Genomic DNA, 144,179 nt, shown 5'->3' with positions numbered 1-144,179 from the left:
TTATTTTGTACATAACTGATAGACAAGTCAATTCTGCTATGTCTGACAGTGAGTGATGGAACTGACTTCCTCTCCTCTGTGGAAAACTAGCTTTGTTTCCAGTTGCAGTTGAGGTTTATCTCAACATTCCTTTATTCCATGAAAATCTGTGCTGTTTTGACTCTTTGAACCAGTTATGACATCAGTTGGGTACCTTCATATCATATACGGAAAATAAATTTTTGTAATATGTGTTTGTTTTTACATCTGCATGAGTCATAATTTTAACTTTTCCTGAAGATTGTCTTTTAACAAATATAATAATGCTGAGCAAAGTGTATGACACATATTTGAAACTCTGGAATATAAATTCTACTCCTGGTTTTATCTACTATTAGATTTTCAGTTTCTATGTCTATATTCATTCTTCATAAAACTAATTTGCATTTTTAAAATAGCACCAAGATATATAATGTACATCAGTGGGTCACGGCAATGTTCTCCCCATCTCTTGGGCCTTCACTCCACAACCCATGAACCATAACATTTATATTTTTCTCTGGTATTAATCTCTGTATATAACTAACAAATTTACACAACTATTGCATAACTTATCAGTTAAAAGCAATTCCATAGTGGTTTCATACCATGGCAAATTAGAATTTAGCACTCTCCTACATGAAACTTCATTTCTCCCACCCCTACAATCAATACAGAAATGGAAATATTAGTTAAATCTAGTGTCAGTGTTTACATACATTATATTCTACATGAAAGGTGCCCCTATGGTTTGGCAAAGTAGGAATAGAAAATAAATAATTATGTTCATATAAATATTCTTTGCTTTCCAAAGAGTGCACTCTATTTTCTTTCTGATGCTATCATATTGATAATGTATTGCTGCTTAACAGATGACTCCAAAACTTAACTAGTTAAAACAACAATAAACATTTCTTATCTTAAACAATTTCTGTGGGTCAGGAATTCAGAAGCAGCTTAACAAGGTGATTCTGGTTAGGAACCACTTGGGAAGTGCTAACCAAGATGTTGGCCAGGGCTGCAGTTGCCTGAGGGCTGACAGGGGTGAGAATGTATTCCCAAATTGCTTCACTCACATGGGGTTGGCTGCCAGCCGGAGGCCTTGACTCCTGCCACCAGGGCCTTTCCATGAGCATCTTCGTATGATGGCTGGCTGCCCTCAAAGTAAGAAAGTGAGCATGCCAAGAAAGAGTGTGTATTACTCTATCATCCCAGATCCAGGTTCAGAGGTCACATACCATCATTTCTTTAGAGGGGGAAAAAAGGAAAAACTTTGGAGAGATAGTTCTTAAACAATTTCTCATTTTAAAATGTGCAATTTCAGGGGGTTTTAGTGTATACAAAGATAAGTGTAACTATCTCCAGAGTCAGTTTTTAATACGATAAATTAGCTATTCATATTAGATGTCATTTTTATTAAGAATTGTGAAGGCATTGCTCCAGGTCTTCAATAATTCATTATTACTTTTGAGAAGGCTAACACAACTCTAGTTTTCTATCTCTTATAGATAGCCTTTATTATTTTCTCAGGTGCTTTATGTTTATTCTTTTGTATCTGGTTTTGAAATTTCACATTTCATGTGGTTTTTCAGGTCTTCTTCAAGTTTTCTATGAGTCATACTATAGTTTGGAATCTTAAATGTCACCTAAAGCCTCATGTTATAAATACTTGGTGGCCAGCTTGGTACAACTGGAAAGTCCTGATTTTCCAGTTGGTGCTTGAAAATCCTGAATTTCCAGTTGGTGGAAGCTTTAAGAGGCTGGGTCTAGTGAGAGGTTTTAGGTCATTAGAGGCATGCCCTCCAAAGGGATTATGGGACCCCAGTCTCTTCTTTTTCTCTTTCATGTTTTGGCCATGAGGCTAGTTTTTGCAATGTGCTCCTGGCCATGTTCTGTCTCACTGAAGTTCTAAAAATAATGTATCCAGGCTGGGGATATAATTCACTTGGTAGACTGCTTGTCTCTCATGCACAGGCCCTGGGTTCAAGCCCCAGCACCACACACACACACACACACACACACACACACACACACACACACAATAATAATAATGTATCCACCCAATTCTGAAATAAAACTTCCAATATTGTGAGCCAAAACAGCCTTTTCTCTTTATAAGTTTATTGTCTCATGTATTTGTTACAGTACTGGAAAGCTGATTAACATAGACCACATATGCTAGATATCTTCAATTTGGAAATTCATGTCCTTTAAGTTAAAAAAATACTTTATATTTCTTCATTTTCTTTTTCCTATTTCATATTAAATGGACACTGCATGAATTTATCCACCATTTTTTTTCTGTATTTCCTATTTTCCCTTTTTATGTAAGTGTGTGTGCATATGTGTGTGTGTGTGTTAACTTTTGGTCCTTGATTTTATCTTTAAATCATTTTATACTGTTTTATATTTCCATTATATTTTTGACCTCTGATGTTTTTCTTTGATAGCATCCTCCTTTTGTTTTATCTATTTGAGTATATTAGAGTTTTTCACGTTAAAAATTGTTTGTTGTTTGTTTCCAGTGTTGGTTTGCTTGTATGTTTTATATTTGTTAAAATATCTTTCTTATCATTTTATTATTTTGCTAACATTTTAGTGAGATTCACAGAAGAAAAACAAATAATATATAAACAGACACATACATTTTGAAAAAGAAATTCATTTTACCTTTTTATTCTCCAAAATGATCATTTTGGGATTATCTGTTTGCACTGGGTTGAACAATGTCCCCCTAGAAAATGTATCTTCTCAGAACCTATGAAAGAGGTTTTATTTGAAAATAGGATCTTTGCAGATGTAATCAATTTAAGACATGGTTATCCTGGGACCTAAATTTAATATGACTGTTTTCTAAATATGCAAAGAGAAATTTGAATACGCACAGAGGAGGGTAGGGATGTAAAGACAGATTAGAGTGGTTCATCTATAAACCAAGGTATACCAAGATTGCTGGCCACCAACAAGCTTTAAGGGACAAGGAAGGATTCTTCTCTGGAAGCCTCAGAGGGAGGGGACCATGGGCCTGCTGACACATTTAGTTCAAACTTTATCCTTCAGAACTGTGAGAGAATAAATTTCTCTGATAAGTCAGCCAGTATTTGATACTTTGTTAAGACAGCCCTGGGAAACTATTACACCCCTTCTTCATTAATAGGCTTGTAGAATGTAGTACAAATAGAAAGTTTAACTTTATGTTTAAAGCATGCCTCAAATTAATACCTTTTCTACCTTCTTTTTTTTTTTTTTCATACAGGATTTTTTTGTTATTGTTGTTAATGGACCTTTATTTTATTTACTTACACATGGTGCTGAGACTCGAACTCAATGCCTCAGACATGCCAGGCAAGTGCTCTACCACTGAGCCACAACCCCAGCAGCTACACTTTTCTCTCTCTCTCTTTTTTTTTTTTTTTTTTTTTTTTTTTTTTTTTTTTTTTTTTTTTTTGCAGTGCTGGGAATTGAACCCAGGGCCCTGTTCTTGTGAGGCAAGCACTCTACCAACCAAGCTATATCCCCAGCCTCTACACCTTTCTTTTTGAGAAACAGAAAACGTGGACAACTCAGAGTCAGGCAGCAATTCCCTGTGATCGCACTAAGGTTAAAGATGTTTATGCCCCCACCTCCCTGCCCCCGTGTAGTGGCCTCTCCTAGCCAGGTCAGTTTGGGCAACACTAGCAATATTTTCCACCCGATGATATGTGGGTAGAACCAAACTGTTCTTTCCTGTGGTGATAGCTAAAGATAAAATTATAGTTTTGTATATTTAGTTAATTAGAAGTGTAGATAATGACTGCTTTTCATATATAATTTTGGGGCCTGGGCAGTTTGATGCCTCTTTCTCTACAATTAGATTGACATTCATTTTTCTTTTGTGACTAAGAATTTGCTTTGCTGTGCTCATAATTGTACTTCATTATTTTTGCTTCAAGACTAGTAAGAAGAGAGTAGAGAAAACAAAAAGACAAGCCCAGGAAGTGATGGGTTTAAGAAGGAAATAGTCAATTTTATCAAATGCCACAGACTCCAGGTAAAATACTGTCTGAGAATGGATTTAGGTGGAGGAATTACTGTCATTGGTGTCTTGGGGAGGGTTGGGAAAGAGCAAATTGCTGCAGGCTTCTGACTAAATAGAGGTGAAGAAATGGGTAGGTGTGCAGAGCTCTACTCTCAAGCAGTTTGGTTCTGAAAGGAAGGAAGGAGAAGCAGTTATAGTGCAGTATTTTTAGAAGTCACTAGGAGTGTTTACATTCAGAAGGGAAAGAAAAGATTCTGAAAGGAAAAGGCCTGTGGAGCTGGCCTTGAAAACAGGCGAAAGGAAAAAATAAAGATGAGATGGAGAGACAGAGAGGCAGAAGAAAAAGAGAGACAGAGCAAGAGAGAGAACTGGTAAAGATGTTTGCTTGAGCCAGAAGATACTAATATCCAGGCAACAATATCAATGATGTTTATCCCCCGAAATCAGCCCACTCCTCAGACTAGAAAGGAAAATAACTGAGGTCCCTGCAGCTTTGTTTTCAGGGAGTTAAGTGGGAAAGGAGAGGAAATGAAGAACCCGTGACTTTGGTATTTAGAAGGCAAATTCATGAGCTGAGTACCTTTAAAGAAAGAAACTAAATTTAATAATCTGAAATTATTATTTTACCTCCAAGTCAAAATGGGGGTAGGGAGAATGACAAAATAAGCAAGTGCTCTAAGAACTCTAATACAACATGGGGAGACTATCATTGAGTAACATCCAGCATTCTAAGCACATGGCTTCTTAGCAGGCCATTAACAGAAATTATGGATTTCACATGGCCCATCAATCTTTTATTTTTAGTTCATTTACAAAACAATACATGACAGGTACAGGCTGTGGTTTCAGACACTAAGAGGCCTGTAAGTTCTGCTATTTTATCTCTGAAAGCTCTAAGTATCCTGTTTCGATTGAAAAATACATATGTCTGCTTCCTCTAAAAGACATCCATTGAGGATGTGGCTTTATGAAGCAGGGTTTTACTTTATTTGCCTAAGTGCTTGCTCCTCGGGGTGTAAGAAAAAGGCGTACGGAAGTTATAGTTGACTTTATCTAGTAGCTCTGTCTTATTTCAGAAAAAAAAATGATAAAAGACATAAGTATGTAACTCCTGTAGATAAAATGAAAGGTTCTGACATAAATTTCAAACATCAGTGAAATATAGACAAAGTTACTTACTGAAGTATTGCATATCAAACTGCTTTTCTGGAAAAGAAAGTGCTTTCATCAGTTAATTTATTCAGTCATCTCAATTAAATGAGCACATTCATAATTGAGCATGGCACAAATGTGTGCTAGGATGCCAAGACACACACAGAATAAGACTTTTGTTTACAAAAAAAAAATTGTGTAGAGATATTTGTGAAGCACAAAATTCAAGGAAGCATTGTTAAGAGTATTTCAGCATTGCTATTTATATTTACAAATTTTCTATTTGCTTTTCGTCATGCTTATGTGTATTCCAGACCAAAAAGGAGAGTAATGACACAGGGACAACTTTTGTATTTGGCACAGACACAACTACCTGTAGCTAGCTCTATTTCCAAGTGACTCACTCGTAGTTGGTAGAAACAATAGACAGTCTTAGATGAAAACTATGAGGATGTCTAGCAAATTAAATGTCTACCCCAATGGCTTACCACTTTGTGATGCTTTTCTTCCTGCCCATTGGGTTAATGACGAAAGAGCAAAGTTGTATTAAATGTGGTGGCTGTCTTCTTAGTTTTTACTTTTTCTACCAATGATTATTTCTGAATGGATTTTAGTTTTGCAAATTATAGCACAATGTCAGATTCAAGAATTCTAAGGAAAGTCTGAAAATATAGAATTATGGAAATGATCCTAGCCACACTTAAAAACCCTTATTGTACTCATGTAAATGAGACTGCTTTAACTCAAAAATTAGATAGAAATTGAGGGTTCTGATTACCATTGGAATAGAAGATTTGAGTTTTTAAAATGCTGTTAGCAGCATAATATTTCAAAATTTATTGAGAAGTAGAAGAAGCAGTATGTGGGTGGAAAGATATTGTATACTCATTCAATGTGTAATTAATTGATACTAAAGCATTACATTAATGAAATTTAGTTTTATACTTTTATACCGGATTTATTATATTTTCTTTAAAAAAAGAAATATGTTATTTTAAGAAAAATGTTTATATTACACATGGAGGTCTTCTTTTAAATATATAAAATCAAACCAAAAGGAACGTAACAAATATTTATAGGAACATGTTAAATAGTTTGCAACAGAACAGGAGCACATACACATAGGAAGTTAATAACATTAGTATTCTTGAATTTTTATCTACATTCCATGTTTAAAAATTTCCACAAACTTGGCATGCAAACTAAATTTTGTGTTTGCAGCAAAGAAATTGAGATTAGTTCCAAATGTATTGCTTATCTTCACTCATTGAGACAGATGCACATATGTAAATATCTGATGATACAAAGAATAATTAACTTACTGGTTGGTGATAATTTCAATAAACTCTAATTTTTGAAACAGAAAGCTCATTTCTATGACTGTGCATCTCTGAGCAATGCAGGGTTCACTTCTTAGCCCCTAAGGACACAGCAGTATGCATTACCAAGATTATCGTAATTTATATGTTTTTGTCAGAATTCTCTTAATAAAGTTAACTGCTCATATCTTGGTTTGTCTTCTAAGTCCTTATTATTCAAATGTGGTTCCTGGATCATCAGTATCCCCATCTCCTGGCTGCTTGTCAAAAATGCAGACTTCAGGCCCTAACCCAGACCTTCCTAATTGTAATTTACATTTTAACAACATCCTCAGGTTATCTGTATGCACATTGGAGTGTGAGCAGAGATGCTCAAGGGATTAAAAACCTAATAAGTCTCAGGTGGTGTGGAAAGAAAACAAATCCCAAGAAATGTAGCCCAAATTGTATTTAATTTTACCATTTCCTACCTTAGTTTCTGTTTAGAATCTTTATATTGTAATTACACCATTGAGTGAATCCCTTAAGCAAATTGGCATAGTTCAGAATCTGGTAGAAACCAAAAATTTTAATTAGGGTTATGTGGGTTAGAAAATTGTTTCTAAAGTAGAAAAATATAACAAATAGTTATTACTGATATGTTTTTCTGGTGGATTTCTTCATTTTAAATCACAAATTCAATAACATTTAATGTGTCACTAGATCAAATGCAAAAATCTTTAAATTCAAGTGATTAAAAACTCCATTCACTTTCTTTGAATGATTTGAGAAGACTTCCAAATCTAAAGTTGCTGTAATAAAGTGGAAAATACACAGCATTGGTCTCATGACAATTCACTTGATTTATGTGCTGGAAGTTTTTCCACCTTCACATATTGAATCCTTTATGAACACTTGCTAAATGAATAAACTAGTCAGGAATCAAAGCGAAGACTATTCTTTCTGGAATAGACTATAATAGAAAAAGATATAGAGTAATATGCAAAAGGAAGATATGTTCAAAATGATTTTATTTAACTGCTTATAAAACCAAAAAGCCAATTGTTTTGTTGTTTTAAAATGAGAACTGTATTATCAAGAAAAAGGATACCTGTGTTTACTGATTGGGACATTCTCTTCCTGGAGAAAATATGTTTCCGAAACAGTGTTTAATCAGAAAGTTATTGTGAACCAGAGATGTTAGATGAATGATTATAATGGCTAGTGCCATCAAGCCTTAAAAACAAATACATTGCTTTTTGCCATAAAAATGTGTTAAGCTCACAGAATATTTGATTTTGGGTGTTCAGGGCACCTCATCTACCGATCAGTAGAGACATTTTATGACTATTAGTTTCCTTAATTCTTCTCTCTTCCTCTCTCTCTCTTTCTCTCCCCCCCCCCCCTTCTTCCCTCCTTCTCCATCCCTCCTGCCTTCTTTAAGAGAAATAGATTGAGGGGTAGATTGAGAATGGATTGAGGGAGAGCACTCAGGAGCTCTCGCTCTAGTAAGTTTGTGTATGTGTTTGTGCTGATACATACATATGACCACAGTTACTAGTTTGGTGAGGAAGGCCTTGTTTATATCTATTAAGCATTTGCTTTAGATTTTCTGTTTTTATCAAAATATTGGCATTAATATTTGCATTAAATAATCAGGGGTTAGTTCATTAGATATAATTTTTGTATTTCTAGCTTCTATCAGCCTGTCTGGCAAATGGTTACATCTTAAAATCAATTTTCCGTGAGGCTGGGGAGATAGCTCAGTCAGTAGAATGCTTGCCTTGCAAGCACAAGGACCTGGGTTTGATCCCCAGCACTGCAAAAAAAAAAAAATTTTTTTTTAATTAATTTTCCATAACCATCTGCCTTTTCCAGAGCCTCTCCAGATTTAGTCTAACATCTCCTTTTCAAAGATGGCATACTGTACAATCACTGTTAAAACCAAATACTGTTGGATATCAAGGGCTAAGGACAGTCAACTCTTTGCAGTTTCAGGTAGTGTTCAAAAATGTTTTTGAGGCTGCAACTCCTGCGAGACCCTTGGTAAAACAGCCACTCTTTTGTGACACATGCCACAGACTGGAAGATGCTTGAGGCCACCAGTCAATAGTCAGCAGGGTCAACAGGAAATACAGTTTATTGAAAGATTAGATAGAGAAGATATTTCTGCCATATAGGTAGAAAATATTCTAAAATATCTTGCTGCCATAGTATTATCATATATTGAATACTGTGAATACTATGAATATTTATTCTGTTATTTGGTAAACATTAATTTTGCTTTAGATGCTATTGGCAGCAATGTACTCAAAAATTGAAAAGCATGTTTGATTAAAAATCTAACACTGAATATCCACTTTTCAAACAAATAGAAAATTAATGTAAATTGCACAAAAAAATGCTTATCAATGCTATTATCATTCACCATAGATACCACAGTAAAGTTAATAGTCACTAGAAGACCAGGAAACACAAATCTCTAAGCAACATCAACAACTACTACAAAAGTTATTTTTAAGAGAATATTCCCAAATACAACAATTTAACACATGCAACTCCTACATTCCAGTCTCAAAAGCATGAGTTTTCATTTAGGTCAAATCAGTTTTCTTCTAAATAATTAGTTTTTTTCCAATTCCAATTTTTCATAGGCACATGTGATGAGGGAAGGAAGTAGTTTTGATGTTAGTTTTATGTAAATACCATTAGAAACTTCAAGTAAGACATGACAGAAGATAATTCCAAAATGCATGAGATATTTTTCCACTCAATTTTTGGAATCAAAGTGATAGTAAAGTAAACATTTTGGGGAAGGTGAAACAAATTGTCTTTCAGCTTGAAAGCTGAACATTTAAAATGCACTTGTTTCCTTTTACAGTGGTAATAACACTGTAAGAGGCAAGCATTGTGGTAAAAAATAACATTGTATAAAATTTAAGAAACCATTGTCACATTCATATTCCATAATAAATCAATCCCAAATCCAGTGGTTTAAAACAGCATTTATTCTTATGGATACACAATTTGCTATCTGCAGTAATACCAACTGATAAGGTAATGCAATAATCAAGAGTGAGATGACCGTGACTCAGAGAAGGGTAGAAGTGAGGACTTGAGCAGTGGTGAGAAGTGAATGAATTTAACTGTGTGGTTTGGTTTGGTTTCAGGCTATGGTAACTCAGGGCCAACTGATCTGAGCTCCATTCAGCTGATACCCTATTTCTTATTTCCTGCCCTCTCATGGGAGCAGTTGTCTAGACCAGATCTTGCTCTTTACCTGGTGATGGAAAAAAGGCTCAGGAGGGCCAGCAGAATTACTGGAGTCCTCTTAGAGCCCAGACTCAGAACCAGCACATTTTCAAACCTTATCTACTGGCCAAAATAAGCCAAGGGATGGGGAAAGAGACTCTTCTCAGAATAAAGGCATGGATATTCAAGAAGGATGCAAAGATTTGGGTCAGTCTTTCAGTCTACACAGTCTTTTGGAATTGGCTAGGAGGCCCACATAATTTTTGCATTCCCCAAAGTGTGGTGATTTCTAATCAAACTAGAGAATGTAGATGTCAAAATTTTATTTATTATTTATTTATTTATTTATTTAGTAGTGGAGATCCAATCCAGAGGTACTTTACCACTGAATGACATCCAAAATGGCCATTCTACCAAAGGTGTATACAGATTTGATGCAATTTCAATTAAAATCCCAATGACTTTACTCATAGAAATAGAGAAAGCAATCAAAAATAAGAGACCTCAAATAGCCAAAACAATCCTGAGCAGGAAAAGTGAAGCAGGAGTTATCACAATACCAGGCCTTAAACTACATTACAAAGCAATAGTAACAAAAATGGCATGGTATTGGCACCAAAATAGACAAACAGACCAATGATACAGAATAAAAGACACAGAGACGAACCCACATAAATATAGTCACCTCATACTAGACAAAGGAGCCAAAAACATACAATGGAGAAAAGATAGCCTGTTCAACAAACGGTGCTGGCAAAACTGAAAAGCCATATGCAGTAAAACGAAATTGAACCTCTACCTCTCACTCTGCACAAAACTCAACTCAAAAAGGATCAAGGATTTAGGAATTAGATCAGAGACTCTGCACCAAATAGAAGACAAAGTAGTGCAAATCTTCATCATGTTGGTTTAGGATCAGACTTCCTTAACAAGACTCCCAAAGCACAAGAAATCAAAGCAAGAATTAATGAATGGGGTGAACTCAAACTAAAAAGCTTTTTCTCAGCAAAGGAGACAATCAATAATGTGAAAAGAGAGTCTACAGAATGGGAGAAAATCTTTTCCACATGCACTTCAGATAGAGCAATTATTTCCAAAATTTATGAAGAACTAACAAAACTTCATGCCAAAAATACAAAGAACCCAATCAATAAATGGGTCAAGGAATTAGACAGACACTTTACAGAAGACATACAAGTGATTAATAAATACATGAAAAAGTGTTCAACATCCCCAGACCTTCTTATGTTTTATTTTGACACAGGATCTTGCTAAGTTTCTGAGGTTCTGGCTAAATTGTTGAGGTTGGTTTCAAACTTGTGATCTCCATGTCTCTATCTCCTGAGTCGAGAGGATTACAGGTATATGCACCATCATTTCTGTCAAATTTACACATTTTATATGTTGAACTAAAAATTTTTTTGATAAAAGTGATTTTAGATTGCCTCTGGGGCCTTCACATCGACTAACTGCTCCCTGCCGCCAGAACCCCAGACCAACTGACTGCACCCTATCACCGGGACCCCAGACCAACTGATTGCACCCAATCTCCAGGATCCCACAACCACACCAAAAACACCGGACCTCCAGGGCCCCTGCCTGACCAACTGCATCCTGCCTCCAGGACCTCCAGCTGATCACATCCACAACCTGAGCTGCAGCTCCCCATTTGCCAACACATTTCAAAGCCAGAGCAGCCATCTTGGATAATCCTGGAAGTCATAGTTCCAATCTTTAGGTGGGGCAAATCCCATCCTGAGACGCCTGCTGGAGACTTGAAGCTCATTGTCAGGTACCTCTCATGCATCAGGCTACTGAACACTGGGAGATTTCATTACTATATGAATGTTATACTGTAGATTTTCTTTTTTCTCCTTATTGAAAAAATTTAAGTGTTTATTTCTTTACTTTTCTTGCTCTCTTTTCCTTTTGTTTACCTGTTCCCTCAGAGTCTCTTTCTCCCTTTTTTGCATGTGAACATACAATTTCTTTTGATTACACTCTTGCCCTTTCTATTATTTAGAACTTCTGTATATTCTTTTCTTGTCCCATTAACAACTACATTCTATATCCCTCTGCATCCTCTTTGTTCTCCTTTAGAAACTGCAGACCTTTATTGCAAATCTGTTTGTTTTATTGAAGATAATATTTCAACTCATTCTGTTTACTATGACAATTTTGTTATTGTCCTCATAGGGGCTATTTGGTCTAGGATTGCATAGTGTATGAATTGGGCACTGCTAATATTGATCTCCCCTTAAAGAAAGGGTTTTGGAAACCTAGGGCCACTATAAGCCTATAGGGGGAAATCTGCAATACCCCAGATCTGCACTGCTAGAGGGGAAGATACATGAACAACATGAAAAAATAATGGAAGAAAATGATCCAAACAAATCTAGATTCTATATTAACAGAATCCAATGACAGTATGTTAGAAGAAATGTCAGAAAAGGACTTCAGATTATACATAATTAAGATGATTCATGAAGCAAAGGATGAGATAAGAGAGCAAATGCAGGCAATGAATGATCACTCCAATAAGCTGAAAGAGCAAGTGCAGGAAGCAAAAGATCATTTCAACAAAGAGATAGAGATTCTCAAACAAAAACAAACGGAAATCTATGAAATGAAGGAAACAATAAACCAAATAAAAAACTCAATGGAGAGCATCACCAAAAGACTAGATCACTTGGAAGACTGACCCTCAGACAAAGAAGACAAAATATTTAATTTTGAAAATAAAGATGCCCAAACAGAGAAGATGGTAAGAAATCATGAAGAGAAACTCCAAGAACTATGGGACATCATGAAAAGACCAAATTTAAGAATTATTGGGATTGAGGAAGGCACAGAGATACAAACAAAGGAATGAACAACCTATTCAATGAAATAATATCAGAAAATTTCCCAAACCTGAAGAATGAAATGGAAAATCAAATACAAGAGGTTTACAGAACACCAAATGCACAAAATCACAACAGATCCACACCAAGGCACATTATAATGAAGATGCCTAACATTCAAAAAACAGATAGGATCTTGAAGGCCTCCAGAGAAAAGCATCAGATTACATATAGGGGGAGACCAATACAAATAGCAGCGGACTTCTCAACCCAGACTCTAAAAGCTAGAAAGGCCTGGACCAACATGTTTCAAGCTCTGAAAGAACATGGCTGCCAACCAAGGATCCTATACCCAGCAAAACTAACCTTCAGATTTGAAGATGAAATAAAATCCTTCCATGATAAACAAAAGTTAAAAGAATTTACATTCTGCACTACAGAATGTTCTCAACAAAATATTCTATGAGGAGGAAATGAGAAACAACAATGGAGGTCAGCAAAGGGAGGAACTACCTTAGAGAAAAACCACTCAAAGGAGAAACCAAGCCAACTTAAAAACCAAAAGTAAGTCCAAATGACTGGGAATACAAATCATATCTCAATAATAACCATGAACATTAATGTCCTAAACTCATCAATCAAAAGACATAGACTGGCAGAATGGATTAAAAAGAAAGACCCAACAATATGCTGCCTGCAAGAGACTCATCTCATAGAAAAAGATATCCATAGACTAAAGGTGAAAGGATGGGAAAAAACCTACCACGCACATGGACTCAGTAAAAAAGTGGGGGTTTCCATCCTTATATCAGATAAAGTGGACTTCAAGACAAAGTTAGTCAGAAGGGATAAAGAAGGACATTTCATACTGCTTAAGGGAACCATAAATCAAGAAGACATAACAATAGTAAATATTTATGCCCCAAACAATGGTCATCCCTGTACATCAAACAAATCCTTCTCAATTACAGGAATCACATAGACCACAACACAATAATTCTGGGTGACTTTAACACACCGCTGTGACCACTGGATAGATCTTCCAAACAAAAACCGAACACAGAAACCATAGAACTCAACAACACAATCAATAACCTAGACTTAATAGACATATATAGAATATTCCATCCATCAACAAGCGGATTCACTTTCTTCTCAGCAGCACATGGAACCTTCTCAAAAATAGACCATATGTTATGCCACAAAGTAGCCCTTAGGAAATGCAGAAAAATAGAGATACTGTCTTGTGTTCTATCAGATCATAATGGACTGAGAGTAGAAATCAATGACAAAAAAAAAGGGAAATTACTCCAACACCTGGAGACTAAATAATATGCTATTGAATGAAACTTGGATAACATAAAACATCAGGGAGGAGATAAAAAAATTCTTAGAGGTCAATGAGAACGATGATACAACATATCAAAATCTCTGGGACACTATGAAAGCAGTACTAAGAGGAAAATTCATTGCATGGAGCGCATTCCAGAAAAGAATGAAAAGTCAACAACTAAATGACCTAACATTACAGCTCAAAGTCCTACAAAAAGAAGAACAGAATAACAGCAAAAGTAGTAGAAGACAGGAAATAATTAAAATCAGAGCTGAAATCAATGAAAAACAAACAATTCAAAAAATTAACAAAACAAAAAGTTGGTTCTTTGAGAAAGTAAACAAAATAGACAAACCCTTAGCCACACTAACAAAGAGAAGGAGAGAGAAAACTCAAATTACTAAAATTCATGATGAAAAAGGAAATATCACGACAGACACCACTGAGATACATGACATAATTAGAAACTACTTTGAAAATCTGTATTCCAACAAAATAGAAACTACTGAAGACACTGACAAATTTCTAGGGACATATGATCCTCCCAAACTGAACCACAAGGACATATGCAATTTAAACAGATCAGTATAAAGCAATGAAATAGAAGAAGCCATTAAAAATATACCATCCAAGAAAAGCCCAGGACCAGACGGATTCTCAGCCAAGTTCTACAAGACCTTCAAAGAAGATCTCATTCCAATACTTCTCAAAGTATTCCAGGAAATAGAAAAGAAGGGTACCCTACCAAAGTCATTCTATGAAGCTAATATCACCCTCATACCCAAACCAGGCAAAGACACATCAAAGAAAGAAAATTTTAGTCCAATATCCTTGATGAATATAGATGCAAAGATCATTAACAAAATATTGGCAAACTGTATCCAAGAGCATTTAAGAAAATTGAGCACCACGATCAAGTGGGGTTCATCCCTGGAATGTAAGGATGGTTTAACATCCGTAAATCAATAAACGTAATCCATCATGTCAATAGACTTAAGGATAAGAATCATATGGTTATTTCAATTGACATAGAATAAGCATTTGACAAAATACAACACCCCTTCATACTCTAAACACTAGAAAAAATAGGGATAGTAGGAATATACCTGAACATTGTAAAGGCTATTTATGCTAAGCCCATGGCCAACATCATTCTTAATGGAGAAAAACTGAAACCATTCCCTTTAAAAACGGGAACAAGACAGGGATGTCCTCTTTCACCACTTCTATTCAACATTGTCCTGGAAACTCTAGCCAGAGCAATTAGGCAGACTAAAGAAATTAAAGGGATACGAATAGGAAAAGTGGAACTTAAGCTGTCACTATTTGCTGATGACATGATTCTATATTTAGAGGATCCAAAAACTCCTCCAGAAAACTTCTAGACCTCATCAATGAATTCAGCAAAATAGCAGGCTATAAAATCAACACGCATAAATTTAAAGCATTTTTATACACAAGCGACAAAACAGCTGAAAGGGAAATGAGGAAAACAACTCCATTTGCAATAGTCTCAAAAAAAAATAAAATACTTGGGCATCAATCTAACCAAAGAGGTAAAAAAATCTCTACAATGAAAACTACAAAACATAGAAGAAAGAAATTGAGGAAGACCTTAGAAGATGGAAAGATCTCCCATGTTCTTGGATAGGCAGACTTAATATTGTCAAAATGACCATACTACCAAAAGTGGTATACAGATTCAATGCAATTCCAATTAAAATTCCAATGATGTACCTTACAGAAATAGAGCAAGCAATCATGAAATTCATCTGGAAGAATAAGAAACCTAGAATAACTAAAACAATCCTTAGCAGGAAGAATGAAGCAGGGGGTGTCACAATACCAGGACTTCAACTATACTACAAAGCAATAGTAACAAAAATGGCATGGTATTGGTACCAAAATAGACAGGTAGGTCAATGGTACAGAATAAAGGACATGGACACAAAGCCAAATAAATACAATTTTCTCATACTAGACAAAGGTGCCAAAAATATGCAATGGAGAAAAGATAGCCTCTTCAACAAATGGTGCTGGGAAAACTGGAAATCCATATGCAAAGAATGAAACTAAACCCCTATCACTCACCCTGCACAAAAATCAACTCACAATGGATCAAGGACCTCAAAATCAGACCAGAGACCTTGCATCTTATAGAAGAAAAAGTAGGTCCAAATCTTCACCTTGTTGGCTTAGGATCAGACTTCTTTAACAGGACTCCCATAGCACAAGAAATAAAAGCAAGAATCAACAACTGGGATAGATTCAAACTCAATAGCTTTCTCTCAGCAAGGGAAACTATCAGCAATGTGAAGAGATTGCCTACAGAGTTGGAGAATATCTTTGCCACTCATACTTCAGATAGAGCACTAATTTCCAGAATATATAAAGAACTCAAATACTCTACACAAAGAATACAAATAATCCAATCAACAAATGGGCTAAGGATATGAACAGACGCTTCACAGAAGAAGATCTACAAGCAATCAACAAACATATGAATAAATGCTCACCGTCTTTAGTAATAAGAAAAATGCAAATCAAAAGTACACTAAAATTCCATCTCACCCCAATTAGAATGGCGATTATCAAGAATACAAGCAACAATAGGTGTTGGAGAGGATGTGGGGGAAAAGGTATACTCATACATTGCTGGTGGGGCTGCAAATTAGTGCAGCCACTCTGGAAAGCAGTGTGGAGATTCCTTAGAAAACTTGGAATGGACCCACCATTTGACCCAGTTATCCCACTCCTCGGCCTATACCCAAAGGACTTAAAATCAGCATACTACAGAGATACAGCCACATCAATGTTCATAGCTGCTCAATTCACAATAGCCAGACTGTGGACCAACCTAGATGTCCTTCAATTGATGAATGGATAAAGAAACTGTGGTATATATATAAATGGAATATTACTCAGCTATAAAGAATAATAAAATTATGGCATTTGCAGGCAAATGAATGAAATTGGAGAATATCATGCTAAGGGAGTAAGCCAATCTCAAAAATCCAAAGGTCGAATGATGTCACTGATAAGCGGATGATGATACATAATGTGGGTGAAAGGGGGTCAAGAATGGAGGAAGGGGGACTCTATAGAGGGAAAAGAGGGGTGGGAGGGGTGGGGGAAAGGAAAAAATAACAGAATGATTCAAACATCATTACCCTATGTAAATGTATGTTTATGCAAATGGTATGCTGTTACTCCATGTACAAATAGAAAAAAACATGTATCCCATTTGTTTACAATAAAAATAAATTTTAAAAAAAGTGATTTTAAATAAAACCCATTTCAGTTTGGCAGTACATGTTTTCTCTCTTCACTGTTCAATAAGATTTTAAGAAATAATTGAAATTTAGATGAATTAGTTTATAAAATAACCTAAAAGACTGCACTGGAATTGAACTAAAAAAAAAAAAAAAAAAAACTCTCTAAATTAAATTAAAAAAATTAATCACAATATTCTGCAAATTAAACCATAAAGACTATAGATTTTCAAGCTTTTAGAAAAGTAAAATTATTGAAAACAATGCTTATAAAAAGAAGGCATTAAAATATATCTCTTTAGCAGCAAAGGAGAGACTGAATAAATTCAGGGATGGGAACTCAAACAATGTACATGTTTTAATATTATAACCCTATAATTGCATCTAGAATGTTTAAATTTGTGGGATGAACCCTTTGATACTTTTTTGTGATAAATTTATAATTTCTACTAAAATTGAATAAAATGCCTACAATATGGAAATTGGTAAAATATTCAAAAATTTTAAAAGACATTATATTTGTTTTCTTATAATGTGATCATCAAAGAAAATTTTTCTGAATGTAGATAAAAAGGTAAAGTGTGCCAAAATAAATAAGCTGAAATACTTGCAAATAAATAAAAGGTAAAATTATAAAAATTGATAGTGTCCCCCTCTTAGCAGAGTTTGGTCAGATCTTAACCAAACATCTTAGTGCCTATAAAAGAGAATATTTAATTAAAAATATGATGTTCTACAAACAATAGTCAGTCTAAATAATCAGCAACTTCAAACTTATTAGGTATAGGATGCAAATTGGATGAGCATAGGTAATAGAAAATAGTATAATATTGAAAAAAAGTCATGAGAAAAATAGTAATAGTATTATACGTTGAAACATCTTTCATAAACTGATTACAGAGTATTTTCCAAGAATAATAAGTCTGCTTATATTTTTAAATGTTTACATAATCAATATAAATCAAAGTTAAAATTTTCTTTATTGAACATTACTACATTTTACTTTGTTTTTATAAATTATTTTGTAGTTTGAACATTATACTAAAATTATTCTTTATTTTATTTATTTGGTAAAAAGAAACATTAAAAAATATGTAACTTATTTTGGCATCTTCTTTCATCCCCTAGAGTATGGCAGATCAAAGGCTTAAAACAAGTTGTCAAACCTACCTATATTTCAGAGGTTGATGAATGACAAAATGGTAGGCTAAACTGAGAAAATGGTATTTGTGAGAGAGAAATGAAGATAGAGTTTAATTTTATTTAAGAAGTAAAATCAATGGGATGTGACCTAGACATTCCTAGGTTTATTGTAGTGAGTAAAACTCAGTGGTTAGTGGGTTAGTAGATGTTGGCCTTTGTGGGATTTAAAAAAAAAAAAAAGGTAGAAAAAGATAGGGTTTGTCAGGCAACCAGTTTTCAAGTGAGATTTTCAAGAAACATGACTCATTGGTGTGAAGGCCAGAGAAGTGTTGACTGTTGATGTAAACTGAAGGGACAACTTCTTCCTCAAGTGACTGTATCAAAGACATTTCTCTTATCAAATATACTGAGCTCAATTCATTTGAAATCTCTGAATATAGTCATGTTAGGTATTTGGAAAGATGTTACAAAAAGGAAAACATTTTCTGCATTTATCTTGGCAGGACAGAATGATAAGATAATAAAAAGAAAAAAATACTTGTGTGTTAATTTTTTTACACTAGGTAAAACAATGAAGAGCTCAGCAAGATAATATTAGAGAGACAATTCCATTTATCCCAAAAACACAGTGTATAATTGAACTAAACAATAAATCCATTGGAATTTAGTATGAAGTAATTTAAAATTAATATATTTTTATTCTATATTGATTTATTACTCATAAAATATACTGTTTTGGGTATAAACATGTAAGTGCTACATACATTGACTCACGGCCCATACAATACAATAGTTAAAAATGTTGATATGCAATATATAAAACTGGGACAATTAGGCATTTTAAAGTTTTAAAAACAATAGACTATTTTAAATTTTAACTTAAGTTTTTTAGTTGTCTGATATATTTAGGACACTTGATTTTGCTTTAGTATTAAATTAGGTTATTTACATAATCATATTTTTATTAAAATTCATGCTTTTGTGTTTCCTATCATTAAGCTCTTAAATTATTTTATGTTAGTTTAATCTTATTTGTTTGAATATCTTGAAAGGAAATTTTTGCATATGTGCATATGTGTACATTTTGAAAAGTCTTTGTGGAAAATTTGATGTAGATTCCTGCAGTAATACAACATTTTAATTTATAGGGCAGAAACTGGTAGTTCCAGGGCTTCTCATTGCTTCAGAGGTATTCTCAAAAAATACCTGACTCTCTTTTTTCTTTTTTTGCTCTACTGGGGATTGATCACTGGGCACTATATTTCTTTTTTTGTTGTTTGTTTATTTTGGGGGGGGCAGGGGGCACTATATTTCTGAGCAACATTCCCAATCATTTATTTCTTATTTTGACAAAGGATCTTGCTATGTTGTCCAGGCCAGTTTCAAACTTATGATCCGCCTGCTTCACCTCCCAAGTCTGAGATTATAGACATTTGACGAAATACCTCTCTTTATTGAAGACAGCTTGAGATTTAGTCAGGCTAGGTGTCAGTGTAGCTAATCAAGTGCTTCCCAGATAACTAAAAGCAGAACAGAAAATAAATGAGCTAAATGGAAACACTATCAATTAGATTATAACAATTATTAGAAAGCTGAATCTCAACATGAGGCCTTAATTTCTGAACCAGTGAAAATATGTCAGTCAGATAACTGATGCACTCATCCCTAATGTCAGGTCTCACTCACTGTGATGTTAGAATACAACACAAACATCCCCCCATTGCTTCTAGTGAGAACATCCTCTTCATCATTCCATTCCCAGTTAACTGATGCCCAGGTCTTCCTCTTGTTCCACACCTGCCTCCCCTCAGTCCACTCTTTTACTCTTAGCTGATATGCACACCCAACCTCCTTGTTCACCAAAAAAGTTACTGCAGGGGAACTCCTTCACATTCCCAAAAGCAGATTTACTCATTTATTTTGTAACACTCCTACAGGTTCAAAAGAACTCACTGTCCTATAAACTCTATTATCAGAATATAGATATTCTCTATTTCCATTTTTAAAATCCCTTCCATAAACCTTATTTCCACCAGTTGCTGCCCTATTTTTTTTTAACTCCTCTTCCCAGCAAAATTATCAGTTTAGTTGCCTTGTTTACTTTTTCTAATGCTATTTCTCTAATTCATCCATTAAATTACAAATATTTGACATGATTCTCCTTTTCACTAACTCTCTGCTTTCCAGGGTCACCAAGGTCAGAGTTGCCAAATTCAGTAGGAATTTCTCTATGTTTAGCCTACTTGGCCTGTCGACTGCATTCCACCCACTGGCTGGAGTTTGAGCTCAAACTTCTGTTTGGATAGTCCTTCCCTCCTCCATACCATTTAAAATAGACTTTGCCTTATATTCTTTATCCTCTAATTCTGTTTATTTGTCCCTGAATCACCCAAAAATTTCCTATTTGTCTTATTGTTGAGCATTCGAATATCCACTGGAGCAGAACAGGGACATTGTATTTTGTATTCTTTTGGATCTAGACAAGTACCTGTACTACATAGCAGTTGATAGCTAATTATTTAATAAGTATATGTTCAAATGAATAGATTAAAGAAAAGATCAAAGACTGATGTTGGATGACCTCACAGTGTAATCCAAACTAAGTGATCTGACAATCTCAATTGTCTAGAAAATTCAGAAAATATTTTGAAATCCTAGAAGACATGGAACAACAGCAGAGCTGAAGAGAACAAAAATAAATTTATTTTTCAGAGAGACAATTTTTCTTTTCTGAGAAATTATTCAATTATTATAATTATATAAATAACTATAGAAAACTTAGAAAATTATGTGAGGTACCTGAACTTCCTTTATTTGGTTAGAACCAAAATTAGTATTTTATATTTAATTCCCGGATTTTCCTATGGTTATCTGGGTATGTTTATTGAACACTTGAAATTTTAGTTAGTGCAACTGAGGCACTGAATTTTTAATTTTATTTTAATTTATTTTTAATAAAACTAAAAACTGAAGGAATACTTTTCAGCAAGCACCACTCTATTATTTGATACAGTTACATCTCACTTTATTAAAAATGTAATATTGAAATTGGGATGTCCTATAAATGTAAAATATATGCTGAATTTTTTAAGATAATGTACAAAAGAACAGAAAAGATATTAATAGTGTTTTTGTGGATTACAGGTCCTATATTGGTTTCTAATGGATTAAATTAAACATACCTCAAAAATAAATTTAACTTATTATTTTTATTTTTTTTAATGTGATCACCAGAAAATTTAGATCACATATGTGGTTTATTATATTTCTGTTGAATTATAATAGACATACATACACACATATAGGTTTTAATGAAACATTTTAATAAATTACTTCTTAGCAATATCATAAAATCATTCTTTGAAGTCAATAAATACAGATTTATATTTGGTCTTTTTGAATGATTCTTTAGTATTTCACTGAGTTGAATATTACAATATTCTTTATTAGTGAACATTTAGGTGGCTTCTAAATTTTCACTTTTATATACAACACCAGGATAAACACATTATGGGGCACTTTTTTTGAGAAGCAGATGATTATGAAGACCAAGTATCTCCTAGACTAACTTTTAAAAACACTGGAGAAGGCCATGGGAAAATTTTGGAAAATCATTTTTATGACAGATAAGTTTACATTACTTTGTAAAAGTATAGAGCATATAACTTTGTGTATTTTAGGAAGTGCATTAATCATTATATAAAATGCATAATGTATATTAGAAAGATTTCTATCAATGACAAATTTTTTAATGCTGACATTTCTAATTTTCTGAAAAAAATGATGATGATGATTTCACCTAAGAATGCTTTTTATAATTTTGAATAAGTGAAATGTTGCTATTTAATAAAACATATATAAACCCTTAGATATAAGTCACTGGCTTATTTCTGTCATTTTTACCTGTCTCTGAGCAGATGCCCTGAGTACAACCTCTTGTAAACAGCCTGCCTGAACAGGTACCTGGAGCAGCCCTCCTGAGAATATGCTTGTCATCTCTATGCTGAAGTCACCCATCCAGGTTCTAGTCAGGGGTTGCAGAGATGTGGAATTGAATACTTCTCAGGCCAGGTTAGAGAGGCCTTTTACCCTTCACACCCAACCTGTTATACCTACTCCAGTTGACCAGAATCTGTAACAACATCCCTAGAGTATCATAATATACTCTATAATAGAGGAAATAAATGGAGTAGGACTCTTTGTCTCAATTGTCCAAGGGTTTTGAGTATATCATATAATTAATCTTTCAGTATTATATATTCAACATATATTTCAGCATCTTAAGGCCACAATTAGGTTCCTACACAGCAAAGGATTCAGGCTTAATCTAGAGAAAATTACAGATACAGAAAAGAAAATACTTCATGGTATTATATCAAAGTAAAAATAAACAGTGTATTTAGTAATGCTAGAAAAAGAATTTTATAATTTGAATCAGTAGTTTTTCTGAAAGCAACCGAGTTACAGTGTATGAGAACTGATCATCAAAGGCTGAAGGAGCAATTAAGACTCATGAAACAGGCAGACACATCCAGGATTGCACAAAATGCAATTTATTGGGAACTTATGGGCAGAAATTTGTCTTGGGCAGCAAGACAGAAGGATCTCCCACACCTCAAAGCAGGAGGAGGGATTCGTATGCTCAACTAGACAAGGTTATGGCTAACCAGAATGTATCTGACTTTTCTCAAAAACTGTCAGCATCTGTAAGGTCAGTTAAGGAACAGTCCAGGCAGCAGTGGCCAGCACACCACACTCTACTGACTTTGTTTTAAAGGTTATAAAGGTATTATGTGACAGGGTCACATGGTGGGGAAAATGGCAGTTATGACCAAGATGGCTTTAGTCATATCAAGCTAGATCCCTGTAATTATGCTACTTGCTTCTGAATCAAATGTCTTTCTTGATTAAGAGAAGTAAAATTCCTTCACTTTCCATTATTAACAAAGGAAATGGTCACTCTTTTGTCACCTACGTCTTACATCAGAATTTTACTATAATGTCACTCAATTTAAATGGATAGTGAGATCTAATCAATGCTCAACTTCTAAATCTTACCGCTTTTGTGTAAGTAAGTCAGAAATTCAGTTAGCAGGCACTTCTCTTGGCATTATCTCTGTAGTGTCCCAGAAGCACCCACAAGCTCTGTCCTCTTTTACTGGTTCTGCCAGTACTGGTTATATAACCAAGAACATGCCAATTAATTCCTCTGCAAATCAAATTCCTCATCTATAATACAGGGACAATTAATTCTATGCTATCATCTACTTCACAGGATTGTCATGAGAATCGAAGGAGGCAAAACATTTCCAAACACTTGGAAAAGAAAGACCGACCATTACAGGAAGCCTAGAACAATTTTACTACTAATAACAATAACAAGTCCTCATTTTGTAACTGTTCTTTATATTGGGTCTCTTGTGATTACAAGCAACAGAAATCAACTAAAGCTAGTTTGAGCGGGACAAAAGGTAGAGAGAGGGTAGTATTATAAGAACACGAAAGTGTTTCCTGCCATCTGAATCCAGAAGCACATCAAGGTCACAGGGAAAAAAAAAATTGGAACCAATTACTTTTGCTCTCTCCTCTCTTTTATTTGTTCTCTGTTTGTTTGAAGCATTTTTTAAAAAATCTAAAGATAGATTTCTTCTGCTTATTCTTGAATGAAAATGTGATTGCCTGCAGATTCATAGCACACATTTTACAGATCCAGTCAATTACAGACACTGATCTGTTTTATTTCCAACTACAGATTCACAGGGCATCCGACTTTGCCAGATTTTGAATGATCAAGGAGAAAATAAATCAAATGGCTGTTGAATGAATACTGCTATTTTCCAATATATTGGAAAGAGAGTTTATCTCCGCAATCTACTCCTGAAAAAGGGTCATTGAATATAGAATCCCTTAGGTATTCACTAGTCTCTTTAACTTTCCAAAGCACTTTCACATGTGAATGAAATGGGAAAAAATGTATTATATTAACAGAGAGAAACAGAATTTTTCTAAGGGATGGAACTATTTTTGTTTAGAGGGAAAAAGGATACTTTGGCAAACCATTCGAAAGAGAAATGATATCTTGAGGGCATGGTACCAGCTGAGTTCCAAGAACAAAAGCAAGCTTAGGGTCCTTTGCTACAGAAAATTAAAGGCATTGGCTTCTGCTCCTAAGAAGACTGAGGAGTGAAAAGGCAGGAAAGAGGAATCTGGAAGGCAAAGAGTCTAAGAAGTGCTATGCATCAAAGTTGATGGAGTAAAGAATTTGTAAAAATCTCCTTGGTGATACAGTATCATCCCCAGTACCCCAGCCCACCCCTACAAAAACAAAAACAAAAACAGAAAACCACCTTTAAGTTGAAAAATGCCCAATATGTGAATTTCAGTTGCTTCTATATAATTTTGGTTGTTTTCTCTGTGCACATTATATGAACAAAAAAGCTGTGTGTGTGTGTGTGTAAAATACACACTGCTGGACCAGATCCACATAGAAAAGAGGGGATATATTTTAAAGCAAAGGCAGAGGCAGAGTCTACACCACTCAACCACTCAGGATGCCAAAGGCAGGGAGGCAGAAGCTGACTCTGAGTTATAAATGCATCATTTCCTATAATCTGCCCAACAACTTGTGAAGTAACTACAACAGATGTCATTATCATTTGACAGATGAGGAAACTGAAGACAATCCTTTACCTAATGTCTTAATAGTAAATTAGTCTCAGAACTGAAAAAAGCCTATATGTGTCTTCCCTCCCAGGATCGTGTTATTGCACTGAACTTCCTTCCTTCAAATATTATGACAGTAACAAAAGAGTGGTAGCATACCTTAGTGGCAAGAATCAAGACGACATTCCTTTAAACTAGTGCTTTCAGTGCTTTTAATGAAAACAGTAAGATTACCTTCTACTCACTTCCTTTCATTGAATATTTATTTCCTGAATTCATTCTTATAACCAGTAGCAGGATAGGTGTTGGTCCTGTGTTTAAGAGTAATAATGATCTGATTAAAGTGAATGTTAAGATTATGATAAGGGCTTGGGGAGTTAGCTCAGTTGGTAGAGTGGGTTCAATCCCCAGCACCACCAAAAAAAAAAGATTATGGTCAGACTAAATAGTAATGGAGGGTCATGGTAAGACTAAATAGTAATGGAGGGTCAAGCACTTCACAACACTCTCTCTCTTTTTTTCTGTACTTTTTGAAGTTACAATGGCACACAAAATCTGATTGTATTCCAGCAGCAGAGGCAACTAATTAAGAATTAAAGTCTAGCCACACCAACCTCATATACTGTTGGTGGGAATGTAATGATAGATTCATTTTGGAAAACACCTTGGCAGTTGCTCTAAAAGCTAAACAGAGTTAGCATATGACCCAGCAACTCCACCTTAGGTATATGCACAAGAGAAATAAAAACAGGCATTCAAATCAATACCTACACATAAATTTCTATATCAGCACTATTCATAATAGCTAAAAGGTGAAAATGAACCAAACTGACTGATGTCTGGATAAGCAAAAGGTAATATATCTATACAAAGAAAAATATTCAGCAATAAACAGGACTAAAGTACCCATGTATGCTACAACATGGATGAAGCTTGAAAATAGTATGAAAGAAGACACAAAAGGTAGTATGTTGTATGATTCCATGTATATGAAAAGTCCAGAATAGTCAAATGCACAAGACAGAAAATAGTTAGTGCTTGCTATGGGCTGGGGCAGTAGGAACTTGGGAGTGACTACTAACAGGTACCAGATTTCCTTTTGGGGTGATGAAAATGTTCTGGAATTATTGTCAATGGTTGCACAACATTATCAATGTGCTAAAAATCTCTGAATTCTTCACTTTAAATTAGTGAACTTCGTGAATGAATTAAAACAAACTAATCACATAATATTTCTATCCATGTACACAGGACAATAAAATCAATGTCAAAATGAACACTAAACACAGCAAGATCACAGTACTTAGGTCTCTACCTTTTCCTTTTCAGTGTGTGCTATCCAACATTTCCTCACTCAGCTCCCTTACGTTAAAAAGCAGTCTTGGCAGTCTTAGGGAGGTTGAATTTCTAAGAAAGAGTTGTGTCTTTCTTTACTCTTTAGTTTTCAACATTCTGGTTCTACTTTATGATTTTTTTTTTTTTAGCTACTTTTCTCGAAATAAACTTTCTATTGTTCTTGGAAAAGCAATTATTAGTGACTCAGACTGGTGTAGATTGGTTGTCCATTTTTGCTTTATGAATTGTTAGGGATTAAGGGAAAACTTGGATAAGTATTTTGACTTTTCCTTTCTAGGATCAAGAAATGCTTGGAAAATGCCTGTCAACAGAAAACCTCTTCTTTATATAGGCGTTCCCAGGAGCTGTTTAGAAAATGGACAGGAGTACTTCGTGGATCAAGGCACCACTCTTGTCAATAACCATGCTTCCTTAGATATCCAAAGTCCAACCTCAGTGAAAAGAAGAGGGTGAATTTATGTCTGAAGCTTGAGGGCTAAGCAGCACCTCCCAGTGAATCGTGGGGAAAAAACTATGTAACCCAGGCAGGCTCTGAGCCTGTTTTCCCATCAAGGTGAATCAAATGGAAAATAAGCCCTCACAGAGGTCCTGCCTGAGTTTGCCCATCTCTTGGAGGTCAGAATCAAGACAGGTAAGCAGAGCCCCCCTATAACAGACAGTCAGTGTCCTGGGACCCATTCCATGTCTAGGGCTCTGGCTTATGGAACTGATTACTGCAACTTCTTGAATGTTAAGGAAACAGTGAGCTGACAATGAAGGGGGCAGGGATATGTGTGCCAGGCCAGGAGAGGTGACCATGGATTTTATTTCATTAGCTCTATTTTGTCCCTGTCGCTTTTCTTGCAGAAGATTTAGGATCTGATCTCCAGCATCTGGCTAATTGACTCTCCATTTTGTCTGCTGGTGTGGTGGAATATATGGAAAATGTGTATAATCCCATGCCTTAAAGCTTTACATGCCATTCTCCTCCCACTCAATAACCTTGAACTCTTACAGAGCTTTTCTTTTTTTTTTTTTATACTTAAAACATAGCTTGTCCCTTTTAACTCCTAATCCATAGGTAACCTAATAAGGTGTTGATATTTCACAAATGTTTGCCAAACTCCTTAAAACCATTATTTGGAATAACATTCCCCCTAATAATAATTAGGATATAAAAGCTCTTGGTGCTTCTCTGAATCTCTCTGGCCTGGCTCCTACTTCCAGTCCTCTGTCAACCCTTCTGTTGCAGTTCCTGCTGAGCTGAACAAGAGACACACATGTCAGCTTCACAGCTTAAACAAAGAGCTACAGTGAGAGAAAAACAGCTGAGCCAGCAGGAAGCATAAACAGAGGGGGAGGTGTCAACATAGCTATTTTTTAATCCACTGTAGTAAATAAACACAGAGACTTTAGTAGAGCCAGGTAACGCTTTCCTTGAGAAGCTAGCCCTTGCTTCAAGTTTTGTTCAAGGTTTGCTTGATTCTTTATTAGAACAGTTTTTCTGAAATTTTGGTAAAGTCGAACAAATATTGGGGACAAGAGAAGACAAGTCCTCATTCTTAGGCTTATTATCAAATAATGAAAACACATCGCATATAGGAATCACAGAAATATACACATACGCACACACACATATGTATATATAGAATTTTATTGTTACCCATTACGCTACAAGTGAATATTGTATCATGAATTTAGTATAAAGTAATTTCTCCCTTTTGGATCTAATCCACACCTCTCTAAGTCCTCAGATTTCCCCTTCATACTAATCTTTTTCTCTTTCCTATTTTGCTCTTACTCTGATCTTACAAAGCAGAAAGAAAACAGTACTATAATTATAAGCACATGATGTGCTAGGAACTGTTATGCATCATATTATTCAGACATCACAACATTTCTGGTACCTCCAGTTTTGAAGAAGAAATTGACAAAAATATCAATTTAAAATAAATGTTAAATGACATTAGAATGAGGTCTGATCACCTTCAGATGGTCTATATAGCTTTATAAGACCTAGCCCCTGCTGACCTGGCATCCCTCAGCTCTCCCGTCTCCTACCTACTACACTTCAGTGTTGTATTTCAATCTTACCAACTTTTGGGTTCCTTAATCAGGTCAACCTCAGTCCTACCTAGGGACTTTGCCCTTGCACTCTGTCTATGAGAGAGGTTGAAATCTTTTTTACCCAAAATCTGTTTCCTTCTTGTTATCCAGTTCTCAGCTCAAATGTGTCATCTCTGAATGACCTCCCTGAACATTCAGTTGAAGTTGCCTAACCCTTCCCTCAGAGTGACTCCTTGCTGTGACCACTGAGGTTCATGTTCAGTTCACCAGTTAGGACAGTGTAGGTGGCCTACACTGCCCATCTCTATTTAGATCCACTGCAGAGTTCATACCTAGGCCCAAGGCCTCACTCTAAGAAAGCTGACCGCAACCCAAGGCTGCAAGGCAGGAATACTAGACCTTAACCATTTTATCCATTTCTGCCCAGTGAAGAATATTGCCTCTAATGAGCAATATTTACTCAAGAGGGCTGTGTAGACATCCCCATAGGCCTTGCTAAGACCTTCTCAGAGTAGTACCAGGGTCTAAGGCTGTTGCTGCACAAAGCTTCTTCTTCCTTCTCTCTTTCCCTGGTTTCAAAGCTGTAGCCGTGGTTTCAGAGCTGTATCCCTACTCCTGTGGACTTTCTCCTTTGTGTTTCATTGGCATTTCCCTTAGTAAATCAGCATTTCATTAAATTCTGTCTTAGCATCCGTTTCTTAAAAGACTGAACTGGAGCACTTTTTTGCAAAACACTGTTTTATTGTTTTCATAGCACTTAGAACAATTTTTATTTTATCCCATTTAACTAATCTACTTACATATGTATTCAATATCTCCCTTCTACACTGCTGTCATCTCCATCTCAATTCAGTCTTACTCATTGCCTTATTCTCAGTGCTAAGAACAGTTCCTGGATCATAATAGGTCTTCACTTAATACTGTTGAGTAAATTTATTAATAAATTTAGATGATTAATTTATACTGTAAAGCCAACTCCTCCTCTTTGTTCATTTATTACAAATCATACTGTTTTAGGCACTGGACATAGAACAGTATATGATTGAGGCAAATCCTCTGACCTTTTGAATTTATACTCAAGTGAGAAATAATAGGCAATAAGCAATCACAAAAATATATATGCTTCTTTATGATGAGAATTATAAAAAAAATCATAGTGCACAGTAAAGGAATAAAGAAGGATGAGTGGGTGGAGAGACTATACCTCTCTGATAAGGTGACATTTGAACAGAGATCTGAATGAAACAGGGAGTGAGTCAAGCAGGTATCTGGCTGAGTAGTGTTCTAGTAGGTAGAACTTAAGTGCAAAGGCCCAAGTACAGCATGTATTTGGCAAGTTCAAGGAATAGCCTAAGGGCAGAGAGGCTGACAGTAGAGAGCAAGAGGGAGAATGGTAGTAAATAATATGGGTAAAAGGGGTAGTAAATAATATGGGCAAAAGGGATTGAAGCAGATCAATCCTTTTATGACATCATAAGAACTTTGGTTGCGATTTTTCTCCAACATGTAAAGTGAATGTATAACTCTGATTGACATTTTGAAAGGATGACTCTGGTTACTATGTAGAAAATAATAAGGGATAGGGGGGAAGCTGAGGGACCAGAAATCAGGCTATTACGGTATTCCATAAATGTCTTGAATTCAGGTATATCAGTTGAGATGGATAAAATTCTGGATATATTTGAAGGTAGAATTAACAGGATGTTTTGACAGCTTGAGTGTAAATGCTTTGAAGAAAAGGAAACAATCCAAGATGACTTGAAGATTTTGACCTGAACAAATTGAAGGGTGCAGTTGTTGATTACTGTGTTTTCTACCATTTAAGCTTAGCTGCATAGGTACAAACACAGATAATCAAAGAGTAGATTGAAGCAGATTGTAGGAATTTCCTGTTGACCACAATAGCAGGGGTGTTTTGAAGGTGTAGGTAAAGGAATGATTATCTTGATGGAAAATGAAAGATAAGCTGAATAAGGAGAAATTAGCCTATGGTCAATAGATGGAAAGTCTCTTGGGATTAAAGAATTAATGGTGATGAGGTAACAGGAGTGAGATGAAAAGGTCAGAAAGTGGCATAACCATATTTTTTCCTTTGTACCATAATAATATTTTCTCCACCTGTATGATACTAGAGGAGTCATGATAGAAATGGAACAACCCCCAAAACCACCCCTCCATTTACAATCCCATATGTCTAACACATTTTGTGCTTAAAATTTTTTAGTCTCCTATCCAACTTCTGCATTCTCATTGTTTACTTCCATTGAATCCTATATGGGAAGGCTTCTATTCATAACAGTATATAAAAATGTTTCAGTATATTTGTCAGCCATCTTGTCTGGTTGATATTACAACCTCATATAAATTCAGAATTATTGGAATTTTGTTTTGATGATCCAATTCAATACATTCATGTTTATGATAGGGATACTGCAATTACAGATTAAAGGACTTCCAAAAACAGATGTGTAGTTAAAGACAGAATTTTGAATTGCTGTAAGCCTACATGATATATGGTCTAGAGCTTCTTCCCCCATACCACAACTGTCATCTCTTTTTCTTTATATTTGTCCCTAGTAATCTTAGAATTTTTTTTTAACATATTTTTGGTTGTTGATGGACCTTTATTTTACTCATTTATTTATATGTGGTGCTGAGAATCGAACCCAGTGACTCTCACATGCAAGGCAAGCGCTCTACCACTGAGCCACGGCCTCAGCCCCCTAGTAATCTTATCTTGATGTATTCAAAATTATATATTTCCTCTTTTTCTTAAACGTCTCCCACCTGTACTTATGAGGCAGTATAGTCTTTACTGCCTCTTGACCCCATCAACAATGACTTCAAGAATTACCGGCTTCAGTAGAAAATTAAATCTCCCCTTGAAGTCAGACTTTTCCCGAGATATTTCTGAGTCCTCCAAGATGGTATCATATTCAGAAGTGCTCACAAACTAGTCTATTGGTTGGTGTCACTGCTTAGTATTTTCCATTTCTCCCTCTTTTACAGTTCTTTTTTATGGTAGCTGCTGTCTATGAAGCTACTTGAGGGAGACTGAATATTGCTGATTCAGGAGAATGCAAATGTCTATATCCAAAGGGTTGTCTCTAGATGCTTTCAGTCCATCAATGCTTGGCTGACCAAATGGTGGTATGTTACATGCAGGGTCAATGGCTCCACATGATTTCTGGGCCAACGTGTTATATAACCTGTGTGCTGATTGTTTGGCAAAGTCCCTCCATGGGCTTTGGTTTTTCGAGCTTGGCCTAGAATCTCACAGCATCTCTAATGAAAATGTTGAAACCTTTATATCTCTAACTATAGAAGATTACAGATGCTATGCTGACCCCTCTACCTTCTAAATATTCCTAACTTGTCCCCAGACGTTCTTCTCATTTAGAAAGCAAAAACCTCAATGCAAGTAGTGAAGAGGTGTGCATATGCCACATTGGTTAGCAATCTCACCAAAGATATGCAGTGCCCTTTGAGCATGCTCCCTGCCACCAGGTCATTCTCTTTCCTACATTCGTCCTTATTCTCACTCTAATCCATCAAAACATCAAACCAAGGTATCTCAAACTCTCCTTTCCCACTTTTGCCTGTTTGTCTGAGGACAGTAAGAGTAGGGAAAACACTGGAGGGCAGAGGAGTAGTACAATCTCAGCTAGGACGCCAATCCCATTTGATGTCTGAATAGGGAGTCATCCTAAGAGTTCACCCAGCTCTAGATTGTTCCCAGTATGAGATCATCCAGTCTAGATTTTTACATTTTAATCACAAATGTTTTTGAGATTACCAGTTTCACAGGTGCACACACACTAGTCTATTGGTTGGTGTCACTGCCTGGAAATTGTATAACATTTTTTCTTCACACCAAGATAAAATTTTGTTTGTCATAGCTTTCTTTCAGTACTTCTAAATCTACGTATGACCTTGAAGTCAGACAGAAAGTGTGTCTTGCCTCTGACTTGTGATATGTCTTCAGTCATTTGGAAATAACTGTCAAGTCACTTGTATCTTCTTGTTCCTTCATTAAATAGCCCCAGTTTCTCCAATTATTCCTTATGACACAGTTTGGAGTTACTTAAAGCCTGATGCTCTCAGCTGAATATGTTCCAATTTGTCTCTTAACATATGTCTAACTCTCTTAACATATGATGCTCAGTATTATTCAGCAATAAAAAGAAATGAAGTAATAAGAACTGCTACAACATGGATAAACCTTGAACATTTTATGTTAAGTGAAAAAAGTCAATTATAAAAGACTACATCTATATGAATATGCAAAGATGCAAATAGAGAGGCAGAAATTAAATTGGTGGTCTCTAGGACTGGGGGAATGGAAGGATGGGGAATGATGGGGATGCAGGGTTTCTTTTTGGGATGATGAAAATGTTCTACAAATGTGGTAGTGGCTCCACAACTGTTAATATACTAAAGGCACTGAATTGTATGCTTTAAATGAGTAAGTTCTATGGTATGTGGTTTACATCTCAATAAAGATGTTAAAACAAACATATGATGTTCAGAAGGGAAAGCAGTATTCTCAAGTAGAACGCTTTGACCTCTGCAATTTAAATTTCACTCTTTCACTCTCTATAAAATAGATGAGTTAATAATGTTTGTTACACCTCCTTGACAAGGTTGTTGAATCATATTTTGCAACATCATAATTATGTGAGTTATTAGTCTGAGTGACTCCCTTACCGCCCCATGTTTGGCTTACTAAACACCATGCACTTGCTGGTAACTCATTTGTTTTACACATGATGGTAAGAGGGTTTTTATTTTTTTTAAACACCTGTTACCCAACTCAGGAGAATGTATGGGACACTTACTATTCACTGTGTCAAGTCCAACTCTTCACCTTAAGATGTAAAGCTCTCTTTCAGTCTTGCCCCACATATCCTATCATTCATCGCAGCCAAACTACCTTTCAATTATTAAATAATTGCTATTTTTGTGTACTTTGCATTTAACCTTTTAGCTGGTTATTTCTCTGAAACAAAATACTTGCTATTCTGGACTGAGTGTGCATGTCTCCCCCAAATTCATATGTTGAAGTTCAAACCCCCAATGTGATGATAGTTGGAGGGAGAGCCTTGGGGAGGTAATTTGGTTTATAGGTCCTGAAAGTGATGCCTCTATGACATGATTAGTGACCCTATAAGAAAAGGAAGAGAGAGGAAGAGAGACAGAGCACACATGTTTTCTTTTCCTTTCTTTTTTTCTCTCTCATTCCTCCCCAACTTCTTCCTTTCTTTTTTTTTCTTTTTTTTCCCCCTCTATATGGTCCCTCCTTCCTCCATTCTTGCCCCCCTCCCACCCCCATTATGTGTCAACTTCTTCCTTTCTATCATGTGAGCACAGAAAGAAGGCAGCCATCTGCAAGACAGGCAGAGGGCTTCATGAGAGATCTCAATCAGTTGACATCTTAATCTTAGACTTACTGGCCTCCAGAAACGTGAGACATTATTCCTATTGTGCAAGTCATCCAGTCTACGGTATTTTATTTTGGCAGACTGTTCTAATACATTGTCCTTCAAACTCCCCACTAATATCCCATCAACACTTCCTTAATATTTTTTTCAAACTTTTTTCTCTTGGAATTTCCTTCCATACTGATTATTTCATTACTTTGTATCCTTTTAGAAATGTTATTTCATATAAGATTAATTTGCAGTTCTTGATAGTCTTTATGTTACATTTAAACTACTCACCTATTTGAAAAGCTTTTCAAATGAGAGAGGTAATGTGTATAATTTCATTACAACTTCATTTCTCCAAAACACAAGTTCTGTAGTGGTTTCTACCAGTACTCAGTCATAATTGATTCCTCTTTGGCTGAAACTGTTGATCCTACACTCCATCTGGCCTGAAGCTTATAGGAAAGACTCACAATAACAGATCAGCCCAAATGACTAATACGGAAACACTGTGTTGAAAGTTGATTTCATTAAATTTAATTCCAGAGTTCCTGATGAACATGTAGTGTGCCAGGAATTATAAAGAGAGTAGAAGGTGGTTATGTACCATTGAAGATTGTTCCTTTTTGTTGTTATATTACAAAAGGCCATAGGAAATTTTAAGGCAGGTCTTGAAGTCACATGTCAGGTCTGACTACTGGAAAATAGGAAAGGGCACATCTCATACAAAGGGAATTGGCAATCCAATTACCTCTGATGGTTTGGAGCACAAGCATGACCAATGGGATGTAGAGCAGAGCTAGCTTTCAGGCCTGGTCTGAGTGACCCAACCTAAAGGTATTCTGCATGTGCCATCAATTTAATCTCACCTTCTTAGGAAACTCAAGCCTGGCATTCTCAAATGATTTTAGAAAATATGACTTCCATATGGAAAAAAAAAGCAGTAAAAAACAATACATCAAGGGAGACATCTTTCTTTGAGATTAGCTTCATCTTTCTACCAAGTCAACGTTTCCTGTGGTGTCTGTAAAGAAAAGTTTAGTACAACCAGCAGAGAGAGATGAGATCTTAAACCTATCCTCATCCATTTGGTGCTGGGTGGATGAATGCATTATCCCTGGTTGCCAGAGTTGGAAAGAGGAAACAATATCATACAATAACTCCTCATTTTATGTGCGAGGAAGCCATAGCTTCCAAAAACGAATGGCATGCCCATTGGCACAGGAGTTAGGAACTTGGTCATAAATACTGGTTCAAAACTTGGCATGGGAGCTCACATGTGCCCTAGAGGAGATCTGCTACCGCTGTGGAGCAGACGTGTTTGTGTGGGTGTGTTTTATTGCTCTTGTCATTTTTTTAATATACTCTGTCTCATATTTTCTAAGGTTATGAAGAAATCCTTAAAATTGTAATCAGTTTATGAAAAGAAAGGCGAGAATGGATGGGAAAAGGGAAAGAAAGAAAAAATAGAAGGAAGTTGGCCTTGATGCCCCCTACCACCCATCTCTCTGTTCCCCACTGACCCCAGCTCTGTTCTCACCGCGGCTCCATTCCTAGCTCCCTGTCTTTCCCACCGCCCTGAAAGCCGGCCGACAACGGTTTACATTTTGAAGATCCTTGCGTGTCTGCCGGCGCTGGGCATGCTCAAACGCCCTGGACAGGCTTTTCTGGGTTTCCAACTTTGGCAGCTCTCCCATCCCCATCGTAGAGGGGCAGGTACGCACAGATTCCTTGGTGTGAATAAACCCGGAGAAATCACCCCACTCCTGCAGCAGGCGCGGGGTGGCGGTGCGTTAGAGCCTGAAGCCACAGCCCCGCGGGGCAGTTCCCCGCTCGCGGACACTTCTAGGGGGCGCGCGGGGGCGCTGGGCCCTCCCGGGGTGCGCGGCGCCGTGGTCGGCGGCCACGCGGGCGCGCGGCCCTTCCGAGGGGGCGCTGTCCGAGGGCACGTGCGCGGGAGCGCGCTCTGGGAGTGGTCCCAGGGTGGCGGGAGAGGCGGGCAGGGGCGGGGCCGCGGCGGCGCGCGGACGCGGAGCTCGGCTGAGCTTTGCAAGGCTGCGGCTCGGCCACCGGCTGGAGGGCGGTATACGCTGTAGCCAGAGCCTCCAAACCAGGGTCTCCGGGTGCTGAGCGGCGCCAGAAGCGGAGCCGGGCCGGAGAAATAGCCCCCCAGGGCTGCTTGCTCCTTAGCGGAAAGCGTTTCTCTGGACCCCCTTTCGGACGTGGTGGGGGTGGTGTGGCCAGCGTTGGGAGGTATTCGAACGGGAGCTTTCACCTGTGCTCCGAGACAGCACCCGGGCGCGGAGGGAGCGGCGGCAGGCTCTCGCTCTAGGCACCATGGGCTGTACGCTGAGCGCCGAGGACAAGGCGGCGGTGGAGCGGAGTAAAATGATCGACCGGAACCTCCGCGAGGATGGCGAGAAGGCGGCGCGCGAGGTCAAGCTGCTGCTGCTCGGTGAGGCTGGCCGAAGGGCTGGGTGCCGGTGGGCTGGGCGCGGCGGGGGCCGCTGTGGGCCCCTCGGCCTCGGGAAACCCGGGGAAAAAGGGTGACAGTGGCCGAGGGCGCGTCTGGCAGCGCCGGAGGATGGTTCGGAGCGCGAGCGTGGCCGGTGCGCTGCGGAGCCGAGGCGGGTCCCCTCCCAGGTCCCTTCCTCCGTGGCTCTGAGATCTCTCCGCGGTGGGGCAGGCACTTCACTTGGCTTGGTGCTGTAGTGTGATCCCACAGGGAGCCGAGCGGCATTTTAAGGGGACAGATCCTGTGTAAACCCTTTTCTTTGAAGTTTAGCTGAACCTTATAAATAGGAAGGGGCATTTATGTCAAGAAATAAAAGCACTCCCCCCTTTCCCGGAAAACCCTTCATCCAAGGGGTGGTTTCTGGTTTGTGGTTTTTCTTATGGCAGGAGTGCACCTTTTGGTGAAGTCAGTGCACCTTTCGTGGGGCCTCTGTAGGATTGAAATGCATCTTTACTGTTAACTTCCTATGGCGACTCAGTGAGTGTTAAAAAGCCCTGATTACGTTTACCCTTCGTGAGGAATTGGGCTGTGCTGGATATGTGATTTTTATTACTCTGGGGATAGGGAAACCACCAAAGTTGGGTTGCGTTTGCTCCAGTAGTAGGTAAGGAAGATATTCCAGTGGTGAAACCGCTGTGAACGGTGCAGAGGGGTCACGCCGAACAACAGTTCTCTCCACTGCCATGGTTTCTGATGAATGAGGTTTGCCAGGTGCACGCCAGGCTTTGATTTGTTCTTAGCTCTGTTCTCTGGCTGAAACGCGACGTGGAGATCTTTTCCAATTGTTTGAAGGGGAAGAAAATAATAAGAGTAACCCAGGGACTCCTGACTGAGGGAAACATTGGGAAAATATTCATAGTTTAAGATCTTTAAATCTGTGAGTTAGGGTTTCCTTTTTGTTTGTTTTCCTCCCACACTGTAGGTATTTAGGTAAATGAAAGATTTCTTTAAAATCTTCATTTGCACTTTGAGCGATTGCTTGTATTTTTTATAAGTTATAATAAAAGAGAAATATTATTGCCTAAATCCATTTCAGTAAGCTTCTGTTCCATTGGTTTAATGACTGCAGGAAAAATGGTGGGCTTTTTTTTTTTTTTTTTTTTCTCCATTACTAGTAGGCTTAGAAGCAAACTTGGCATGACTAAAAGTAATAATGATCTGAGTCATTTTGCAAGCAAACTGTGAAATAACTTTGCATTTTAAAGACCTGGGTGGCTTTTTTCACCCTCCACAGCCTCCAGCACAGATCTTTCTAAGTAAATGCTATTAACCTAAGTTTTTACATTAATAAGACATATTGTATTTTGATGAGGCCGGTGAATTTTCAGAGTATTGGCCATAGAAGACACACAACTTGATAATGGGACTGTGTAAATTCTCCTCTTATAAACTGAATTGTTTCCGACAGAAATGAAATGAAAGGATTAAAAAGTTCTTTTCCTGCTCTGTTCTGATGTATTATCTCTGATTATTTCTGTGTGACTCAGTTTGAGCCTCATCCAAAGCAATTGAAAAATGGGTCTTTTGGTGGTGGTGGTTTAGTCCTTTAATTAAGTGATTGTTGGAGAGACATTGGCTAGGATAAAGGTCTGAGAGGCAGGTTGTTGCTTGAACAGTATTTAGAAGAGATCAGTATTTCTTAACCTAGTGCTGTTGGCATTTTGAACTTGATAATTCTTTTGTGTTCAGATTGTCTTGGGCGCTGTAAGGATGTTTAACAGCATCTTCAGCCTCCATCCATTTTAGCAGCAGCCCGCCATTCAAAACTGTGACCCTTAAAAATGTTGTCAAATGTCTCCTGGGGGAAAATGTAACCTCCATTGAGAACCACGCTTCTAGATTAACAAATATAGTCGAATATAATTTAGAACCTAAAGCTGAATTGCTGCAGCCATCTATGGTGAGTTATGAGGAAGTTTTAGCAGAGTCTTGATTTTCAGAAGAAATTTTGGAATTCTTATTCTTACCAGTTACATTAGACAGATTCCAAAATGATTTTTTAAAAAAATTTAGGTAACTGAATTCCTTCAGCTCTGTCTTTTCTAGCTTTGGGCTTTTGCTTTTCCCTGCATCTCTTCTCTCTATAGAAATCCAGTTACTTCCCTTTCCTGTTGGTCTAACACTCTCCTCTCTCTTACCCACACTCCACTCTACCCTTTTGCCCAGACTTCTAATACCCTAGAAACAGAATACTGGTTTATTTCATAAATCTTAATTCTTGGAAGGTTTGAAAACATTTCTTTTCCCCTAATTTGACTTTAGCAGTGAATTGTGACCTTTGGTTCTTTTCTGGATGTTTAAAGGCTATGTGTAAGCAGCTCAGTGGAATCATTCCATTTAAAACACAGCAACTGAATCAACTAGAAATGTAAAATGGTTTCTAGGTAACCTATAACAGTGTAATTTCCATTTACATCAATTCTTCTTCCTTTTCAATTTTGTTTTTCTCATTAAATGATTTAAAATTTTTATGTAAAGCACAATATCTTCAGAGTACATTTAAGATTGCATATTAATAGCCCATTATATTATATATTTTGCTGGAGAATGTATAGTCTTTTTAGAAATTGGGACTGAAAGGTTCAAGAATGAGATGTGTATTATTAGTAAAGATTTTGGTATTGGGATGTCTAATATATATAATTTATATCAGAGGCATTTCACTAGCCTAATTAAGCACAGTAAATTAAGCCTTAAAAAGAGAACTTAGTCTAATCATTGACCTAAAGGAAATTAGGTCATGGTTTGGGTGATTGAAGACTTTCAGGTCTAGTTTTCAGGTTTTAGTGTTATAATAATAATCCTAATAATCCTAAATAGAGAAACTTATTTTAATGAGATAAATAATAAGAAAAGTTTCTTTCCATTACATATGGCTAATTGCTAACAAAGGAAAATATTTTTTATTGTATCTTTGGGGATATAATTTATCATCTTTTTAAGGTCAATACCATTAGTCCTCAAATGCTTTTCAATAAGACAGTGATGTGCTAATGTACTTATTAAATATTTTATTACAATTTTCAAAGATATAAAGATTAGATTTTATAAAATAGTTTTCAAGAATTGTTTATTCCTAAATCACAATATTACTCCAAAGTTTTGTGCTTTTTCTTTATTACTCCTCTATCCTTTTTTTCACTCTACATATCTCCACAACCAAACCAGCAAATAAAAATCCATACCTTCATCTCCTTCTTTAGCTTGGCTTAATATTACAGTGTTGGGCGAAAATGAAGTGAGGAGTTGCAGCTCTTCTGTTTCATGCATATTTTTCCATTGCTGCCACAAACCAGCTATTTGGGATGCTACATCATTAATCTTTTCGCTCTCTTTGAACTTGCCCTGTGACTTCGCTAGTTGAGAAATTATGGCATTGCAGGACTTACTTCATTTCTTTAGCTTTTTCCTTGCAATTGGCTCAGAATCTTAAGTAGCACAAACCTATTTCCTTGAACAAATGGACCTGGTTAAATATGGGTTGTATGCTTCTCTCTGCCTGGTTTACCTTATATTAGTAGATCCTTTAATAGAAGCCACAGGTGGTATAAAATTATGTTTCGAATGTGCTGAGATATGAGATTTTTCTGCACCTTCTGTTTTTCATTCTCAAATTCATAGTTCAAGTTCTCTGCCTCTGACAACCTAATTCTACTATGCTTTCCTGCTTCTGGTCTTTCCTTCTAGGCTGTTCTTCAGGTATCATAATACTGGCTTGATCAAAAACTTTCTTTTAGACCTGGCTTTCCTTATCTTACACTGTTTTCCTCAGGGTGCTCTCCTCCAAGCAGGAGCAGTTAGCATATGTTAAAGCTATTTTGGTCTTGGTTTCTAGCGATGTTGAGACTTGTGCCCTGTTTGCTTCCCTCTTCCTGTGAGTACTTTAGCAGCAGAATCTTCATTTTTGTGTTCTTAGCAACCTTCTATTTTGTCATGTGTAAAATGTGCTCTAAATGATGTAAAATTATCTGTCTGGAATAAAAACCACGTATTCTGCCATTTTCAGTATTTATCGGAATAAAGAACTACCCAAACAGTGTAAAAACAAAACAAAACAAAACAAAAAACCCAAAAAGCAAAAAGAAAAGAAAAGGAAAAGGGAATGGAAAAACATGTGATGACCAAAGTTAATGCTGGTATTTAAAAGCAAATAGAAACAAAATAAAAATAAAAGCAAGCAGTTTGGTTTAATATTTTATTTTCCATATATAATAGTTTTTCAGACATTACATTCTTTGACAAATTAGACAAAATCTCTGTTGATGGAGGATCTGCTATGTATGTTGCAGTTGTGATAATTTTCATTAAAATTTCTTTTTTTGTAAAGTTACATCTCATTTTCTAACATTTATTATGGCTTCTTTCTATAAAGAATTTATTAAGGATATAGCAAACATAATGCCTACCTTTTAGGATTTACTGGAAGATACTCAGAAATATAATTGCTATCTTACAGGATTTAATAGATGTTATTTAAACATGAAAAAGAGTGATGTAATTTTTTAAACAAAAATAAAGTATCCAGCCACAATTCTTAATTCTTATTTGGTTACACATTTCTCACTGCCCTGGAAAACTTAAGATAGAGCAAATTCATGGGAGGGGACTTGAGTGTATTGGCCACATTTCTAGGTCACGTATTTCTTGATCACATGTCCTGGCCTGCATTTTACGCAGTGTGTGACTACCCAGAGTATGACATTGGTGAAGTTAAGATCCCAAATGGCATTTGAGCCTGTGAACTAAGGTTAACAGTACCTAATCTTGTAATGCTTAGGCTGCTTTCTCTCATAATTTATTAAATTATAATTAAAAACCTTAACAGAAATAGGGCAGACTAATTTTAACATGAATGTTTATTACTATAAGCTTAGCAACTTCAGACAACACAAAATTTATTATTATATAGTTGGAGGTCAGAAATCGACAAAGTGTGCACTAGGCTAAAATCAGGGTTTCTCTTCTGTACTTTCTGGGGGAGACTCCATTCCCTTGCCTTCTCAGCCTCTGTCTCGGGCTACCTGCTTTCATGGCTCATAGTGCCTTTCCCTGTCTTCAAAGGCAACAGTGGTGGGTGGGTTTCCTCATTTGGCTGCACTTTTCTGCCTCTTCCATTCATTTATGAGAACCCTTGCAGGATAACAGCCTCGTCTCAAAATTCTTAACCAAATTATATCTGTAGTATTCCTTTTGCCATGTAAGGTAACATATTCACAGGTTTTAGGGTTTGGGGGTATGTTTCTTTGGGGACTATTATCCTACCTACCATAGTTCACCATCTGGCTCCTAAAGAATCAAGTCCATTTTTCATGCGAAATGCATTCACCCACTTCCAACATCTCCAAAAACTCAACCCATTATAGAACCTACTCAAATTCTAAAGCTCAGGATCTGACTCAGGAATGGGTGAAATTTTGGGTGTAATCAATACTAAGATAAATCCTTTTTATTTGTGAACCTGTGAAACTAAAAAACAAGTTATCTTCTCCCAGAATATAATGGTGGGACAGGCACAGGTTATCATTTACAGACATTGTTCATTTCAAAAGGGAGAGAATGGAAAGGAAAACAGAATTATCTATCTCAAGTACAGTCAAAATCCATTAGTTTTCAAGGCTTGGGAATAGCCCTCTGTGGCTCTGCAGCACCTTTGGGGCCCTGGACTCTGCCCTTGGGTCCTCCTTTCTTTCTAATGAAGAGTAGCACATATATGCAACTGGTATTTTTGTCAGCCTAGGACTCGTTCATAGCATTTTGGTGGTGTAACAGCATTTCATTCTGTAGTCTTATAATTTATTTTTTCTCCCATTTTACTGCAATTGGCAAGGAAAAACCACACCTTTAATACTATGTTTGGAAATCTCTTCATTTCAACATCCAGGTTCGAGTTATAAGATTTGCTTTCCACGTAACAGCAGGACACAATTCATCTAAGCTTTCTACATCTGAACAACAAGTGTTCCCTTACCTCTAGTTTCTAATAAGATGTTCTTCCTTTCTAACCAAGTCTATTCCAGCAGGACATTTAAAGCCCATATGTCTGTCCACATCTTTTCATGATAAGTTAGGTATTTTCTAGGATGAAATATGTTTTCTCTACCATGCTTCTCACTTCTTTCTAAACCATCACTAGGAGAGGCATTAACATTGGGTCTCTCCTAACTATATTGAATCAGCCAAGAACTTTTCTATCATGTTCCTTAATATTCTTTTAGCCTCTGCCTGTTTCCCAATTCCAAAACCATTTCAACATTTTTAGATGTTTGTTACAGCAGCACCCCTTTCCCAGGTATCTTCATTGATATCACATGAATTTCTTTAGGGAATGTATAATGATTATAATTTTAGATTCTCCAGTTCTTTACACTTCATTTAACTATGGTAACCCAAAAATCACCATATTTCTGACATTTAATATTGAACCCCTGGTATTTTACTCAAGTCATAATGTGAAAGAGAAAGACTTGTCTCCTTTTCAGAGAAGTTATTCTTGATCATCCAGCCAAAATTAGTCTTCCTTGCCCTTCCTGGTTACACCATACTTAAGTCATTCTGTGTATTTTCTTGTTTTTATGGTTTGTCTCTATGGCATTGATTCCCTCAGAATATGAATCCTGTAGAACTTGTTTATCATCTGATGGGATAGCATATATATTTTCATAAATGTTGTTTGAATGAATGAATACCATAGTGAATGCTAATTTTGACTAGTCCTTTAGAAGTAGAGAATTGATACATTTTCCTTGTACCTTGAGTAATTGAATTTTGCCACAGTATATCCACTTTAAAAAAAAAAAAGCTTGATAGAGTAACGAAAGCCTACATTATTCCTAACACCGTTTTTTTAAAAATTAAATTAATTGGGGTGACAAATCAGTATGGGCAGAAAAAAAAAATTGTGATTTGATTAGTTGAAGGTGGGTTTTCATATGTGCCTTCTGAGTATTTTGTTTTCAGTAGCATTGCTGCTTCACATTTGACCTATTAAAGTGCACAGTTGTATGAGGCATGTGCTGTGTTCTCACAACTGTGTATGTCACACAGGATGGTATGATTATGGATAACCTTGGCTTTCAGGAGCCAGCAGGGTGCTCAGAAGCTCTTCCCCAGTCTGTTTTATGTCTTGCCAGTCCCTACATGGTGGGAATCATTGGCTGTATTTGTAAAGTGTATTCTGTGCTGGAGGTTGGGGGCAGGGGTGGTCTAACTATGCCTTAGGTTTACCAAATCTTTAAGAGAATGTGCAGTTCACTTAGGGAAATAAACTAGATGCATGAAAATGATTCATCATAATTGCAAATGGGGAGGTAATAAAGTGGTAATAGATACTAAGAGAGATGAGATTCAGTACTGGGGACCTCAGTGTTGGTTTTGTGGTGCAGGGGTGGAGGTTGAATGACTCTCAGAAATTATTGTGGTTATAAATCTGTCAATTTCTTTCATTTATTTTTGAGCTTGCTCTTTGATTCTAATTGGCTGTAAGCTCTATGAATTTAAGCTGTCTGTAAATTTAGTTTTCTTCTATTCTGTCTGCACAAGGAATTTTGTCCTCCAAAGTGTGTTTAGCCCTGTAGGGACGCTGTCCAGATAGGGGATAAAGCAGTTGACCTAGAACGCTAGTGATAAAATGTTTTTTCTTGAGACCTTGGTCAGGTTATTCAAATTATATAAACTTCAGTTTTCTTTTCTCTTAAGTGCTGGATAATAAAACGTATTTACCTCACAGGGCTGGGGACAGAGTAAGCTAATGACTGACAAACTAAAATGTGGCACATAAGTTCTTAATAAATATAAGCTGTAATTATAAACATTTTAGAGACTCTGAGATCAGCCCTCCCTGCAGTTTGATCCATTTTTGGTCATAGACATTAATCCTTTTGTTGGCTTTTCTTAGCCAAGGGTGTGTGTATAGCAAAGACTTCAATAAGTACAAAATCAATTTTAATTACTGGTTTCTGATCCACCAGATTACTTGTGGAATTGGAATTTCTGTTAACAGCCTCCTTTTGGGACTAGACCAGGTAAATATCTGTACTATATTTAGAATTATATAGAGAGTGAATTTTAAGCAATCAGAAAACTATACAAATCATTTAAAAGTAATTTTCTCTGTATTTTATTACTCATTGTTGGAATAAATTCAATGAATTCTTCTGAACTTTCATTTGCACTTTCTTGCAAATAAAAGCTATTAGTGTCTCAAATATGAAACATTATTTTAGTTGCTTAAAAAGAATGTGCCTTTTGTCAGGGGAGTTTATGATTACTTCCCACAAAATTCAAAATCTGACACTTATTGTTGGCTCAGGAAATTCTTAACAAAATTCTAGTTAACTTAATATATTTTTAAGAGAAGTGTCTCTTGAAAAGGGGTAGCAACCTTGACTTAGAAATGGTGGGGCATTAAATCCATGATGGTGTTTGAACCTTTTAAAAAATTTTAACATCAGTCCCTTAAGACCTAGGTTTGAGTTGTCAGGGCCCCTTTCTGTTGCCCTGTCTTTCGGAGATACAGTCTAAGAGCTTTTTCTAGTGATTTACTTCTCTAATCCATATTATGTTTTTTCTTTTTTGGACACATGCCTTTTATTTGACAGCCTTTTCTTAAGGTTTACTAATGTTGTGGTATTTAACAGGCATGGAATTTGTCAATAAAGTTGTAGTTAAGTTCACGATAATACAGTAGGAATTAGAAGAAAAACACCTGATATGAGTTGATGTTTCTGAAATTAATCTGATTTCAATAAAGTTTTTTTTTTTTTTTTTTTGTATTTCACTAGTTTTCACAAACTTTGCAAATCAGTGCAGTCACCAGTTAGATCAAGAAACGTGTGCAAGGATTGTGCTATGATTGTAAAACATCTTTTTGTTTGTTTGTTTGTTTTGTAAAACATCTTAAGTTGCTGCCTAGATGGCATCCCTCTGCCCCCCAGTTCAATGCCAGTCTCTGTCACTGCCTGGACTCATCTGCCCTCTTGTCTCCACTTTACTCATCTCTGCATCTTCATGCTCGCTGCTTTAGCGACACCTCTGTCCAGGTGCACAAACCTTTTCAGTCACACCTGGCATTCAAAGTAGTGACCAAAACAACACTGTTCTATTCCCCTTAAATAATTTTTAATTTCTCTTATTTTTTCAATTAATCTTTTCTGAGTATTAGGCCGTTTTTCTTTTTTTTTTAACTTTTACTTTTTAGTCATTTGAAAAATTTCTTTTTACTGTACATTATGTATTTTTTCATAGATATGGAATAAACTTTAAAATGTAGATTTTTTTCATGGATCTAGAAGTGTTGAGAAATAAAATAATCGGGTGACCCATACCTGTTTATATATATATATTTTTTTGGTGGTACTGGGGATAGAACTCAGGGTCTTGTGCTTGCGAAGCAAGCACTCTACCAGCTGAGCTATCTCCCCAGCCCCTGTTTATATTTTTTTAAAGAGGTGACATCCTGTGTCTGTTCTTTCTCCTCTCCTTCTGGAATACTTTCATATGTAGGTTGGGCTTCTCATTTTACCTTCGATTTAACCTCCGTTTTATTTATTTTTTTAACTTCTTTATTTTATGTGCCACTTATGTGTCTTCTAGGTTTATTTGTTCAGTAATAACCTAATTTGCCTTTTAACATATTGACCTTTTAATTTTAATGGTGACATTTTTATTTCTGGAAATGATTTCTAATCCATCTTTCAAAATGTATCGTTCTTTCCCTTATTTTCTAGTCACTTTCATCTTACCATGCCTCTTGTCTAGTTTGAAGACAAACTTCCAGGTGGTTGGGTTCAACTGGGTGTCTCGACCTCTCACGGCAGTGTCCTCTTATAATTATTCTTTGTGAACTTTTATTAAGCAGTACATTTTCTGTGTGACCCTGTGCTCTCTGGGTTGGCTGCAGTTTTCCTGTCCGTCCCATGGGATGCGGGTGGAGGACAGGTCTATTTCTAACGTACCCTAACACAGCATAAAAGTTGAAAGCATCATTTCTCATCCTTGGTTAACTACTTTATCCTTCTTGCCTCATCTTTCTTAGCTGACACCCTCAATCCTTGTCATCTCATTTATCTTCACACCCAATAAATCAAAAGCCTCATTTATTCTAAACATTTTACTCATTTTCCTGTCTCACATTTTATGATCCAGTAACACAGAACTGATGGCTTCCTGTGTGTGTGGGAGAGAGAGCGTGAGTGTGTGCGTGCCGGGAAGGGTTTCCCAACACCTTTCTGGGGGCGCTCGTGGACTTTCATGGTGTGCTGGCCCTGGCCGTTAGCTTGGTTCTTACCTGCTGGCATCTGCTGCTGAAGTGTGAGTGTACTTGTTAGACCGTTGTCTCTCATTTATATCACAGCCAGGACCATCTCTCTTACTGTCTTGGCACGATCATGTCTTGTGGGTGCTCTGGCCCTCTCAGTCACTATTTTTCTCCAGGCAGCCCTTTACTGCAGAGCCAGTATGTGGAAGCCAGACTTTTAACTATCTTTTTTTTTTTTTTTTGGTATCGGGGATCGAACCCAGGGCCTTGTTCTACCAACTGAGCTATCTCCCCAGCCCCTTTTTAGCTATTGTGAGTCCTCTGCCTTCTCCAGTCCTTTCAAGCATGAGGAAAATTACATGTTGCATCCATTGCACACAGGTGCCAATATGCTAGTGTGAGGTGAGCTCAGGAGTTCCTTCTGCTTAGCCAACTTTCTACCAGGCCGCTTGGAGACTTACACCAAACAGGCACCTCTGCTTCTAGCAGTCTCTTCATCTTTCCCAGCCTACCATTCACCTCTGGAACTTGATTCAGCCCAGAGAGGAGATCAAGATAAGAGTTCTGCCTCTCTGCTTTCCTTACCCCATCTGCCTTCTGCAGTTGCTGCTGACTGATTGCCCTCTGCCTCCCAGTCTTGTAGGCTTTGCCAAGGGATGCCTGGGGAAGTAAGCCACTTGTACCCTTCCATTTCTGTCTGGATGACACTGATGTCTGCCTTTTCTGTCATTATTCATGTAAGTGCAAAAGAGCAAAAAAGCACATTAATAGGCTTCCAGCTATGTCTCACTTTCCATCTTTGTTGTCTGCTTCCAAATTAAAGAGTTTTTAAAATTTTTCTCCCCAGTTGTTTGTATTGTCTTTGTTGTGTCCCATGTGCTGTTTATTTTTCTAAATCTTCTCTTCTTAAATTTAAACTAAGTATGCATAGAAATAATTTAAAATCTTTTAAGATGCAGATTCTTGTTCAGTTGGTCCAAGGTGGGGCCTGAGATTTTGTTTGTCTCAGAAGCTCCTAGGGGGGGAGGATTGTGCTGCTGGTCCACAGTCTAGTTCACACTTGGAGAAGCAGCATCCTAGAGGAGGTGATCCTTCTGACTTTTTTAATATTTATCTACTTATAAGCACTTTTCACTATTTTTTACCACATCCATAAAACCTCCCATAATCTCACCATTAAAGTGTTCAAAATGGTGCCTTGCATGAAGTAAGCGTTCATTATGTTTCCTGCATTCACATAGAGGCCTGTCACACTTGATGTTGCTGCTCTATAGTTAAGCTTCTAATGTTAATCTGGAACCTAGTTTCAGCAGTGCATTTTGAGAAAAGTTATTTAATGTTATTTTATATGGAAACATGACCTTCCTGAGGTGAGACCAGAAGCTGTGGGTAATAATGACACTTCTGTGTATTTCTATGTATGTAAGAACTTTTTAATGACAGAATTATTCAGGCCAGGTTGAAAGTATACCCAGAGTAGTGTTTTTATGACTGTTTTTCTCTCAGAATGTTCATCATGAAATTTCTTTGTCTGAAGTAAATAAAGTAGACTAGATGCTTGTATCTTCCTCAAAAGTATGTTAAAACCCTAATCACCCTATCCCCCCAAAAAAACCCAATCCGCAAGGTGATAACTGGAGATGAGGGTAATTAGGGTTTAATCATGGGGGTTGGACCTTTTGTGGTAGGATTGAAGTGCTGGCACCCTGATCTTGGATTTCTAGCCTCCAGGACTGTGAGAAATACATGTTTAGTTTTTAAGACACCTAATCTGTACATGCCATTTTAGCAGTCCGAACTAACTGAGGTATTTGTAAAATGTGAAGATGCTAGAGAGAACCATCTGATAAAGTTTATAGTCATTGGACTTGAAATGATCATGTTATTTTTATATAATCTCAGCTCTCCTAATCCAAAGCCTCATGCAATGTAATTTCCACTGCCTTTAAAAGGGAATTTTGATCTTAGAAAATTAACCTTCCTGTTAATATACAGCGAGAAGTAATTATAAAATATGAAATATTTTGTGATTAAACATGGCCTAAGTGTTCCATAGCTTCTTTCTTTCATCATAGTATCCCTTGCTGGTTGGGCTTACTTGAAATTAGTCATAACATTTGGTTCTTATGAAACATGTGTAATTCATTCAACAAATATTTATAGAATGTCAGCTCTATGGACTACATGTTCTAGATATCTGGATATGAAACAGTCTTTGTAAAGCTGATATAAATTAGAGAAAACCTTTAAACCTTTTCTGTTAGGTAAAACAATATGGTTATCTTGGCTTGTTTTGTTATAAATTTTAAATGCTAAAAAAAATGGGTTCTTGGTACTTTCACTCTCCAATTTATCTCAGTATGCCTTTGTAGCAGGTTATTTTAACTTTGTTTTGAATACTGCACTTTCTAGGTCAGGTTGAATTTTATTTCTGTTTGCTAAAAGCTACTCCAGAATTTTCAGAGCAAAAAACTAAGTAGTGAGTTTCACAGTAATTTATACCGTGCACATGGTGATGCTTAGAATTTCAAAACTTCCTTAAAAAGTTATGAACCAACAAGAATGTAGTCCATTGTAGAGTTTGCAGTGACATCTGAAATAACTTAAGCTCCAGTTTAAAAAGGAACTAGTGAAGAGAGTGATTCTGAATAAAATATAAAACTCTTATTGAGATCTCAATAGTGACTTATTTTGGAGAATAAGGATTTATGTTTTATAATTCATAGACTTGTATAGATTTGAATTGTATTTTGATGTTTGTGGATTTTTTTTTTGTTCGTCAGTGAGCAAACGTTATTTTAAAATTAAAACGTGAAAACAAGATCTTAGAAAATTCAAGCATCTAAATGAGATAAACAACTTAAAATTTTCTGAATGTAAGTAAAAAATGCTGTGAGATATTTCTGGAATTGATCCATATACTTAAGCACATAAGTTGAGAACTGAACTTTAATATTTAGAATTGTATAGTGCTCTTCTATAAACAATTTATGTTAAGATTTATCTGTACTTCTGAAAGTTAAGATTAGGTATTTTGTTTTATGATAGTTTTAGTCCTTAAATATAATATGGGTACATTTACAACCAATATGTGTATGTATTATTATTGTCTATCCCTTGTTATTTCCTTAAATTACTGGGTTAAAAGTTTTTAACTGTTTTAAAGCTTAAAATGTGTATAGGAAGATCAGAAAGAGGCATCCAGTCTTTAATGTTCAGTTCTTAAGCAGGATGCTGGATGCCCAGATCTTTATCCTCTTATTTTCCAGGACAAGGATATTTCATGAACAAATTTTATTAATGTAGGACAGTTCAAGTCAACTTTGGCATCTTCTTTTCCTGTGCTTTCACATCTGGTTATTTCCTAAGCCTCATCACTCTTCATTTAGATTGCTTTGTCTGTCATCCTTGTTTTTCCATTTTCATGTAAGTCATCCTGTTGTAATATTCTCCTCCTTGGTCTTCCTGCCTACATACTTTTACACCCTTCAGTCTGCATAAACCTCCTGAATGACAGCTTTGATCTTCTCAGTAGTTCCGATTGTAACAGAATGCCGCCCTGTTCATTAACATGGTATTCAGGAGCCTCTCTGCTTTGGCTTCCACCCTGCCTTTCCATGTTTCCCATGATCAACACTTCGCTTGGTTTCCCAGCTCAGTGCCCTTGCTTATGCACTTCCTTTTTCTAGGAATGCCTTTCCACCCTTTCCTGTTTTCAGTTCTTTCCACGTTATGTCCATGATCAGAGTTTGGGACATTTTTTTTCTTTTCTCAATATTGAATCATACTTGGATCCCAAATACCCAAATAAAGCAATTCTTATGGATTCCTAATGATTTAAATGTATTTCAGTATCACTTAAATGTATAAAATTACACAAACATGATGATCAGGCATAAACATTATGTTCCTCAGCTCTAGTCTCCACTTAGGTAATCACAAAGCCAAAAAAAACAAGCAAACAAACAACCCCCCCCCCAAAAAAAAAATTGCATACAAGAACCAAACAAATGCAGTTTTCTTTAAGATTACTTTGTGCTCCTTGTGATGCCAGCCAGGTATAGAGTGCTTTGCATTGCACATGCTTATCATTAAATGCCAAAAGATGTCTCAGTTCTCCCATCCTCCTTCTCTAATGGTCCCACTTTCAGTAGAATAAATTCTTCCATAAGGCATTTTCTGTGGTGTCATGAATCATAAGGCTCCTTTAGTGTTCCCATTAAGAACCTGCTTTTACATATGAAAAAAATAAAACATCTGGATATGATTTTAAATTGCCTAAGTTCAAATAAAAAAAGTTCAGATAATTATTTATTAAATATTAGCTTCTGTTGGCTATGGCCTATGTCAAGGATTGTATGAATCCAAACATGAATCTAACATGGTTCCTGCCCTCAAGAGTTTTAGTGGCAAAAGAAAAAAATGAAATATTTATTGGAAGGATAAATGCTAGGAATGGGATTTGGACTTGTACAGGGAGCACTGAACTGCAAATTGAGAGCTGTTAACTCTTTAGCACTTTCCACTATTAAAGGGCACAAGCAAGAATAGAAGGTCTATGTGTTCGAGTTGATTTTTCTATTTTTATGTTATGTTCTTCTCTGTTCATTGCCTCTTCTCATTTCTTTTCTTGGACTCTTTCCTTCAGTTGTCTACAACTAAAGTAAGTAGTATTAATCTCATGTTACAAATCAGGAAATCCAGACTTTGACAAGTAAGTTATTTGCTCAAGGACATACAGCTAGTAAGTGGTCAGGCTGAGTCTTCTATCTCTTGTTGTCCGATTTCCATTTAACTCTCTTGATACACTGCTTCTCAGTACTTACTTATGATTGAATCTAAAGAAAACTTCTATCTATACGTTATTTCATATGGACATTTGCAACTGTGAAATTAAAGGATATTTTCCTCCAACTTGGGGATCAGAGCCTGATAAGAGTAGATGCTCAGTAAATATTGTTGAGTACTTGAACAATGATAGGCTGAGAGAATACATTAACTCTAACTTATGCCAGTATTGTCAACCAGATATTTTTAAAGGACGTGCTAAGTCATACATATAGGTTAAAATAGTGTTTCATTATTCTATATTTATTTATTTACTTTGGTACAAGGGATTGAATCTAGGGGTGCTTAAGTACTGAGCCATATCCCCAGCCCTTTTTAAAAAGTTTTATTTTCAGATAGGGTCTTGCTAAGTTGCTTAGTGCCTTGCTAAATTGCTGAGGCTGACTTTGAACTTGGAATCTCCTGCCTCAGCCTTCTGAGCCCTGGGATTATAGACATGTGCCACTGTGCCCTACTTACTTTTTTTAAAAGAGTATTAGAAACCAACTTCTGCATACAGTATGGAGTTGGTATAAATTCAGTCTCATCCCTTACATCTACAATGTCTAGGCATGAAATATTTCAAATGGAAAGTGAAATTTATTTAAAAAAAAAAAAAAAAACCTGAGGCAATTAAATGTCCTGAATCTTTTAAGGGAGACTTAATTATACTTAATACATTATATTTACTGAACTGTAGATGGTTCTATTTTAGAAATTTTTTTTTAAACTTCAGTGACTTTTCCATTAAACAAGGTAACTAAAATATTAAATTTGTGAGGTCTTACCAGGTTGTAAAAGCGTCCCTGTCATTGACCTGCAGGCTGCTGCAAGATTATGATGCAGACTCCAAGAGGACAGATTAATCAGGCTTATCACTTATGAGATAGTCTTAAAGAAGAATCAAAGTATGCATTTTAACTTTGCATCCTTTTTTTCCTTTGGCGTAGATGTAACATAGTTTAAAACCCCTGGTTTAAAGTTTTCTTTTATTCCAAAATGAATATCTTAAAAATTAGTAAACTGAAGTTAATGCTTGTATTTTTCTAACAGTTTTTTATGTGTTTGAGCACTGATTTGTCTTGATTATTAAACAGGAATTAAAACAATTTCCAACACTACAGGTTAACCAGGAACTTGTTGAGGGTGTTTTTCTGTGATAAGGTAGGAGACAAACAGTAAGGCTATTAATAAACAAGTCAGAGTGGCTGGGATAGGATGTTGTTCCTCCCCGCGTGCTCACATAGTGTAATTATATATAGGAGTGTTCCTGTTCAGTGTATTTTGAGGGGCCATGTTTCTTAATGGCCTTCACATTCTGAATCATGGTCCTGGATGCTAGTCTCCAAAATCCACAAAGAAGAGATACATCCTTGGTTCACAGTGAAGAGAAGGAAAACATTTTAGTGGACAGAAAATAATACTTTTTTTTTTCTTGCATGTGGGAGATTACCTCATTTTCCTAATCTTATCTCCTGTCACTTCTATTTTATTTTCTTTAGCATTTCTCCTAGAAGTATTTCTTTAGGCAACCAGTTTGCATACATTTCAGTGGAAGTCAGGATGATATACCTACCAGGTTGATTTTTTAAAGAAATAAATATAAGAGCACACCTTTATTTCAGTTGTTAGCCTTATGGTTAAAATGTCCTGTGTTTAATCGAGTTCTGGCTTTGTAAACATTTTGTTTAGGATATACGTTGAAGCGACGGTGTGATTTTGTGTTTTCTGTAGTTGTGGAAAACTAGGATCATGCTTGGTACCAGGAACTTTAGGAAGAAAGCCCTACACTTCTTCAAGTTGTAGAGTCTTACCCCTGGAAGAGTGGCAACATGTTTCTGCAAACTCTTTGTATATATTAATTTCCAGACCAAAGTTATAGGGCATTCTGGTTTTTATTTCATGTTTATTTACATAAAAAAGCCGCTAACATAATTTATATTCTTTACTAGAATAATTTTATTTAGGTTCATGGTTACCAGTAACAAAGCTTAATTTTTACATCATTTTCAAGGTTTGTTTTTCTTTATCTGTATTATAGGAAATGATAAATACATTTTACATTTGAGAAAAAAATTGTAAGATATCACTGGAAAATAGTATTGTCCCTGAGTTGCAAGAACTTAGGAAGGTTTCGATTATTGTAATTTGAGCTTTGGGATCAGCAATAGCTTTCTGGGCTGTGTTCCAGGATTATATGAGGGATTATAATTGTGAAAGACTTGGATTTATAATTTACTAGGTTATAGGTATAGTATTTTTAAAAGTAGGTTTTAAAAGTAGGTTATTTTTGTATGAAATGTGGTTTCATCTTCAATGAAATGTGTTACTACAGGACAGATACCTATTGCATGCTACAGAAAAAATAAAATAATTGGTTATTCATTCATTTTAGCCTGATTTGGAACTCCTTTTTAAGTGTATGGTTTATATTATAAGTATTGCATCTATAACTAAAGTGCAGATTATTAAAAATCATTGATTCAGTATGTGGGATTGTGCAGTGTTTGAATTATTGAGATTTTCTTGGTAAAAGAAAGTTAAATGCTATTTATAATTACCTTATATGAATAAGAACAAACCATTCTGAGTTAATATTAAACACATGAATTATTTTGTTTTTTTGGATATTTTAATCATAGTCAATTGTTTTTCTTACATAAGCAATGAACTTTTTTTAATCAAAAATTTTATCAGATTTTCTTTGATACCTTAACACTTTTAAATAGTTTTAAATTCTGCATTTCTATTGGATAGAGTAATTATAATGTATAAAATGATTTTTTTAGGGCGTGCGAGGTTTATGATAGTTGAAAGTTTTAGTGATTTTAGAGTTTGGTCGTCAAAGATTTTGTTTTTATTTACTCAGAAATCAAATGACTTCATCAGAATTAAACAAAAACTCCTATGCGCTTACCTTCTTTAAATATTTTATGTAGTCTAGTTTTCAAGACTTTGCACTCGTAGTTATTAAGGTGTCAAAGTCAATGAGTAGGCTGGTGTCTTTATTATTAAAGATCAGTGATTATAATTGAGGTTTTGAAATTTCAAGTAGCAGTGGTATTCCAGGAGGAATGATAGCAGAGCTGTGCCGTTAGATGTTTAACAAAAAAAAAAAAAAAAAAAAAAAAAATTTAGTGTGTCACCGAGCAGACTATTAGGAAATGAATGTATGCGTCAGCAGGCGATTCGGCCCCTCTTGCCTGTGACATTAAAAACCAGGAGAAGGCCTTAGTTGTTTAAGGATGCTGTATTTATTTGCATAACCTTCCCATTGTTCCTTACTCAAAAAACTGATGTATTCCTTTAGTTTATTGTGCACCTACCACGTGCCCTGTGTCCTATTAGAAGAAGTGAAAGAAAATAAGGAAAGAGGATATTAGGGACTCTGGACCTAGCAGTGAGAGATTTAAGATATCCTGTAGGGTGAAGCAAACCCCCAAGTGTATATTATCTGTTCACTTATTTTAAAGGAGGTATTTTGAGTACTATACTGTAGTGGAATCATGCTTTCTAATTCCATGATTAAAAGAAATAGAAATTTAAAAGTAAGACTTTTTTTTTTTTTTTTTTTTTAAGAACGCTTTCAGGTTTACATCAATATTGAGCAGAAAATACAGAGTTCCCATTTGTCCCCAACCTTACATCTGCATAGCTTTGTACATCATTGGCATCCTCTACTGGAGTGGCACGTTTTTAAAAAAATGGATGAACCTACGTTGATACATCATTGTCATCCAAAGTCCATAGTTTACATTAGGGTTCTTTCCCATTTTTCCATCTCAGTTTATTTTTGTGTTATTCAGACAAGAATAAACTAAAATACATATACAAAATCTAACTTTTTTATTATAGGGTTCACTCTTGATGTTGTTTACCCTTGGTATTAGTGAGTTTGGACAAATACAGAAAGGAAATTTGTTCACTGTTATAGAATCTTACAGAATAGTCACTATCCTATACTCCTTCATTTGCATTTCACTTCCATCTAACCCCTGAAAATCACTTTTTTTAAATGTGTTTTTAGTTGTAGATGGACACCATAACTTTATTTTATGTATTATTTTTATGTGCTGCTGAGGCTCGAACCCAGTGCCTCACACATGCTTGTCAAGCGCTCTACTACTGAGCTATTGAAAATCACTTTTTAACTTGTCCTGTAATTTTGCCTTTTCCTGAATGTTATATAGTTGGAATCATACAGTATGCAACCTTTTCAAATTGGCTTCATATTGTAATATGTATTTAGAGTCCTTCTGTTTCCTTCATGACTTGATAGCTCATTTCTTTTTAATGCTGAATAATATTCCATTGCCTGAACCTACCACAGTTTGTTCATTTACCTGCTAAGGTGCATCTTGATTGCTTCCAGGTTCTGGCAGTTACAAATGTTTATGTTGTAAACATCTTTGTGCAAGATGCTTTGTGGATATGCTTTCAACTACTTTGGATAAATAACAAGGAGTACAATGACTGGATTGTGTGCTAAGAATATATTTAGTTTTGTAAGGATCTGCCAAACTGTCTTCTAAAGTGACCGTAATCATTTTCCATTCCCACCAGTACTGAATGAGAGTTTCTGTTGCTCTGCATCCTCACCAGCATTTGGTGTTGTCAGTGTTTGGGATTTTGGACACTCTGATGCCTGTGGAGTAGAATCTAATGGTGGTTTTAATTTGTTTTTCCCTGATGATGTATGATGTATTTTTCCATGACTGTTTGCCATCTGTCTTATCTTGTTTGGTGAGTTGTGTGTTAAGGTCTTTGGCCTATTTTTTAATTAGGTTGTCATATGTTTATTGTTGGATTTTAAGAGTTCTTTGTATATGTCTTTATTAATTTTTATTTTTCAAATTGACAAAACCCATGTATATTTTGCAAAGTAGTCCTTTGTCAGTATATTTTTTGCAGATAATTTCTTCCAGTTTTATCTTTTCCTTCACTTGTCAGTGTCTTTTAAAGAGCAGAGTTTTTAACATACATGAGGTCATTTACCAATTCTTTCTTTTATGGATCATGCCTTTGGTGTAGTATCTAAAACATTATCTTGAAACCTTGATCATCTAGGTTTTATTCTGTGTTACCTTGCCGAAGTTTTATAGTTTTGTGTTTTTTTGGAACTGTAATCTGTTTTGAGTTAATTTTTGTGAAGGTCTGTGTCTAGATTATTTATTTATTTATTTATTTTTTGCATGGGGATATCTAGGTGTTCCAGCACCATTGTTGAAGACTTATCTTTTCTCCATTGTATTGCCTTTGCTCCTTTGTCAAAGAACAGTTGACCACATTTATGTGGGTTTGTTTCTGAACTCTATTCTGAATCATTGATCTGTTTGTTCTTTTACCACTCTTATCTTGATTAGAGGAGCTTTATAGTAAATTTTGAGGACAGGTAATGTCAGACCTCCAACTTTATTCTCTTCACTCAGTGTTATGTCTTCTATTCTGTCTTTTGCCTCTCCATATAAATTTAGAATTAATTTGCTGACATTTGCAAAACAACTTGCCAGCTAATTGCATAACTCTTAATGAGGTGTTTGTATGCTTATATTGGTATGCTAATATTTAACAGTGTTTCAAGATATTTACTGAATTCTTTCTTACCAAAGGATGACCTTTAAATAAAAAGTCTCACAAAGACTTTTGTGAAACAGTTCTTTCTGGATTTACTTGGTTGTTTACTGTAGTATGATCCTTCTTAATTCCCAGTTCAAGTCCTGATGGGTTGGGCTGGGCTGGGCTGAGTGAGACCATGCTCATATCCTTAGTTCTGAGGCTGCGCCTTTGCTTTTGAGTCGGCCTGTGTGGACTGACACTGCCCCTTCCCTTAAGAGAGGTGTATAAAAGTCTTAATTCCTAGGTGAGCAAAGCCAAGTGCAGTGGCGCAAGACTGAAGCATGAGAATTGTGAGTTCAGGGCCAGCTGTGGCAAGCAACTCTGAGCAGGACCCTGTCTCCTCCCCTCCCCCCAAAAAAGAAAACAACAACAACAACAAAAAGTTACAGTGCAAATGGAAAAATACCATTCTCTCAGTTTGCACCAAGCTTATTCATGCTAGCCTGGAAATCCATCTCTTCTGAATGCCTTCATCTTGGGGTTTGTTAGGGAGGATCTCGCGGTTGTAATCTTTGACGTGTTGGCTTCCATGCAGACTCCATCATTTTTTAACTACTTTCCCCGGCTCTTGCTGTGACTCACATTGGCAACGTCTTTTAAAGCTCAAGTTGAGGTTAGAGATGGTGTAGCTACTGCCACTGCTGCCCACTGCCCTCCATGGACAAGCTAAGACTGCCGGTGCTTGGGTCAGGTTTGCTGTGTTTGTTTTGTGACCTTAGAAAGCCCCTTGTCATGTTTTTTATGTGAAACTGAGAGTTCCATCCTGGGCCATGTGATAAACACATAAGCCTTGGGTTGCTAGCAAACATTCTAGTGCCTTGTGCTCCCACAGGCTCACAGATACTTTTGTGAAACAATTCTTTTGGGTTTACTTTGTTGTTTATTGTGGTACCTTTGTGCCCTATTCCAGTCCAAGTCCAGTTGGGCTGGGCTAGTCTGAGTGACACCATGCTTAGAACCTTAGTTCTGAGGCTGCTTCTTTGCTTCTATGTGGATTGATACCCCCACCTCTCTTGAGAGATGTCTAAAAAAGCCTAATTCCTAGGTGAACACAGCTCAAGTTCAAGGAAGACATTTCTATTTACTTTTTTCTCTTCCAGTCATTTGTTAACATAAAAATATTGTTTTCTCTTTGAATAGTATAAAATCTTTAGTTGTGGTTAGATTAGATCGATGTCTACTTTTTTTTTGTGCTAGATGAGTCTAGTGTTCAGGCAGGCATAATTCATTTTGAACTTCAGCGCCCTCAGTTTTACTGCTGTTGTGATTGTGGCACTTTTCTAAATTTCTGGGTAACTCAATTTCTTCATCTGTGAAGTTGGCAGGAAACACCTGTCTCATGAGAAATGTGAGAGGATTAGAGATGAGTGTCTGGTCCGGGGCACATGCTGGGTGCTCATTATGTGGTACTGATGTTGCCTTCTCTGAGTTAGTTGGATCCTTCATTAACCATCAGTAAATAAGTGAGTTGTTTCTGTTCCTTTTTTCATAGGTCTGTGCTTAGAGGCAGCTCTCCTGCCTTTAATCTGCTCATATTAATTCTCAGAAAGTATAGCACACACTTCAGGAGACTGATTGCTTGGTATCCACACAGCATCTGTTGGCATTCTTCATGTTAGTGTTCCAAGAATACAGTTGGTTAGAAGCTCCTTGTATAGTACTTCGCAGTTTATCATGAAGTGACGTATTATCTCGTTTGATGCTCACAACCCTGTTGGTGTTGTTTTACTGGTCAGGTGTGCGAGCATCGGAGAAATTGTGGCTACTTTATGAAGGCACCTACTTATTTACTTGGAGATTAGTTTTTTCTGAGAAGGAAATTAGATCTTAAATCAGCAGCTGCGTGTTGTTTTGAGAAGTATTTGAGAAGTTAATTGAGTACGGCTTTGGTGACTAAAGAGAAATCTGTTACACGATGTTGATTTGGAGAATTGAGAATTTAAGAATGTCTGCTATTTACCACTGGGCATGGTAGTGAAATTTTCCACTCCTTAATTCTGTTTTTAAAAACAAGAAAGAATTTATTTAGATGTCATATGTTTTTAGAAGTGCATTATGACTTTGCAATGTAAATGCTCTGGGTTCCTATTGAATTAAATTTAAATATGCATTAATCTATGATGTTGTTGTTGCATAAGGCTATGCTTGTTTCTAAAGTGGAAGCATCACAATCTGAAATACTCTGAATCATGGACTGGTAGCAAACTGAGACCAAAGAGATTTTTTGTATTCTTTGGTCTATTCTTCTACTCAAAAAACTGAAATTATCCCTGCATCTACTGCATCATAGAATTGTATAGCATGATTGAAAGGCACTGCAAAGGTGCTCAATTGTTCCGTTTATTCATTTTTGCCAGACAGTGTCTTAAGGGACTTATAGATATATGTTCTTGAATGCCTGTGTTATAAACTGAATAATACATTCCCCGACAATTCTTTTGATGCCTGGACCTGCAATATGATGGTATTTGGAAGTGGGAACTTTTGGGAAGTAATTGAGTTTGGGTGATGTCATGAAATGGAGCCCCATGATGGCACTGGTGACCATATTGGGGGATGAAGGGACCAGAACTCTCTCTACCATGAGAAGATACAGCAAATAACTAGCCATCTATAACCAGGAAGAGAGCCCTCACCAAGAACCTGACCATGCTGGTAGTCTGATCTCAGACTTCAAGCTTTCAGGGTGAACTAAATTCTTGTTGTGGAAACCACCTGATCTGTGGTGTGTTGCAGCCTAAACTAAGACAGCATGCTAATGTGCCACAGAGTTTTTCTTGTTCTTCATCTTTATATGTAATCCTACAGCAACTCACTAAGGAAACTTGTATTAAACTTATTTTATAGATGAGGAAACATACTTGGCTAATCTCATGCTTCCCAAACTGATGGCACACAGCCTAATGCTGAAAATAAGACAATCATCAGGAAGAGTACTATATCATACGTACATCTTTATAATTTGTTGAGTCACAGAAAAATTAGCTGCATTCTTTTCAGTTTTATGGTTTCAAAGAGAAAGTTCTACTCTCCTAGCTGCCTCTCAGGAGAAGTAAAAAATCACTCCACCTAGAAAGAAACCCTTCTTGGTCATGAATACTTTGAACAACTGCTTGAGATGGGAGCACATGTTTGAGACACTTAACTGGGAGAAGTAATAAAGACACTTACCTGGGAGAAGTAATAAAGAGTCCTTGTTCAGGCACACAGTAGGACTTGGTGGCTGAGCACAGTGGGTGGGTTTTGAGATGCTGTGTGGGAAGAGATGAAAAGAATTGTGGTGACTTTTGGTGGAAAGCAGCAGTGAGGAAATGCGGATGTGTGTGGGTAGGACTGATAGGTTTCTGCTCAGCATTGTGTGATATAAATGTTATTCCTTGTCTCCCTACAAAATCTTTATTAGATTTTTTTAATTTTTTAAAAATAATTTGTAAAGCTAGATTTGTTTTAGGGAAGGTGGCCAAATTCTCACTGTAGCTTCAAGGGAGGCTTAGAAGATTGCTTGGGCCACCCAGGGAGGCTGACACATCTGGGTTTCACTTGTTTCCCTCTGACTTGTGTTTATTTCCCTTGGCAATATACATATCAGTTCTCTTTTGCTCAGCTTCTGAAAGGGTTTAGATATTAGATGTACAGAATGGTCCTTATCCTAAACCCCCCTCAGTATTTTAAATTAAACTTTAATTTTGTAATCATCTTTATTGCATTACCCCCAAAACTTTCACTACCATGCAGACTTTTCTGTGGGTAGGATCATATAAAATCCAGGTGCATACTGAGTAATAGCAAGTATTTTCATCTTGCTTGGTCTCTACATGTCCTCTTAGCAATGTCTGTTTATAGTAAATTCTCCATGATTTTGTTTTGTGTTTATCAAGCTCTTCACTGTTGGCTCCCTGGCTGTATTCAACTGAAATTTAATTATGTAACTACTTAGATAAGCCAGTGACACACATTTGAGAGTTTGAGCATTTTTAGTATATTTGAGTATTTATTTGAGCATTTGAGTATATTTTACATTAATTTTAAAATATGGAAAGATAGTTTACTCTAGCCAAGTAGTACTGATTTTTGAGTAATAGTGCTGATTAGTTCTCCTTCCATCTTTTGCCTAACTCATAGTCAGTATGAATTCTTTATCACAGCATACACATGGTGGTATTAGCTCATTACACAGCATTCTTTAAATAAAGTCGTCCTACCAGATACAGACTCGCCCGGTTGACTGTTGTCTCGCCTTGTATTCTTACCTTGAATGCAGGAACGTCAAGGGATATATAGGAAAACTTTGCTGAAGTTAGGTTGCTCTAGGTCTCAGATGCAGTCATGCTTTTCCTCTAATAATCCTATCTGATCTGGCCTGTCCAATTTTAGTGAACCTGTGCTATTTCCAGTGCTCTCTTTTGAGTACTCAGAATGTACCTCTTAAAGAGTTGTCTTCAAAATTGCCAGAACTTGACTCTAGGCTTTATCCAGTTTTACCCCACCCTTTTAATTTGGGGCACTTGTCCATCCTCTACTTCTCTAATGTGCTCCATGACTTTTCAGATTCCATTTGATGAGTTTACAAAGGTTCCAGTCCATTTGAGAAGCAGGAATGATGACTTAATAATAGCTGGTTGACATTTCAGAGCATTAGAGCACCACTTACTTCTTTATTTGGCCTTTAAACAATAAGGGAGAGGCATCAGAGAAAAGAAGTAGTTCAGAAAATAAAGCTTATGAGAAAAGCTGAAGAAGGTATTATTTATCCCCTAAGGAGAGAAAGTTGAAGACTTTAGATGTGAGAATGTATTGAAATGACCAGCTGTTTTGCATTCCACAGAGACCAAACAAAAGGAAATGGATTTAAGTTGTATTCAAGGATTTATATTGAGTATAAATTGAATTTTGTGATTCTAAATATTGTTCATCTCTGGAGTGACATTTCGGAGGAAGTTGTGAATTTTCTCCTCTCTCGAGTCTCTAAATATAACACAAATTTTCATTTCTCAGTAACGTTGGAGTCTTAAGTGCTCCCAGAGGCTAGCAGATACTAGGTGACCTTCACAAGCCCTTCCTGGCTCAGTGATTCTTCTCACAAATCTCCCGCACATCTAGAACTCTGTTGCATTAGGTTCACTTATGTTCTTCTCTTCTGCCTTTTAAAGTACTGTTAACATTCCATCATGAATCTGCTAATGGAAAAGTGACCATGCAGTTTGGTGTGCTGTCCTCAGTGTAAAAATAAAACTCTGCTTTGTATGTTTATAGAAAACATAAATACTTCATGCAGTATTTCAGTAATTTAAAAAGCATGAGGTAAAAAAAAAAAAAAAGCATGAGATACTTAATAAATTATTTTAAAAGATAGTCTCTGCAGTTTGCCTTCAGTTTTGGCAGAACATTTTTTTTCTGTTGTGAAATTGAACATGCCATGCATTTGTTTTAATTTTTTTCTTTTAAACAGTTTATTACTAGTTAGTTCTTTTGGTTAAAATATCCTGTAGCTGGAGATATTTTTTACTATTAATACTTTAAGGTAGGTTACTACTGAGTATGTCATGTTATCTCTCCCAGATGAAAAATGCTGTTTGAAAATGTCATCCCTGAAAGGTTCTCATTTGGAAATGAAATGAAGCATAGCTATAAACAAAGTATTAAAGTAATTATTTCCATAACTGTTGCTGTACCATTTGGATGGCATCATCTAATTTCTCCTTACTTTGTACGTCAGTGTAAATTAATGACCAAGAATGTAAATTAATATAAAAATTTGACTTCTGAATCTCCATTTATAAATGATGTGGTTTTGGACAACTTGTTTATTAATCTTTAAGCCTCCATGTTACCATTTATAATATAATGTAGTAATGGCAAGATGCTTGTTAGTGAAAAATGAATGCAAAATACTCAGCATAGTGCTTGATACATAGTAAGAATTTAAAGGTAATTATTTTCAGACATTAAAGAAAACAGATACAGTTTGCTTACTGGGCATTATGCTAACCCTTTTCAGAGCTTTTTCTCTGAGGGAACTCTCATGCTTGCATTGGGAATTTAGCTAGAATCTTGTAATTGTGATGGAGGAGGGAGCATAGAACAACTTTTCAGAAAGTGGGGTTAGATAATAGCTTGATCATTGGAAAAAACAGAACTTCCAAATTTTTTTTTTTTTTTTTAAAGAAGAGGGTATTATTTTATTTAGATTATTTCCTTTGTACAAAATAGATTGGTACATTGTTCCTATAAGTAATCATAAGGTAGGTGGTGGAATAAAGTTCTCCTGTGCTTGAGTATAAATGATTGTACATAGGCCATTGTTGGAAGAAGGGGAGACACTCTTAGTTCCATTGTGAATTTACATACAGATATGAATTTAATAGTTTTGTTTGACTTTAGGATTACTCATACTGAATTTTGATTCTAATTTGTTTCCTTAACTCTATGTAGGATAATTTTATTTTAGTCTCTTTAAATTACACGGGTGCATTACTTTTAAAGATAGTTTTGACAATAATACCTGTATTTATAAAGCTGTTTTCATCCTCCCCACACACTAATCCTAATGTTGTGGATGAAGTGTTATAAATAAGTCTACTCCTATGCGTAATGCTCTCCTATGCGTAATACACACATTGTATATGTGTGTGCAGATTCCATGTGCTCTTTACTTGTTAGTGTTCAGGTTTATATGTTAGCAAGATCTGCAGAGTATTTTTGTCATGACAGATTTATTTGTCCTCATTAGGATATAGTACCTGGGGTGTCATGTCGCCTAGAGAGCTGATGAGGTGGATGGCAGCTTTATAAATGATAGCTAGTGAGAGTGAGTAGGTTAATTCACGGCTCTTTCCTAGTCGTATTTCATAACCTGAAGTCATCCTAGGGCCATTATTGGTTTCATAGATTTCTTGGAGTTGGAAAGAATCTTGGAGTTGACCCTCACCCAGCCTTGCAGCTAATGTGAGAATGACCTTTGTCCTTCTACATCTCTGACTAAGGAGCCTCCAGCCTCTGAGTAATATACATGGATGGATGAGAGAAAGACGAGGAAGTTTTTTCTCGCAGTGCTTAGCAGCCTGTGGAAAACAATCATTTACAGTGTATGTAATGTATAACGGGAGGCATATGGATTTAATAACTTAACTTTTCTGTACTTGGTACTTGCTCCTAAAGTGAAGATGGAGTCAGATGACTGGCTGGTCAAAAAAAAAAAAAAAAAAAAATTATAGAACCAGTGGTTCATTCCCATTCTTATCAGATCCAGTGCTCCCTTTTGTAACAAATAATTTTAATGCCTCCTATAATATTTTGAAACACAATTTGTAGACAATAACCTATCTTTATTCTTTTTTTCTTTTCTTTTCTTTTTTCTTTCTTTCTTTCTTTTTTTTTTGGTACTAGAGATTGAACCCACAGGCACTTAACTACTGAGTCACGTCCTCAGCCCCCTTACACAAACACACACACACAGTTATTTAGAGGCAGGGTCTCATTAAGTTGCTTAGGTCTCTCTAAGTTGCTGAGGTTGACTTTGAACTTGTGATCCTCCTGCTTCAGCCTCCCGAGCCACTGGAATTATAGGCATGAACCAGCATATCTGGCAATAATCTATCTCAATATATTTACTAAAAGATCATCAGTATGACATGCCCCAATTGTAATGTAGAAAAGAAGAAAAAGTAATTTATAATTTTTCAGTATGTAAGTGCTTTTCAGCCACAACTACTTTGTTTTAAAAGTCAGATAATTGTTCTCATACATAGAATCATTTGCAGTTTGTTACACATGCAAGCTTCAGTAGACTTGCCAATGAGAATATGATTTGCAGAAATGGTGCTCAGCTTTTCCAAAATTTCCAGTTGATAAGGATACTGTCTTATCTCCATTTTCGCAGTAGTTTCATTCATGGAAAACCTCAGTATATATTAAAGCCATGCAAAAGGGTCTTTGTGTTCATGTGGAAGGTAGAGTTAGATATTATGAAAATTTTCTTTTTACCATCAGGTTATTCAAAGGGTCATAGGAAAATTGTGCAGTCTAAGGACAGTACTTCATTGATAGGATTGTTCTATATCTTGTATGATAGGGTTGTTCTATATCTTGTAGTAGTTTAGGCAGCTATTTTAGTGACCAAAGATGCCCTTGCAGATTTCCACCACACTGCCCTATGCTGACTCTATTAGAGCTCCAAACAGCAACTTGAAGCTACCTCACACCAGATAATTTACATGAACCTGAATCTTTCAAAGGTGGTTTAGAAATCTCCAGTCATATGACCTGATTCTATATTTAGAAGACATAAAAACTCCACTAGAAAACTTCTAGAACTCATAAATAAATTCAGCAAAGTAGCAGGATATAAAATTAACATTCATAACTCAATTGCATTTCTTTATATCAATAATGAGTCAACTGAAAGAAATTAGGAAAACTATCCCATTCACAGTAGCCTCAAAGAAAATAAAATATTTGACAATTAATCTAACAAAAGAGGTGAAAGACTTCTATAATGAAAACTACAGAACTGAAGAAATTGAAGAAGACCTTGGAAGATGGAGAGATCTCCCATGTTCCTGGATAGGCAAAATTAATATTGTCAAAATGCCATACTACCAAAAGCACTATTCAGGTTTAATGCAGTTCTATTAAGGTTCCAGTGATGTTCTTCATAGAAATAGAAAAAGCAGATATGAAATTCATTTGGAAAAATAAGAGGCCCAGAATATCCAAAGCAATCCTTAGCAAGAAAAATGAAGCAGGAAACACCACAATACCAGACCTTAAATTATACTACAGAACTATGGTAACAAAAACACCATGGTACTGGCACCAAAATAGGCATGAATACCAGTGGAACAGAACAGAGGACACAGAGACAAACCCTCATAAATACAGTTATCTCACATCAGACAGAGGCTCCATAATCATACATTAGAGAAAATATAACCTCTTCAACAAATAGTGCTGGGAAAACTGGAAGTCCATATGTAATAAAATGAAATTAAACTCCTATCTCACCCTCCACAAAACTCAAGTCTAAGTGGATCCAGACCAGAGATCCTGCACCTGCTAGATGAAAAAGTAGGCCCAAATCTCTATCATATCAGTTTAGGAACTGAATTCCTTAATGAGGCTCCTAAACAAGAAGTAAAATTAAGAATAAGTGGGATGGTATCAAACTAAAAAGCTTCTTCACAGCAAAGGAAACAGTAAGAACATGAACAAGAGAGCCTACAGAGTGGGAGAAAATCTTTACCCCTGCACCTTGGGGCATTAATCTCCAGGATATATAAGGAACTCAAAAAACGTAACACCAAAAAACCAAATAACCCAGTCGATAACTGTGCTAAGTAACTGAACAGACACTTCACAGAAGAAGAGACACAATCAACAATTATATGAAAAACTGTTCAACATCTCTAGCAAATTAGAAAAATGCAAATCATAACTACTCTACGATTTCATCTCACTCCAGTCTGAATGGCAATTATCAAGAATACAAGCAGCAATGAGTGTTGGCAAGGATGTGGGGGAAAAGGTACACTCATACATTGCTGGTGGGATTGCAAATTGGTGCAAACACTCTGGAAAGCAGTATGGAGATTCCTCAGAAAACTTGAAATAAAAACACCATTTGTCCCTGCTATCCTACTCCTCGGTTTATACTCAAAGGACTTAAAATCAGCATACTACAGTGATGCAGCCACATCAATGTTTATAGCAGCTCAGTTCACACTAACTAAACTGTAGAACCAATCTAGATGCCCTTCAATAAATGAATGAATAAAGATAATATACATATACCCAATGGAATATTACTCAGTCATAAAGAATAAAATTATGGCATTTGCCAGTAACTGAATGGAACTGGAGACTGTCATGCTAAGTGAAATAAGCCAATCCCTCAAAACCAAAGGCCAAATATTCTCTCTGATGTGTGGACGCAGATTCACAATAGGTAGTGGGGTGCGGGGAGTGGAGGTTTATCAGATTGGACAGGGAGAATGGAGGAAAAGGAGGGGAATGGGAATGGGCAAGTCAGTAGAATGAATTGAACATAACTTTCCTATGTTCTTATATGAGTACATGACTGGTGTAACTTCACATCATGGACAACCACAAAAATGGAAAGTTATACTCCATGTATGTATGATATGTCAAAATACATTCTACTGTCATGAATAATTAAAAAGAACAACATAGATGATTTTTTCAAGATCACCATGAAATTTGTTAGAAAAAAGACCTTATATATACAGAGGCCACACCTGGACCACCAGATTCACTTTCGTGTGCCTGTATCCAAATATACATAACACAAAATTTGTCATTTTAACCATTTTAAGAGTACTGTATAGGAGAATTAACTCTTGTTCCATTGCTCAGCCATCACTGTAATCCATCTCCAGAACTCCTATGTCATCCTGGACTGAAACTCTGCACCCAGTAAATAATTCCCCATTGCCTCTTCCTGATAATGGACACATTCTACTTTGTGTTTCTATGAATTTGACTGTTCCAAATAACTCATATAACTATTGGAATCATGCAGAAAAACTGTCCTTTTGTGTCTGGCTTATTTCACTTAGCATAATGTCATCAAACTGCATCCATTTTGTTGCAAGTATCAGAGTTTCTTCCCTTCTAAAGTCAAAAAAGTTCCACTATTTATGTACAACACCACATTTGTTCATCCCTTCACCCATCAGTGTACATTTGGGTAGATTCCATTTTGGGGCTTTTGTGAAGGATGCTGCAGTGAATATGAGTGTGCCGTTGTCTCTTTGAGACCTGACTTTTAATTCTCCGGGGGATATAGCCAGAAGTAGAATTGCTGGATCATATAGTAATTTATTTTTTAAAAATCAGAAAAAAAGTTACGTTTTTATTAATTAATTACATTTATTATTTTAACAGCAACACTGTTTTCCATAGCATCTGTACCATTTCACATTTCCACTCACAGTATACATGGTTTCCATTTTTTCTACACCCTTGCTTGCCAACCTTTTTTTTTTTTTTCTTTTAATAGTAGCCACCCTAATAGATGGGAGGTAGTGTCGCATGGTGGTTTTGATTTGTGTTTTCCTACTGATTACCGATGTTAAGTATCTTTTCATGTGCTTTATTGCTGTTTATATATCTTCTTTGGAGAAATGTATATTCAAGTCTCTTGTCTATTTTTAAATGGGTTCTTTGTGGTCTTGCTGTTGATCTGTAGTAGTTCTATGTGTATTCTTGCTGTTAATCCCTAATCAGATAAAAGATTTGCAAGTATCTTCTTCTTCAGGTTACCTTTTTATTTTCTTTCAGTGTGCAAGTTTTTTATTTTGGTGTCTAGTATACTGTGTTTTCTTTTATTGTTTGTGCTTTTGACATCATATCCAAGAAATAGCTGTCAAATCCAATGTTATATGTTTTCTCCTATATTTTCTTCTAAGAGTTTTGTAAATTTTATTGCTTATGTTTAGATCTTTGGTCCATTTTAAGTTAATTTTTGTATATGATATAAGGTAAAGATTCAGCTCTATTATATTTACATGTGGTTGTCTGATTTACTGCATTTTTAACTTTTAACTTTTCATTTTGAAATTGTTATTTATAGGCTTAATATCTTACCATTTCAGTGTCCTAAACCCCTCATCATATGTAATTTTTCCTACTTAAATCTATTTTTCTACATGTTATCTAATGTACTTCATTTTTTAATCAAATATGTGCACAATTTATTTTTAAAAATTACTTCAGGTCTTTCAGCAAACCTTTTTTAGTCTTCCTCATTTTTAACCACCATGTGTCTTAACTCTTTTCACTACCCCACTAGGTATATTACTGACTTTGAAGGCTGTTTTTCCGTTGTAAGATGACTGTTTTTATTATAAAGTGATATCTTGTTATTATAAAAAGAACTTACCAGAAAAGATGAATAAATTAGAAAATGGAAAACACTCACTATCCCAAACCTCAGGGGATGACAAGCTTTTCAGAAACGGATTGTATATGTATATACTTATATACATATATTTAGTCTATTCATATACTTTTATAGCTTGTGCCCTGTACATTTTTCTGTGTTGACTCATGCAGAATCGTCACATTTTTAATGCTTATAAAAATATATTGTGTGCATATGGCCATATGATGATTTCTTTAATGACTCTCCTATTCTTGGTAACTTAGTTTTTCTTCATATTGTTAAATGTATAGATGTGTTTAGGACAAATTGCTAAAAAGGATCATACTGTTTGGATTTAGAAGGATTTTTAAGGCTTTGAAGTGTGTTGCCGGTTGCCTGTGAAAGTCGGCAGCAGCTCTGCTCCCAGTGACAGTGTGTGAGCGTACTCCTGCTTCCAACCCTTGCCAACAGTTTAGCATACTGGTTTGACCAAAGGTATTTTACTATAGATTTTTTTGACAATAAATGATATCAGCTGTTTTAATGTCGCTGGGCCTTTGTATCCTGTATGTTTCCCCTGTTGCCCTTCCTTCTGCTTTGTTTTCCATTTATTATTGCTTGTTCTGTCCTTATTCCCTGTTGGTTTCATTTTCCAGTTTTTCATGTAAATAATATTTTTTCTTATCACCCTCTTTCTGTATATCTGTCCTTTATGGTTTTGATTCTATTTTCATCATTTCATTACAACAAAATAATTTATGATTTTTTCCCTTTTAAAGTACTCTCGGATTCAAACTAGGGAGCAAGAATCATGACGGTTGTAAGGAAATCCTACCTCCTACACCTGGCTTTGGGGTGGCTTTCATACACTTGTTTCACAGTAGCCCTCCTGGCTCTCTTTAATAAAGTTCTGTCATGACTGCTAAATGGCCTCAAACCTTTGAACTTCTCCAGGTCTAGAGACTCATGGGTCAAAATGTTCTCCCAAGGAAATATTTCACTAGCACTGAAGTCATAGAAGTACGATTCTTTCATATCAAACACCACCCATCTGCTAAGTATAAAATCTTCAGACTCCTACTTTATATGAATAATTTTTCAGCAAACTGGTCAGAAGTGCTGCTCGGAAGGGCACTTCAATGGAAAAATCCATAGAAGGGGAGGTAGATTGAGGTTCCATGCAGAGAAGGTCCAGCTTACCTGAGCAAGGAACCAAGTGTCAGTCAGGGTTTCCAGATGATTTTGTGGGAAAGACAGCAGTGGCATAACTATAATTAGGATTTTAAATATCATTCATAGATTATTTTGATAATTATTGATTAGTGAAATTTTATTAACTGTTATTTATTTTTTATTTGTTTTTTATGCATGACAGTATATTTTGACATAGTATACATACATGGAGTATAACTTCCCATTCTCATAGTTGTACATGATGTGGAGTTACACTGGTTGTGCATTCATATATGAACCAAGGAAAGTTATTTCTGATTCATTCTACTGTCTTTCCTATTCCCAATCCCCCTCGCTTCCCTCCATTCATTCCCCTTTATCTAATCGAGTGAACTTCTGTTCTTCCCTCCCTGCCCCACTGTGTGTTACCATCTGCCTATCAGAGAGAATATTCGGCCTTTGATTTTTTTTGAAATTGGCTTATTTCACTTAGCATCTATTAACTTTTATAGATAACTTGTCGAAATCTAATTCACCAACCTTGTAATCTATCTGTTTAAAGTGTACAGTTAAGTGTTTTTTGAATATATTCACAATATCCTGCAGCCATTGCCATGATAAATTTTAGAATATTTCTATACCCTGCAGAGAAACCCTGTGCCTTCAGGAGTCACCCCTGATTTCTCCTTAGGCCCCACCCCACACCACTAAGGAACCACAAATCTACTTTCTTTCTCTATAGATTTGACATTTCTGGACAGTTTGTGTAAGTAAAATCATGTATAATAATACGTGATCTTCTGTTTGGCTTCTGTCACTTAGCATATTGTTTGTAAGGTCCATCAGTGTTCTGCATGGATCAGTATGTACTTTTTCCTTTTTATGGAATAAAATAATTCTGTAATAATAATTCCATTGTGTGGGCAGGCCACATTTTTATTCATCAGTTGGTGGACATCTGGATTGTTTCCATCTTTGGGCTATGGTGAATATTGTTACTATGGACATTCATGAGTAACTTTTTAGATGGGTGTCTGTTTCATTTGTTTCATTTTACATCTCTTGGTTATAAAGTAGGATTGGAAATGTTGGTTCAAATGGTAACTGTGTTTAACTTTCTGAAGAATTGCCAGAATGTTTTCCCCAGTATTCACATGCCTGAGGACAGTGTGTGAGGGCTCCCTCTCTTGATTATCCTTCCACCATCCTGTGGATTTGAAGTAGTATCTTTTTTTATTCTTTTTAGATATACATGCAGTAGAGTGTATTTTGACATATTATACATACATGGAGTATAACTTATTCTAATTAGGATCACATTCTTACAGTTGTACTTGATGTGGAGTTTCACTGGTTGTGTATTCATATATGATCACAGGAAAGTTACTCATTCTGCTCAGAGGTAGAATCTTTATTGTGGTATTGGTGTTCATTTCTCTGATGACTGATGGCCTTGCGTGTTTTTTGGGCTGTTACGGTTTGGATGTGAGGTGTCCCCCAACTGTGTGAGACAATGCAAGAAGGCGTAGACGTGAAATGACTGGGTTATGAAAGCCTTAACAATTCAGTGGGTTAACTCACACTGATTAGTGGTAACTTGAAAGCAGGTAGGATGTGGCAGGAGCTGGTGGGTCCCTGGAACCTTGCCTGTGGGGTTTATTATTTTGTGGATGGTGAGGGAGTGTCTCTCTCTCTCTCTCTTTCTCTCTTTCTCCCTCTCCCCTTCCTGCTGTGATGTCTTGATCAACTTTCCTCCACCACGCTCTTCTACCATGATGTTCTGCTCACCTTGAGCCCCGAGGATTGAAGCCAGCAGTTCATGAACTGAGACATCTGAAACTGTGAGACATCTGAAACTGTGAGACCTAAAGAAATTTCTCCTCTAATTGTTCTCATCAGGTCTTTTTGGTCACGGCAGTGAAAAAGTTGACTAAAACATCAGGTTTATTAACTTTTATTATCTCTTAAAACTTAGGTGTACTAAATCCCTAATGGAAGCTGTAATGTGGCATTTAAATTTTAGAGTGGATCAAGGGGACATCATATTTTGTTAATCCTGAAATACAAATTTTTCACATTTAATATCACTGTAATCTCAGAGTGAACTCATTATGGCTATAGTAAATGCATTTTGAAAAAGAAAATCCATTTGATAGTTTTTAAAAGGTTTGTTTCTTCTGGTTTTATAGTCCTAGAGAAACTAGTACAAGTAGAAACTAAAATTTTCTCAAATTAGGATCAAATGCTTTCTTCTCATAGATAATCAGACCAAAATATTTAAATAACTCATGATGTGAAGTCTCCTTATTGACATAAACCTTTTCTGATTTGTGGCCAATACTGGCCACTTAAAAAAAAAATCTTTATCATGTCTTAGCCAATTTTGAGGGATTTGATACAGTATTATCCTCATTGTGTTAAAAAAAAAAGAACTCCCATTTCTTGTAAAGAAAGCTTATGAATTGATTGATATTAAGACTTTTTGCTTATATTCTTCTTTATAAGCTTTAGGTCTGTATGTTTATTACCTGAAAGGTGCAGGGACTCAGGGAAAGCTATCTGTCATTGTCAGTGTCACGCCCTTTGTGTGGAGACAGGCTGACAGGAAGGCTTGTCTTTTATTGATCTCCACTGGACTTTGACCCTCTGCAGAACTGACTGTGGCCAGAATGTATGAACCCAGTAGTCTCATTGACATCTATATGAATCTTACATTTTAACATAACTACATGAATCAGGATAGACAGTATTAATGATTTGCAGCAGTGTAATCTAGCAGCATTTTGCCCCACTTCCTTTTTAACTTACCTCTTGATGTAAAATGACATCTAGACACTATATACGTGTGTGTATGTGTGTGTGTGTGTGTGTGTGTGTGTGTGTGTATAGAGGACTGGGTGGGGGTGGCAATCCTATTGACAAATGATGTAGTTTTATAGATTCTGGCATCAGATTAATAGATTATTTCTTTTCCAGAGCTAGATTTGCCTCTGTATAACTGTTGTCACTGATTTTAATTTTAGTCTCTTGAGCATCACATTAAAACTTCTCTTTCTGTGTGAGGGCTCTCTAGCTATTTATCACAAATCTTATTTCCTCCTAGTCTTCTTAACCTCCTAAACATTCCTCCCTCCCTCATCTATTTTTCAAATGAAATGGTTTTTAGCTTTCTACGTCATCTGCTGCATGTAAACTTGTTGATCAGTGTCCTTCCTAGAAGAATGGTTTTAAAAATGGTATATAAAATGTTAGTGGACCAAAGAAAAATACAGTAGGGCCATAGTTCTTATACTTTGGTATTTTACATACTTGCACGTGTTTTATTTGTATCAATTTTTCTGTAATTCTTTATGTCATTTTCTTGGTTTTCATTAATTTAGTCCTTATAGTGAGTTACTACATACATTAATCTGTTATTGAAATATATTAATAGCAGGTGTTGATATTTTAAGTAAACCATGCACATGTGTTAAGCACTTCCTTTCCTTACCACACAGTGTGAAGTGTTTCCTGCCACCTGTTCCTCCCCTGCTGTACACAGGGACCACAACTCTTGTTGCTACTGACTCTGTCCTCAATGTCTAACATTGTGTATCTCATTTAGTAGATATTTAATACAATTTTTTGAATGAAGAATTAGATATTGTGATGGTTCCTTTGTATGACTCCCTCCTTGTAATCTCCATTAAACTTTAGAGAATCAGGAGATCTACACTTTATTCAACTTTGACTTTGTTGTCTTAACACAGTTGCTAAAGTTCTGAGTGTGGAGTAGACAAATCATTTATAAGAATCATTTGATTAGACAGTGGTTGGTATATGTAAAAAGAGGTGAGGCTGAAAACATTTGGATCCAAGTCCTAGAATGCTTAGATGCCTTGTAAAGAAGTTTGTGTTAAAAGAGTTGATACAGATTTAAACATTTTAGAAAAATACTTCTGGGCTGGGGAGATAGCTCAGCTGGTAGAGTGCTTGCCTTGCAAGCACAAGGCCCTGAGTTCAATCCCCAGTACCGAAAAAAAAAAAAAAAAAAAAAAAAAAGAAAAGAAAAGAAAAATACTTCTGAAAGGAAGTGGAGATTAAGTTTTAGACTGAGGCAGGGAGAAATTTGCTCTGTAAAGATGGGATTAGAACTCATCTGTCAACAACAACCTGTCATAGGGGAAATCCTAAAAAAAAAAAAAAGTTGTAAACACACCTTGGGTCTTTTATTTTAGTTGAAAACATATCCATGTACTTTTGTCTAGCAATCTTTTGATGCAGGATCATGCTCTTTTGTTTTTTAAGTATGATTCACTAAATACTGTTTAGAATTTTTTTTGCATGTCTACAATGGATTCCTTATTTCCAGTTAGTTTCTTTCAAGTGAGTGAAAATATAATACTTGCAAAGCAATTGGACAGTCCTTCTAGATTTTAAATTCACTAGAATTTCACTCACTACTTAACAATTTTTCTCACCCTTACCTAATTCAATACATTCTTTTTTTAGCAATTTGCCTGATTTGTTGTTTTTCAAAGGCATTCAACTTAGTTTTCAGAAGGGAAACCAAAACCAATTTAAAAACCCTCAAATCTAGGATTGTAGCTCAGTGGTAGAGTGCTTGCCTAGTATGAGTGAGGTACTGCGTTTGATCCTCAGCACCACATAAAAAATAAACAAAATAGAATTATATATATTTTAAAAAGATTGTATCCAGTTTAAGGAAAAAAAAATCCTCAGATCTCCAACTCTTTCATTTTTGCATGTATTTAATTGCACAATATTTAATTTTTAAAAATTAAAGTTGGGACAGTGGGAAAGGAAATAAAATAAGCTTATGGAGTGCAGTAGAAGCTTCTGGTTATCCCCCACAAGTACATTGTCCTTCACTATCTATTTGTGGGCACATCCCTACATAGCTAGTGACTCTATTTCCCAGCCTTACTTGCAACCTGTTGAGACCAGAAGCCTAGGGGGACATGAGTAGAAACAATGGGAACTTTCAGGTCTTGTCTTGTGAAGAAAGGGTATCCCTCCACTTACCCTGCTTGTTCTTTTCCTCCCGCTGACCGCAAGGCACATGTGCAGGTGGGGTCCTGAAAGTGTATCTGAGGTGGAAATGGTGTCATTGAAGATGGCAGAGCAAAAGCACAATATTTATACCTCTTTCTATATATGTTTAAAAACCAATTACTTAGGTATTAATAACGAGACTTTGAAGAATTGATTCACACTGTTGTTTGGATATAGAGGGAAAAATTATTTTAATTTAGCCTAAAATTAGGCTACCTCCTGCTGACAATAGGGAAAAACTACAAAGTGTTAAGAAAAATTACAATATGTTTATGCCTTCATCAAGTTCTGAAAATGTAAACAGTCCGCCAATGTAGTGTTTAGATTAAAATGCTTCATTTCTTGCCTTGCTCCCCTTCTGCTGTTCTCCCTAATTGGTATAGGGACACATAGGGTGGGCAGGAGGGGAGGAAAGAGTGGCTCCCGTGAGCCCTTTCTGTCAAGGATAGTCTGGTCCCTTGGAGGTGCTGTGCTCTGCTTCCTCTGGTCTGGAAGGCGAGGGTTCTCTCCCAGATATCCCTGGCATCACAGTCAAAATCACTGTGCTGCAGCTTGTGATTTGCCTAGAGCCTGCTTGCCCGAGCTCCCTCCAAGTGCCAGCCTCGGATCTTTCATGTAAGTGTGTAGGGCTACGGTCTTGGTGGCTGTCACTCCTGCTGCCATGTATTTGGCCATGTAACGGCCTGGTGTCAACCCAGTTAACGTAGTTTCTGAAAACTGGAGGTACCTTGGTTGGGGAAACTGGACCCCAGAGGCACCCTGCTTAAACATGGTATGATCCCCTTTTGGGGCCCAAGTTGATTAGGGCCTCAAATTGGGAGAAAGTGCAGGGGAGGCATGGAGGCAGGGATGATCATGAAACTTGAGAGTAAAAGTAATTTGCTGTGACTAGAGTGTGAGATTTATGTGCATGAGTGATGAGATGGGAAGGTGGGTAGATGCAAATGAGTTTAAAGAAGATGATTTTATTCAGCTTTAATCATGGGAGAGATGTGACTGAATTTTTCTAAATAAATTACATAATTTTGATTCAGTCTTATGTACAATGTAAAAATTAGGAAATTGCGGAAATGTTTGAGGAATAAAATTGCATTACTCAGATATCAACACTTATCTCTTCAGTGTATTTCTTCTCATGTACTTTTCTTGTTGCATGAATATATGTATATTTATAGATTATTTTAAAATTCTGTTTTTTATTCCCCCTCAACTTGTTGTTTTTGTGATTTTTGCTATTCTTTCAGAATATCCCAGTTGCCTAGAATAGTGCCTGACACACAGTCAGTACTGAATAAATACTTGTTAGTGATTGAACTTATTTGGAGCCTTGGAATGTCCCTGGGAAACTAGTGATACCCACAGCACCCCAGGATTCTTTTTCAACCACTGTACTTCATGAACACTGGTAATTTTTTCTTGTGAATTAATGATAGTTCCTATTGTATCAAAGAAATCTGTGCTTTGATACTCATTAATTGTGAATATTTTCCCATTCTGTAGTTTACCTTTTTATTTTATTCATGGTGCTTTTTTTAAAATTTCAGATGTTGATAGACCTTTTATTTTATTCATTTATTTTTATGTAGTGCTGAGAATCATACTCAGTGCCTCACACATGCTAGGTAAGCACTCCACCACTGAGCCACAACCCCAGCCCCTCATATTTTTTAAACATGTAGGTTTTAGAATTTTTTTGTTCATATATATGTATATTCATATATATAAATTCAGCCAACTTTTAAAAATATTGTCAGCAAAAAGCCAAGCTCTGTATCAGAGAAACTTAACTTTATCAAGACCTAAAGAAAACATGTTTATTTCTTCTATATAAGATAGCTAAGGTTAGATAGTGCAGGGGTTTTCTGCCCATATGGCCTAGGGACCCATGTTCCTGCCTTCTCCTTGCTCCATAAGCTCCTGGGCATTGTTCTAATTCACGTGTTCAGAACAAGTCCTTAGTGACACCCATTGTCACATGTAGGGGCAGGAGAGAGAGGGTCCATGGTTGCCCTTTTCTTCTACACATATGTCATGTGACTTTGGTGAGCAGTATGGGAATATAGCTCCAGCCAGCAGCAGAGTAGGGTGAGATGTGTTGTCTCTAGTGGAACAGATATGCTCCCAGCCACTGTCTCTTTGTTGTTGTTGTTGTTGTTGTTTTATGCTGGGGATCACATGTGCTAGGAAAGTGCTCCACCACTGAGCTCCACCCCTAGCCCCAGCCACTACTCTTCCATTCAGTACAGTGAAAGGAGAGACACTCTTAGTGTGCAGTCATAAGTTTCCACCACTCTTTCTTTGTTTCATGTGTCTTCTGTTAGAATTCTAGACCTCCTTCCATAATTCATGTAAATATTCACTGGCATTTTCTTATGTGTTATGGAATACCATGGAATACCTGCCTTCTGCCCTCCCTCTTGCTAGTGGGTAAATGTCTTTTGAGCTCCTGCTGTGTGCCAAGTGTAGTATACAACAGGTGTGTTCCCTGGGAATACCATGGCAATAAATAAGGACCACATTCTATTTTTATTAGTGGTCAAACTATAGTATTAAACTGCTGACTAGAAATTGAAAACCCAAACATTATTCCATTTAAAAATTAGATTTTCCCTCCCTCCTTCACCACCAAATACACAACTAACAAGGAGCATTCTAACAGGTTACCAAATGTTCTGTGTCACTTTTAATTAATCCCTAAATTTCTGGCAATTATGGGCATTTGTAGCCATTGTCTTTAAAACTGTACTACTTTAAAAATTTCCACTCCTTTTTTTCTTTCTATAAATGGCAGCTAAACAGGTTTGTCTAACAAATTCAAAGAAGTAAATAAGGACCCTTCTCACCTAGTTTATATTTGAGTAGGTGAGGAGGACATTAAATCATCCATATTTTATTTGGATGATCAACAGACCCTAGGGGCAGTCTGGGATACCATTTTCATAATAATAGTAGGATGTTGATCTATCACCTTTTCTATTGTGTTGTGACTTGTACCAATGGTACCAAAGTAATACTGGGTCAGGTTTCTGGCACATTAGGATAAAGTCAGTAATGCCAAAGATTACTACTAGTTACTGTAATTTTTTTTTTTTTTTATTACTTTGCACCTGTGGTTTTAAAAAAAATAGCAGAAGCAGGAACAATTAAACACACATCTCTTTAGTATTCTGCATGATCAAATAGGAAGTGTACCTGAAGTACTCCTGCTGAATAATGAAGCATGATGATTTTCCTGAGGAGAGCAGTTGTATGATGAGTTGTGAACTGGTAATCGTCCTTTTGTTGGGAAACTGATTTTGCTTGGAAGGCTGGCAAGCTGTGGTTAGTCTGACTTGGGGAATTGGCAGAGTTAGCCTTTCACTCCAAGGAAAACAGCTAACAGTATATGTGTCTATAGTAAAATAAGCTTTGAAGAAAAAAAGGAAAAATTAAAACACACACACACACACACACACAACTTTTCTCTGCCACTGGAATTTTGTAGTCTTCCCAAGATTTTGTGTGTGTGTGTGTGTGTGTTTGTGTGTGTGTATGCTAGTATCGTGAGCTATGTCAACATTCATTTCTGCTTAACTCAGTGAACCAATTTCAAAAACAGACATTAACAAAAGAACCATTTCAAGTACAAGATAGACCAGTGGATTTAATGTACCAAGGTATGAAAACTTCATACGAATGGTTCAGATTTCACATTGTAGCAAAACTTTAGGGTGGTACCCCTTTTCATATTTGTGTGGAATCAAAGACTATCCACAGTTATCTGTAAATGCTATTAAAATATTCTTTCCTTTTTCTAATTACAAAATTGTGTGAAAATGAATCTTCTTCATGTATTTCAGCCAAAATATTATGCCATGACATATTAAATGCAGAAGTAGATATGAGAATACAGATGTCTTTTATTAAGCAGTGTGCAAAAAAAGTAAAATAATGCTACTTGTTAGTTGTGTATTTGGGGGTGAAGGAGGGAAAATCTGATTTTTAAATGGAATAATGTTTGGGTTTTCAATTTCTAGTCAGCAGCAGCTTAATACTATATTTTGATCACTAAATAAAAATAGGATGTGGTCCTCAATATTTTGCTTGCCTCAAAATCACTTGGGTTTAAAACTACAGATTTCTAGACCCTATTTCCAGAGTTTCTAATTTAGTAAGTTTTGGCTCAATCCTGTGAATATCCTTTTCTAACAAATTCCGGATGTTGTAATTCTTCTACCATGCTTTGATAACAACCTTTCTTGTACCTGTTTCTTTGAATTTGTTAGACAAACCTGTTTAGCTGCCATTTGTAGAAAGAAAAAAAGGAGTGGAAATTTTTAAAGTAGTACAGTTTTAAAGACAATGGCTACAAGTGCCCATAATTGCCAGAAATTTAGGGATTAATTAAAAGTGACACAGAACATTTGGTAACCTGTTAGAATCATGGATGTTGGCAGAAGACAGGAGATTCCTGGTTCATAGGCAAAAAGGACATCATTATAGCCATTGCAGTCTCCAGAGTCAGCGTTGGTGGAGATTTACCAAGCTCCAGTTCTCTAACGGTAACATGGAAAAAGTTTGGGTGATGGCTATACCAGCATTGGGTTGTATTATAGTCCAGGAGCCCTGAACTTAGGGGTTCCTCATTTTCTTTTTTTTTTTTTTTTTATTGTAAACAAATGGGATACATGTTCTTTCTCTGTTTGTACATGGCGTAAAGGCATACCATTTGTGTAATCATAAATTTACATAGGGTAATGTTGTTTGATTCATTCTGTTATTTTTTTCCTTCCCCCTCACCCCTCCCACCCCTCTTTTCCCTCTATACATACAGTCCTTCCTTCCTCCATTCTTGCCCCCCTCCCTAACCCTAACTCTAACCCTAACACTAACCCCTCCCACCCCCCTCCTCATTTTCTTTTATTGAAATGAACAGTGAATCAGCCTGTCCTTTATTCTGGAGGATACATTACATTTATTATACTGGACAGTAAACAAACCTTCCTTTGCTCTAGTGGAAGACAGCATCTCTATTTTCCAAGGTTATTCTCTACACATACACTCTTGTGAGGCAGTTGTGAACATAGGCGGCCAGTCCTCTGCTCACGCATGTTCACAAATGAGAGAGGCCCATCAAGAACTGTAACTTGACCTAGGAAAAGCTGGACGTTTACATTGGTGGATTATTTACCAGTCTGTAATAGTAAATACCTTAGAAAAAGCAAGAACAGTTAGACTTTAGACACAGTTATATATGTTCCCTGATGAAGCAAACATTCCCCTTATGTGGTTCTAAATTATTTTTGTAAATGTGTAAATTGTCACTGGAATTCCTTGTTCTTATAGGTCTTATATGAGCTATAGAACAAAACATTTTTAAAATGGATATAAATAATATAAATTTAAAAAGTAAAAGTAATATAACAGTTACAGATACATTAGCTGCAGCGAATTGCACTTGCAGTGTGTCTTTTGGCATACCACTTCTACAGTTGGCTTCCAATGACTAATTTTCCCACATCTTTCTGCTGTGTAAACTTCTGCAGCTCTGATTTGTGAAGTGTATGGTGATTATCATTTGATCTTCACTTGGTGCAAATGCATCATTAACTTCCTTTGTTGTTCCCTCATTAACTCAGGATAATTAAAGTAATACTACTTGGCACAGGGTTAGTCCAAAACTCTTGGGTCCATGTGAAAGAAAGCAAATTCATACCTGGCTCTTGCAGCTTGGAAATCAAGGTGGGCTTGTTCCTTGGTTATGATTCAAGTGATAGATTTCCTGCCTTGCCCGTGTCGGTCCTGGAACCTGAACTTAGGGGTTTCCAATTTTTAAAATATGTATAATGTACAGGAAATCTGACTGACCTCAGAAGTGTCCCAGGCTGGATGGTGATTACGTCTTCCCCAGCTGTGATTTCATTGACAGGTATAAGCAGTGCTGACTGGATTCTCATCCCAACTTTCCTCTAGTCTCAGTGCTGCTTTCCTGTTTTGTCCCCATCTTTTAATGGTGTTTTCTGTGATGTGATAATGGAAAATGATATTTGTGGGCCATTTTTCATATCATCTTTTTATCACTGTGGTCTTTCTTGATAGCTTTCACTTAAAGACCAGAGAAGGAATCTTTTTGGCTCCTTGATCTCCTTCCTTCCTTGGGAATAGGAGGAGGAAATCACTGTATGCAAAAGTGATTGTTTTGTAAGTGTGTGTGTATGTGTGTGTGTGTATCTGTGTGTATGTGTGTATGTAGTTTTTACACATACTAGTTTGTAAAATATTTTGTTTAATGGTTGGTAAAAGACCCAGAAGCATAAAGAATTTCACGCCCAATCACATATTCCCATGGTCCAGCGGAGACACAACTCTGTCTTCGGTGGTCAGAAGACAGGTGATTCATAACTAGATCAGATAGTTGTGCATTGAAGGATTCCCAAAGCACACTATATGACACTTGCCTAAGGATCTTATGTATCCATAAATATACATCAATATATATTTATATCTATCTATAAATACATATTGATATTTATATAACAAGTATCTATAATATATAAATATAAACTCAGATGTAGATGTTGAAAATGTATTACTGTTGAGACATGTGAAATCACATGTGACTCCATTTCTCATTTTTTATTCCTATACAAATAAAAACACTGAATTAAAAATTGTTGCAGAAAACTTTGGACTACCACCACTGTGGCCTCCAGTTCCATTCTTCCTCACCCTCATGTTCTGGGTCTATAGACCCGGATTGTAGAAACATTGGTCTGCCAGTTAGGGTGAATGAATCATGACGGTTTAGGCTGACAGGCCAGAACTTCAAGTGCTACACACAATTTTTCTTCATGACATTGTCCTTTCTAGTAGTCTTGTGTATACATTTATTCTTTTTTTTTTTTTTTTTTTTTAAACCATTTAACTTTATTCTTCCACAGTTCTGGAGGATAAAACTCCAAAATTAAGGTGTCAACCCACATACATATGTCCTCACATTTTATTTATACACTTATCTGTCTTCAAACATTCAGATTGATTTCATTTTTTGACTATCACAGAGGTGCTGCAGTAAACATACAGATAGTTCTTGAACATTGATTTTATTTCTTTTGTGTCATTCATTCTTCATATGTATGTTGGTATAATACCTATGTTAGACATGAATGGCTTAACATGCCATTTTGTCAGGAATTAAGGTTGAGGAAAGTGGATTATTTTGAGGATCTGGATTTTGGTGTTTATGGGTATTGTCAAGTTATTCTTACATCCAAGAATTTCAGGTATATCACTCATACACATATGTGTATGTGTGTACATACATGTGCATACACACATGTTTATTCAAATATAAATTTGGAGCTTCTTACAGCTAAATAGAAAAGACCTTAGATTATTCCCCTTTTGGGGCATTACAGTTAAAAACAAAATCTTCTCCCATCCCTGAATTCCTCTTCACAAAAGTAGTAGAGAATGAAAACATTTTTATTATTTAATAAATAATAAAACCAGAAGGTGATGTGACCCATAGGCAATCTGCTAAGAGATTGTAAAGACAGAAAATAATTCCCCCTTTGTAGAGTCAAACTAGTACAACCTGTTACATACCTGTTGACAACGTGAAGAGCAACAGCCCTTAGATAGGAGAACTTGACCCCACTTTTTGTCACACATGTTCATCCTAAGTGTACTGTGGCAGCTGGAGTGGCCATCTGCGTTAGGCTAACTGGCCTCATCCAGAGGGAAACAAGCTTCTGGTCTTGAGGACAGGAGGTAGTAGGCAGTAGACTTGGACATTGAGTGATGGGGGCCTTGTGTCTTTGAAGTATACATTTCAAAGAGGATTCCCAGGCCTTGAGAAAGATACTCCAGGTCATCAAGCTGGCAAAAGGACTACTTAGTGTGTGTGTGTGTATATATATATATACACACTTACGAGAGGGAAAAATACTTCTAATTATAGTCTTTCTAAAGAAAGGAGGGAGGGAATCTTTCCTTTTACTTTTTAACTGGGAGAATTAAGCTTCTTATTTTTAATTTATATTTCCCATTATATCCATTATGTCTTTATTTGCTTTTCTCTTAAATAAAAAGACCTTGATCTTGTTAATCTTATAGTCATATTATGATAAATAGAAATGACTTTTAAGTGTACTTGTAATTTAGTTATATTCCATTTAAACTAAATTTAGTTTGATTTAATGTAAACATTTTAAATTGTTAAAGTCTACATGAATAATTAGAATTTGTTAAAGGAGAGTGATGGTATCAGGAATTCAAGGTAAAGTTACTCGACTAAACCACCGTGTTAAATGTAGCATTAGGCAGAGAGTTGGACAAAGGATGTTCTTTTAAAAGATAATTGTATTTGTTTTTTAAGGTCAGTGGTGTTTTTGTTGTTGTTGTTGTTTGATTTTATTTTTAACCCTTGCCAGCAGTTAAAATTTGAAAACTTCCTATATTGCCTTTCAGTAAAATCAGGGACAGAGACACTATTTGGTAATCATCTTTATATTGATAAATTATATACCTCTTTTCAAGGAACTGACATCTAGCTAGTGGTTGCTTGACTTGGCTCTTGGTTTGTTTTTGGTTTTCCGCCTCCCTCTCCCTTCCCTTGTCCTCCCTGTCCACCTTTCTCTTTTATGGATCCCATTAGCAGGCAATGCAGATGCCGTCCCTCTTGGTGTTACTGTGGTGGCTCCTGTGCCCTTCCAGCATCCGTGTGTGCAGTTGTATTTGCTTTGCTAAGCTCCGCTTCACACACCTGCTGGGCTCTGCATTTGCTCTCAGAGCTGCAGTCTTCTGTCAGCCACTTCCTCCTCAAAGGAGGCCTCAGGGAGGGCTCCTCCTGCTTCCCCTTAGGGCTTTATAGCCACAGGCCTGCTGTGAGCATCTGTCCACATTCTCAGCCTCTGGGAGCCTCAGGCCGCCCTGCCCCTCCCCTAAAGGCTCCCTCACTCCAAGGTGACCGGCTTTACAGGCCCTGTAGTCACCTTGACTGATCAGCTCTTATGACCCCAGTGGTCACACGCTTTGATCTTTCCTGACTGATACATGCTGTGTATGGATTTCTTGCTTCTTCTAGAAGTTGCTGTTGGCGGAATAGAAACATTTTTTATGCCACCCAGGATTTAAGGAAAAAGTATTAGCTGCCTGGCTGAGTACTGGGTACTTCTGGGAGAATGTACCCTTTTCTCTCTGCCCCTGTCCCTTTACCATCCCTTTGTGGATTTTTTTTTTTGTTTTGTTTTGTTTCTAATTGCTTCCTGCCAACCTCTCAGCTGTGACTGTGCTGACTGAAGTTTGTGGAGAACATTTTTTTTACTCTTTCCTATGTGCTGTATAGAAAGACCATCTGTATTAAGCATGTTGAAACTTTCACCATGCCGTGTTTCTAATTTTCCTGCTAGGAATCTCTCCATATGGAAGTGAGAAAACTAATTACATAAATTGCCAAGTTTGAGATTTTTTGCAGGGTTTCTGCCTCTGGCTATCTATTCCACAGAGTACCTTCTCATTAGTAAAGAAAGTGGGAACCCAGTTAATAAGACTGGTGTCTCCATTCTTTAATGTTAAGCAAATTTCAGGACTTTTGAACCACAAATCACAGACTAGATGCTTATTGCAAAATAAGCTAAGTACCCCATGTTACTAATTATTTTAAGAGAGAGAAAGCAAATTCAAATTTAAAGATAATATCTAACATCAGGAATTTTTATTTTTTTCTTGTTGAGGCTTAAAATTTATCCGTGCACACATAATTCAACTGGGAACAGTATTATTCTTTACCATTTCTGATTTCCTCCCTTGTTAGCTCTTAAACCTCTTGAGCTTATATCTCTCAAGCATTTCTCTGGGCGCCTGAGTCATTTCACTTGCAGAGTGGACTGTAGGTGGCTGTTCATTGGGGCTCCTGGTGGCTATGGAATCATCACCTTCTGTATGGGTCGTGGGGTGTGTCATGACCCCTCCCTCACGGCAGCTGCTGACTCAGCATGCAGTTTTCCAGAAACTGGTGGCCTCTTGGAGACAACCCTATTGGAAACTGCCCGCCCATGCAGGTTTGGTGGCCTGCCCCTGGCTTAGAGAGATGTGTGAGCCATAATGCCTGCAATTGTACTGCTTCCAGAGCCAAGTACACTGTTGATTGATTAATAAATAATGGATTGTTTATCTTGGAATTGTTTATATTGGCAGATGCCCTGAAAGATTCAAAAGCTGTCTGTAAGTGAAGAATGCCCTTATTGTTTATTCAGCGCCTGATTTTCTATTTAATGTGAGGGTATCTTGGGCAAATTTCTTGAATATCAGACCACAAGTAAATCTGCACTTTTCTCCTTACATTTCTCAAAGAGGCCATTTAATTCCAACCTGTAGTTGTAAATCATCTCCAAGGCCTCTGATGTTTTGTGTATATACTTATGTGTGTGTATGTCTGTCTGTCTGTCTAGATGTGTGTTGGCATGTGTGTTTGGCTCTAGGGAGAAAGGGGCAAAGGGAAAGATGAAGCCTGGAGTGTTACCTTCTAGTTTTATCAGTCACAAATAGCTGAAGTAAACTTAAGAACATCTGGTTGGTTGACTGTATCTAGCACAACATAGCTGCTGAGAATTCAGGCAGGAAGGTGTGCAAAGTGAAAGGCAGCAGGAGTCACATGTGGAGTGGGTCGGAGGGTTGACTCAGGAGATAGGTTTAATGATTGATAGAGGATCACCAGGGGACAACATGAAGCGAGGAGAGTGTATTTTGTCAGGGAAAACAGTATGTTTGAAGGCTTGTTGCATAGCCAGCAGCTGGTATTCAGTAATGCTAAGCATAAAACGCTGTAGGAATGACCCTGGGAAAATGGGGCTCAGGTAATGAGAATCCTGGATTCTGTCCCTTAAACAGTAACAAATTCCTCTAGGATGTATAGTTGTGGCAATAGCCTCATCCTGTCCTACCTTTGTTTGTCTCTGCTCAGATATTCTCAAAATCCAGCAGTTGAGAGGTCTGACAAAGTGGTCTAATTTAATATAAAGATAGCAGTTATTGCTAAGTGGGAAGGGTATATAAGAGGACTCTGACTTTGAAAGGTAGCAGTTACTGCTAAGTGGGAAGGGTATGTAAGAGGACACTGACATTGAAAGTGGTCATTTCATTAATAATATTTTCATGTTGGGATAGTATAATGTGAGGGACTCAAATCATGAAGAGACCCTGCATGTGTAGAGTGAAGGAGTTTTGAATAAGGCTTTTTGATTTGTGTGAAAGGAATATGAAAAAACTCGGTGGACTTTTGGTCCAGCATACCATTGCATCCCCCCAGGGTCAGTAAAACATGTTGGCTCTGTTAGGTGTTCAGCTGGTTGAACATAACTGCATAAGGCAGAGCTGTAGTGACATATGATGTTTTAAACTTTTCATGCACCTTCTTGATACTACTGCCATTCTACTTCACAAGAACCAAAAGTTAAGACCAATTGGCCAAGCAGTGAAAACATCTGCTGATGTGGACCAAAACCTTGAACGAAACTCATTTATAGTGCTTCAGTAATAATAGAAGATGGAACTTGTTAATGCGATAGAAAATATACACAAACAACAATGAAAGCACTTTTTCAATTGAGTTTATTGAATTTGAGTATTATGAATAGACAAAAGGACTTAAATTTGAAACATTTTCTATATGTTTGGAATCAGTAAAGCTCATTTATTTTTTAAATAAATCTTACTGTGTATTTTAAGGTATACTACATGACACTCTGTGTCTCTCAAACATACACAGAGAAAGAGCATCTCAAATGGTTACTATAGGAAAAAATAATATTTCCATCATCTTATCTAATCATACATTTTTCTCCTATGGCAAGAACAACTATAATATACCTTTTTAGCCAAAATTCTAAAAACAGGGATGGGTATTTATAGTGGTGAAGTGCTTGCCAAGCATGCACAAGACCTGGGTTGGTCCCTAGCACCACCAAAAAAAAAGAAAATGAAAAGAAAGATTCCAAATATAATACACTATTATTAACTGTAGTACTCATGTTGTATAGTAGGTCTTTACACTTGCTCATCCTACATATTTGTTGCTTTGTATCTCATTTTGACATACAACAAAATTAGGCAGCAAGAGACCCATAGTGTGTATGTGTGTGCTGGGAGTTGCATATACTTAAGTTTGATATTGAAATCAGAAATTCTTTATTTTGTTTTTTAGGTGCTGGTGAATCGGGGAAAAGTACAATTGTGAAGCAGATGAAGTAAGTAGCTTTAAAACATTAAATTCGTTTTTTTATGTTTTAAGTGTACCCTTCCATCAAAGAAAGTGCTTTTTCTTTGCTTTCATCTCATTAGAATTATCCATGAAGCTGGCTACTCAGAGGAGGAGTGTAAGCAGTACAGAGCAGTGGTCTACAGTAACACCATCCAGTCCATCATTGCTATCATTAGGGCCATGGGGCGGTTGAAGATAGATTTTGGTGACTCGGCTCGGGCGGTAAGTTATTTTGTTTCAGTAAGCCTGATGAGTAAAAAGAATAGCTTGTGTGATAACATCATGTCATATGCTTGTCAACTAATCAGGACTCTTCTACACAAGGAGTCAAAAGAATAGAAGTGAGTCAGGAGCTTTAGAAGTGAGTGAAATGAAAATATACAGGATAGTTTATTCTCCCCTTCATGGTTACACTTACCTAATTCAGTGGGTGATTTGGATAATCCAGTAATCACTGACTGCAATACTTTCTATATAACATGTATTGTGGATACCTCTTTTTTTTGTGTGTTCATTGGTCTTGGTCTTTATTACTGTAACAAAATACCTGGGATAATCAACTTAAAAAGAGAAAATGTTTATTTTATCTCACAGTTTCAGAGATTTTATTCCTTGGTTGTTTGGCCTATTGAGTTGGGGCCTATAACAAGGCAGTACATGATGGTGGTAGCAGGTAGCCACGGAAGCTGCTCACCTCATGGCAGCCAAGAAATTAAAAGAAAGAGAAGAAAAGATTGGTTTTCCATGATCCTCTTTAAGGGCATGCCTCCAGTCACCTAAGCCCTCCCATTAGGCCCTACCTCTCAGTTCTACCATCTCACAGTAGCCCCCTGGGCTGGAGTCCAAGCCTTTAACACACATACCTTGAGGGGGCATTCCAGATACAAACAGCAGTCCCCATAACAATATTTCATAGTTAATAGAGTGTAAACTGCTTACACTAACACTGTTTAAAATCCGTTCTTATAATTTAGAATTCTGAAACGACCTACTTATTTGTGTTCATGCCCAGACTACAAAGAAGTCTAATCTTGAATAATGAAAACAGTGTAAAAGTTTGCTTATCATTGGAATAGGAAAATATTGGCCATTAAGAAACATGTATCCAGTTTTAGCGCCAAAGGTAACCTTCGAAGGCAAGCTCGTTCCACCCTTTATTTTCCGGTACAGGAAAACTAAAACCCAGGAAAGATCACAATAGAAAGAGTGATCAAGGCTCATGCCTGTGCTTCCTTATTCCACCCAGTAACTTGTTTTCAGTTTGATTCCAACAATACTGGTGCTGTCCACAAAACATTTTTTTCCCCTCAGCCCATTTGGTTGTTTGCTAGTGTATACTTTATTAATTCTTTTTTAATAACTGATATAAAACTTGACCAAAAGCCTTTAACTGAAGCCTAGCTTATTTTTTTGTCTAAAGTAGGTGTAATATTAATAGCACTGTGCATTTTTATAGTTCCTTCATCTTTTAATGTTGTATGTGTGCACATGCATGTGTGCACACATGTACATATGCCGTCTCCTTACTAATACCATGAAGATTTTCGGTGTAGAGAAAATCTGTTTTAGGGTTTGTTGTTGTTTTCTTTTAACACACTGGGAAATTCATTCTTAATAAGAAAGGAAAATGAATAAAAGCCATATTAGGAAATACAGGTTGGAGAAATCTAAAATAAACCAGATTTGTTTATGAGTTTCTTTAAAATTTTCTTATAAATTACTGAGTCATATTAATTTACTCAGTTTTTCCTTTCAAACAATTTTTTTTTCTTTTTTTGCGGTGCTGGGGTTCGAACCCAGGGCCTTGGACTTGCAAGGCAAGCACTCTACCAACTGAGCTATCTCCCCAGCCCCTCAAATGAAAACTTAAAAGCTTTAGCATGTTAATTAAAATTTTCACGTAGATTTCAAGATCCTTTTTTAAAAACAAAGTTGACTGCTTCTATTTGAGATTCTATGACATTGTTACTAGATATGTGTACATGGTAAAATCGGTACTATAATGAAATAAATAAACTGACCTGTCATCTCACCTGTGTGTGTTTTGGTGGGGGACAAGGGCAGCCACAGTCTTATTTAACAAATATCCCTCATACAGTTTGATTAGCCTTATGTTGTCATGAAGAGAGAACAAATTTTGATCAGGATGGTGGAAAAGCAGGAACCCTAGTGCTCTCTTGGTAAGAATGTAGATTGGTTCATCCATTACGAAAAACAGTGGAAAGATTCCTAAAGAAATTAAAAATAAAATTACCTTATGATCCAGTAATCACCCTTCTGGGTATACCAAAGGAGGCAAAATAACCACTGGATAATGGTGTCTGCACTCCTGTGTTCATACCGTTGTTTTTTCAACTTGCCAAGATAGGGAAACTACCTGTCAGTGGACAAATAAAATGTGATGTGTGTGCACACATACATACCCATACACACACACACACACACACACACACACACAAATGGAATATTGTTCAGACTTTAAAAAGGAGAGCTCACTATTTTCCACAATATGGATGAACCTGGAGGATGTTATTTAGTGAAATAAAGGCAGACACAGAAAGATAAAATCTGATCTTATTTATATATAGAATCCCAAAACCAAGAAAAATCAGCTATGCAAAGTTAGAGAATAAAACATTGATCACCAGGGACTGGGTGGTGGGGTGGAAGGAAAGGAGGAGATGTAGGTCAAAGGGTACAAAGTAGGAGATGCGTAGGATGAATAAATCTGGAGATTCAATGGACTACAGAGGACTGTAGATCATTTAAAATAATGTACTCATTATTTGTTCATTCAGCACATGTCCAAAAAGCATTTGTTGAATGAACAAATGGTGAATGGATAAATTATAGATTGAGTAGTAGGGAAGTATACTGAATAGTATATCAGTATTCTGGATATATATTTCAAATCTTATTTTAGGAAAAGATTCAAAATAATGTTATGAATTATTGAAAATGATCTTAAATCTTACAAATGTTAATTACACCAAGCTTTTAAATCTTTGTTTAAAAGGAGTACATATAAGGACTCTACCCTTAGACTAGGGAGAAGGAATTAATAGAAATCATACCAATTTCATTTCTAATTAAGGTGTTTGAAACCTTTTGTCAATAATGTATGCAGTATTCTACATTCAGATCTTATATGTGGCTATGAGAAAAAGACTTTGTACCCTGTGTGGTGGGAGCTGATGAAGTGTCAGTGCAGGGGCACTCTCACCACTCAGCTGTATCACCAATCCTTTTTTAAACCTTTTTTTTTTTTTCTCCCAGTCTGGCCTTGAACTTGTAGTCCTCCTGCCTCACCTGAGTAGCTGGTTTACAGGCATGCACCACTCTGCCTGCCTAGGATAAGCAGCTTTGAAAGAGGATTTTTTTCATATTCTTCTCTCAAGGAATGTTATTTTCACACGTGTACCGCCCGCCCGCGTGCGCACACACAGACACACACACACAGACACACACACACATCCCACCTTTTTTTTTGTTTTTAAAGATAATTTAGGCTTAGTTTTAGGAATTAGCAGGAATACTAATCCCTTACTATAAGACTTTCCTTATCTTTTTCTTCTTGAGTTGGTTGTCTCAGATTTTGGAATCTAATGTGACCTGCTTTGGATCTATTTCTTCCTCCTCTCATACCCTTACTTGTATTGGCCTTTGTGGTCCCTATTAACTCTTTTACAAATGCCCATCCTCACGTTGCTTCTGATCGGTTCCTTCCCTGTTGGGTTGGCTTGCCTCTGCACAACTCTGAAGAACCACTAGGCTCTTGAAGTTATGCTCAGGGATGTATAGATGGATTAACGTTGGACTGGAAATGGGAAGGGACATTTGAGTTGAATATTAAAATGTGTGTAAGTTTTCTAGACAAAAATAAGGAAAAAGTATTCAGCAAATAAGACACAATATATTCAAAGTCAGTCTGAATATACTTCTATTTCTGAGGCATAAATTCCTAGAAGTTTGAGCTCTAAGTTGAAGGATAACCAGATATTTAACTTTGGTCAGTGCCGTAAATTTGCTTTCCAACCAAAAGCTTGGTGAGTAATCTTTTATAGGAGACGTTTCTCCCATTAACCTCTCTTAGTATTCTTACTTTGTCCTATTAAATTATTTGTCCTTTTCAAGGACATATATATATATATTGCAAATATTTTTTCCAGTGTTTTTGAAAAACTTCTTTTCTTGTTTGAGAACTGGGGTTAGGGGTTTGGTTTGTTTGTTTTGCTTTGTTTTTTTTTTTTTTTGTTTTGTTTTGTTTTGTTTTGTTTTTCAATCAATTCCAACTTCTGTGTTTTCTGTCTTCATAGATATTCTTCATGTTATAATTATTTTTAATTTATTTTTCTAGAATGCCTAGTTTTATTTTTCATATATATTGTTTTATCCACCCCATAGAAATAGTGTTGTGTGTGTGTGTCAGTAGTTAAGATCTGAATATATCTTGTAATCTAATTGTTTCTTGCCAATACTCATTTTTAAAACAATCATTCCATTTAGGTGAAAATGCTGCCTTTAGCATTTGCTTTGATATGTTTTTGGACACATTTCTTTTTTTTCCCTCCTGATAAATTTTTTTCTTTTCCCAACCAGTCACTAGTTAAATTACTTAACTTCTCTAGGCATGTTTCATTAGAAGAGAAATAATGATAACATCTAATTTGCAGGGTTGTTAGGAATAAGACCAAATGAATAGCAAATGTTTAACACATTCCTTGGTCATAATAGATGCCCAATAAAATGTTTGTTGACTGTCTTATTGTTTACAATTGTTATGCATTCATTATGGTCAGAATCACATTATTTTAATTTCTGTTTCTTCATAGGATTAATTGGCATCTAGTTGATTAAAACCACCCCATCCTGTTGTTATTTTTTTAACCAGGTATCAGACTGTTAAGCATTTCTTTTCCAGGTGAACTTGAGAATTAATTCTCCCCAAACCTCTTGAAACAAAAATTTTAAACCCAGTTGATATTTCGATTGGAATTACATCTTAAGTGTAGAGTGATTTGGTGAGAATTGGCTAAAAAGGTGTGAAATTTTAAGAAACAATGACTAACGTGCTATGGTTTACTGCATATTTGGCAGCTAGTAGATTTGCAAAGCAGATTATACATTAGTTATTTAAAATGAGAGAAAACAGTTTCTCAAGGCAGGCATAGAGCAATCAAATTTTATGCCTGATGTCTTTTTAAAACTTCCTCAAAATGAGGGTGGTCCATTTGTGAATGATAACGTTGACAATTTAGACTGTTATGTTTCTAATAATGTGAAGCTAGGGAAGCTTCATGTAGCAGGTTATTAGCGTGCCTCTGGCGTTAGTTGCTTAGAACACTGTTGCACAAAATGTGATCAGTGGACCAGTGCTTGTCCACAAAGATGTGCATAAAATGAGGACAAATTAAGGGTAAATGTGTATATGGGTTTATGGAAATTGACAGTGATACATCTATAATATAGATTTATATATAAATAATAATATACAAATTTAAAAACATGCAAAATATAAATCTGTATAAATGTATATAGATTTCTTTAATTCTATTTTTTTTCTAGTATTAGTTACAAAATAAATTGGAAACAAAATAAACCAAAATACAAGTCTGGTCCTTCATAGCAACTGGGAAAGCACTTGGATTTCCTTACTCTGTAAGGAATAGAAACTTTGCTTTGAATTCACTTAAATAACTTCCCTTTCTGCCCCAGTTCTCAGTGTGCTTCTGCATAATGATCTCTTTTCTATAATAACTTTGTAATTTATTTTCCTTTACTTAGATGGTTGGTATATATGTTTGCCAGATTGCCTTTGAAAAAGGTTATCAGTTTACCTTCCAAGCAACAGCCTGTGGAGGTACCTTTTGTTAAAACACTCTAGGTAGCCAAAATTTAGGAGTCTTACACTTAAAAAAAAATTGCTCATTTGTTTTTCATAAATCTTCTATAAATTTAATATGAATTTTTAATTTTAATATAATTAAGCAGTTTTCTATATCCTTATTGACTATATTTTTATTTCTGTGTTTGTGGCTTATGTTTTGTATTATTTCCCTATTGGAGTCTTGGTGTTTTGATTACCCTATTTGCTTGTTGGCACATACCTGTGTCCATGATAGAAATTTCTTGGTGCCTTCAGTCTTATGGATACATATGTAATTTTTCCCATTTTTTATTGGTGCATTATAATTGTACATACTGATGGGATTTGTTGTTACATATTCATAGTGCACACAATACTCAATATAACAATACAATTTGGTCAGTATAACCTCTCCTGTTATTTCTTCTGTTATGCTTCAGTTTAGAACATCCTCTGTCAACCAAAGATTGACCAAATATGTGTGATATTTTTAAAGTGTTTTAGGGGAGTGGATTTTAATTTTGGTTTCTTGTTTTGTTCTTTAGTCCCTTTGAAACTTGTTTTGTTGTGTGCATTAAGGTTCAACATTATTTTCCTTCTTTCGATAACTATTTTGTTGAATAATCATATCCTTTCCAATTGATTTATCTTGCTGCCTTAATCATAAAAATGAATACAGATTTGGGAATGTTTTTCTTATTGATCTATATTAATTCCAGACTATTCTACGAATCATAGGCTTTTAATATCCAATAATATCAGCCTTCTTTCTCCAATCTTCTTTTTTAAAATGTCTCTAGTTATTTTTACTTGTTGTTTTTTCTTGATGAATATTTGAGTCATTTATTATAGTTCCTGGTTTATATTTAAAACATATATTGAAGAAACATGATTTTATATTGTTTTGATTCTGAGAAATATCAATGTTTGCAGGTGTCAGAATGATAGTTTCTTGAAAAGTAATGTGTGCGTCTAGCACTTTATAGTTCTACTTCCCTCATTTCACTTATTATATTCTTCTGTATCTGCATTGACAACAGGTGCTATTCAAAGAACACCTGAACGTCAGTATTTCTTGATATTATTATTTTGAAAATACATATACATATATAATATTCATAGGCATAAAAATTATATTTGTGTCATACATTTATCAGTAATTTTCCTTCTTGATATAATGAAGCTTATGCTTCATACTAAATTCACTGCAATTTAGTTAAAATTTTTGCTCTCTGCAATTTAGTTAAAATTAACTTATTTTATTTTTAGGCTTTTTTCCTCTTTTAAACAATCTTACAGAAAAAAAAAAGAATAATGACTGCCTATTTTCTTGCCTCAAGTCTTTTTTACTTAGATTTGTATTTTTAGAGAAATGTGTGTTTGACATGTACATGTTTCTAAAAGCAACCCTTTAACATCTTAAGATGGGCACCATGAGCCATGGAGTGATGAACCCATTGAAGTTCTTAAGATTTCCTTAAAGGTTCAACAGAGAAGTATAACTGTTTAAATTTATAGGAGTAACAATGTATGCTATAGAAATGTGGTAGATTAAATAATGAGAAGTTTTTATCCTGTGTGATTTTCAGTATCAGTGGCTAATGTTCCTAATGAAATAGGGTAAGCCATTGAATCAAGACATCCATCTGTACGTCAACCTTGACATTAGTCTCTTATTCTTGTGGCCCCAAATTGGTAGGTATCGCTATTTTTTAATTATTTAGCCTATACGTTAGAATGTCTTTCTGATATTTTCTATATAAATTCAATCTCATCCATAAGTTTTATCTGCTGTGTCATCTAGATTTTCCTTAAACCCCACAACCTCTGCATTACTTGATGCAGTGTTACATGCCTGAATTCCACCTATCTGGGAAGCTGAGGCAGGAGGATCACACATTTGAGGTCAGCCAGGCAACTCAGTGAGACCCTGTCTCCAAAGTAAAAAAAAAAAAAAAAGTCTGGGAATAGTTCAGTGTCAAATTCCCCTAGATTAAATCTCCAGAACTGAAAGGGGGTGGGGGGGAATTTCCTCCTCCCTTTTTTATTCTTTTACTGCAATTGTTAAAATGTGTTCATGTTATTCAATTGAAAGCTTATAGCTTCTGTCTTAAGAATGCTCCTTTTTCTGCTCTGAGCTCAACAGGAAGGTTACTCCTTCTTGCCTTTTATGATCCTTAATATGTCAGAAGATAGTCATTGTGGTCTCTCAACATGTTCCCTGCCCCGTTCTGGACATACTCTTATGAATTTGATAAAATGGGCAAAAGCTGCACATATAATGCACATTACTAAACAAGTACAGCTTGCTAGGTTTTCCTGATCCTCATTTTGAAAAAGACTGATTATTTTTTCTCTATAAACAATAACATATTGTAGCTTCCTTTGAGTTCCCAAAGCAGAGTTATATGTACCGGAATTTACGTTCTCCAAACCATCTTATTTTCATTTAGTCCTTAGTAATTTAAAAGCATTTTACCTTGGCTATATCCGAGGATTTTTTTCCCCCGCTTGCTACTCTCAAATACTTGCTTGGCAAATAACATTTCTTTTTCTTTCCTTTTTTAAATTTTATTTTAGGGGGAGTGCTGTGAATTGAACTAGGGCCTTGTACAAGTGTTCCCTGCCACTAAACCACACCCCTCGTTGGTGCTCTTTTTTTTTTTTTTTTTTAAATAAACACCACAAAAACGTTCCTGTAAACTGCTTTATAAGCCTGTATCCCTCCTAATCAAACTTCAGCCTTGTCTTCAGTAATCTCTGCCCTTTTTCTACCATGTGCCACACTGTTTTGTTACCCTCATATTTGTGTTTTTAAATGCTCTTAATTAATTTTAACATAAGCCTACAAAGACCTCATTCCATGCCGAGATCAGATCATTCTGCAGTTTTGAAATTGTCCTATTATAGACAAATAGTTACTGAGCAATTGTTGACTTACTGATTTAAATGATCATTTGGGTGACTTATTAGCTGTGGAACTTTAAGCAGATTGCCTAACATCTTTGTACAAAAGATTATTTGGAATAATTTCTACAGTGCCTCAGCTCAAATTCAGCATCTGAACATTGAGCTACTAACATGGAGGTGAATATTCTAGTTTTATTTTGAGTAGAAGATATTTTACATATTAAATGCTGTGTATGTTTGAGGTTTATAATTTGACATTACGGGATACATATGGATAGTAAAATCATTACTGAAGCAAGTTAACATATCCTTCTACTCACATAGTTGCATTTTTGTGTGACAAGGGCAGCTAAAATATACTTGACGAAAATCTCTGGTTACAATACCTTTTTGTTTATTTATAGTTCTCATGTTGTAATTAGATCTCTGGACTTGATCATCCTACATGTCTGTTCCTTTGACCTTTGAACTGCATCGCTTCATTTCCTTTTCCACTTCCCACGTCCCTGGTAACTGCTGTTTAATTCTCTCTGTATATTTGACATTCATTCATTTATTCCTTCATTTGGATGTGAGGACGTTATGCTAAGTGAAATGAGCCAGACACAGAAAGAAAAATATTGCATGATCCCACTTGTATGTTGAATCTAAAAAAAGGAAGAGACATTTTTGAATGCCACAGAAAGTGCAGTTTATAAATAGAGCTTCCAAAGTTTCTTCTGCTTTTTCTTTAGGCTTCTTCCTAGAAAGTTTGAAGCGAGAAAGATCTCATGACCTATACTGGAGGGCATTGGTCTTTTCCTTTCAAAAATTTATTGAAATTGAATTAAGATACAATAAACCAAAACTTACTTAAAAGCATGCTTAAGTGAAAAGTACTTTTCCAAAATGAAGAAATTATTCATATAATTTACTAAATAAAAGTGGTCAAATGTAGACATTTCTTACATATAGGTAAATATTTAGAAAATTTAATAGTCATTTAATGAAATTGGGTTTATGGTTTTCAGGATGACTTGAAACCATGATACATGGGGTTTATTAAGGATATCACGCACATGTTGCTTGCTTGCGCGTATTTCTCTTGTGATTTACTAAAAAGGGAAACATATGCTTGAATAATATGTTCTCATGCTGAGAGACTTAATTATTTTTCATGATGAGTTCTAGCTGAAAAGAAAATATTTCACAAATTGGCAACAGGATGAATTTACATTGTCAGCTAGTACACTCTGTGAGCTGTGTCACCAAATGCGTCTTCTCTTCTGCACACCATATTGTCATGTGTTCCACCTCTTTAAAAGCTACCATGTATTTATCCTTCCATATCTGTGGGGGATTGATTTCAGGACCATCATTGGATACTAATATCCAAAGATTCTGAAGTCTTACATACAGTAGCATAATATTTGCTTATAATCTATGCCTATCTTCCCATATACTTTAAATCATTTCTAGAATACCTATAATACCTAAATACAATGTGTTATATAAATAGTTGTTATACTGTACTGTTTAGGGAATAAGGAAAAAGTTTGTACAGATGCAATTAGTTTTTCAAATATCTTCAATCTGAAATTTGTTAAATCTGTGGATGCAAAAGCCATGGAAAAACTGAAGGCCATCTATATTTGGAGGGATGTCCCTTGATAGTAATAAGGTATTATCCACCCACTTAACATGTCTCAGGCTAAAGAGAACCTCTATGAAGGTAGCAGCTTCCCCCGTCCCCTGCCCTCTTTGGATTAGCTGTGGTATTACCTGGAGGTTAGAATGATTTTATCAAATATGGTAACTCCTACCCATATTGAATATTTCTGTTCCAAAGAGGTGCTTATTTATTCTCCATGCCTGAGTTGGCAGACACCTGCTCCCAACTGCTTCCTCCTTGTTTTTGATGTGTATACTTTAAAGTCTCCTGTGAATCTACAGACCATTCTTGCTTACTCCACATTGATTTTTCCTTTCTCTTAACATATTTTGCATCTATAAAGATATTGAAAAGCTCACACTTAAATGGATTCTATCTGAATGTAATCTTTAATGGTGTTATATGTTTCTAAGATTGAAAATGAAAATAGTTTGAGCAAGAAGGAGCAAAACATAGGCTCTTCCTTTGTTTTCTCAAAAACAATCATCTTTAGTACACAGCAAACTGTAGATAGTTAATTAAGGTCCCCTTCATGCACTTTAACTTCAGAAATTCTTCCAGCTTCCTGGTGCCTTGGTGAATAATGCTAATGCCATAAAACACAAGCTCGTGATTTATGATTATGCTCTTTTGGTTAAGCCAATTTTTTAAGGGTGCTTTAGAGAGAGAAAAGCTATGACACTTCTATAAAAACATAAGGAAATTCAGTATTGCTTTTTTATCTCTTATTTCTCCCTTTGTACTTTTTATCTCTAATTTCTCCCTTTTTACTCTCTAAAAAATTGGTTGTTGAATGTTCAGGATGACGCCCGCCAACTCTTTGTGCTTGCTGGAGCTGCAGAAGAAGGCTTTATGACTGCAGAACTTGCTGGAGTTATAAAGAGATTATGGAAAGATAGTGGTGTACAAGCCTGTTTCAACAGATCCCGAGAGTACCAGCTTAATGATTCTGCAGCATAGTAAGTAATCATAACTTCTGAACTAAACTATCATGAATAATTACTTGTGAGTCAAATATACCTCCAAGTCAATTTTATTGCAGAATTGGCTGACATATTCTTGTACAACTCAGGATATTCAGGATGACAGTATTTCAAAACTTTCTCGTTTTTCTGTGTTTGTAGAAAAGAATGCTTTTATTTCCTGTGTGTTCAGTGGTACCTTTAGAGACTCTTGCTTATGTAAACTTTAATTGAAATATGCAGAATGGGAATGTTTCTAGTGTATTTTCAAGAAATAATTGGAACTTTGAAAAATTCACTGTGAATTTGAGTAAATGTCTAACTTACTTGAAGGTAGCCAAATGAGAGGGTATGATGTGGGTTCTTTTTGTTACTTTAATGATGCCTGAGACAGGCACCTGAAGTAGGAATCTTTTGAAGTAATGGCTGGTGTAACCAAGATATATTCTCACTGCGTAAAATATCACTACACTTGAAAGTTGTCAACTGTAGACGTGAGACATGAGCTTCCTGTTTACAGATACTTAAATACAGGTTCTTTAGAAGAAAAGACTGCCCTAATTGTCCAGGTGGTGAACCCTGAAAGTTTGCAAAGCAAGTTGTGAGAAAACCCAGTCAACTTTCTATTTTGTGATATAACACACAAAAAATATGTTATAAAACAAGAAAACCTCAAGTAATTGTTTCCATAATTTGGGACACATACTCAGAAATGTCAGATATTACATGTATAGCATTAATTGGTCTCTGAAATGTGTACTATGTACTTTTTTAAGTTCCTGATAGTGTTCCGTTTTACTTAAAGGTAGTGTTGACTGTTATAGACCAAGGTAAGGTTAGATAGATGAGGACATGCGTTGGAGCTCTTTGTAAATGGCATGTACTTGACCATAGTGAGCAACAAACAAATGGGCTGTGGACCCAAGTATCTTATCATGCGTTGTTGGACAGCGGAGCATGCTCCATGTATTGTGTGATTTAATGTGAATGAATAACGTGCATCACATCACCCACAGTAGTCTTATGTAACTCTGTGTTTCTTAATTTATACTTTTAACTTCCATACTATGTGAACATGTTGTTACCTATGTAGTTTATTGAATATGAGCCCACCTATCTGACTGGTGTTATAACTTCTACAAGAAATTCTCTTTGCTGCACTGAGACAGTTCTTGCTTCACTGTACTTGTAATATGATGTACTTTCCTTTCAGAATTACATATATTTTGAGTTTATTTGATTTATTTTTATGTTGTGACTAGTTGATCATTTACTATTTCTGCCACTACACTGTGAATTCAGTAATGCTTGTTTTTGCCTAACATATCACCATAGCCTGACAGGTAGTTGTCACTCAGACTGATCTTGTTTAATAATAAATGAATTAATAAGCCAGACTTCACACAGGCTAGAAGACAAATCAGAAAAATTACTTAAAGGAAAAACACAATTCTTAAACCTTATTATTTGCTTTCCCACTATCAACACCTGCTTAAAAATTTAAATGGCAGTCACAATTAGAGATAGACGATTGCTCTTGGCTAAGCTTAGCAAGAGGAGCTGCTTCAATAATTAAGAAGTACTCCTTGGGCACATAGATTGAGGGCCTCTTCATCCTCTTTGACCAACATCACTGTCCCACTGCACACTGCTTGGACATGTATTGGGAAAGATGTGTTGCTTTGGCTATTATTTCATTTTTGCTTTTTCTAACTTAATGTACAATAATGCAGTCAGTCTTCAAGAATAATGGAAGTCAGAGAAATCTTTTCCTCCATGGTGCTAGAGTGCATCTTGAGTTCTTAGTTCTGGACTGGAAGTGGTAGTATCCTGCCACATTGCTCATTAGACTAAGTATCAATTTGCAGTTTAAACTTGTGATCATTTAAAACAATGGGAGTTTTTTTTACAATGCCTATTTTTCTTTTCTGTTAGAACTATAGCAGTTTTAATAAAATATGTATCTGAGTAATCAAAGCATGTTTTAAATAAGAATAATTATTTTAAAAGGGTCATTAGTAAAATCGTGGCATGGTTCATTTGGTTGATTGGATAAATCAGATTTTCATACAATAAATTGTAACAATGTACATAACATTATGTAATATATAACTTACATTATGGAATTAAAGGCATAAATACTGGGATATTATCACCAATGTGATAATAAGATTCTCTTTAATTCAGAAATACAGTACTGACTGGTGTCATCACTTCTACAAGAAATGATTAGCATTTCTAATCCAAATTTCCAAAATCAGAAAAATTCTGAAATCTTTAGCATGTGTGGTTCTATAAATTTTGCTTTGTATGGGTAACCCAGGCATCATCTCCTCTGTATCCTTGTATCCATACCACGTACATATACTTGACCATTCATAACATTTTTGTTACTAATTCAGTGTTTGGGTAATTTCTCAACTCTATCCAAAATGAATCAACTATTTAGGATGTAGCTCAATGGGCAGAGCACTTCCCCAACATCCACAAAGTCCTGTGTTCAATCCCTAGCACTGCAAAATAACAAATGCCTTTTGTTTTCAAGACCCTGTTCTGAATGACTAAGCAACCTGTTCAGAGTTTAATACCAATTTGAAGTTTCATTAGTTGGTACTTCTCTGTGCCTAAATTTATTCCTAAGTTATCTGTTCAGTACTGATCTAGTATTTCAGGATATTGCAGTGATACCCACCATTTTCGGCTGACCTCATTTAACATTGTACACAGTCTACTAAGGGGCCTGCTCTCCAAGAATTAAGACCTGACCGTTCCTGTCTCCATGTTGGCTTGCAGTTTCTAATGGGAGTGACATTCCCTGTTTTTTTACCCCCTCGTTCATGTTTCTGATTATTACTCTCATTGTCCACGAATCCTTTACTCATCCAGGCCCACATTTATCTTCCATACCTACACTTTCTGTGAGTTATTGCTGCTACCACACAATTTGGCAAAACATAATTTACTTTCTTACTTTGCATGATAAGATACCACTACATTTTTATATCACAAAATATTTGGCATCATTGGGAGAAAGTATTAGATAAGTGACTAAAATCATTGAGTTGTAAAATGTGGGTATTGGTTTAGAGAGCAGTAAAATCCAGACTACAGGAGCCAGGTTGGGTCTTATCCTGCAGATAAGATTGAGAAGAACCAGCATCTCATTCAATCTTTGCCTGAGGTTTCTTCAATACTTTAGCCAAAATTAAGACTTTTAAAGTCTTCAACAAAAGAGTAATATATGCAACATAAGTACAGTTCACCAAAAAAGTGTAATGAACAATTTTAAGACAAATTCATTAGCTTGGACTTTTTTTAAAAAGTTATTCTTTTTCCTTTGGATTACTGTAACTAAAAGACAAAGTGCACATTTTAAGAATACTAAAAGAACTTGGTGGTTAGATAAGTCTAAACATTTTCATTTCAGCTAGTAGAAATCATGTAAGATCTAAGCCTAAATTGATAGTTTTACATCATTACACAGAAATTCAAAAATGTCCAATGATTTTAGAGTATGGCAGTCATTAAGATATTATAGTCTTTGTTTTGAATGATCTTTATTGGCTATATTTATGATTAGCATGTTGTTTTGTTGCCTGTTTTTTCAGCTATTTGAATGACTTGGACAGAATAGCACAACCAAATTATATCCCAACTCAGCAAGATGTTCTCAGAACCAGAGTGAAAACTACAGGGATTGTTGAAACCCATTTTACTTTCAAAGATCTTCATTTTAAGTGAGTAGCTTCTAAACATATTATTTATAAATTTAGATATAAAACACATTCCTTTAGAAATAAAAGATACAGTAGTAAAAGTTTGTAACATTTTTAAGGTTGGAAATTGCAGTCAGAAAAACTTTGCACAAATAATTGAACAAAAGAATCGGGAGAAAAAAAAGGTCAAAAAGAAGTATTCTTACGAAGATTATTTTCATTTTTATTTAAGAAAAAAATACAGGTAAATGGCTGTAATTTTTACAGTGGTTTAAATGAAAATAGTGTTTTGACTTTTATTTCTGAACAGAAAATACTGGGAAAATATTGCTCTCTGGTTTCTTTGATAGACTATTTGCTTATTTATGGAAATGTTTGAAAAGAAGGGTGCCTTTTAAATTTTTTCAAGAAAATTCTTATTCATAGCCAAGTGATATTTGCACTATTTCATGATGAGAAATGTTTACTTAAAGTGTACTGAATATTAACTTCCTGAGTTCTGAACAGAGAAGCACTGAATTTTAGCCTTTAGTAATGGAAGGGATATTGGAGTTCGTTTAGTTCTGTTCCCTCATTTTATAAGGAACCAGGCTCAGGGAAGGTCAGTAAAACATTGAATACAAATTTACAGAACTGGGTTTCTCTTTTTTCATTAAATAACTGTTTTCAAAATAAGAAAAACTGTTGGACTTAAACAAATGTAACGTTTTAATTTGCACATTCTTATTTTATCTCTACAGCCTTCCTCATCAATTATTTTCACCTAGTTTTCCCTATCAGGTTATCTGCTGCTTTGTCTAAATCTTCCACTTACTAATTCATAACTCACCAGTCAAAATTGTCATATGTGTGCATTGTTGATCATATTTCTGTTCACCTTATTCCAGTTAGAATAATAACAATAAAATCAAGGAAAACAAGGTTTTATGTCCTATGTAAAGATAGATGCATGAGTAAATAATTTAACATCACAGAATTTTCTACTGACACAAAACTTCTTTGTTTTCATAGAAATCCCAGATTACTGGTTTTACTTTATCTTAAAAAAAAATACTGATAAAAAACTATAGATATTCCTTTCTTTCCCCCTTAGTATTATTCCTTTCTATACTTTGAAGCTATATAAAGAGGCTAGCAAGTTTTTTTCTTAAACTAGTTTCTCATGATTCAAATTCATTTAAAAATGTCACATTTCCTAAGTGCCATTTAAGTGTTCAGAAGAAGGGACACTGAACACTAAGCTCTTAAATCCCTGTGAGGCCCTTCTCAGAGGCAGAACCTGAATCCCACCAACACAACAGAGTCACATTATTCATACTTAGGAAAACCCACATGTTCCCAGATCCATATAAATATTAACTAATGAATACTGTTGGATATAAAAAATGCTAAAATTTGACATGTAGATTTGTAGGTTTTGTTTTTATTAATTTTCTTACACAGAAAAATAACACAGAGGGTTTTTTATTTTATTATTTTATTTTTATTTTTTTGTTGTTGTTTTGTTTTTTCACCCCAAGAAAGTTGAGATTCATTTTCAGGAAGACTGCAGCCTCCAGTCAGGTGCCACTGTATACCTGCAGAGCTTTGTAGACAACCTGACTCAAATTGAGCATGCCCCAGTTGTCGCATGAATTACAAAACATCTTTATGCTCTGTTTTAAGAAAGTTTTCATAATTTTTATACTCCATGTCTTTTTCTAGATTTCACTTTTAAAAAATACTATAAGGGTATAGATAAATCATTTGTACTTGTGATAGATTATTTTCTAATTTTTAATGAAGCTTTTTATTTTCTTTGTAAAAATTCAAACTTTACAAGAATGCATGTATATTCTCTTATTAGCTTTTATCCTTCTCCATCCCCACAGTACCAGAAATGTAGGATTAAAAATGAAAAACAGAAGATTAAATTTTTTTAATAAACCTAACAAATTGTTAAGTAATTATACCAAAAAGTAATTTATTTTCATTTGGCTTGTAAATAGAGTATTCCATATTGTTATCATTTTATCTCTTCTTTTTTACTTTGATTGAAAATGTTTGATTCAAGATAATCATTCTAAAATAGGGCTTTACTATGAATTATGGGTTAGACTAATGCTCTGAAATGATAATGATAATAAAGCCGAATTTCTAAAAACATATTAACAAAACATTCCTAGTGAGACATAAAATCATCAGTTCACTTCCTAAAGAAAGCTTAACTGTTACAAGCTGAAAGCACAGTTAAATATTTACGACCGTGCCTCTGATTGCTTCCACAGCTTTCTGAAAGATAACACATTTGTTACTGTCTTCTGTTACTGATTTATCAGTGGCTCAAGGAACTGAGTTTTTCAGAGAATGAAAGTTCCATTTCAGTGTTCTATGACCTCTTTTACCCACAAAAAAATAATCATTGCTGTGCTTTCTGAAATGAATATTCAGATCATAAGTAGTTTGTCTGGCAGTGTTAACTGCTTGGTTCATAAAGTGGTGTAATTTTTTTTTTTTTTTTTGGTACCAGGGATTGAACCCAGAGCAGTTAAGCACTGCGCCACATCCCCAGCCCTTTTCTGTTTTTTATTTTGAGACATGGTCTCACTAAGCTGTTGAGGCCGACTTTGAATATGCAGCCCTCCTGCCTCAGCCTCCTGAGCCACTGGGATTACAGGTGTGCCACCACACCCAGCACTCATTTCACTCTTAAGCCCCAGCATACATGTTGTCTCCTGGTGGTCTCATTCCTTGAATCACTCACTGTCTTTTAGCGGGCTACTATAATTGCCGGATGTTAACTGACCATGTGATATGTCTGATCTGGGAACTGTTATCATATTTATCAAAACTATGAAGTGATTTTTAACTTTAAGGAAGTGTGCTGTTAGAATGAGAATTTAAAATATTTCTTTAAATCTAGTGCACTTTAGTTTCTGATTTTTTTTTTTTTTTTTTTTTTTTTTTTTACCTTTTACCTTTTTTTTAAAGACCATTTTCTGAAGAAAACTTACTGTTGTAAGTTTATAGGTTAGCAAGTAAGGATTCTAGGTCTAAGTTCTTCTGTTGAGTAGTTGGAAAAACTTCATTAAGACCCATCATTCTTGGGCTGGGTTTGTGGCTCAGTGGTAGGGCCCTTACCAGCATGTGTAAGGCACTGGCTTCAGTTATCAGCACTACATAAAAATAAATGAATAAAATAAAGGTTTATCAACATCTGAAAAATAAAAATTTTTAAAAAACCCTTCATTCTGTATAAATAATATGTACCAATTAAAAAAAAAAGTCCTATCAGAAAGATGGGGCACCAAGAATAGAAAGCTAAATAGATACAGTTAATACACAATGTATCCTATCAATTTGTGCAATTATTTATTAGTAATTATGTGTTAATAAATACATTTAAAAATTAAAATATGTATTAATAATTGTGGTTTTAAAAATATCTTAAAATTTCTATAAGATCCTGGACATCTCCCACCTGTTGACTCTCATTCACTAAAGTTGAAAATCACTGGCTGAGGCCAAAAGTTCTTTGTTTATAAGCAATATATGAAGGATCCTCATTTACTTATATTTCATTGATTAAATAAATACATTGAAGAGATTTCTTCCGTAGTCAAATTACTTAATAAATTACAATTAAAGTTCTTTCATAGTTAACTTTCCCACAAAGTAACCGATAGATCTACACCTTGAACATAACAAAGTCTCTTATTTCTTTAAAGTGCTTTGAAATATTCTTCAGACAGTTTATTCATTCAGTCCGTAAAGATTTGTGAAGTTCTTGGCTATGTGTGTCCAATGTTGGAACATAAAAAGAACAAAAAGAGAGAAAAATCTTCATCTTTACATTCATGAGGTAGAGCTAGGAAAGGAAAGAGGTAAATGACAGGAAGTTGAATATTTGTGAGATGCAAAGAGCAATAGAGAAAAGTAGAATTTATAGAAAAAAAAAAAATACATGGTAAGAGAATCTGTTCACTTCCCAGGGTTGCCATTACAAATTACCACCAACTGGGTGCAAAAACAAGTAGAAATTTTTTTTCTCCAAGTTCTGGAGGTTAGAAGATTGAAATAGAAGATTGAAATCCATATGTCAGCTAGGCCTTGTTCCCTCTGAAGGCTCTAAGGAAGAATCTTCTCTCTTCTTAGCCAGCTGCTGGAGGTGACTGGCAATTCATGACTTTCCTTGGCTTGTAGTTATGTCACTCCCGTATTTACCTGTTTTCAGATTTCCTTCTTCCCTGTGTGTGTGGTTCCTTTTTGCTTAAGAATTAATTCCTCAGCTTACCTTCCTGCTCTTGTTTTAGCATGAGCACCAGCAAAAAAACAGAGTTGCAGTTTTCACACTTTTCTTTGCAGATATCTTCAGCTGAATGTCCAAAATCATTGCTTGCAATTTCTGCCTTCTACCCAATTCAGTCAACTGTTTGCATTTTATAACAAGGATTGCCTTTTCTGCAGTATGTAACATGTCCACCCCCGCCCCACCTCACACCTTTGGTACCAGGTTTCGATAAATTGTTGAGGGCCTCACTAAGTTGATGAAACTGACTTTGAACTTGGGATTCTCCTTCCTTGGCCTCCCAATCCACGGATTACAGGCTATAATGTGTTTTCATTTCCTTTTAAGACCTCATTTCAAACCTCTTCAAGGTTGAACTGTCCACTAGCATTCTGCAAAACAATATATGCATTCTTTAAGCAAAGCTTTCCCACTGTTCACTTCCATCTGAGTTGTTAATACCTGCATTTCTATTACTCATCTCTTCAAAATAGTCTAGATTTCTTTTTTTCTGTGAAGTGCCTCAGGATTCTTCTAGCTGCTGTTCATTTTCTAGTTCCAAAGCTACTTAACACATTTTTAGCACCCCTGTCTTGGTACCAGTCAGTATTCTCCAGAGAAATAGAATCGATGACCTGTAGTGCAGGTTGGCAGGCTTGGAGACAAGGTATTGTGCAGTCTTGTGGAAGAATTTCATTTTCTTCTGAGAAACCTCAGTTTTTGCCTTTAGGCCCTTTTTACTGATTGCAAGAGACCCGTCCATGTTACTGAGGACTGTCTCCATGACCTAAAGTCGTGATCGTAGATATTAACTGCACCTAGAACATTCATTTCTCAGAGGCACCTAGATGAGTGTTTGATTAAATAGGTGTAATAGCTTAATCAAGGTGATAACACAAAAGTCACCAGCACAAGAGAGAAAATGTGGGAGGGGTTGAGGTGGATTGTTACAGTGCATGAACAGAGAATAGGTGACATTTGATCAGAGAAGTTTTCTAAGAAAGGCTATCTGTTCAATTATCTATTATTGTCAAATCATGTTCCAAAGCAATTTTGCAAATATTTACACAATTAAAATGAATATATTTTCTTTTACTTTGTTCTTATTTAACCTCTATGGCCCTTTTCTGCATCCTTTTTGTATTCTATCCTTTTTTTTTAAATTCATTTTGATTTATTATGTGGAAGAATCCTTTTGTAATGTGGCACACTTTAATGAACAATTTCTGGCTAAACCAAAATAAAGGTTGCATTTTTAAATGATGATAAAAGTAACAATAGTAGTTGATGTACTCAGAGTTGGTTTATAGGCCAATACTGCTCTATAGGGAAAATTCTTTTGCCTGGGAATTAAACAAGGGACTGTTTTAATTAGTGCACCATCTAGATAAATGGAGCTTTTAAAAATGTACCAGTTTGCATGGTGTTTCCATTATATAAGTGGTTATTTCTAGGTTGCATAATGTAGTCTATGCAAATTTAAACTTTTGCTTAACTTTATAATCTCTTGCCAGGAAAAAGAGGAAAAGGCCACTGTCTGTCGCTATACAGTTTGATAGTGTTGTTACCTCATTCCCTAACCTGTAATGGTTCCCTATTGTATGTTGTGTAAAAACTGAGTGTTTTTTTTTTTTTTTTTCCACTCCAAATTCCAAGGCTTTTCAGTAGGTCTACAATTTATTTCATGTTTTCAGTTCTCATATTTTTTCATACCACAATTTTACTTTTTAATCTAGGCAAGTTTTTTTTGCCTGTATTTGAATTTGATTTGCTTATTCTACATTTTCCTACCTGGAATTGTTTCTCCTTTACATCAAAGTAATGACGTACTGCTTATTGCCTCTGAGAGAAACTCACAGTGGGAAATAGGGAGCCATGCCCTCTGCCCCTAATGTCCCATGACTGGCAAATTGAATTTGTACCCTTTGATCTTTGTATTCCCCAGTTGCTTTCTGTGACTTCTCAGTGTTTATATGTAGGACAGTCCTTTTCATTTGTATTTGCTTTAATGTCCTAAGTGTTCTCATATGTTAATGAATGTCCTTATTTTTGTTGAGGATTTTTTTTTTTTTATTTTAGAGATACTCACCCTGTAATCAAAGATGTTAAAATAAATAAATAAATAAACTGAGCAGACATTTTACCCTTTGAGAAAACCAGTTTGTGACATTGTTTTCCTCCCACTCAGTCCTTTTCTCCTTTCTTCCCATCCCACATTCCTCCAGCTGTTTGGAGCATTTTTGTCTGCATTTCAGAACTCCTCAGAGCTTTTGAACATATACGGGGATGTCAACTCATGATTTTTGTTCTTGCAGAATGTTTGATGTGGGAGGTCAGAGGTCTGAGCGGAAGAAGTGGATCCACTGCTTCGAGGGAGTGACAGCCATCATCTTCTGTGTGGCCCTGAGTGACTATGACCTGGTTCTGGCTGAAGATGAAGAAATGGCAAGTACAACCCTTTTGAGTCTTGAGCATGAAATATGCAGAGCTGGAGATGGTGTTGCCAAGAACTTTTCTGAGAAACATTCTTGAGAAATTCTTGCTTATGCCTGAATTATTTGAAAGTTCAGGCTCTTCTCTTCAACTTTTCTGTTTGCATAATAAAAGGAAAAGTATGCTAAAGAATCACAGATGAGGAAGAGATTGAGAGTCAGTTTCACCTCAGCCCTGTATGTTTATACATTTCCAGTGTATCATACTTACAGACTAAATAAATTTAAAGTTAGGTCCATGATAATCCAAGACTCATTTTTCTTCATTTGTTATTTCTGCCAGTTTAGTAATCTTTGATGTACGCAGTGTTTTGTAATTTTCAGATATGTTTCAGTGCCATTAATTTGGAGAAATAGAAATAGAAATTTAAACTGTCATTTTAAATTATCTTTAATGCAAAGTGGAAAAAAAAGAGATAGGAAGTGTCAGTGTTTTTAAAGTCAAGTATATACAATTAAAGTGCAACACCATACTTTCCTTCATTTCAGTGCTATAAAATATCTCAGTGCCCCCTTTGAATACAGACCCTGGAAGGGTAAGAAACAAGAATTGGAAATCTCCTTTCTTTAGACTGTCAGTTTGTTAAATTTATTTATCTTTAAAAGCCCCACTTACCTCTTAATGAAAACTTAGATGAGCCCTGCCATCTTGGATTTTTTATCAGATGTTCACTGTTGGGCATCAGATTATTGTAACATCCTGCACAGGAGGTCCCCAGGCATAGCACAGGAATGACAGCACTCAGCAAGTAATTATTGAGTGCAAAAAGCCATGAGACACTCATCTTAGCTAACATCAAAGTGTACTTAAAATGGCAGAAATGCATTTTTGTAGAGTGTTATCTGTGTTTCAATTAAGAAGTTCTGTTTTATTGAACACTGATTTCTGAAAATAGTCATCAAGGTCCTTGCTATTAGTGAAAACTTGATTTTATATTAGTGAAAACTTGATTTTATTTTCTATTGTAGAATCGAATGCATGAAAGCATGAAATTGTTCGACAGCATATGTAACAACAAGTGGTTTACGGATACATCCATTATACTGTTTCTAAACAAGAAGGATCTCTTTGAAGAAAAAATCAAAAAGAGCCCCCTCACTATATGCTATCCAGAATATGCAGGTATTTTGCTTTTCTTTGAATAACTTAACACATCATGTATTTCTAAGTAAAGCTTCCCCTAAGGCAAGATTTCAGTTGATTTAAATCTCTCAACTTTTGATAGCTCTTATGCCTTTAGGGAATATTATTTATCAAACTGCATTTGAACCCAAGATGTGGAAGAGATTACTGAAAACAATGTGTTCATTTTATGGAAAAGCAGATTGATAGATAATTTTCAGTGATGACTGCAAGTCTTCATAGAGTTAAGATATTGGTTTATTCATCCAGGAAACAGATCCCAAGAGAGGTATTGTGGTATGCACTTAAATAAAACATGTCTCTGCTCCCTGTCTGATTGACATAAACAGACTAGAGCTGTACACCATGCCACTAAGAAGGAACATGGGCATTCTTGTAAGGAGAAAAATAAAGGAAATAGTGAGACAGCTAACTCTTCTCATCAGAGAAGATTTCTTAAGAAGTCTAAAGTTTGATAATGAGACTGTTAATGATGCTTTAATTTTACTACTCTGGGACATGCACTGGGAGTGAAAAAAATAAAAGTGCAATCCTAGCTTTTTCAAAATTAGCTCCTTGACCTTGAACAAGACTTATAATTTATCTAGGTTTCAGTGCACCGTCTGTAAAATCAGGAATTGGGGTCTACATTGTTTTGAGTCTAGTCTAGCTCCTCCTAGCCTGCTCTCAGGAGTGTACCCTGGGAATAGAGCTATTTACCCTCCCCCACACACCAAATTACAGCTCCTCTGTTACAGAGTAACTCAGTTTTCATCTGTTTTACACATTGAGATTCTGAGTAAGATTTTAGTTTAGTAAAGAGCACTCTATACCTTAATAACAAAAACATATAGCTACAACTGACTTAAATGATCTCTAAATCAAAATATTCTGAGGAGTTTAGTTACTTACCCTTAACTAGTCTTTCCTGCTTAAAAAATAAATCTCAAGAACTTGTTTGATTATGAACAAAATTTTAGTTCATCTTAATAATAATTAATAATTGTACTGTCAATGACTGCCATTTCCAGGGGACATTAGTCAATCCTGTGTATCAGTACTTGGATCGCCCTACTCATAGAGGTGTGAACACTTGAGCTTAACAAAAACCATAGAGTCCAGTTTCAGACCCAAGTTGATTGCTCTCCTGCATCCAGACCATTAATAACTAGGCTACATTTAATTAAATTCTCTGTGGAAGCAAAAGAGAAATGCTACTCATTATTATAGCCCTGTCTGTCTACTGTGAAGTTATACTTTAATTCACAATAATTTCATACAGTAATTTGCTTAAAAACTTTTGCAAGTCACAGTATCCTAAGTAACTTTATTCAGAAAGATTTTTAGTGCTTATTAAGAATAAAATTACTCTTTGTTCAATTCCAAGATTGGAGTAATCTAGAAACAAGGTTCTCAGTTTTCCCTTTCTTGAACATATTTTTTGGTTTATTTTTTATCATTTTTTATGATGAAGTAGCTGTTTTGTACAAATTCATAAAAACCAAAGTATCGAAATTAGTCCATAAATATTATATGCCTGTAGGAACTTCACAGCAACCAAGAATGTACTTGTTAGCCCTTTCCTCCCCAGGTGTACAGTGTGTTCAGGAATTATTGCTTATATTGTCAAGTTAGAATTCCTGATCTCAGAATCTTTGCCCATAAATAATATTAGATCATTATTTCATATCTCCAGTGTTAAGATTATAATTTAAAATCTACACTGTACGCCCTACATATCGATTCAATTGCCACTTGCTTCAACCTCAGCTCTCGGTTCCTAGGGCCATTGCTTCCTATGAAATAAGCCTGGCTGGCCCCCAAAACACACCCTCATTTTCTCTGTTGTCTGCTTGCTCTTGTGCTCTCTTCCTCTGCCTTTTTTTCCTGTCTGTTGCCATTTCACTGGATTCCATCTGCAGCCCTGCAGTCCCTCAGCACTCTGCCCTTTCACAGACATATTTATTCTCTGACATGTTCTTGTCGACCTGAATTTCTCTCTGGAGCCTCAGGCTTGCATTACCAACTGCTGCGTGCCCTCTTACGTTTCTTAGCACCTGAAATTCAAACCAAGCTCATATTTTTACTCAGATTTCCTTCTTTCCCTTTTGATTGTGTCATCAACTTCTCAGTTCTCCATTCTTAAAAGTTTTTTTGTATACTCATCTTTGTTCAGGAAAATTCCATCACATTGTTTGAAAATATGTATCACCTTGACACATACACTTTGCTGTCCTATTCTTAAGATTTAAAATCAGATTAAGGAATGTGCTTATTGGTTCAATCCTGTAACTTGTAACTCTTGGGATATAGTAATTTAACCAGTTTCCTTGAATATTTATAGCAAATGAGCACTCACTGTAAACTATTCCAAAACATATTTTTAATTTAGGGGTCACATTAACTTCCTTGGTCCAACAAGACACTGTTCATTGCTTCAGAATTTCGGAGCAATAACATCATTATGATTTAATAAGATAAAAATGGAGTTGTTGAAATATACGATTATCTGCTAGGAACATCAGAATTCAAATGTAAACCTCTTCAAAGACAGTAGTTTTACTATGTCTTTATCCCTTATATAATGAGTTCCCTAAGCCCAGCATCTTGGCCTTTGTCATGTTGAATTTACAAGGTGTCATGTAAGACAGGCAAGGAGCTTAGGAAGCTGTAGAATCTGAATCTTATCCTTGAAGTGTTCACATTCTAGTTTAGGCACCCTACTGCTGAAAAAAGTATTTGAGACCCTGTAAAGCAGTGTAACCGAAACTGAAATAGAGTTTTTCCATCGTCTAGGGATTTTTAGTGATACAGAGCCCATAGGAATTGGGATAATTCTGAAGTTATATGGAGTGCCAATTGTGAGCAACCTGAAAGCTGGTTGGAGAAATCAGGTGGTGCAGGACAGTGCAGAGGAAAACCTTCAGCAACACAGGGGGCAGTTTGTATATTAGGTCCTTCTGATACAAAGGGAGCCTCCCATGGGGACTAGCAGGCCTCAGAATAGCATTCTAGAATAGACTGGGTAGCAGAGGACCTTAAAAGCCAGACATATAATCTTGGATTATTACTACTAAAGAGGGTTTTAAATAATGTATTCAAAGGAACATTTTACATAACTCTTTTATATATCATCTTGTATTCATTAATATATTTTATTACAGTACTGTTATGCGTATAGACATACACTCTCAGCACAAGTGAAGCATTGAGTCTTTTAAAGTGAACATGCAAAGTGAAAAGTGGAGAAGGAACATCCACCACTCCATTCAGGAGAGCATTTCCAGGATCACAGGAGACCTATCGTGCCTCCTCCCAACCTTAACTAATCAAGCACCTCCCTCCCACCCCTTCCAACCACAGAGTAATCATTATCTTGCCTTTTGTCTCTTCTGTGTATTTTTAATATTTTTCAAACATTTGTTGTATCACACAGTATGTACTGTTTTTGTTTCTGGCTTCTTTTGTTGAACGAAATATTAAGAAGATTAAGAAGGTTCTGTGTTACTGTGTGTTCCTGTGGTATTTTTGTTCTCATCTCTTGCCTGTTGTATGAATATACCAGAATTTTTTAGCTGGCTACAGTTGATGAACTTTAGTACCACTGTTAATATTCTCCATATGTCTTCTAATGAACATGTACATATAATTGCATTAAGTATATAGTAAAACCTGACTTGCTGGGTTAGAGTATGTGTGCAGTTTTCATTAGGTACTGCCAACCAATTTCTGAATTGTTTGTACTTTGAAGTCTTTAGTCAGTAACCTGAAAGTAGAAGTGCGTCATTCATTATTTGTAATCATGTAGCCTTAAGCTATATTGTACCCACTTGTACAATTTGAATAAACAAGAATGATAAATGCTAGTTCATGTGTAAATAGGAAAGTAGAAAAAGCTGATCAGCATTCACCCAGCATTATTGATCTGCTACTAGACTAGAACTGCAACAGCATGCCAACATCAGGCACCCAAGTGGTTCACTTTGGGGTGTAGGTGATAGAGGATAAGAATAAAAAGAAGATCTGATATTTGGAGATTGAGGTTAGAACAAAGACCACAACAAATATGAATACTGTGCAGGGGGCTGGAGATCTAGCTCAGTTGGTAGAGCGCTTGCCTTGCAAGCACAAGGTTCTGGGTTCAATCCCTAGTACTGCAAAAAAAAAAAAAAAAAAAAAAAAAACTGTGCAAAGGAGATTTTCGTTTTAAGGACTAACTTATAGTCCTTAAAGGTAGTTAACTCAGCTGTTTTTCATTTAGAAGAAATCCTTTCTCTCATTCTTTAGGGCAAAATGCAGCTATGGAGTCATACTTTTATATTTTAAGGTTCGTTTTGCTTAGTAGTATAAGTACTTTTAACTTTTTGTATCCTTTGCTTTTCCCATCTCAGGATCAAATACATATGAAGAAGCAGCTGCATATATTCAATGTCAGTTTGAAGACCTCAATAAAAGAAAGGACACAAAGGAAATATACACCCACTTCACATGTGCCACAGATACTAAGAACGTGCAGTTTGTTTTTGATGCTGTAACAGATGTCATCATAAAAAATAATCTAAAAGATTGTGGTCTCTTCTAAGTTTTGCAGTTAATAGTAACATGCATTTTCAAACCAAATGAGTACTTATGTATGGATCTCTCTAGACTAGAGTCTTGCAGCAACACAGAATGTAGTATATAGCAGATGCATCTGGGATCTGACCAAAGTGGTTCTGTTTTGTTTCTTTAGCTGAGAGTAACAGAAGGACCTTTTTTAATTGTGAAAGATGGTCCTGAATGTGAAATGAAGGACAGTGTTAAAGCTGGGCTCTAGTGTATTGATTTCTGTGTAAGTGTAAATATGCAAATGTATGTATAATGTATTTATAACTTTAATTTCCCACATTACTTTTAGGTTTAAAGAGTGGCAACTTATAATTCTAGTGTGATGGCTTTGGAAATAACATTAATATTAAGTACCTTGTACTGAACGACAGACTTTTACTATGTTTGCCAGTTTCAAAAAGCTTTATTTATGTTCATGTCCTATAAATTTTTAGGTACAATAATTGATATTAGAAAATGTCACAGCCCCTTATCTTGATTATATGTATACTTGTATTCATAAAAATGTTATTTGTATGAACATTGCACAGACTATTTTAATAACATGATTTGTTCTTTAAATCTAATGTGTTTTATTGAAACGTTCTTTAAAAGGATGAGTATTCCTGCCTTTGGATCAATTATTTCAATATGTATGCGTTTCAACTGTTCTTTTATTTAATGAGTGCATGATGCTCTGATTCTACATTATATTTAGTTTGAAAACTAAAACTTTAGATTTTTGAGGATATACTATCTTAGACTTATAAACACGTAATTTTTATTCAGTTGGTTTGTTTTCACTTTGAATTTTAATATCTGGATAGTATTCATGCATTACCTTAAAGGTGATGCCAGATTAATTTTATACACTTTAAATAACTACATTTTTATTTATAACTAAGTTTAGGTGGATGTTGAGAGCATTTTTGTGGGTAAAAAAAAATTTAGCATAATGAATTTTGAGACATTCATTTGTGTATTTCCTTTGGGAAATCCCTTGTACTTAGCATACATAATAGTTTCTTGTTTGCAGGATAACATGAAAGATCTTTGAATACTCTATTGCTGATATTTTATGTAAGCTTTAAATTCATACATGTAACTAGTTTCCAATTCTAACACTATGTTAAAATAACTTTTTTTCCTTAGATATCCAAATTCCCTTTAGTTGTTTAAATTTATATTTTTTTTCTTTTTAAATTATTCTGTTATTTCTGACAATTAAATGGACAATAATACTTGGAAAAATGAGTAATAGTATTTAACAGAATCAGTGATTGTGTGTCTGGTCCAATAAGTGTTATATATCAGCTAGATATTGAACAGTGATAGAATCATTTTTTTAAGGTTATTTACAAGGTGTCTCTGAGACCTTGTTTTAACAAAATGAACAGCACTCCCTGCCCCATTTCTCTTTTTTTAAAACTCATCCTGAAAGATTAAGTCTTTTGGTAAACTTTGCCGGTAAGTGGTTTCCGAGTTTAGTTATGTGTCACTGTTTCGTTCAAGTTTGTTTGTTGAAGTATGTGTATATGTGTGTGTGTATGGGTAAACACAAACTACATTCATATCTGTTTCATTGGGGGATTTATTTCCTTCTTTGTGATGTAAAGAAATTCAAAGTTATCAAAATTCCTTAAATGTGTTAGTTTAGATTCTTTATGTGCCTTTCATGAAAGATATGTTTTCATTAATTTTATTGATGGAAGATCTGTAAGATCCACATTGTGAAGCTATATATGAAATTTATATTATGAATAAATTTGAATGATGAGGAATATGGTTTAAAAAGCCACAAAGAAGCACATACTGGTGACCATCATTGATGAATTCTTGAACTTTATTCTCTGTGATTGTGTTACTAATAAATCCTAATAAATCTAAATTTTTAAAATTTTACAAACCTGTTGGCTAAACCCAATATGCACTAGAATTTAAGTATCATTGTATGGTATATTTATTTCTTCTTTCACAAAGCTCTTTTTGCAATTCTATTTCAAAAGCTTGAGTTTCCTGCCCCACTTGTTCTTCTATGGCAGTAAAATGCCAGGTTTGGGATTACCTGCTTGAATACCTCTTCTGAGAATTCATCACCTGCTCCTGCTCAGTGTGCCCTGAACTAAATTCATCATCATTCTCCCTTGAACCCAGTTCTCACCTTTCATTCTGACATTTTTGCTGTGGCTGTTTGGATATTGGATGTCGCCCAAAGGTCTATCCTTAAAGGTGTGGTTCCCTGGACAGTGCTTTTGGGAGGTGGTAGAATCCCTGAAAGCTGGGGCCTAGTGAGAGATCCTTAGTCATTTGGGGGCACACCCTCAGGGCATCTTTTTATGTTTGGGGTTTTTTAAATTTGTTTTTTCTGTTTTCCATTTCCATAGCAGCCTCTTGATTTCAGGTTTTCACTGAACTTCCACTTGAGGTAACATACTGATTAAATTCCCATTCCCATATCCCACATCTTTCTCTTTTAACTCAGGTTAGTTAATGAAGAGCTCTGGCTATTCTTTACTCTGTGCAGTCACCTGCATTTCTCTGACATGTCAATAAAATGAAATATAACATGGCCTGCCAGTCAGAGCTCTTCATCATCTGAGCCAGCTTCACTACTCCCCACTCTCCTCCTGTACTACATCCAAGTACTGCTCTGTTCATTGCCCACGCTCTCCTCTAAGGATTATACTACGTGATACATGTTACGTATTTTGAAACTGCCTGGTGCATATGAAGTCTTCATTCATGTCTGTTCATAGTATTATTTTATTCATCAGCACTTTTGTTTGTGATACCTCTTTTAGATTTCACTGGCATCTGTTCTGTCCTTTTGAGAACTACTTGGTTCTCTATATAGGGTTGCCAGTCACATTTCTCAGTTCCCTAGCTGTACATGCAGGCCTGATTAGTCCAAGTCCCCCGTCATTAAGCATGTGACCCAAACTGAGTCAATCAGAGTCCCAATTTGTTTTTCATTTCCCTCGGCTCATCAGGTGTAACAAACTAAACGTACCACTCCCATGGGCATATTAATAATGGGAGAGGTTGTGCATGTGTGGGGCAGGTGTACATGAAAATCTCTGTGTCATCTTCTCTCTTTTGTTCTTCATAGTGCTCTTAAAAATAAAGTGATTTTTTAAAGCCTATTAAAAAAAAGAAAGCCCCAGTTTTTGTTCCTAAAGTCCCTAAAGTTCTTGTGATGTCTACAGTTCCCTTCATTATAGTACCTTTCTGAAAAACTACTTTTTATGCTTGATCTAATTCAATCACATTTAGTCTCATACTAAAGTGTTGGATGGAATGCATATGTTCTTATTGAATGCTGACGATAATTGTGAGATAGATCCAAGAGGTTCAGAGAGGTTAGCTCAAGCATGATGAAGGTTTCAAACTTAGGCCTTCTAACTCTGTATCTGTCAGAGGACTCCAAAGAATGCTTCTTTTTTCCAGAAAATGTACATATGATCTTTCATCTAACCCACTGAGCCCTTCAGAGTTTCTCTGAACTATAATACATTTTTACCTTTAAAAAAATGGTACCTATTATATGTTGTATCAAAGCTGTTTGTGTTATCTTAACATCCATTAGATTTGAAGGTACTTGAGGCCACAGTTATATGCATTTTTATAACCTTTTTTTGTCTGTAAAACTATCCTTGGTGCCTTGCATAATGAATACATTGAATAATGTGATCAGTATTACAGGTATTAGCTGATCAGTATTACAGATATTAGCATGATCATTTCTTAGTCTCCATTTTGGAGTAGTGTAGAAAGTGATGGTGAAAATCCTAGGCTCCAGCACCCAGTGTGGATTCAAATCCTGGTGCTAGTCTGTCAGTCATTGAACCCCAAGCAGGTTATTTAATCATACTCTACCTCTTTTCATCATCTGAGAAAAATAGACTTGAATAGACCATCTTACTGGTTGTTGTCAGTGTTTCACAGTGCACGTTCAGCACTTAGAAATGAGCAGGGCTTGTAGTATACACTGTCAATGCATTTTGTTCTTGGTAATTATAAAGAATATTTGATCTTACAATACCTATTTACCAAGATAGTTATTGATATGCGTTTTGGATGAAATGCCTCAAAAACAAAATAGCTATCATACTTCATCTTTAGTTAAAACTGTGGAGTGTCTCACATTGGTATTGATACTGGAACATGTGAATAAGAGAAAAATGCATCAACTTTAGGATGCGTCTCTAATTTTAAGGTAACCATAACTACAGGAGAACTGTTATTTTAATGTTAGTTTGGGAAATTTTCTTAGTTACACTTCAAAACCCTGTCTTAACAGTTAAAATGCATTTATATCAAGAGTTTTATATTTCACAACTCCATTGGCCTGTTTCCCAGGCATTTTTTCCTTAACCAATAACTGCTCACTTTGGTGTTTGTTGTGATTTCTTTTATTTACTTGGATTTTTTTAGTTACATTAGAAGTTATGAAACACATTTCATCAAGTTAGAGACACCCAAATATGCATAGACAGGAATTGGCTGTGGTTGTCCAGGACAGAGCTGAGAATGCTTGACTGGAACAGCCCCAGTATAAATCTTCTCAAACATTATGCATAAGGTCAGTATTTCTAGCTTCTTTGAAATTTTTTTCCCTTCCTCCTGGGTCTCCATCTATAAAGGGGATGAAACCCTGTCGTTTTGCAAAGAGATCATTCTTTTGATTAAGAATGCATTGTAGTAGATTTTAAATGAGATAACTGTTGAGGAAAACATGCATAGCAGACCAGTCTAGGCAGGGACTATTTTAGCCACTTTTAATAAACAAATGTGCTGTTTCTTCCTGAGTGCTACTATAGTGCATCACTTAAAAGAAGGTACATAGAGGGGAACCCTGAGACACTAAAGGCTCAAATAAACTTCTTTTCCCAACTTCTATCCCTAGGAAGGGTACTATGATTTGAATGTGTTACCAAAAGTTCTTGTTCTGAAAACCAATCCCCAAATTCAAATGTGGATGATATTTGAATGCAGGGCCTCTGGGAGGTAAGTAGGGTCAGATGAGGTCATGAGGGTGGGGCCCCCTGATGGGATTAGTGCTTTATAAGAAGAAAAAATGAGACATGAGCTCCAGCACCTGACCATGTCATGCCAGCACCTTGACACTGGACTTCCCAGCCTCCAGAACTGTAAGAAGTAAGTCTCCATTCTGTATCACTCATTCTCAGTATTCTGTTGAAGTAGTAAAAAAACAGACTAAGATAAAGGGATTCATAAAATTTTATACCTGTGCAAACACTATGTGTGTACTTTCTGTCTTACCAGGATTTTCTGTTTTTGTTAAATGAGGTCTATAGTTTTGCAGTTAATTTTTACTACATTGGCAAATGTTTGTGCAATTTCACTGTGAAGCTAGTCTTCAAAATCACTGTGAAGATCAGACATTACCTAGAATTTTCTGTTACGCAGTCTTGAATTGTAATGATTTTTGTGGAAACTTCATAGAATGTGATCCTTGCCCCACTTTTGAAAATCAAAAAAAAAAAAAAAAAGACAAGTCAAAACTACTTTGAAACAACTCTGCCTTTAATTTTTATTTAATTAAATAGTGTTGAATTGTCAGTTTTGTAGAATGTGGACTATACCAGCAACAGATTCACTAAGGTGATTTGCACAGGACTTGCTTTGCAGTACTCCACTGTAATATTAGATGTTTCCCTCACTTACAAATAGGAATAATTACCATTCCATAAGTGACCAGTTTTCCTAGCAACCTACTTCAAAGGCAGTCTACCTTTAATAAATAGAACCTTTTTTTTAAAAACTTGGGTGTACATTCTACTTCATCCTTAAATTCTCTATTACAGATTATAAATTAATTTTAACTGAATCTTTTCTTACAAATGGAAACTTTGTCTCAGAGTTTTTCTGACTCAAGTTGGAGTGGAAAGCATGGAGCAAATGTGCCCTTTCTTTCTTCTCTAAGACCCATCTCTCTGATGTACTACACCTGAAGCTTCTAGTTCAACATAGTTCCAAAGTCCCTTGAAATTTTGACAGTAAAAGAGAATTCATTCACAACTCTAAACTCATAGATTTAAATATAGTATAGGTACTCTATCCCTTCTGGTGTCTTTAATATATTGATATATTGATAAAAATGCATGCATAATACATTCATTCTGTGCCTATGTGTGCCAGGTACTTTTCTGGCTTATCTCTAATGCTCTCATTTATATATCACAGTAGTGCTACAGTGTCAGTAAATTTTCCATTTTCCAGGTAAAGGGACAAATTTAAGAGAAATTAATATATTGCCCAATGTTGGCTACCTAGAAAGTGGCAGAGACAAGTAAAATACAGAAATGTAAGTAATTTGTTAGTTTCAAAGTCCAGTACATAAAGGAGCTTTTCTTAAGGTTGCTACATGGTTTAGTACAAGTCCAGTTGTTTCACTTGAGCAGATGTAAATAAGTATGCATGATGCACATGAACATGTCAATGACTATGAAAAGTCCTGCAGTAAAGAAATTAATAGGTCTTAACCATCTGTTTCAGCAACACTGGAGCTGTACTCAACAGCAGCCACTACCACACATGGCTATATAGAGCACTTGATGTTCTAGTGTGAAATACACACGAGTTCAAACACTTGTACAAAAAAAAAAAAAAAAAAAACCTGCACATGTTGAGCTGATAGTATTTTTGATAACATTGAATTAGTTAAATATTTTAAATTCTACCTGCCTTATTTATTTATTTATTTATGCATATATTTATTTCTTTTGGTGCCAGGGATTGAACTCAGAGGCATTCAACCACTGAGCCACATTCCCAGCCTTTTTTTTTTTTAAAGACAGAGTCTTGCTAAGTTCCTAAGGGCCTTAAGGGCCTTGCTAAGTTGCTAAGGCTAGCTTTGAACTTGAGATCCTCCTGACTCAGCCTCCCAAGACTCTGGAATGACAGGCATACACCACTGGGCCTAACTCACCTGTTTCTTTTCACATTTTTTAATGTGACTACTGGAAGAAATATAATTATTCCTGTACTTTGAATGGTATTTCCATTTGGAAAGGGGAATACTTTTTTTTTTTTCCCTCCCACAACAAATGTTATTTCCATTTCACGGAAAAGTTCCCACATTTTAGGGGGAACACGGTAGATTAAAAGCCAAAATTTGAATGTGAGAGATCTGGGTCTTGGTGCCTTGAATAAATCACTACTTTAGTGACTCCCTCATAAAGTGGCGGACCCAAATGGAGAGTTGGATTCCAGTTTTCAGTGCTATTTTTTTGGTTCTATGGATGGCCTTTACTGCAAGGAAAAAGGAATCCCTTTTTTCACTCCAAATATGTCAACTGAAATAGAAGAGACAAATGCACATTTGAAAATCTATTTTCAAAAATCTATATTCTAGAAGTGAGTTTTGAAATTTTTAGTATTTTAATACAGTAAGAGTAGACCCATGGGATACTGGAAAGTTACTAAGTTCTACTTTACAAACCTATCTCTTTGTGCTCTTTAGCCAAATCACAAGATTAGTATTGTTTTTTTAAAGTGCTGTTATTATGTCATGTTTTGTTTTCTTAATATGTTTTGTTTCCCTCAGCCAAATTCCTTTCTTCCTCTACACCTCCCACAGGACTGGACTGAAAGTAGTCATGCATGAACAAAGCTTCCAAATGTTTTTCACAAAGAGCAGTTCCCAGGAGCTGTGGAGAAGGACAGGAATGAGAGAGTCCGCAGAACCTGAAACAGGACAGAGTATCAAATACTCCTAGGCCCAGAGGCATAGTATGTTTTTTGATAAAGACGGAACACTGCAAATGGTTTGCTCTTGAAGGGTGAATAAAATCACATTTGCTAAACTGCATAATTGAAGCTTACTAGATTCTCAAACGTCTCATAATTTGAGTTTATTAGTTTAATGGGACAGTTAGTATTTATATGTGTATATACTTAGGTAGATAGATACTCTTGTAAGAATTATTATGATTTTTCAACCTGACAAGATGTGCCTCAAATAAAACTCAACTATAATATGTGAATTTTGTTTATAATTAGTTGAAATAGGACATTTTAGAAAAAATGTTTTCTTCAAGTTTGGAAGTACCAAATGATTAACAGTTATGAAAAAGAGGAGATTTTATATTAACTTTGTTTTCATTTTATTCAGCAATTTTTCCATTAATGGCCTTAAGATTCAATTAAATTTATAGTCATTTTATATCAAAGGATCTAATGTTTGAAAAAATCACCTTTTTTCTCAAATCATGCTCATATTTATGCAAGTGTTGTCATCACTTAAGTAATTTCACTGTTTTTTACCCCGCATATCATTAAATTAGTAGAATGCACTTACCTTTGTTTAAACACATCATAAGAAGTAGAATACATCACATGAGAAGTAGAAATTCCCTGGAAAAGAAGTACCATCAATGCTGTAACTTTACTTCTTAGAGCCCAACTTTATCTTTTAGACCTGTGATTTCTCTTGGCATACGTGTGTGGATAATCAAAATCAATGTTATTCTGTTTGCTAAATAGCAAAAATACTTGGCGGGCAGTCCCAACCCAGGGCTGTTTTTCAACGTGACTTTTTTCAAATTTAGCAAAAGTGTTCACTTAAGAAGCCATATAAATGCTCTTTTCTAATTAAATGTTATCCCTCTTGTCCACAAATCCTTGGCAAAAATGCCCTTTCAGTTTACTGTCAAGGACAGTCAGGAAGCATTTGACCTGTTAAGGGGAACACAGCTGCCAGCTCCACTTATAGACACTGTGGTTAAGCTCTAATCAAAAAGCAACTTTAAAAGGTATGTGTTTCCTCCAATAACTCTTATTTCCCTAAATCAATTCTAATAATTTTAATTTAGATCTGAAAAGACCAAGGACAACACTTCTGTGAATATCTTTTTTTTTTTTTTTTAATAGTTTGCCACAGGGTTTTGGATAGACCACAAACTATTCTGTTGGCATTATTGGTTGTGCCTTTTTCTCCACTAATATTTAGGATTAGGTATGTAAATATGTGAACCAAGGTGTCCTTTGCATTTCACAAGAATGCTTAGCACTTGATGAAAAGTTCTATTTGGGAGACAAAATAGGGATAACCAGTCTGTTTGAAACAGAACCTCTGCCCTGCCACCTCCTATTGTGTGACCTTGAGCAACTTGACCTCTGCATGCCTTAAAACTTCTCTATAAAGTGAGGGTAACATTAGGGTCATCTTCTTGTAGCTGTTGCAAGGATTAAATGAGCTGTTTCTGTAAGATACATGATGTGACTGCCAATATGCTGATGGAAATTTTAGTTGTTACGATTTTCATGAGAGTGATGACAATGATGATCATGAACATATCGTAAAGAATAGAGATGAAGCAGAGATGAGGGGACAGGTAATGTAAGCAGTTATCTGTAATCAAAAGCAAAATGAAGTGAGTACTGTGGTAGAAACGTAAGAAGGGTAACCACCTGTCCCAGAACAGTTCCAATATACCTCTGTTGTCCTTAGTGTTTCCATCCCACTGCATGTTCAGAGAGGACCTGAAGTCACTGTAAGTAAAAGCAGGCTGATACCAGAGCCTAGGGTACCGATTGATTTCAGGTCTCATGGAGGAAAAGACCTGTGAACTGATGGGTAGAGAAGGCAAGCAATTCTTTCTTCCTTGACACTTCCTACTGAAAAGAACTGGCAAGGTGAGCTTTCATCCAAGTAGAAAGCAAGAGTTCCAAATTATACTCTTAATTTTTCCCTAGTGCTTCTGTAACTAATTACCACAAAATTAGTGACTTAAAGTGAAACAAATTTTATTCTTTTAAATTCTATAAGGTAGAAGTCTGAAACAGGTCCATAGCACTTCGCATTATCTTTTTGTGTGTGTGATTTATTTTTAGTTTTTATTTTTGCTGACTGCGTTTTGAATCACTGTACACAAATGGGATACAACTTTTCATTTCTATGGTTGTACACAATGTAGATTCACACCATTCGTGTAATCATACATGTACATGGGGTAATGATGACTGTCTCATTCCACCATCTTTCATACTCCTACCCCCTCCCCATCTCATTTCCCTCTAGGTAATCTGAATTTCCTCCATTCTTCTCTTACCCCATACCCCCATTATGTATCATCATCCATTTATCAGGGAAAACATGGATGGAATTGAAGAATATCATATTAAGTGAAATAAGCCAATCCCCAAAAACCAAAGACCAAATATTCTCCCTGATAACTTCCCATTATCTTGAGACTCCAGGAGAGAAATCTGTTTCCTTCTCTTTTCCAGCTCCTAAAGGCAGTTTTCCTTAACAGGTCAAATGCTTCCTGACTGTCCTTGAGTAAGCAGAAAGGCATTTTTGCCAAAGATTCATGGACAAGAGGGATAACATTTAATTAGAAAGTATAGAGCATTTATTATAGCTTCTTAAGTGAACACTTTTGCTAAATTTGAAAAAAGTCTCATTGAAAAACAGCCCTGGTTTGGGATGGCCGGCCAAGTGTCTTTGCTTGTGATTGCAGTGAACTCACCTACATAATCCAGGATAATCTTCCTATTTAAAATCCTAAATTTAAATCCAATTGTCAAAATCACATTTACCATGTAAAATTAACATAGTCACTGTTTCCAAGGATGAAAACATGGACATCTTTGGGGGATCATTATTGCACCTGCCACAGAGATTCATTGCTTTTGTGACTCTGGTAGCAAAAGCAGAGTATTCAGAGTCAAAGCCATTCTATTAAAACTGAAAGCTTTGATATTTTAACAATCTGAGGAACAGAATAAGTCAGCTAGCTCCAATTCCCAAAACTAGAACCAGTACCTCACTGAGAAAACAGGGCTCAAAACTTGAACAGGACCTTTTAGATGTCTGTTTAAACTAGGAGAATACCGGTGCTAGAAATCCTCATTACCTGAAACTGCCTGGAAATGAAAAGGATCTTGAACAGAGTTCTCATAAAATAGGGGGTGGGGTGGGAAATCTAAACTAAAACCTGATAAACAAGGTTGACCGATTTTTGGTAAATGAATCTTAAACTTTAAAAATAAGTAGAATAGGTTTAACAAAATTTAAATTACAATTTCAAATGTGTTCTAATTTCTTGAACAAAGAGCAAAGCAGACGGACTCTTTTGATATAGTTTTTCTGTTTTTAAAAAATGTGACAGAGCATGGTTGTCCTCATATTTGGCTTTCATGGAATAATCATAAAGAGTTATTTCTGAAAATATAGGCTTTACCAGGTTGCAAAGCCACCTCTAAACAGTTCATCTCTGAATAATCTGCTTTATTCTTATAAATATTTTTTCTTTATTTTTTTAAAAAATTCTTATTCCACCAGATCTGCATTTCCTTAAGGGACTAGATCCGACATTATTTTCCTCAATTACATTAAATCCTGTATTAACATTTCTAATTTTACATTTGACAATAACATTTCTAATTTTATTTCATAGTTTGAATCATAAAACATCAGATCATGCTACACAAATATAATAATTAAAACTTGGAAGGGCAAAGATGTTGCAGTATTGGTGAAGCTATGTTCTATTAGTAGGGGAGGGATGTTTGAGCAGAGACTAACAATCAAAAGTTCTAAATGAAATTTTCATATGACTTTTTTTCTTTTGTACAGTCTTTTTTACAATGAGGAACTCAAATAGTAAATAGTCAAATAACCAATCAACCTTTAATTTAAATGAAGTTACAATAATTTGGGGACAAAAAGGGACTAAAAGCACATTAAATCTATCTTAAAATTATGTTTATTTTACTATCATATTAAGTACATTTAATAGAGAGGTAATTAGTTTCTAATTTTTTTTCCCTACAAATAAACCTTTTACAGAAAATAGCTATGTCTACCTTGTTTACAATTGTTTCCCAAGCACAAGATAGAATCTCTTATATAATAGGTTCACACTCAGTTTGGGGGGAGAAAGCAAGATGTGAAATGTTTAAAAAAGACAATTATGTTAAGACGTCATTCACTTATAATTGTAATGTTTACCCTAGAGAATTTGTTATATTCATATCAACAAAGAAATCATTGTTGGAAGTGGGAGAATTCAATAAAAATATTTTATTACTATAATGTAGAAAAATAGCATTATCTCTTCTTATCTTTATAAGAACATTCTTGTTAGTAATGCAGACTCAGCATTTTCTATTTTTTTTTTCCACTGAACACTCTTATTCAAGATTAGGTATTTGAAGACCAGGGAAATGTTTGATCAAACAAATTTGGAAATAAACAGTTTACTAGATCCTCCAGAGTTCTAAAGACTGATAAGTTTTGCTACAAAAAAAATTTTTTTTTGATGTTCCCCTTCCTCACCCCCTCACACACCAAATACCTACTGGGACATAAGGATTGTACATAGAATAGTTTTTAAGAAGTACTTACATCACCAAGTGTGGTGATGCACACCTGTAATCCCAGTGGCTTAGGAGGTTGAGGAAGGAGGAACCCAAGTTCAAAGCCAGCCTCAGTGATTTAGGAAAACCTGAAAGTTAGCAAGACCCTGTCTCAAAACATAAAAAAGGATCTGGGGGGCTGGGGAGATAGCTCAGCTGGTAGAGTGCTTGCCTTGCAAGCACAAGGCCCTGAGTTGGATCCCCAGTACTGCAAAAAAAAAAAAAGTATCTGGGGATGTGACTCAATAGTTAAGTACCCCTGGGTTCAATCCCTGGTTAAAAAAAAAAAAAAAAAAATAGTGCTTACTTTTCTTTTTCCCACCCAATTTTTATTATTTTGAGTTTAGGTATTTGACAAGGGGATGAAAGGAAAAAAATAGGAAAGTAAGTGAAGAAATTCGGAAGAGAGAAGGAGATAAAAAGAAGTGTTCAACACGTGTAGAATAGGCAACTGTGCTCTGAAGCCAGAGTAGCCAGAGGTCTTTCACAGGATAGCCTACAGGAAGATATACCCCATGTTTACTGATTTGGTCACAAATTCTGTGGTTTGTAGAGGACAGGTAGGAAAAAGCTGGCATTTTGGTTCTTCCTCTGTCAGCCTTCATCTCCTTAGAGTATTAAGAGGCAGGGAGTCTAGGGAAAGTCATGAAGATTGGTTGGATTTGTACTTATATGACTCACTTAAGTGAGTCTTTTCAGTAATTAATTATGAAATTATATATGTGAATGGGTGTGCATGATACGTATATGTGTTATATGTGTATGTGTATATGAAATCTGTACTGCATGGTTTAAAGAATAATAAAAGAAACACATGTTCTCTGATATATAAAATTACAACATTTAGAGCCCTCCATGTACTTCTACCTGATCATAGCTCTGTCCCCTGTGGAGCTAACCAGGACCCTGAAGTGTGTGCTCTTCATTCACTGGTGTTTAATGACCTATCACATACATGTATATCCCTTATTGTTCAATTTCTCATATTGTTGAACTTTGATATATTGTTTCCAACTTTAGGTATCCTTCTATGACTAGCTCTTTTAATTGTTTGATATTGTTTGTGAGTTTTGTCCATGTTGGCATGTGTTGTGCTTCATTTACTTTCATTGGTAAATTTCAATCTATTGTATGGTTGTATCACAGTTTAGTCATTTTCCATTAGTGGACATTTTGATCATTTTCCGTTTGGGGGCAATACTGCCATGAACATACTCATCTTGAGCAGATAGAAAATAAAATTGTTGGACACAAACACTCACACCTTGAACTTTGCTAGATGTGAACTTGTTTTTTAAGGTGGGTATAATGATTCTCCTATTAGTATTTTATAAAATTTGTTGTTTATTCACATCTTCAGGAACACTTGGTATTATTCAACTTGTAGTCAATTTGCAGCAAGGCAGCAAAGTTTGCTCTGTGATCAGCTGCTAGGAGATAGAGCTTGTGGAATTTTGAGTTTCCCCTCTAGGAACATATTTGTGCTGCTTCCTTGTGAGTCAGCATGAATTCAGACCCAGCCAGCTTAGTATAGTGTCCTGGTTTAGGAAGCAATTTGAGAAAATAAGTACCTCAAATCTGTATCCTTACAGAAGAAAGATGGGAGTCACTCCATTCTATGCAGGTATCTGGACGGGCAAGGGCATTCAAGCAGGAAGAACAGGCACGGACCAAATCAATGATGGATGTGGACTAATTGACCACACAGTTCTCTCTTCCTGTGTGGTGTTTAGAAGTAGAATCAGCTCATTTGTATTGAGTTAGTCCCTTGGTTCTTCGAACAAGTCAGTTGGGGGTTAGGGTGGGAATATGGGGAGACATCTTAAAAAGGGAAACAGGGGACCTCATGCTGTATAAGGAAGCTTGAAAACTCAAACTGGAAAACAAGAGGTCTGATTGCATTTGTACTGCAAGCAAATTAAGTGATGCTAAGACCATTTTATAAGGTGATATAAAAATATTGCTTTGCCTCCTATTTCACACTAAATCCAATTTAAATTTTTTTGAAGCTGTTCCTCAATCCAACCCTCATATAACTAGTCAGGCTTATTTCTTATAAAGTTGTTCAAAATTTCACCCTTTCTCGTCAGTTTGGCCTTCCCAAAGCCTTGTGAAGAGGCCAGAGTGCATTGCCAATGTTTTCCTTTCTCCAGAGAAAGGACCTCACTACCTTCTTGGATACCAGTAGTCTGAGGTTGCACTTAACAACTGTACCTTAGATCACAACAGCTGCAAGCCTCCACTGAACTTACTAAAATTCCTGTAGTCGTAAGTACTTCCCTTTTCTAGACATTTCCAACATTTCCTTGTGACGAAATATGAAATATTTCTCAAAGTCTTACCTTCATAACTCCAAGGGAGCAAGCCCTCAAATAAAGTTCCTAGAGGTCAAATTCCATTTCTAGTCCCCTTTCTTCCAACTGTTGACCATGGTTCATATGGTACTGCAAGTGATTACTTGACTGATTACTGTTCTTCATCGTGGTTCAACTGGACATAAAATGTCACTGCAAGCTTAGCTGGAAGCCCTAGCAGTTTTGCAGGAATATGGTTCACCTGAAAGTCACTCATTTCTTCCTGAATGTGCCACTGCTGTCTCACATGCTCCCCAAGTTCCTGATGAAACATCAGTTAGTACTCCATCAAATCCATGGCTCTGTCTGAGAGAAGGATGGTCTGTCCATTAGTCAAAACCCTCTTAGTAGAAAATATCAAATGCAAATTCAAACCAGCTTAAATAAGTAAGCAAATAAGTAAATATATAAATGCATAAAGCATTGACTCATATATTTGACAAGTAATCAAGTTGTCAGTGCTATTTTCCCCGAGAAGACTCCTAAATATAAATGCACACGTGGGGTGGGGTGCCCACTAAACTTACCCATGAGCATACAGATCCTAATTTTGGAAATGAATGAGGTCTCATTCCATTGTTCAATATAATCTGAGCCCTAAATTCCAAGGCTCTAATAATGTCCCATGCCATTTTCCTTCAGGACATTTAGGAACTTCTTATATATTTAAGTTTTCCCTGTTTCTTTCAGCTGACATTGTTACTTTTCCTTGAACTGTTTTGTATATATAATCTTTACAATTCAAAACAAGTGTACAGCACAGTCTACTGTATCTTCAACAAGAAAGTGTAGTTATATAAGGAACCATACCTTATGTGTATCGTATTGCATGCTGTATGTGTTGCTGAAAGCTTGGTTCTTGTCCCTGATGCCAACTCAATAATGAGGACACGGTTTTGAGAAAAAGGAAAAAGAAGTTTTATTGCTTTCCGAGCAAAGGGGAAGCACAGGGGACTCTTGGCCCAGAGGCTGTGATTCTTCCCATCCAAGAGAAGAGTTATAAAAGAAGTGATTCAATCCAGGTGTTCTCTCTCTCTCTCTCTCTCTCTCTCTCTCTCTCTCTCTCTCTCTCTCTCTCTCTCTGTGAGTGTGTGTGTGTGTGTGTGTGGTGGGAGGGATTTATGACTCGCTTGTTAATTTGGAAGATAGCCATTGCTTAGATCTTCTGGCACCACCCCTGAAGTTTGAATTACTAGATTCCTGTGGTAGGTGTATGGTCAAAGACAGAAAACTCTTGGTCTAGCATGGGGAAAGGGTAACCTACCACCCCACCTATCCCCACCCTCCCACGCCTCACCGGGTTAGGAATGGGAGAGGAAGAAGAGGAAAAGAAAACTTGTCTGGTTTAAAATAAGCCTAGTGACAGAGCTGCAAAGACTAGATTCAAAGCATGAGGTGGTCTACTGTTGCATATGCATTTAAAACATACCTTAAGTAGCCTTGCAGATATATAAATTAGTTCTAGTTTTCTTTTAAGCTCACAAAATGTATAAAGTTCAGAAAATCATTCTGCACTATTTCCTGAAAGATAGAAGTGTCTCTGAGACATTCCTATCTTACTCCATTTTTCTGGAGTGAGAAATTTACTTATTCATTTAAGTTGTTTCTTAACTGTTTCACTGACAATTCTGCAAGATGTCTTTTTATAAATATTTCAAAGAAATGCTTGCTGTTTTCCCTTTTGGAGATTTACAAAGCACATTAGCATAATAAAGATTCTGAATCTGCATTAAAGACTCTTATTTATCTCAGCACTTCCCAAACTTGTTTGATCAGACAGAATTAACTATGAAACATCTAATAACATCTTTCAGATCTGCATAAGAAACAAAAATGAGAAATGCTGAAAAATTAGAGGTGTGGAGTTTCTCTTAGTTAGAGCACTTCTGAAAAGGTTTGCCAGAAGCCGGTTTCTTTATGCATAATAAAAGGCAAAGGACTAAAGTGTCAGGCTGTTACCATGTAAGAAAAGAGACCCAGGAGATAAGTCATTCAGGCCCCTGTCTATCACAGCACATTTAATGTGCAGCTTTCACTTCTGACTCTATTTTACTTTGTTGTTTTCTTTGGTTTGTTTCTTGAATGCTTTCTATTTGTTACTGGCTGCATTGCCTGTTTTTGGGTTGTTTTAAATCCATTCTTTCGTTTACTGAATAAATGTTTATTGAAAACATGCACTAGGCTAGGTGTGGTAATAAAATTAGCAATAGATATAAGAAAATGCCTTTTTCAAATTTTCAGTTCCCTGGGAAATTCTTAAAGGTAAACAAGCTCTAACAAAATGTCTTGAGGAAGATGATCCTAGGGGTCCGCAGAAAGTGTTATCTCAACATAATCAGGTAAGTTTCCCTGGAAGAAATCATATCAAAGACTTGAAGGATGAATGAGTGAGGGCGAGGTGTCAGGGGTGGTGTTCCAAGTAAAGAGAACAACATGTTCTGCAGATAGAGCAGACAGGATACTAGGGTCAGGACATGAAGCATTTAGTGACACCATATCATAGGAGCGATTAGGGGAGAGGATAGTGGATAGATGGAGCAGGAATATTACACAGGGACCATGCAAGTTATTTTTAAGGATTTGGATTTGATCAGATTCACCTTTTAGAAAGATAACCCACTTGCTACAGTGAAAAATGAAAGGGGATAAAATGGAAAGCAAGGCAATCGATATTGGGGAAGGAGGTCTGTTTAATCCCAGGGAAGAGAGTGTGCTGATTTTTAAACACATTTCTAAAATGGGAGCAATTCATGAAATCCACTCTAGTAGCTCGGTGTATAAATGAAAGCAAATGTATGAGCATACCTTTAATATTCACGCCCTTTGGCTCCCCGTTTCAGCTAATGGTGTGGCAGGGAAGCAGGGGCGACAGATGTGACCATTAGTGTGTGCTTACCCATTAAGTTCCCAGCTTTCAATTCTGCAACTATTTCAACAAAATTAACATGGGTGCCTTGAAATAGGTTGGAAATCATAATTTAGAACTTATATATCCTTTATATGTACTTTCGTATATATATGAAAAATATATGAGTGTATATTTTTGAACACTCTAATCATTCACCTCTTACTTTTCTCATAGGAGTAGATCTCTAAATAATTATTTCAGAGTTAGCATAAGTGATATATTGTTCAACTGAAGGTTTTATAGGTGTTCCCTTTCCGGGACAAAATGGGTAAGATGCAGCGGGTGGTTGATCTGTAGGCAGATGTGGGCAGCTCCTTACAGTGTCTCTATCCTGACTCTTCATTAGATTCACCAGGAAGGTTTTAAATGCTGACACTAGGCCAGAGATTCTGACTTGATTTATGGGGACTAGTGTCTTGAACACATCCTCAGATGTCACCTGTAGCAGACCTATCTATCTTACCTCCAATAATCAAAGGTAATGGCTTTCAAACTTCAGTAGGCATCAGAGTTAGATGCAAGGCTTGTCAAAACTCATTTTACTTCTAAAACTATGCCGATATGGAATTTTATATATAAAAATAAAACCATCCAAATACTACCCCCACTCTGAGGGTTTATGTTTCGGTAGGTCTTGTGGGACCTGAAAATATGCATTTGTGACAAATGTTCAACTGATACTGCTGCTATTCCACAGCCCAGGCTTTGAGAACCAGTAGCCTAAGGATATAAGGCTATCATTTAAGAAATTATCTTTTTTTTTTTGCTGGAATAACTTCCTTTACTTTTTGGATATATGGAGTCTAGTGGAAACAAAGATTAGGAGACTATGACATGTTTCTATTTTACTATATATTTGAGAAGTAAATACAGGACTTTGAAGAATTTCCTAAACATACTTTCTATGCTGAGCACCTTCTTTTAAAACGTATTATTCTGATTCAAATAAGGAAGGAAACCCATATTTTTAGAATAAGGCATATATAGTGAGAGAACATTTAAAATAATCTAAAGGTTCACCACTATTCACACTCTAGGAAAAGCTTGTCCTTTGTAATCATCTGACCACCTTTCTTGCTGAAATGAGACTACAACCATGATAAATGCTGTCCCAAAACTCAGAATCAGAATCTAATATATTCCAGTCTGATCATGCTAATTAATTATTGTTTCATGGCACAATTAGTCTGATTCACTAAGAACTTTGACTAATTTATAAAAGACCCTTTTTCTTATGAAATATATTACCAAGGAAAACTTGATCTTATAGTCAAGTCTGACATGTTTCTAAATTCACACATATCTCAAAGGTTTTGTTAAAAGTAAAATCTATTTTTTCATCATATCCAATATAATTTAGATCAGAAATTGTAGATGTTTGGAGACAGGGGTCCGCTGAAGATGAGGACGTCGATGTCTACCCCAGTGCACTCAGACATCGGAGATTAAGCTCTGAAGGCACAGATTTAATTTTATTTAGGATTGTACAGGACATCTATAGGCACATTATCCAATCAGGTTAACACGCTTGTTAAAGCATAACAGAGTCACCTATAGGTGAACTATACATTGAGGTAGTGTAAACCAAGCATGCCTAAGCAATTCTGCCCAGCAACAGGTCTGAGACAAAGGACTCAGGGGATGGCAAACTCCTGCACACTCAGCCTCAATAGCTGCAAAGACCTTCATTCCATGGCGAGTCTTTACCATTACCTCAGTTTCTCTGTCCAGACTGTTTGGCTTACTTAGACCATGGTGTTAGTGACTGCTATCAGATAAGCTTGAGGAATATTCCCTACAAGGAATTTAATACTTTTTTTCATAAAATAACTCATTCTTAAAAATATGTAAGTGCCAAAATGCCAAATTACTTAGATCTTAATATTATCTTTCTGCTTAGCACTAATAATATTTCTTATGCCTGCTGGTGAATGAAGTGATAAGGCATTTTCATACTAAATAATTTTAAAATGTTTTAAAATAAGTGTGGCATGCTTTTCACATACATTTTCTTTCATCAGTATTATTTTTACTAGTAACAAAATGAAATCTACTCGAAAAGTCCAAAACAATTACTCAATATGCATTTTACTGTGCTCACTTTGGCCACACATATACTAAAATTGGAATGATACAGAGAAGATTAGCATGGCCCCTGCGCAAGGATGACACGCAAATTCGTGAAGCGTTTCATATTTTTGAATATTACTCAGCCATAAAGAATGATAAAATTATGGCATTTGCAGGCAAATGGATGAAATTGGAGAATATCATGCTAAGTGAGATAAGCCAATCTCAAAAAACCAAAGAACGAATGATATCGCTAATAAGTGGATGATGACACATAATGGGGGGTGGGAGGGGTTGATGTTAGGGTTAGAGTTAGGGTTAGGGAGGGGGGCAAGAATGGAGGAAGGAAGGACTGTATAGAGGGAAAAGGGGTGGGAGGGGGGGGGGGGAAAGGGAAAAAATAACAGAATGAATCAAACAACATTACCCTATGTAAATTTATGATTACACAAATGGTATGCCTTTACGCCATGTACAAACAGAGAAACAACATGTATCCCATTTGTTTACAATAAAAAATAAAGAAAGAAAGAAAAAAAAAGAGAAAAAATATATGCATTTTACTTCTAAAACCATACCGATATCAAACTATACATATAAAAGCAAAACCATCCAGATGATACAAACTGATGCAATTTTGAAAGTAAGGCTCGAGCTGATTTCTCCTCAATTAGGAAGAATCTGGAAGAGATGTACGCTACCCTGAGCCCTGAGCCCTGATCCCCACAGACCTGGCTTTAGTGGACCCTGACCTCTGACCATGGCTTTGCTCTTTCCTTTTCATTAACTCATAACATTTTACCAGATTGGAATGTTCCAAAAATAAGGTGACTATTTAATTAACTTTTGAGTACATCTTAAAAATTGGCAGAAAAAACAACAATCTGACACTTTTTACTCTACTTATCATTCCACATTGTCACCAAACAACACAAAATTTTTTTATAAATTTTGAGTGTCTCTAAATTTCTTGTTTACCCCAATTTTTCCTGACATACCATTCTTCAATAAGATGTCCCTGCACTTATGAAAATTCCATTATGAAAGAAATAAGTTCCTTTCTGCAATCTCATTATTGTGAGAACATGCCCCAAGGACATGCCCTAAGAATTCATAATTTACTCAGAGCAAGTTCAACTTTTCAAGGTAATTAGAAAGTATTTTAAGATATCTTAGGACTATACACAAAACTGAAGCCTCTGTAGGCCCCTAGAAAGGTTTACTGTTGATCATTTAAATCATTCAAATAGTATTTTTGTAAATATTATTTGTGTCAGAATTAATGAAGTACTTAACCACTAGTCAAGAATTATCAACTAAGCACAGGCTACATGCTAGTCAGCATAGGTTTGGTTTTATTCTACATGGATATATTGTTTATCATTGCTGATTCATAGGTTAAGAAGATAATGTTTAACTCAGTATTATCAGGCCTGAATGACTGAACATGCAATAAGGTTAGGTTGATTTCTATAGCTTATGTTGTTATATTTATAGAGATTGCATTTTTATAATAAAGAATAAGGAATACTTATGATTAAGACATTGAGATAAAATGGGATTGCTAGAGTTTGATTTTGAATGTTTCCCAAAGGTTCATGTGTTGAAGGCTTGTTCCCCAGCCTGTGGTGCTATTCTGAGTTGGTAGAACCTTAAGCAAGTGGGGCCTGGTAAAAGGAAATTATGTCACTGGGTTTGTGCCTTTGAGGTGGGTACTGGGACCCTCCTTCCTGCATCTTTCTTTGCTTCCCAGTTGCTGTGAGGTGAGAAGCTTCCTCTGCCACATCCTCCCCACCAAAATGTGATGCCTTGCAGCCCAGAGGCAATGACAAGTGACCATGGACTAAAAACTCTAAAATTGTAAGCCAAAATGAACTTCTCCTCTTTAAAAGTTAATTATCTCAGGTATTTTGTCACAGTAATGGAAAGTAAAATAATACAGAATACTATTACATATTTTTAAATTTTTTGATGTTTTAAGCATTTGATATTTGCCTTTGGAAGTCAAATGAAGTAATTCAGTCATCTAAGATTGCCCAAGAATGTAATCATTATTTTGAATATTTGTAGTTAAAAAAATTTGCAATAAGTGGATCAGAGTATACACAAAATATATAAACATCCCTCTCTTCACCACTTATTTTGTGCCAACAAAGGTAATAAACTTTAATATTTGCCTTTAGCTGATATAGTAATTGATATGGTTAAGTAAGAACCCAGAGGAACACTGTTCCACATTATTTGTTTCTTCAAAGTAGCTATGTGTATAGATTCATAAATGAGTAATTTAATCAGTATTTTTGAACAAGAAATCATTCAACACCCTCACTTTAACATGAAGAACCAAAAGCCCAAAGCTAATACCAAAAATGTTTGTAGGTATATCTTTATCATATTTACCCTTGAAGCATACATAGAAAGCATGTCTGCTGATACACTCTTGGTATAATATAAACTAGGAAAATGCTTATTGATGGCTCTCAAGTTTTTGTGTGCTAATGTGTTCATCATTGCCCAGAGATTGTGTCCAATAATTCTGAATTGGGACCCAGATATCTACAGTTTCAATAGGCACCCATAATGTTTGTGTTGCATGTCATCATAGTTAATATTACAAAATTCAAAACTATAGATAAAACAAAATCCCTAGAAAGGGAGGGAGTTTATGCTGAGTGAGTACACTTTTCAAACAACTCTGTTTTTTTCATTCAAATGTAATTGTTTTTCCTTCCCTTGCAATTCTAAGTAAAAAAAAAAAAAAAAAAAAAAAATGTTGCTTAAACAAACTGGGAAGCCCACAGAACAATACTTAAGGTTAACTTCCCACACATGACTAATAATCAGATTCATTTGGGAATACTGGAAAAAATACAGATTTACGTGGCAATTCTTATTCGTATGGAGGTGTTTAGTGGAATCCAGGAATCTGTAGTTTTCAGAATCACTCCTGGTAATTCTATTAACCAACAGAATTTGAAAGCTCAGCTGTGGTCTATTGAATCAGAAAGTTTCAGTGATCTCAACTCTGTGTGTAGAGTCAACTAGGGGGCTCTGAACACAAGGTACTAGACCCCATCTCCCGAGTGGCTGGGTCTGAGTGGAGCCAAGAATCTGAACCCCTACAGAGTTTCCAGGTGCTGCTGCTGCTGCTCTTATTCAGGAATGACACTGTGAGAATTTCTGGGCTTGACTATGTTGTGCTGATTGGGGCAGAGCATTCACAGGAGAAATGCCTAGAAGGAGCTGCAACATTGCTGCCAATACCCACTCACTTGCTCTCCATTGTCCTCAGAATGATAATATGCCCTCCACTTCATTCTTCCAAATCTTGAGCAGGTGCTTCTGTTTAACAAGACATGAACTAAAACCTCCTAGTAGTGGTTCCAGTAGACGGAGTTCTCAGTCTTCTAGCTGGTAGCGTGGTTGGTTAAAGCTGCAGCTGAATGGGCTAGACTAGTAAAACTGAGTTCCACTGCATATAGAAGCAAAGATGTGCAGATAGGCTTTTAGTAAAGTTTGTCCCAAGCTATAGAAATCAGTTAATCTATGACCATATTCCAAATGTTAGTAGGGATCTGAGAGCCTGAAAAAAGGAAGACAAAATAAGAAACCTAAAAGAAGGGGAAAAAAAGAGGTTGAAATGATCAGGATGAGACCAGATTTTTTAATGTAGCTAATAATATGATAAAATCAGGAGGCTTAGCAAAGTCAAAAAGAAATGATGGTGAAGGTATCATTGTTTTGGGGTAATGCAAACATAGAATCCCACAAAAGCCTGGGCGTCTGAAAACTGTCCTTCTGTGTACAAGTGATAAGTAGACTTTGGAAGCAAAAACAGATCACAAATCTGTGTTGGGAAAGGAGAGGCTTGCAAAGAAGGTACGCTTCAACAGAGAATGTAAGAAAAGAAGACTGAAATCCGATCAGAATGTACAGAGGAAAGTGTCACATTGACCAGGCAAATGAATGCACTGCTGTGTGATGATAAAAATAATAAAAAATACTTAAGGACAAGAAACATACATGCTAAAGGCATAACCCAGAGAGAAAATAACAGCTAAGGCAAAAATCAAGGTACTCAGAAATAGAGGTCAGTAAACAGAAAGATTCCAGTTAGCTTCACCGCTTTCTGCCAGACACTGCTTTCAAAATCAGTATTGAAACAATGAATATCCCTGATATAAAAGATTCAATTTTACAAATAACACTAAACAAGGACATTGAAGCCATCATTAATTTTGGTGGCTCAGTGTAACCAGATAATCACATTAGCACAGAACCCGATTTTCAAACATGAGGTTCTTTTCAATTTTCTCTTAAATTCTTATCTTAGTTGTATTTTAGTGAGATAAAAAAGCAATATTCTTTCCTCTCAGTAAGTTAAACAAATGTTCTACATTGCTGAAATATCTAAATACATTGTGGTTTCCATGTAAGCATTTAGAAATAATTGGGTAGAAGAAATCACAAAACAATTAAACATAGGTGTGCCTACATTAAAATTTAAAACTTGTTTATGTTAAAAACTAAAAAAATATATATATATATAAATTGGAAGGGAAGGTACCTCTGATAAATTCTAGCATAATATAATCACATTTTATAAGACTCAAACATGATTGTGCAGAGATAAACATTAGAGTAGTGAAATGGCACATTTGGGAGTGAGGGAGGAAACCAGCTACAGGTTTGAACTTTTTACTTTCTACTCAAACCTTAAATTAACCTTTTGCTTTACAAATATAAAAGATTTATGTTTTAAATGTTAAAATATTTGACTTAGGAAAGTTTATTGTTTATACATTTTCATAATTCCCTTGCTTTAGATATCTTCTCAGCTTCATTTTATATCAAAAATCAGTAAAGTGATATATGATGAAGGAAAAATTTCACATGAGATTAACGCATCAAAAACACATCTTTCAATGAGAAAGTACTCAAAATATATATTATGCATGTATTCCTAAATAATACATACATATATATAACCATGAATTTTAAGTCCTTAGGTAACATACCAGTTATGAGTATTTAATCCATTAGCACATAAAAGTTAATACTAAAGAAATACAGAATATCATTACAGAAAATAAGATACAAGTTATAATTCTTGGAATAAAGCTACATAACAAAAATAATTTCTCAATAAAAGATCAAAACAAAAATTTGAAATTTGTCTCCAAAATGGGGAAATAGAAATAGAGAGAAAGCACAATCACAAAAATGCTCTCAACTTTCATGTATGAAGTGTGGTGAATTCTGTGATGTCATCCCAAGGGCCCCCTTCAGGAGTGACACATTTCCACATCTGCCAGGAAAGTGGTTGGGTGTGCCGCCTGCCTAGTCAACAAACCTCAGGACTCAGCAATCTCCAGGTATTACCTCATTTGCAGTGAGTCACCTGGCCCAAGGCATATCCCTTCTCGGACCATCCTGCATGCAAAAGTCATAAAACCATAGACATTTTATCAATTTAATATTGGATAAGGGATAAAGAAGCTGTGAAGTAGCAGCATCTACAAACAAGCTCGTGAACATATAAGAATTTAATTTGTAATGAAAGCAGTATTTATTGGAGAAAAAATGAACTAGTCCAGAACAGGGTTGATGTGAATGACTAACCCTTCTAAAAGCATTGTCTGATTTATAAATCACACCCTAGACTAAAATAAAAGTAACTTTCCACTCCAGCCTTTGATTCCCGCCCTCCTTTCACTTCCGTAACTGTATTTCCCTCATCCTTTTTTGTGTATTTTCTGCCTTTCCCTTTCTATTCTATCAATATTTAAGCATGCTTAAGTGTCTCCTAACTTCAATAACTGACAATAAGAAAGCTCAACCCCACCAGCTTCTTGGAATTACCACGTAATTCCTTCCTCCTCTGGATTGAAAGAGCTGCCAGTTACAATTTGCATCTTCTCCCCCATTTACTCTTCCACTGGCAGCAGATTGTCTTTTGCCCCTGTGTCTTATGTTGAGTCCCTGCAAATAAATAGATTCTGAAACAGAGAATTCAGGCCCAAAACAGTTTTTTGGAACAAGATACTCTAGTGAGGAAGCAAGGAAGGCAGGGAAGCGGTCAACTCCTGTGTGGCTTCTACTGAGCTCTCCATAGGTCCTGTGGTGGCACACCACATTCTTCCAATTGAAATGAAGGGAACAGGTCTTCATACCCAACATCAGACAGGCATTGGCCTGGATTGCCCCATGTATGGCAGTTCTCTGACACTGAGGGCACCTCCCTTTGCTGGATGGCAATTCCCAGAGAAGAAATGAGGTCACTGGCTCTACAGAGAGAGTCTGGGTAAATAGTACTGGAGCAACACGGTTCTTTGAGATCTCACAATCACTTGTTTCCTAAATAATTTCTATCCACCACAGAAATGGCCCACCACCAGGACCTCGCCCACTGGAGGGATTTCCTGTAACTAGTGACTTTCAGGCCAGCCCTGGGTCAGAGTGTACTGCAGAACCTTCCACTCTTACCTTGAACTCACTGTACCAACTGACCCTTCCATTAATCGTGTTTGTCCTTTTTCCTTGAAGGGTTTTCCATGAGGCTAAAGGAGTGAGCTGAGGGAAAAGTGTCATCCAACACTGGCAGATGCCTGGGGATCTGGGTCACATACTTGTGGCTTGCTTGTTCTTGCTGAGCCTGTCATGCTTAATTCCAAATATGCCGATTCCATCTTACAGTACATTGCTGTGGGGTCCTTCCCAGCTTATGAGTGGATGATTCTGACACAATGAAGCTCGTGAGGAAAACTCTGGCCTTATGGCCACTTGATGGTTCAGGATCAGATGCTCTTGTCTGTTGGGCTTATTGTAAAATTCACCCAGTATCTTTCTCACTACAGGTAGTTCTGTGACCAGAGAGTTTCGAGTTGTATGGCCTGAATGACAGAGTTGCTAACCCTATAGCCTGGACTTGTTCTTTCCTGCAAAACTCTGTCCTGTTCTTGTCTTCACTAAATGATGGCAACTTTTCATGTCACATAGTGACTGGGTTCAAGCAGTATTTCCAGTATCAGAGCATTCAAATATTTATTAAATGTGATGAAGATTTTTTTTTAAGTTGTAGTAGATGGTGCAAGATGTAATAAGTTGTTTTTTATTTTGGAGGGGATGTGCTGACATCCATCAAGATTACTGGATTCCTAAAATCTTTACTGAAATGGCAATTTGTTAAAACATGTGAGGTTTATCTCCCACCCTATGGAATACATGTGTTACTAAACTTCCAGCATACTGTTTACTGCTTGCTCGTTTCATCTGTTTAAAATAATATGTTTGTGAAATATCTGGAAAGATCAGGTTTCTTTGGATTACATTAGGAGAGTTAACAGTGCCCTGGAACAAGACCATATGTATAATTTTGTTCATCTGTCCATCATCCAGAATTTGAACTGCTCCTGATCCTATTTCTTATATGAATGAGAAAGGAAGGATGTACCCAGTTCACAGTTACATGGCATGTACCAGAGGCTATGTTAATCTGCCCTAAAAAACACTTTGTCAGGCATAGCAGCTGCAATTGAGACTATTTGGTTAATTTTGTGACAATCCACCAGAAACCACCATGATTTATCTGAATTTTGCAAACTGAAAGGGGATATTATGAACAAAAGAACTTCTGCCTTCTTTAAATCTCTATGACAGGTTCTCTTGCTCTTTGTATTTCTTAAAGTTGCTTTTTCTCTGGCTTCTGTCAAAGACCCTTCTCATTTCTACCAATTATCATCCATGGAATGATGGTTCCCAAATATTGATAATTTCTTTGTACTGATTTTATCATAAATAGTTATATTGCTTTCTGGAAATTTAGAAAAGACACATCCAAGCTCAACATGTTAAAAAAGGAAACTATCTTCTCTTCTTAGGAATTGACCCCTGTTCTCAGGTCTCCTGTCTCAGCAAAAGAATCACCTTTCAGTCATTACTTTTTTAAAAAATATTTTTTAGATGTTGATAGACCTTTATTTTATTCATTTGTTTATATATGGTGCTGAGAATTGAACTCAAAGCCTCACCCATGCTAGGCAAGTGCTCTACCACTGAGCCACAATCCCAGTCCTCAACCGTTACTTTAATAAGAACTTGGAGACTCCTTTTCTCATTCTCTTTTCCACACTCAATATTCTATATCACCAAGTACAGTTAATTTAACCTCAATTTTATTTACTTCTCTCTGTCTTATACTCCCCCTCTTTGATCAGACCATATTCACAGCCTCCTATTTGCCTGTCCCTTGCTACCATGCAGAAATTCAAACTTCTTATGGAAAATTTCTAGTATCTCTATCATCAGCCTGATCCTTACCTTTGCAGCCTGGTTTTTCATGACTCTCAATTTCTATCCTCTTTACTCCTGGCCTCTGACCTAATCATCCCTTCTCAACTCTGAGATCTTAGTTGTTGCTGACCTGACCATTTAGTAAAGACTATTTTTTTTTAATTATTTTTTTTTTTATTTTTACAAACTGCATTTTGATTCATTGTACACAAATGGGGTACATCTTTCTGTTTCTATGGTTGTGCACCATGTAGATTCATACCATTCGTGTAATCAAACATGTACATAGGGTAATTATGTCTGTCTCATTCCATCAAAGTAAAGACTATTAAGCATAGAAGAATAGTATAGCATTTTCTTTGTGTCTTAGTTCCCTCCTCTAAAAAATGGGCATGTATTTTCTTCCTTAAGTTTGTGGCAAGAATCATATGCAATAACAAATATAAAGTAACTAAGATATTATGAGACAGGTGACACACTAAACGAATGTTAACTATTTTTTAAAATTTCCTGTTAAATTCTGCTATTATTCCTCCTACTAAATTTCAAATACATCATTGCAGTTGTCTATTTTCCTGCCTTATATTCTTCTCTAAATTATAACTTCTTTGGGAACCTAATACATTCTCTATTAGAATCACAGAATCTAATAATAGTTGCAAAAGATTATATACAAATGCGATGGCAGTTACAGAAAGATGTCCAAATCATTGTGAGAAATTAGTAAGTATTCCAGAAAAGAGCATAGGTAAAGACCTCGTTTCCCAGGCACCCCATAAACCTATGATTCACTGTGAACCTGGGAAGCGAAGACTGACATCTCAAAACCCTGGCTGACTGGAGATTTAGAATTGCATTGAATGTCATTGAAAGAAATGAAGAGATGTTCCTTTTCCTCTATGTGTGTCTCTCTAGATGTGGAAACACATCCATGGCAGTTTGGGTGAAGTATTAGTTATGCTGTGTTGGTTTTAGATCAAATTTGAACTGAGGTAGTAATGAAACAGTGAATACTACTTTGTTAGAAAAGAGATATTGTGAACTCTAAGAAAGAGATGAGAGTTAACTCAGGGATCAAGGACGTGATATTTAAGATAGGCAGGGAGTCTAACATTCCCATGCCTTGGGCACCCAGTAATTTTTGTGTACTCTTTAACCTGTTTAAAAAAAAAAAATAAAAAAGGATGGGTAGTGCTTGACAATGTTTAAAT

The 144,179-nt window shown here is 35.9% G+C and overlaps 1 protein-coding gene and 1 non-coding gene across 2 annotated transcripts; both read left to right on the top strand.

Annotated features, from left to right (window-relative positions):
* Positions 1-35,826: 35,826 nt before the first annotated feature.
* Gnai1 (G protein subunit alpha i1) lies at positions 35,827-116,859 on the top strand. The gene is made up of 8 exons (XM_047561778.1): positions 35,827-36,275; positions 87,327-87,369; positions 87,464-87,605; positions 98,612-98,769; positions 102,381-102,509; positions 109,071-109,200; positions 110,217-110,370; positions 114,762-116,859. The coding sequence occupies exons 1-8, from the start codon at positions 36,158-36,160 to the stop codon at positions 114,950-114,952; spliced, it is 1,065 nt and encodes a 354-aa protein (XP_047417734.1). The 5' UTR covers positions 35,827-36,157; the 3' UTR covers positions 114,953-116,859.
* Positions 116,860-134,699: 17,840 nt separating this feature from the next.
* LOC124992064 (U6 spliceosomal RNA) lies at positions 134,700-134,806 on the top strand. The gene has a single exon (XR_007110061.1). It is a non-coding gene; the product is annotated as a U6 spliceosomal RNA (small nuclear RNA).
* The last annotated feature ends 9,373 nt before the right edge of the window (positions 134,807-144,179 follow it).

This window comes from Sciurus carolinensis, chromosome 8 (genome assembly GCF_902686445.1).
Source record: "Sciurus carolinensis chromosome 8, mSciCar1.2, whole genome shotgun sequence".
In the NCBI taxonomy this organism is placed as follows: Eukaryota; Metazoa; Chordata; class Mammalia; order Rodentia; family Sciuridae; genus Sciurus; species Sciurus carolinensis.
This window is presented reverse-complemented; position numbering and strand designations above follow the sequence as displayed.

Excerpts from the sequence above, each read along its gene's own strand:
- Gnai1 (XM_047561778.1), top strand. The coding sequence starts at position 36,158 with ATGGGCTGTACGCTGAGCGCCGAGGACAAGGCGGCGGTGGAGCGGAGT. Across the intron at positions 87,370-87,463 it reads ACAATTGTGAAGCAGATGAA|AATTATCCATGAAGCTGGCT; the intron begins GTAAGTAGCTTT and ends TCATCTCATTAG. Across the intron at positions 109,201-110,216 it reads TGGCTGAAGATGAAGAAATG|AATCGAATGCATGAAAGCAT; the intron begins GCAAGTACAACC and ends TTTCTATTGTAG.